Source organism: Pseudorca crassidens, chromosome 10, assembly GCF_039906515.1.
Source record: "Pseudorca crassidens isolate mPseCra1 chromosome 10, mPseCra1.hap1, whole genome shotgun sequence".
Taxonomy (NCBI): Eukaryota; Metazoa; Chordata; class Mammalia; order Artiodactyla; family Delphinidae; genus Pseudorca; species Pseudorca crassidens.
The window spans coordinates 101,398,367-101,508,804 of NC_090305.1; the positions used below are offsets into that span (position 1 = coordinate 101,398,367).

General features: G+C 46.9%; 1 protein-coding gene across 4 annotated transcripts; it reads left to right on the forward strand.

Moving 5' to 3' along the window:
- Positions 1 to 25,242: 25,242 nt before the first annotated feature.
- Positions 25,243 to 108,751, forward strand: HRH1 (histamine receptor H1). Of its 4 annotated transcripts, none has more exons than XM_067755480.1 (3): positions 25,243 to 25,565; positions 26,059 to 26,500; positions 103,519 to 108,751. In XM_067755480.1, exon 3 carries the CDS (start codon positions 103,554 to 103,556, stop codon positions 105,015 to 105,017), a length of 1,464 nt encoding a protein of 487 aa, XP_067611581.1. In that variant the 5' UTR covers positions 25,243 to 25,565; positions 26,059 to 26,500; positions 103,519 to 103,553; the 3' UTR covers positions 105,018 to 108,751. The 4 variants fall into 4 exon arrangements, with proteins under 4 accessions (XP_067611581.1, XP_067611582.1, XP_067611580.1 ...); XM_067755481.1 differs by lacking the exon at positions 26,059 to 26,500 and adding an exon at positions 53,743 to 53,904; XM_067755479.1 differs by lacking the exon at positions 26,059 to 26,500.
- Positions 108,752 to 110,438: the final 1,687 nt, after the last annotated feature.

The following is a 110,438-nucleotide window of genomic DNA, read 5'->3' on the forward strand; positions in this document are numbered from 1 at the left end:
TACACAGAGAGACAGAATAAATGGATGATGATAAGCAGATAAATGGATACAAATGGATGGATGGGCAGTCGATTGAATGGTTGGATGGATGGATGGATGGATGGATGAGTGAATGCAAGAGTAAATGTGTCTGCACCCTGCCTTGTGTCACAAAGGATTTGACATACTTAAAGGGACTTGAGATACTTATGGTAAAATTAAAAAATAAAATTTTAGCACCCTCTCTGTACTTGGCTCTGCTCTAGGCATTAGAACACATCCATGAACAAGAGGCAAAGGTGTGTCCCCTTGTGAACCTTACATATGAGCAGCATGAGGCAGACAATAAACAATAAAGATAATAAATGAGTAAATTATAGAGTATATTAGAAGGCTAAGAGCTATTGGTGAGAGAAGAGCACAGGGAAAGGGAGACTGGAAAAGCCAAAGAGTCAGGGTTGGGATGCAGTTCTAAATGGGGAGATCAAGGAAGGCATCATGGAGGAGGTGACCTCTGAGCAAAGAGTTGAAGGAGGCGAAGGAGGGAGCCCTGCAGAGATCTAGGAGGAGAGCCTCCGAGCTGGGGGAAGGGCCTGTGCAAAGGCTCTGGGTGACAGTGCGCCAGCTGAGTTTGAAGGATAGTTAGTATCAGAGGCTAAGCAGCTGGAGCAGAGGGAGTGAAAGGGAGAGTAGAAGGGGGTCAGAGGTCACAGGGTGGCCACAAAGGGTCTTGTAAGTGATGGTGAGGACTTTGGCATTTTTGCTGAGTAACAAGGGAGTCCTAGTAGGGTGTTGGGCAGGGGAGGGCTGTGATCTGTCTTAGATTTTAAAAGGATCCCTCTGGCCACTCTGTTATAAATCAGCAGGCTTTAGGAGGTTACGGTGGAAATAGAAAGAGCAATGAGAAGTCATCCAGCTAAGCGGGGATGGGAGCTCACACCGGGTTGGTGGCAGCCAAAGAGATGGGAAGTGGTTGGAGTCTGGATATATTCTGAAGGTAGAGCCAATAGGATTTCATGGCCCTGAAGAGATAATAAAATGGTGATTGTTTGAAAGCCACTAAGTTTGGGGTGGATCATTACACAGCAATAACTAACCCAAACAGGGAGACATAAAGGGGTAGCTAGAAGGGAAAGAGGAGTAAAGAAGATTGGTGTGTTGTTGTTATTGTTTTAAAGATGGGAAAAATAATGGTGTGTTTGTATGCTGATGAGAATGATCCACAGGAGGTTAGAAATGATGCTGGGGAAGAAGAGAGAGGGTTGCTAGAGAGACGTCCTTGAGCAGAGGAAGGGGGATGGGGTCCAGTGCACAAAACAGGTGCATAAGAGAGTGATCAGCTCACCTGTGGCAACAGGTAGGAAGGCTGAGTAGTGGGTGGAGATGCTGGTGGGAGGGTCGGTGTATGGTCTGTGGATGTTCCAATTGCTTTGGGTTTTTCTGTTTGTTTTTAATTAATTTTTATTGGAGTATAATTGCTTTACAGTGTTGTGTTAGTTTCTGCTGTACAGCAAAGGGAATCAGCTATACATATACACATATCCCCCTTTTTGGGATTTCCTTCCCATTTAGGTCACCACAGAGCAGTGAGTAGAGTTTCCTGTGCTATACAGTAAGTTCTCATTAGTTAGCTATTTTATACATAGTAGTGTATATATGTCAATCCCAATCTCCCAATTCATCCCACTCCCCCTTCCCCCTTGGTATCCATGTTTGTTCTCTATGTCTGTGTCACTATTTCTGCTTTGCAAATAAGATCATCTATACCGTTTTTCTAGATTCTACATATATGCGTTAATATACGATATTTGTTTTTCTCTTTCTTACTTCACTCTGTATGACAGTCTCTAAGTCCATCCACATCTCTGCAAATGACAGAATTTCGTTCCTTTTTCTGGCTGAGTAATATTACATTGTATATATGTACTGCATCTTCTTTATCCATTCCTCTGTTAATGGACACTTAGGTTGCTTCCACGTCCTGGCTGTTGTAAATAGTGCTGCAGTGAACATTGGGGTGCATATATCTTTTTGAATTATGGTTTTCTCTGGGTATATGCCCAGGAGTGGGATTGCTGGGACATATGATAGCTCTATTTTTAGTTTCTTAAGGAACATCCATACTGTTCTCCATAGTGGCTGTATCAATTTACATTCCCACCAACAGTGCAGGAGGGTTTCCTTTTCTCTGCACCCTCTCCAGCATTTATTGTTTGTAGATTTTTTGATGATGGCCATTCTGACCATGATGGCCATTCTGACCATTGATTCTGACCATTTGATTATTAGACCATTTCTCTAATAATTAGTGATGTTGAGCACCTTTTCATGTGTTTGTTGGCCATGTGTATGTCTTCTTTGGAGAAATGTCTATTTATGTCTTCGTTCTGATTGCTTTGATTTTCTCAGTGGACAGGAAGCCAAGAGTGAGGACGGGGGAGGAGGCACTAAGGGTTTAGGGAGCAGAGGAGTGGAAACAGCCGTGGAGCAGAGCTGCAGAGTGAATGAATAGGGAGATGGGGTCCAATTGCCAGAAGGCACTGGCAGCCAGGGTGGTTGTGAGCTCTTCTCCAGCCTCACCCAGGGGTAGCTGTGCGGGGGTGGGGCAGGGGTGGCTGAGAGTGCACGTGACCAGAGTTGTGGTTTTGCTAAGTGAGTGTGGAAAACACAAATAATCAATGAAGACCTAAAGACCTGAGGAAATGCAACTCAGATTAAAAGCTCAAGACCAGGGACAAAATGAGAAAGCAGCACGTGGAGGGGGAGGGAGGGAAGAAGGGAAGAGAGAGAAGAAAAGAAAGAGGGGAATATGGTCATGTTTTGGATCAGCGTTATTAGGCAATTGCACTGAAGGGTGTATGTGTTTCAGCTCCTGCGCAGGGAACACGTTGTGATGGGAAGGGCGGGCAGGGAGCAAGGAGGGTGCTGGGAGCCTGGGGCAGGAGTGGGGCTGGCAGCTGACTCGCCTGCCCGCACCACCGCCTCTCATGTCCGCACCCCCCCAGGTGACAAACAGGCTCCTTTTTAATTTCGTTTCAGTTCTACTTGCCCTGGGGTGGAGCTTCTGTTCCTCTCTCACTTCTCCCTCAGGCCCCCAAATCTCTCCTTCTCAGGTTTCCGAGGAGAAAACTCCTCAGAGGAGCCGGGCTTCCTCCCAGGAGACTTCTCTCTCCAAAGAACATCCGTAACAAAAGTCCAGAGCACAGAGGCGAGAAGCATTCCCAGCAAATTTGGTCCAGCCACACACGTCCCAGGCTTAGTGACCCCTCGCCAGAAGCACACCTCGGGGTTCTGGGAAGAGAGCCAGATGCCATCAGGAGATGGGCCCCCCCAAGATCCCACACTTTTCTGTGTGTCCGCCAAGCACTCAGCTGCTCCCCTGTTCCCAGCAGAATCACCTGTTAAAAAATGCAGATGATAGGGCCCCTACCCCAAGCTGGTAGTAGGATCTAGGGAAGCTTATTTACCTCAAATTCCCCTGGTGACCCTAAAACACGGCCAAGGTTGGAAACTGCCTATTCCTCTCTTTGAGCCTCGGTTTCCCCATTTGATATCAAAGTTAGTGCAAGAGTCTAGATGGAGGTTTATGGAGGCAAAGGGAGGAAGAGGTGGCCTGACAGCTTCTCCAGTCCTTGGTTTGAGGAGTCTAAGAGGACCCAAGTGGGCCAGAGGACTCTGCCTCCTGATGCTTGGGGCTGACTTAGGCTCTCACAGCCGCAGGAGCCTCTCAGGTGACTGGATTGAGTCCCCGGCGGGCCGGGTGTCCAAGGGTGTCACTGCACACGCTGAGGGAGGTTCCCTCCCCTCACGGGCGCCCTTCCCCTTCCCCACACAAACCCCCGCTCCTCCCTGACCAGTTGTTGCCCATCCTGTGATTTCTTTTGGAAATCTCCACTGCCATCTCTTTACTATCCCCTATTTCAGAGGGGATGGTTTCTGTACAGCATGGAGGTGGGGTGAGTTGGCAAACTGGGAGAAGACTCGACCTGGCTGAGTCACTTCAAGAAGGGGGTGGGGAGAGCAGTGCCAGCCAAAGGTCGCTTCCTGTGCGTCTTTTGTCCTGACAATAGGCGTGGCAAAGTTGTCAGCCGGGGGAACCCCAGGACGGATTTTTACTTAAGAAAAGTCACTCTGCTCCTGTGTCGATGGAGGCGGGGATGGACTGGAAGAAGCCAGCCTTGAGGTCTGCACACGACTGTGAAGCTTGAGATCATTCAGGTAACCGCGGCGCAGGCTGGGGTGTGGAGAGGAGGAGGGAGGAGAGGTGACAGCTGCGGTAGCTGATTGGCTGGTGACGCGAGGGGGCGGAGTCAAGGGCGCCCGAGTATCTGGCTTTGAGAGCCTTGGCGATTGATTGTAGACACTGAGGAGATGGGAAAGCGGAGGAAAGGGACCATGTTATCTCCAGATTTAAGCCCCTAGTGCCGAGTGGCAGACCGGTTGTAAAGGTGCTGAAGTGCTTCCATGTCCTCTTGGTGAGACCTCGGAGAGACTGTTTCTGTTTTCATGGCAGGAGAGCGACCAGGGCTGTGGCACCAGGGTTAAAGTCCCCATCAGACCCAAAGGAACCCTGGTATGAATTAGAAAAAGGTGACCCCCAGAGAATGCGAGAAAATGTTTGCAAATCAAATGTCTGATATGGGTCTAGTATCTAGAATATATTAAAAATTCTTAAAATTAATGCTAAAAAGCAAACAACCCAACTTAAAAAAAAATGGACAAAAGATCTGAATAGACGTTCCTCCAAAGAAGATATACAGACGGCCAATAAGCACTTGCAAAGATGCTCAGCATCATTAGTCATTAGGTAAATGCAAATCAAAACCAATGAGATATCACTTCACACCCAGTAGGATGGATATGGAAAAGGAAAAACAAAACAAAACAAAACAAAAAACAGATAAGTTGGCAAAGATGTGGAGACTTTGGAACCCTTGAACATTGCTGATGGAAATGTAGAATGGTGCAGCTGCCCTGGAGAGCAGTTTGGTGATTCCTCAAAAAATTAAGCCTAGAATCACCATATGATCCAGCAATTCCATTCCCAGGTATATATCTAAGAGAATAAAAACATAGGTTCAGGGCTTCCCTGGTGGTGCAGTGGTTGAGAGTCTGCCTGCCGATGCAGGGGACATGGGTTCGTGCCCCGGTCCGGGAGGATCCCACATGCCGCAGCACAGCTGGGCCTGTGAGCCATGGCCGCTGAACCTGCGCGTCTGGAGCCTGTGCTCTGCAACGGGAGAGGCCACAACGGTGAGAGGCCCGCGTATCGCAAAAAAAACCCCCAAAAAACCATAGGTTCATATAAAACCTCATACAAGCATACAGGAATGTTCATAGCAGCATTTTGTATGACAGCCAAAAAGAGGTAACAACCTGTGTGTCCCTCAACTGATGAATGAATACACAAAATGTGGAATATCCACACAATGGGATATTATACAGCCATGAAAAGGAATGAGGTACCTATATATGCTGCAACATAGATAAACCTCGAAAACGTTATGCTAAATGAAAGAAGACCGTCACATCAGACAACACTGTGGAGTTGATTCCATTTATATGAAAGTGAAGAATAGGGAAATCTATAGAGACAGAAAGTAGATTAGCGGTTGTGAAGGAATGGGGGAAAAGGGGAATTGGGAGATACGAAGTTATTTGCGGGGGGGTGTGGAAATGTTCTGGAAATGGATAGTGGAGATGGTTGCACAAAACTGTGAATGTACTAAAGCCACCCAAGGAGCAAAAGAAGCCCTTCTTCCCCTTTAGGCACATGGTTGACTTTGGCGCCAGCTCCAAGATCTCTCTGCACAGTCCTCCAGCTGAAATTCCACCAACACAAATTCCCTAACCAAGCCTCTTCCACACGCCCAGACTTGCTCATTCTTGTCACTCCAGCTACGCTCCTTTTTTGACTTCACATACCCTGGGAGCCTCCCGGGGACTCACTCTGCCCCTTCAGACCCTCCCATGCCCCCACCCTTTCCACTAAACCACCTCCCCATTTTAAAACCCTGCTGCCTGCTCACCTCTTCCTGGAACCTCTCTTAGAGGAAACGCACTGACCTCCCATCAACCATTTGCACTTGTAAAAACACCCAATTGCCGGGTTTTACCCTGGGCTCTGCCACTTAAAGCCTGTGTGACTTTGTGAGAATCATATAACTTCTCTGGGTCTCAGTGTCCTAAGACTAAGGTCTGCTCGTGCTGCCATAAGATACCATAGCTTGGGTGGCTTAAACAACATATACGTATCTTTTCTCAGTTCTGGAGGCTGGAATCTGAGATCAGGGTGCCAGCATGGTTGGGTTCTGGTGAGAACTCTCTTCCTGGCTTGTGGCAGATAGCTGTCTTCCCACTGTGTCCTCACATGGGCTTCTCTCTGTGTATGTGCATGGAGAGCGAGAAAACAAGCTCTCTGCTGTCTCTTATAAGGCCACTAATCCCATGATGAGGCCCCACCCTCATGACCTCATCTAACCCTAATTACCTCCCAAAGGCCCCACATCCATATACCATCATATTGGGGGTTAGGACTTTGACATATAAAATTGGGAGGGGGGAGGCACAAACATTCAGTCCATAATGCTATGCTTATCTGCCAGATGGGATTCCATGGAATTATGGATGTGTAAAGCTTTGTAAGCGCAAAGTGCCAGACCCCTATGAAGGCTTATTATTTTTCATCATTAATGTATAGACATGCACGTGTTTCCCTTCAGGGAAATACCAAACACTCTTTGCAAGCGTCTGACCTCTACTAGTCTGGTGCTCAAGGGCAGGGGATGTGTCTGCTGCTTTTTGAGTGTTCTCTCAACCTATAAGGCTCGACTACCAGAAGACAGAATCCAAAATTCTCTCCCTCCTGGGATCCTAGAGCCGTGTTTTGCCTTGGATCATAGGTATTTGAGTTTCTGACTCTCAGGCCTGAGCATAAAGTCCTTAAGGTCAGGGGTTCTGCAGGGAGAGACTTCACTGTTCTAAACCTCAGTTTTCTTGTCTATAAATGGGGATAATAAGAGTACCTATCTCATAGCATTATTGGGGGGGAGGGGTTAAATGAAAAACCACATGGTAAGCTCACAATAAATGTTGGTGATGAAGATAAAGATGAAAAAAGAAAAAGATATAGATGATGAATTAGTTGTCTCTTGCTACATAACAAATCACTCTGACATGTAGTAACTCAAAACGTCAGTAATCACTTTTTCTCTCTCATGATTTTCGTGGGTGAAGAATTCAGGAGCACCTGGGCTAGGCAGTTCTATCCCAAGTTCTCTCATGAGGCTGGGTTTTTGTCATCTGAAGGCTTTTTTTTTTTTTTAATGGTACAACCACTTTTTATTTTTAAATTAATTGATTAATTAAGTTATTTTTTGGCTGCGTTGGTTCTTCGTTGCTGTGCACGGGCTTTCTCTAGTTGCAGTGGGCGGGGGCTACTCTTTGTTGCGGTGCATGGGCTTCTCATTGTGGTGGCTTCTCTTGATGTGCAGCACGGGCTCTAGGCGCACAGGCTTCAGTAGTTGTGGCACGCAGGCTCAGTAGTTGTGGTATGTGGGCTTTAGAGAGCAGGCTCAGTAGTTGTGGCACACAGGCTTCGTTGCTCCGCGGCATGTGGGATCTTCCCAGACCAGGGTTCAAACCCATGTCCCCGGCATTGGCAGGTGGATTCTTAACGACTGCACCACCAGGGAAGTCCAATCTGAAGGTCTGACTTGGTGGAAGGATTCATTTCCAAGTGGCTCACTCACATGTCCCGAAATTAGTGCCAGAGGCTTGGTTCCTCTCCAGGTGGGCTTCTCCACAGAGCTGTTTGAGTGTCCTTACAACATGGCTTCTGGCTTACCCATTGAACGATCCGAGTCCAAGGGGGAAGCTGCAATACTTTTTATGATCTAGATTCAGAAGTCGTACACTGTCACTTCTGCAGAATTCTGTTGGTCACACAGGTCAGCCCTAATTTAATGTGGGCTATACATGAACATAAATACCAGCAGGTGAGGGTCATTGAGGCCCATCTTGGGATTAGCTACCACTAGTGTCCAGCCACTAGAAAGTGGCACATCCAGGATTTGAATTTAAGTGTGTCTAGCTCAGACTCCGAGATCTTAACCATTACCCTATGCTCACACCCATGATCTCCATGTAAGCAACCACTTATTCATTCAGCAACCCTTGTCTAAGCACCTACTGTACTATGAGGGTGCTAGATGCTGGTGATGCCTTTGCCCTCAAGGAGACTCACAGTCTGGAAGGTGTGTGGGTGGCAGAGCTAGATCCAGCTCTGAAGCAGCCTGGCTTCTAGTTCACTACCTTTTCTACCTTTTCTGTTCTGGGATGCTTGCATCACAGGGGGAAATCACTGAAGCTTGGCAACTCTTTTAGCAAAAGGAGGTGGAGGGGAATTACAGAAAATGAACTGAACTTGCAGCCAGAAATCCTGGGTCAAGATCTGTCTCTGACACTGATTTGCAGAATGCCTTTCATAAGTCCCTCTTCCTCTCTGGGCTCAACTTCCCCATTTGCAGAATTACCTGTAAGGACCTTGACTGTGTGAATAGTTCATTCATTCAATTATCATTTATTGAGTACCTACTATGGGCCCGGCACTGTGCTAAGTGCTGGAGACAGAGCTAGAACATGCCAGAATCCCTACCTTCCAGCTGTTCACATCCAAATGGAGGCTGAGAGACAATCAACAAACCAGGAAAAAGACCACTACAGACAGCCTGTGAACTATGAAGGGTGAAGCGATTGGTGGAGCATGACTTCATCCCGGGAAGCCTTCTCCAAAGAGCAGCAACTGAGCACAGACTGAATGATGATGAGGTGTCTCTGGGGAGACGGGAGTACGAGCATCCCAGGCAGAGGGAACAGAAGGCAAAGGCCCCAAGTCAGGACAAAAGTTTGCTGTGTCTACTTACAACAGGGATGCCAGGGTGCTTGGAGGGAGTAAGTCCAGGCACAAGGGCGAGAGATGAGGACAGAGGGGTGTAGGAGGTATGTGGGCTGAATTCTAAGTGGGTTGGGAATCCTTTAGAGGGTTTTCAATGAGAGCGGCTTGCTGTGTGTCAAAAGGGCCCTCTGCCTGTTGTGTGGGGAGTGGGTTGCAGAGGGCAAGGGTCTGGGTTCTTTTTGGCCAGACAGCCCAGACCTCCAGACAGCCCAGACTGGGACGTGGAAGGCAAGGACACCCTGTATCACCAGTCCCCGAGCTCACCAGCCATCTATCTTGCAGGGCCGGTGGGACATGGAAGTTGGCTCCAGGGGAGCCAGTTGCCAGGAAAGGCAACCTGGAGCTTGGGCCCCAGAAGCCATTCCTTAAATTCTCTATGAAGTTTTCCCAAACAGCCTTGGAACTTCCAGTGCCTTTTCTAGACAATGGGAATTGACCTCTGTTTGGGTTAACATAAACTCCCTCACCCTGGCATTCAAGGCCCTCCCAATCTGGGCCCCAGTCTACCTTCCAGACCCACCTCCCATGATCTCCAGCTTGCTCAGGACATCTCAGCTTCTCACCATCCCTGAATGCTCTCTTTACTTTCCTCCCTCCAAGGGTTTGTTCCCCCTGTTCCTTTACCTGAAATACTTTGCCTCTCTGAACCAGATCTTGATCAGTTATCTTTCAAGCTCCATCTCAAAATGCATATCTTTCATAATGGCATTGCCTGGCTCTCTATTTGCATATTTTAAAGGTTTTTATTAACATTTTTTATTATGTTAAAATAGACATAACATTAAATTTATCATTTATCCATCTTTAAGTGTACAATTCACTGGCATTAAGTACATTCACAATTCATATCCCCAGTATCCATTTCCATAAATTTAAATCATCCCAAATAGATGCTCTGTATCCATATAAAAGCTTTTTAGTGGAGGCGATATTCCTTAGAACTCTTCCAGTTACAAGTGGCAAAAAGCCAACTCAAACAGTTATTCTAGGAATAGAATCCATTGGCTCACACAGATGAAAAGTCCAGGTTAGTCTTCAGGCGTGGCTGGATCTAGGAACCCAAGCAATATCATCAGGCACACACATCTCTTTTTTGTGTGGTTACTGCCTCTCCTGGGCTTTCAAAGAGTGCTGTGGGCTTACCTCTTCGTGGCACCAGCATAGCATATTATTTTTGAAATGTTAGCCTCTGTGTTTTTAAGGAAAATTTGATTTTTTAAAACTGAGGTATAATTTACATATGGTAAAATGCACAAATATTAAAAATTTTTCCTATCTATATACCTGTGTTATCATCCCAAAGTTCAAAGTTTAGAACTTTTTCAGCAGTCACTTCCGGTGCCCCTGCTAGGTCAATAACAGTCACCCTCCTTCTCCCCAAGAGGTAACCACTTCTAAAACTATAGACTGGTTCTGCCAGTTACTGAACTTCATATAAGTATTGATAGAATTATATAATATTTACTCTTTCACGTTTGGTTTCTTTTATTCAGAATGATGGTTTTGACTCTTGTGTTTTGTGGACAGCAGTAGTTCATCTACTTTTATGGTTGTGTGGTATCACATAGTATGAACTTACCAGAATTTGGTTTTTCAAACTCCTGTTGATGGATATTTGGGTGGTTTCCAGTTTGGGCTATTATGAATAAAGCTGTTATGATTTATGCACTGTCTTTTGTAGACATCTGTTTTCATTTCTCTTGGAGATATACCTGGGAGTGGAATTTCTGGATCATAAGGTAGATCTCTGTTTATTAAAGTTGCCAAGCGGTGTTCCACAGTGCCTATACAATTTCACATTCCCAGTGTTCCAGCGGCTCCACATCCTGGCCAGCACTTGATGTCGTCAGTCTTCTTAATTCTAGCTATTCTGGGGGCAGGGGGAAATGGAGGGAGCTCACTGGGTTGTTTTTCATTCTTGCTAATTTCTGTTACCCAGAAGCCTTACATGTAATCCCCTGCCGCCACCATTACAACAAAAAAACAGTAGGCTGTTGTTTAAAGGCTACTGTCCTTTTCTGGCCCTGCAGAAAAAGAGAAACCAGAATCTTTTCCTGGTTTTTGAGTTTCAAAAATCTAGGGTCTCGGGGCAACAGGAAAAGGCTTTTGTGCATTGATGACATGATTGATATGGGAAAATGCAGGGGGTTTAAGAGTAAGGTTCTGCCTCTCTGAAACTAGACAAAAGTTTCTAGAGAAGAGTGAGGAGAGGGCTGGAGCATCAGCAAAGGGGGATATGGACGGTGTAACCCCTGAGGAAAGTAAGAGTAGAACCTGCCTCTTCTAGGGGCACAGCCCTAAACTTGGAGAGACCACAGAATCGCCAGATAAGTTCAAGGAAATTTAATGTGGAAAGGACCTGTGCTCTTCTCCTGGGCAGACTCTCTAGTAGAAAAATGGCTGTGTGTGGCTGGGCAGAAGAATCTCATATGTCTAACAGAGTTCCCTGTGCCCTGGGGGCCATCGGAGCTGAGCAGTGGTTCCCGTGCACTTGGAAGGGCCCTGGAAGCAGCTGAGAGAGGGGGTGAGACTTCAGAACAAGGGACAACTTAGCAGTGGCCTGCGTAGGTGGGTGACTCCTCCTCAGATAGAAATAGAGTTGTCTCAACAGATGTCAGCATGGATAAGTGATGATGCACCCCAGATGCTCCCCACAAGATCCCTAGAACTGAGTCACCACCCCCAGAGAAATAGGAAAATCTCAACTTACCTGAGATTAAGGTTTCCCACCCAATATGGGAGATCATAGCAGAGACTGAGCTCGTTTAACCAAAATAAAGTTAACTTTCTTGCTCACCTGAGCTCATGGACTGAACTTGGACCACTGTTGCACTTTCCACATGATATTATGCTTGTCTCTTTATATTATTTCCTCTCCTTGAGACTGTAACTGGAGGTCAGGGATAAGGTCTGATTCACCTGGAATCAGCGACCTCCTGGCCCAGAGTAGGGGCTTGGTGAAAATTTGTTAAATATTGACTGTAAGCTCCCTGAGGGCAGGGAAAGAAAGAGGGCTACACGGCTGAGCACCTACAATGGGTAAAGCCCTGTGCTGTGTTATCCACATTGGCTGCCATGAGAGGTCAGACTATGATTATCCCATTTTGCAGATAAGCGCATTAACAGCCAGAATTTACTGAGCACTCACCAGGCACCAGGCACTTCACAGATACTAACTCGTGTAATCCTCACTACAAGCTGATGAGGCCGACACTATTGTTACCCCATTTTACAGATGGGGAAACTGAGGCATGGAGCACTGACGTGATTGTGACGGGATTTGAATCCAGGCTGCATGATTCCAACACCCCTGGGCCCATTCCCAGCCCTGTGCCCATGCTCCCTGCATGGTCCACTCTTCCTCTTTAATCCCTGCCCGTCTCACTGGTGAACTCTTCACAACCTCCACACCTACTCTGACTTCCTTAATGCTCAAGAATGGAAATATTCATTCTTCCCTCCTTCACTCCTTTGCTCCCATAACACTTTATTTTTAGGATTTGTATAAGTAAGGATTTTGTTTATCTGCATGTAAGAGAAAATCCTAAGTAATAGTGGCATAAGAAATAAGAAGTTTGTTTCTTTCTTATGTAAAATAAGTATAAAGATATATAATCCGGGGCTGATAGAGCAGCTCCACTGTGTTGGTGACTAAGGCTATTTTATCTGTTCCATCATCCTAGTATTGTGATCCCTTCACAAGGTGACAGTATAGGTCAAAAGGGTTACTAAAGCTCCAGCCATTGCATCTACATTCCAAGTAGCAGAGAATAGAAAAGGAGATTGGCTGTTCCCTTTAAAAAGACTTCCCAGAAACCCCCACAACATTTTCCCTTACATCTCATGGACCAAAATTTTGTCACATGATCACAACTCGCTACAAGGGAGGCTGGGAAATACAATCTTTTAGTTGGAAGTTGAGAGAATGGCTATTAAGAAGAAAATCAGTCTCTGCCATATCATAAGGTTAGCATTTATCACATCATATATGGGATGGTTTATTTGAATATCTGTCTCCACAGCTGGAATTTCTTGAGGGCAGATTCTTGTCATCTGCATCCACATATCCCAAAATCTAGCACACATTGGAGACACTTCTAATGGAGGAATAGGCAACTAGGTATTACATTTCTTTGGAAGTTCTGATTCCCCTTGTATGGTTCTCTGGCCACAACAAGTCTCCAGTAATTGTTAAATTGAAATAAATTTTAATGTTCTTGTCCTCAATTTCCTCATTTTCAAAATGGGTAAAAATGACCTCAAAAGTCAATCCCAGTTTGGACATACTCAGTGTTTGTTATATAAAATTGGAAATAGTTATGTTAAAAAATGAAAACCTTGCCAGTTAGGTACTGTGTATAGCTTTTGTTCTTTCTCTGATTCTTCTGTATAAACACACACACACACACACACACACACACACACACACACACACACACACATATATATACTTTGCATATAAATAGAACCCACTGTACATACCATTCTACAAACAGCTGTTTCACTGACTAACATATGAAGTGATTTGTGCTTACGTCCATGACAAACTAGCTTGTAGAGATCAATCCTCTCAATAAACAACTAGAAAACCTAGATAAAATTGTTGAAAAGAAAAGTAAAATCTGTTAGAAGGCTTCAAAGAGCTATCCAGAAAGCCAGGACTTGAGGAATCAAGATCCCAGAGTAAGAGAAACACATGGAGGTGAGCCCGGTATTCTAGGTGCTTTTCCATGAATTTGCCAATTTCAAAGTAGCTGGATGGAGAGACTGAGCAGAAAGAAGATGCTAAGACACAGAGAGGCCAAGCAGAGTTTTCCACAGTCTCACAGGGCCGGAGAGACGAAAATAATTTTTGCTGAACACATTTCTGGGCCATTACATGTTCCCCTGGAGCATATATGAACATTCACTGGAGGTCACAGAACTTATCCATACTAGAATTTCCGCACTGGAAAGAACTCCAGAGATAATGTAACCAAACACTTCATTTTGTGGAGGTAGCAACTGAGGCCCAGAGAGTGACTTGCCCAGGGTCATACAGCAAATGGGTACAGCCTCCTGGTGCAAGCCCTTCTTGCACTGTATCGCTCTGTAGCTGTTGCTGCTCTTCCAGCCTTCAGCTCCCCATTCCTCTCCACACGTCCTAGCCAGAGAGAGAGAAACAGAGAGAGAGGGAGAGAGATATCAATTTAACCTCACTTCTGATTGTGATCTTTTAATAAGTGAAAGTGCTTTTTAAAAAGGAAACAAACACAAACCCTTTTATAAATTACTGGGCATTTTTCCTAATTAACAAAGTAATACAAATTTATTAATGAAATGTTAGAAAACATACAGATAAGTGAAAACCGAAAGCACCCACAAATTTTTCTCTCCTTCCCATCTATCCCTGATACAGGCACTTTAAGCTCTTTAATACATAAATATGTATATTTTTTCACAAAATGAGGTTATGCATACCTAGTCACTTATAACTTGCTCCTTTAACATTCGTATTATAATCAGGTTTCACATAATTCTGTATTCTCTAATATGATATCTGTATCTCTAATATCTGTATAATAGCTCACTCTATCGATGTACCATAATTTATTTGACCAATCCCCTATGGTTAGACATCCGGATTCTTTTCAGTCTTTTACTATTATATGCAATCCTGCGATGAACATCTTTATGCATATCTTAGTGATAGCCATGATTATTTTCTCAGGAAAAATGCTTAGACTATGGAATAATAGTCTGAACATTTTTAAAGCTCTCAACATCTGGCTCCAGATTACCCTCAGGAAGCCTGTAGCGAGGTACACTCCCCGCAGCAGTGTGTACGCAAAACCCATGTGCTTTACTTGAGGGGTGATGGAGGGAGCAGCTTTGTCATTCCAGCTTGATGTGCGCCATTCTTGCTCACCTTCCTTGACACACAGAGCTTCACAGCATGCCAGTCTAATTAATTTAGAGTGGAGAAGTTAGACTACCTGCCCAAGGCCAGAAACTCTAGAACTGAGTCAAGGGTCAAGTTGAAAGGATCAATTTTGACAACACTAAATCACATGCTTGCTACCTGGTCCACTTTAGCCCTGAAGGAGACACAGCTGCTCTCACAAACTAACCAGGAAAGTAAACGAGGGAAGGGCCATCTTGCCTACTTCGGGCAGGCATATGAAAAATGCCCACTGGGGTCTCTCAGCCTCCAGAGTGCAGTCCCCTGAGGAAGTGGCCAGGTTCATAATGTGATGGGTGGGGAGCTGGACTGGCACTCTGCCAGATCTACCAGTCCACAGCTTGGTGCATAGCTGGAGCCCAGTGTGAGTGGCATCATTTCCTCTGGGTCTTAAGCGCTTTGCAGTTTTCCAGTCTCCCCTGTGCAAATGAGAAGATAACTCCCTTGGTTAGTAGGGGATCTCAACGTTCTCAGCTAAGACTTTAACTGAGATTGGTTTCAGGTCAAAAGACACAGATTCTGTGACTGACCAGCTGGGTTCTGTGGCTGGTTGCAGGGTCACCTTGGGCAGTCCCCTCCCTTCTCTGGACCTTCTTAGTTTCCCCACGTGAACAAGGAAGCAGTTGGCCTAGATTTGGTGGGATGTGTATCCTGTTGCTTAGAGGAGAGGAAAGAATGGAGGGACTCAGTTCCTGAGCACCCACCAGAGGCAAACACTTTGCATACATAAGAGTATCTAACACACAATGGCTCTGTGAGGAAGTAGACATCTGTGCCTGTCCAGCACCGATGCCCTGTTGTTTTGTTAATAGCACCCTGATTTTCTTTTACAAAACCATCCCTAACCCACTTCTAGTCCTGTGACTTGGGAGGGGCTGACCCCCCCCTCCAGTTGTAAGCATGTGACTCAGGTTTGGCCAATCAGAGCAACCATGATGGTTTCAGGGCTGGGCATGTGACCCAAGCCAGGACAATGGGAGTCAACCCTAGGATTTTTGCTGGAGGTTTGGGGAAGGAAGTGATCTCTTGGCTTGCGATTGCTTAACTGGCCATTTCTGCGTCCCTGTGGAGAGACCCAGCCTGCTTATAAAACTGATACAAAAGCAAACAGTCAAGAGATAGAGAGAGACAGATTTATGACAACTTCCCTTGAGCTTCTGACATGGTCTGTGTCTGAATCCAGAATGACTTCCTGCATTTTTCAGTTTAAAGCCCCTTTAGGCTAAAGCTAGTTATAAGTGGGTTTAATGTACCCTGCTACCAAAAGATCATCACTAAAATCCTGGATGAGGCATAGGCGTTATTATTCTCATTTACAGGTGAGGAAACAGAGGCTCAGAGAAGCAAAGTAAGCAGAGAACTAACAAGTGGCAGAGTAGATATTTTTAATCTACTTCTTTTTTAAATTAAAGTATAATTAACTTACAATGTTGTGTTAGTTTCAAGTGTAGAGCAAAGTGATTCGTTATACATATATTCTTTTTCAGATTCTTTTCCATTATAAGTTATTACAAGATATTGTTTATAGTTCCCTGTGCTATACAGTAGGTCCTTGTTTTTTTTTACCTATTTTATATATAATAGTGTGTATATGTTAATCCCAAACTTGTAATTTATCTCTACTTCTTTTTAATCCATACCTCTAGTCTCTACGCAGGGGCTCAAGTGGTTCCCCCTTTTTAGTTTTCTTTCACAAACCACAGAAGTAGGAATAGGCTTGTGGAGCCAGACTGATCCAGGTTCCAGACCTGGTTCAGCTGCTTCCTACCTGTCTGATCTTGAAGTGACTCACTGGCTGTATTCTCTGAACAAGTCTCCTCATCTCTTTGTGCCTCAGTTTTCTCTTCTGCAAAATAGGATAATAGTACCTACCTCATGGGATTGTTGTGAGCAGACATATTAGATTATGTAACACTCTTAGAATAGCCTGACACAGAGTAAGTCTGACACAAGGGCTAACCATTTTTCTTCTGCTGTCTGTATACTCTTAGTAAGTTGGCTACTCCCTCTCCACCCCACACACCCAGGATATGGCCTGAGTTATCTCATGATACATCAGTCTCAAATGGCACAAGAAAACAAAACATACCCTAGTCACCAGGGGCTTCAAATAATGTCTGACATACTGTTTCTCAAATGCTGATGTTTCTAAAAGTGCTGATCACTATGGACTGAGCAGGCCTAAAACCAGCCCAAGAAGTGAAACTTTGGAGAGGAATTCCAAATAATCAAGCCTCTGCTGAGTTGCAGAAAGGAGAGAGGGGATGGATATAGACCCAGCCATTTCCGAGGTATTTTTCCCCCTTCACTCCTATCAGCTGTAGAGAGCAGAAATGCATTTCCTCAAGAGTTTATAACAGTTGTGATTGGTTCAAGATGGCGGAGTAGAAGGATGTGCTGTCACTCCCTCTTGCGAGAGCACCGGAATCACAACTAACTGCTGAACAATTATTGACAGGAAGACACTGGAACTCACCAAAAAAGATACCCCACATCCAAAGACAAAGGAGAAGCCACAGTGAGACAGTAGGAAGGGCGCAATCACAATAAAATCAAATCCCATAACTGCTGGGTGGGTGACTCACAAACTGGACAACACTCACACCACAGAATTCCACCCACTGGAGTGAAGGTTCTGAGCCCCACGTCAGGCTTCCCGACCTGGGGGCCCGGCAACGGGAGGAGGAATTCCTAGAGAATCAGACTTTGAAGGCTAGCAGGATTTGATTGCAGGACTTCGACAGGACTGGGGGAAACAGAGACTCCACTCTTGGAGGGCACACACAAAGTAGTGTGTGCATCAGTATGCAGGGGAAGGAGCAGTGACCCCATAGGAGACTGAACCAGACCTACCTGCTAGTGTTGAAGGGTCTCCTGCAGAGGTGGGGGGTGGCTGTGTCTCACCGTGAGGACAAGGACTCTGGCAGCAGAAGTTCTGGGAAGTACTCCTTGGTGTGAGCCCTCCCAGAGTCGAGCATTAGCCCCACCAAAGAGCAAGTAAGCTCCAGTGTTGGGTCGCCTCAGGCCAAACTACCAACAGGGAGGGAACCCAGCCCCACCCATCAGCAAACAAACGGATTAAAGTTTTACTGAGCTCTTCCCACCAGAGCAACACCCTGCTCTACCCACCACCAGTCCCTCCCATCAGGAAACTTGCACAAGCCTCTTAGATAGCCTCATCCACCAGAGGGCAGACAGCAGAAGCAAGAAGAAATACAGTCCTGCAGCCTGTGGAACAAAAACCATATTCACAGAAAGATAGACAAGATGAAAAGGCAGGGGGCTATGTACCAGATGAAGGAACAAGATAAAACCCCAGAAAAACAACTAAATGAAGTGGAGATAGGCAACCTTCCAGAAAAAGAATTCAGAATAATGATAGTGAAGATGATCCAGGACCTCGGAAAAAGAATGGAGGCAAAGATCAAGAAGATGCAAGAAATGTTTAACAAAGACCAAGAAGAATTAAAGAACAAACAGAGAAGAACAATACAATAACTGAAATGAAAAATATACTAGAAGGAATCAATAGCAGAATAACTGAGGCAGAAGAACGGATAAGTGACCTGGAAGACAGAATGGTGGAATTCACTGCTGCGGAACAGAATAAAGAAAAAAGAATGAAAAGAACTGAAGACAGCCTCAGAGACCTCTGGGACAACATTAAACGGAACAACATTCGCATTGTAGGGGCCCCAGAAGGAGAAGAGAGAGAGAAAGAACCCGAGAAAATATTTGAAGAGATTATAGTTGAAAACTTCCCTAACATGGGAAAGGACATAGCCACTCAAGTCCAGGAAGCGCAGAGTCCCATACAGGATAAACCCAAGCAGAAACATGCCGAGACACATAGTAACCAAATTGGCAAAACTTAAAGACAAAGAAAAATTATTCAAAGCAGCAAGGGAAAAACGACAAATATCATACAAGGGAACTCCCATAAGGTTAACAGCTGATTTCTCAGCAGAAACTCTACAAGCCAGAAGGGAGTGGCATGACATATTTAAAGTGATGAAAGGGAAGAACCTACAACCAAGATTACTCTACCCGGCAAGGATCTCATTCAGATTCGATGGAGAAATCAAAAGCTTTACAGACAAGCAAAAGCTAAGAGAATTCAGCACCACCAAACCAGGTCTACAACAAATGTTAAAGGAACTTCTCAAAGTGGGGAACACAAGAGAAGAAAAGGATGTACAAAAACAAACCCAAAGGGCTTCTCTGGTGGAGCAGTGGTTGAGGGTCCGCCTGCCGATGCAGGGGACACGGGTTTGTGCCCTGGTCCGGGAAGATCCCACATGCCGCGGAGTGGCTAGGCCCGTGGGCCATGGCTGCTGAGCCTGCGCGTCTGGAGCCTGTGCTCCGTAGCGGGAGAGGCCACAGCAGTGAGAGGCCCGCATACCGCAAAAAAGTAAATAAATTAATTAATTAAATTTAAAAAAAAAACCAAAACAATTAAGAAATGGTAATAGGAACATACATATCAATAATTACCTTAAACGTGAATGGATTAAATGCTCCAGCCAAAGGACACAGGCTCGCTGAATGGATACAAAAACAAGACCCATATATATGCTGTCTACATACAAGAGACCCAATTCAGACCTAGGGACACAAACAGACTGAAAGTGAGGGGATGGAAAAAGATATTCCATGTAAATGGAAATCAAAAGAAAGCTGGAGTAGCAATACTCATATCAGATAAAATAGACTTCAAAATAAAGAATGTTACAAGAGACAAGGAAGGACACTACATCATGATCAAGGGATCAATCCAAGAAGGAGATACAATAATTATAAATATATATGCACCCAACATAGGAGCACCTCAATACATAAGACAACAGCTATAAAAGAGGAAATTGACAGGAACACAATAATAGTGGGGGACTTTAACGCCTCACTTACACCAATGGACAGATGATCCAGACAGAAAATTAAAAAGGAAACTCAAGCTTTAAATGACACAATAGACCAGATTGATTTAATTGATATTTATAGGACATTCCATCCGAAAACAGGAGATTACACTTTCTTCTCAAGTGTGCATGGAACATCCTCCAGGATAAATCACATCTTGGGTCACAAATCAAGCCCCAGTAAATTTAAGAAAATTGAAATCATATCAAGCATCTTTTCTGACCACAACACTATAAGATTAGAAATCAATTACAGGGAAAAAAACGTAAAAAACACAAACACATGGAGGCTAAACAATACATTACTAAATAACCAAGAGATCGCTGAAGAAATCAAAGAGGAAATCAAAAAATACCTAGAGACAAATGACAATGAAAATACTATGATCCAAAACCTTGGGATGCAGCAAAAACAGTTCTAAGAGGGACGTTTATAGCAATACAAGCCTACCTCAATAAACAAGAAAAATCTCAAATAAACAATCTTACCTTACACCTAAAGGAACTAGAGAAAGAAGAAGAAACAAAACCCAAAGATAGTAGAAGGAAAGAAATCATAAAGATCAGAGCAGAAATAAATGAAATAGAGACAAAGAAAATAATAGCAAAGATCAATAAAACTAAAAGCTGGTTCTCTGAGAAGATAAACAGAATTGATAAACAATTAGACAGACTCATCAAGAAAAAGAGGGAGAGGACTCAAATCAATAAAATTAGAAATGAAAAAGGAGAAGTTACAACAGACACCGCAGAAATACAAAGCATCCTAAGAGACTACTACAGGCAACTCTATGCCAATAAAATGGACAACCTGGAAGAAATGGACAAATTCTGAGAAAGGTATAACCTTGCAAGACTGAACCAGGAACAAATAGAAAATATGAACAGACCAATCACAAGTAATGAAATTGAAACTGTGATTAAAAATCTTCCAACAGGGCTTCCCTGGTGGCGCAGTGGTTGAGAGTCCACCTGCCGATGCAGGGGATGCGGGTTTGTGCCCCGGTCCGGGAGGATCCCACAGGCCGCGGAGCGGCTGGGCCTGTGAGCCATGGCCGCTGAGCCTGTGCATCCGGAGCCTGTGCTCCGCAACGGGAGTCTACAACAGTGAGAGGCCCGCGTACTGCAAAAAAAAAAAAAATTCTTCCAACAAACAAAAGTCCAGGACCAGATGGCTTCACAGGCAAATTCTATCAAACATTTAGAGAAGAGTTAACACCCATCCTTCTCAAATCCTTCCAAAAACTTGCAGAAGAAGGAACACTCCCAAACTCATTCCATGAGGCCACCATCACCCTGATACCAAAACCAGACAAAGATACTACAAAAAAGAAAATTACAGACCAGTATCACTGATGAATATAGCTGCAAAAATCCTCAACAAAATACTAGCAAACAGAATCCAACAACACATTAAAAGGATCAGACACCATATTCAAGTGGGATTCATCCCAGGGATGCAAGGATTCTTCAATATATGCAAATCAATCAATGTGATACACCATAATAACAAATTGAAGAAGAAAACCCATATGATCATCTCAATAGATGCAGAAAAAGCTTTTGACAAAATTCAACACCCATTTATGATAAAAACTCTCCAGAAAGTGGGCGTAGAGGGAACCTACCTCAACATAATAAAGGCCATATACGACAAACCCACAGCAAACATCGTTCTCAATGGTGAAAAACTGAAAGCATTTCTTCTAAGATCTGGAACAAGACAAGGATGTCCACTCTCACCACTATTATTCAACATAGTTTTGGAAGTCCTAGCCACGGCAATCAGAGAAGAAAAAGAAATAAAAGGAATACAAATTGGAAAAGAAGAAGTAAAACTGTCACTGTTTGCAGATGACATGATACTATACATAGAGAATCCTAAAGATGCCACCAGAAAACTACTAGAGGTAATCAATGAATTTGGTAAAGTTGCAGGATACAAAATTAATGCACAGAAATCTCTTGCATTCCTATACACTAATGATGAAGAATCTGAAAGAGAAATTAAGGAAACACTCCCATTTACCATTGCAACAAAAAGAATAAAATACCTAGGAATAAACCTACCTTGGGAAACAAAAGACCTGTATGCAGAAAACTATGACACTGATGAAAGAAATTAAAGATGATACAAACAGATGGAGAGATATACTATGTTCTTGGATTGGAAGAGTCAATATTGTGAAAATGACTCTACCACCCAAAGCAATCTACAGATTCAATACAATCCCTATTAAATTACCAATGGCATTTTTTACAGAACTAGAACAAAAAATCTTAGAATTTGTATGGAGACACAAAAGACCTCGAATAGCTAAAGCAGTCTTCAGGGAAAAAAATGGAGCTGGAGGAATCAGACTCCCTGACTTGAGACTATACTACAAAGCTACAGTAATCAAGACAATATGCCACTGGTACAAAAACCGAAATACAGATCAATGGAACAGGATAGAAAGCCCAGAGATAAACCCACACACTTATGGTCAACTAATCTATGACAAAGGAGGCAAAAATATACAATGGAGAAAAGACAGTCTCTTCAATAAGTGGTGCTGGGAAAACTGGACAGCTCCATGTAAAAGAATGAAATTAGAACACTCCCTAACACCATACACAAAAATAAACTCAAAATGGATTAGAGACCTAAATGCAAGATCGGACACTGTAAAACTCTTAGAGGAAAACATAGGAAGAACAGTCTTTGACATAAATCACAGCGAGATCTTTTTTGATCCACCTCCTAGAGTAATGGAAATAAAAATAAACAAATGGGACCTAATGAAACTTAAAAGCTTTTGCAAAGCAAAGGAAACCACGAACAACATGAAAAGACAACCCTCAGAATGGGAGAAAATATTTGCAAACGAACCAACGGACAAAGGATTAATCTCCAAAATATATAAACAGCTCATGCAGCTCAATATGAAAAAAAACAAACAACCCAATCCAAAAATGGACAGAAGACCTAAATAGACATTTCTCCAAAGAAGACATACAGATGGCCAAGAAGCACGTGAAAAGCTGCTCAACATCACTAATTATTAGAGAAATGCAAATCAAAACTACAATGAGGTTATCACCTCACACCAGTTAGAATGGGCATCATCAGGAAATCTACAAACAACAAATGCTGGAGAGGGTGTGGAGAAAAGGGAACCCTCTTGCACTGTTGGTGGGAATGTAAATTGATACAGCCACTATGGAGAACAGTATGGAGGTTCCTTAAAAAACTAAAAGTAGAATTACCATATGACCCAGCAATCCCACTACTGGGCATATACCCAGAGAAAACCATATTTCAAAAAGACACATGCACTCCAGTGTTCATTGCAGCACTATTTACAATTACCAGGTCATGGAAGCAACCTAAATGCCCATCAAGAGATGAATGGATAAAGAAGATATGGTACCTATATACAATGGAATATTACTCAGCCATAAAAAGGAACAAAATTGGGTCATTTGTAGAGACGTGGATGAATCTAGAGACTGTCATACGGAGTGAAATGAGTCAGAAAGAGAAAAACAAATATCGTATATTAACACATATATGTGGAACCTAGAAAAATCGTACAGATGAACTGGTTTGCAGGGCAGAAATTGAGACATAGATGTAGAGAACAAACGTATGGTCACCAAGGGGGAAAGTGGCGTGTGTGTGTGTGTGTGTGTGTGTGTGTGTGTGTGATGAATTGGGAGATTGGGATTGACATATATACACTAATGTGTATAAAATGCATAACTAATAAGAACCTGCTGTATAAAAAAATAAATATAAAAAATTTTTAAAAATTTAAAAAGTTTATAACAGTTGCTACCACAAGTGCTAACTCAGTTCCAAAGGGTGTATCAGTCTGGTAAAGTGTAAAATTGGAGACTCACCAGGGAATGGGAGGGGGCTTACTATGGATTCAGGGTGAGTTCTGGTTGTGGGGTTATGCTGATGCACAGGGGGCTGGTCAGAGGAACAAATGGGGAATCCTTTGCCTCTCAGTTTCATGAAAGTCAGAGCTGGGGCCCAGGATAGTAACATGGTCTGTCAGTTATCCAGAATCCAAAGTCTCCTATTTCTGGGCATTACCATCAGCCCTTTAATCCCCACCTTGTAGACAGGCTCAGTGGTCTGTGAGCTACCATTTATGGAGCACTTGCTAAGTCCTTTACATAAATGACCTCATGGAACTTACCAGCAGCCCCATCAAGTTGAAGATTACAGTACAGTAATTACGACTTTGGATCTTGTAGCCAGGCTGCATAGGTTGGATTCCCAGTTCTCCTGTGTGACCTTGAGTAAGTTGCTTAACCTCTCTGTACCCCAGTTTTCTTCTCTGCAAAAGAGTGATAATAATAGTTCCTGCTTTTTCAGGGTGTTGTGAGGATTAAATGAGTAAGCACCTGCAAGCATTTAGAAAAGTGCATGGCACAATGGCAGCTGTTTTAATTAACCTTCATTTCACAGATGTGGACACTGAGGTGGGAAAGAGAGATCACTCACGTACCATACACAGCTCATGAAGCTGGGCCTCAAACTGGCTCTACACCATTTCACCACCACTGAGTGGAATTTCCCTCTATTCAGAAGACGCTAAGATACCCCCATCAAATGAAATATCCCCAAACTCACACACAGCCACCCCTCCCAGTTCCCTCCTTTGTGTTTTTTTTTGGACGCGAGGCGGGCCAGGGATGAAACCCGGGCCCCCTGCAGTGAAAGCACGGAGTCCTAACCGCTGGACCGCCAGGGAATTCCCTCCCTCCTTCAAAAACACCCACCTCTCCCACTCAGTTTGAGTGTCTCTTTTGGAGTGTTGAGATAAGATAACAGTTGAGCGGTTCCAGTGGAGTTTTCCTGGCGCTGAGGAGAGAGGGGAAACTGCTTCTCTTCCCCAGCTCTGGAAATGAAGGCAGCCGGTAAGAATTCTCAGGCTCCTAGAGTCAGGGCAGAGGAGACCTGCAGAAGAACCACACCCCCATCCTTACGCTTCAGGATGCTAATTGGAACACATTGAATTTTGAAACGAGCTCATTTGAGCGGCTGGGGAGAAACAGCTGAGGAGTGTGGGGTTCTAGACCTTGGGGGTCTCTCTAGTTCCCCGTGGAAGCTCTAGGGGTAGGGTCTCTATCTGTCAATCCCAGTCTTTGCCTGGCTTTGTCTGTCTTTTCCTAGTTTGGCCTCTCTGGCAGGGACACGGAGAAGTGGGGTGTCACTAGATGTCTTTGTCAGTCGGGCTGTGGTTCACTTTGCCAAACATCATCGCATCTCTGACTCTCTCTCTCTCTCTGCTTCTTTATTTTGACTCATCTATTTTTGTCTGCCCTCGGGTGTGGGTGTGTGTGTGTGTGTGTGGCGGGGAGGATGTTCTCGCCAGGGTTCTGATCCTGCTTTCAACCTCTCCCTCCAGACCCCAGGAACCTCCGCACCGTGCAGAGCCGGAGGCCGGGGCGCTCTGCGGGAGCAGCTTTGACCCTGGGGCAGGTGTGGGAGAAGGGGTCCGAGCCCGTGGCGCCCCCTCGCTCCCCTTCCAGCGTGCGCGGAGAGGGGGGCGGCCTAGGAGCACAGAGCGGGAGGCGGGGGCACTGCAGGCCCGGGGGCCCAGGTCTCCGCCTCCCTCCCGCCTTCCGGGCTGGCGCCCCTCGGCGGCAGCTCCTCCTACCGCGCCCCGCCTCCGGGTCCGCTCCTTCGGCGCTCTTGCCGCCGCAGCCGAGCACCGAGCAGCCTGGCTGCCGCGGCCGCCTCGCCACCAAACTTTCCCGGGAGCCGGCGCCGGTGAGTCGGAGCGGAGAGCGGGCAGGGCGCGGGCAGGGGCTGGAGCGCGGCCGCGGCTGCGGGGCGAGGCTGTGCGTGGCCGGGCTTGGGTCTGGGCATCCCCACGGAGCCGCAGAGCTCCCGAAGCCGCCGGCGTTGGGTGGGCGCGCTCCGGGGCCCTGGCGACTGTGGGCGGCGCGGGTAGGGTTCCGGAGCGCGGCTGGCTCCGCGGCACCCTGTCTGATACCCAGCTCTGGCCCCCGCCCCGACGCGCACACACCTGTGGCTTTGCCTGGGTTCGCCAGCGTGCGCGCCCCAGGCGTCTGCCTCTGGCTCCGACAGGAGGGGCGAGTCTCCGTTATTCCCAGAGCTGCCCTAGGCTCTGAGTTTGATGTTCCCCACAGTCCGAGCCCATCTCTTGAGTGCGTTGAATATGCCAGCCACTGGGTATCCGTGATCTCTTTCGGTTCTCCCTTTAACTTGATGAACCGGCATTATTATACCCATTTTACAGAGAAGGAAAGAGGCTCAGAGAGGGAAAGTTGTGACCAGGAGCACCACCGAGTCAAGGAGAGAGCCAGGATTTTGAACCTGACCTCTGGGTCAGGTCAGCCTGACCCACACCACTTAATCACATGCGGGCAAGCCCCAGGTTCAGCGTCACCAGGGGTCTGGTGTGGGAAGTGTGGAGACCACTGCCCACGCTCTCCTACAGCACGGCTGCAAACCCGGGGCGGACCACCACCGCCTCATTGTGCCTCGCAGAGGATCCTGTGGAAAGATGAGTGGCCCTTACTGTCAGGGAGTGGATTCTGGCGGCAGAAGCCCGTTGGGGCTGCCCTTTCAGGTGACAGGAGCCAAATTCCAGAAGCTACTCTCGATTTTTCTGGAAGGAGCCAAGGAAGTCAGGAGCTGAAGCGCAGCAGTTCTTCGCGGAAACTTCTTTCCTTCTCTGGGTGACTCTCCCCTCCCCCCCGCCCCCCAAAGAGACCCCACCCCAATCCCTTAATCTCTCTGAGGTGTCCGCTCCGCCTGGGAGCTGGTAATGTGAGATGCTCCAGGCAGGGTTGCTGTCCTCCAGCAGGGGGCTCCCGCCTCAGGCCTGGAGCCCGAAGATGAAGGAATGGTGCTGGGGCTAAGTACTTTGTGAACCAGGTCCCCCGGCCGGAAGGTACCTGGGGCACTCATTCCATGATGGGGGCTAGGTCCCTGTGACTGGAGCACAGATGGAGCGTGTCTCCAGAGCATGAAGGAGAGCAGGGCTGGGGATCTGATAGGGAGGTCTTGAATGCCCCAATCTTAGCTTTAATCTTGGAGTCAGGCAGGAACAGAGACTGGGAGAGAGAGAGAATGGACCCGTCAGAGTATCATTATGCGTTATGCCACTTAGTTTTCACAGCAGCCTTGCAGAGTGGGCACTATTATTACTAGGCTCATTGAACAGATTGTCTTTTGAGGCGCGCAGAGGTTAAATAACTTGCCTGGGGTTGCCCACGTGGTCCGTGGAGGAGTTGGGATTTGAACACAGGTTTTCCTTGACTCCTTCCAGATTGTCAGTGACACTCAGGCTGTAAATGGGACCTTAGGTCCCTTCTGCTTGTGATTGGCAGCAGCAAAGATGAAAATAGAGAGATGCCAGGCAACAGGGTCCCTGATGCCCGTGCACCGCTCTCCTCTCTCTGTGACAGGTGTCGTGTAGGAGGCCTGCTGCTGAGTGGTTATCACTCACAGGAATCCCTGACAGCCCCACATAAATTTCCTAATCTGACCCAGGGCTAGTTGGACCCTCACACGGAAGCCTGAGGCTGCCTGAGGCTACCCTGCTGTCTCAAGAGGTATTTCCCCTGATGGAGGCAAAGTCTGTAGGGAAGCCTGATACCATTTTCATGTGTGAGAGAGAATCCCTCCAGGATAGAGGGTGGAGATGGCTCTGCACTGCCTGAACATGATTTCAGAGCTGGGTGGAGGCAGGAGCTGCCTCCAAGCCCCTGCAGCCCAGAGGAGTTTGGACAGTGCTGGGCTGGGAGTGCTCCCCCCTTGGCTGGCTGTCCGAGGTAGGAAGAACTCGTACCTGATCTTCCTTTCCTCGGACTCTCTCAGAATTCCATGTTCCTGTTTGCGCTTTCCTTTTTACCATCCAGGATTGTGGTGGAAGCGGTGTGGCCTTTCTATAACAAAGAGGAGGGATGGCAAAGAGATCAAAAGTGTGGATTCTGGAGCTGGCTCGGATCCCAGAGCTGTCACTTATGGGCTCTGTGGCCTGGAGCAAGTTGCTACACCTCTCTGTTCCATTTTTAGGATGGGAGTATTCCTAGCACATTCCTCACTGGGTTGGTGAGAGAACTAATTGTGTTTATGCGCATAAAGCACCTAGATACAATACACTTCTATGAGGCAGTACATAAAAGTGCTATTTAGATGTTAGTTGTCACTGTTGTTACTGTTAAGGTCAAACAGGCCCCGCTTGGTAACCTGGCTCTGCCACCTGCGAGCTGCCTGCCCGATCTCCTTAAGACTCTTGCTTTTTCGTCTATAAAGTGCGAATAGTCTAGTGTTAGATGTAATGTAAGAAGTCTTAGTGTAGACTCAAGCTTTAAGTAGCCTAAAACCTCAAGTACCAGTGCAAACTTGTTTAAAACTTCTGGTGCTCTGCGAGGTACTCAGCAAACGCTGGGCATTACCATGATTACCACTGTTAACGGCAAACCTCACTCCTTCACACTGCACCTTGAACTTGATGCTCTGGCATGTTTCTGAGGGGCATGGATTTGGGACAGTTTTCTGGCTTGTGGGGCACGAGAAGGATTCTTCTTACCTTTCTGCCCAGGTTCTCTCTTCATGGTCATTTCTCAGGGACAAGTGTGGGCCTCTTGATGGTTGTGGGAAGGCAGAAGGTAGGTATGAAGTTCATTTCATAAGGTCTGCCCTGTCCTCACCAACGCAAGGACGTCAGCAGAACACGCCACCCCAGCTGCCTTTCAGATTGATATTTTGTGCACCTTCCAGGTGGAGAAGACATATCCAGAGTTCTGGGGGTTTTTCCCCCTTAAAGACAGAATGGTGTCGTAAAAAAAGCTCAGGATTAGAACCCCAGCCCTGGCCCTTTGAGCTGAGTGACCTTGAGCATCAATTTCCTCATCTGCAAAGTGGCCATTAATCATATCTTCTAGTTTCAGGTTTCTAGAAACCCTGTTTCTCAGGGTTAATGCCAGGGTGGAAAAGAAAAGGAATAAAACAGGTAGTGTAAATGGCAAAGAATTACAGGCAATTGTAAGTAATTCTCATTAGCATTCAGGCGGGGCATTAGCTGTAATTGCACCTGATCCAAGACGTTTTATCTGAAAGACGTACCTGGCAGAGGATCATTCAAGCCCAGTCACCTGCTGCTCTCCCTTTCACAGTGACGCTGAGCATTTCTGAATCTCGGGATGTGATTATACTAAAGCTCCTGTATCTTACTTATAAGTGACTCACTTCTGCCGTTAATGGTGGCAGAGGACTCAGGCGCACGCTCATGGGGAACAGTGCTGCTGATGCTGGGGGGAGGGGGGACAGGATGCCTCTCCTCTTTATGCGTTTGTCTTCCCTGCTGTAATTCTCCGGTGGTAATGCATGAGAATCACATGGGCCAGGATCGAAGCTGACAGCTCTCAATCTGTGCAGCAGCTTGGATGGCAAGACCCATTGAAACTTGTTGCTGCCAGCAGAGTGGATGTTAGAAACCATTACATCACAACAGAGAGGATGGAGCAGAGGAGGCTGAGGAAGGCACCTCGGGGAGTGGTTAAAAGCATGGATTCTCATGTCCAGCAGACCTGAGTTTGAATCTTGGTTCTGCCAGCTTGTTAGTTGTGGTATGATTTTTGTCTGTCTTCCCACCTCGACTATCAGTTCTAAAAGAGCAGGGACCATGGCCAACTTACTCACCAGGGTATTCACAACTCTTGGTACATAGAAGGGGCTCATGAATGTCGAATGAATGAATGAATATATGAGTGACAGGTTGCTTGTTTGAGCCTCACCTTTCTCATCTGTAAAATGGGGCTAACATAGCACCCGTCTTATAGGTTGCTGTGAGCACTGAATGAAAAAAATGTTGTATACAGAATAAGCACTCGACAGTGCCTTTGATGACAAGTTGATGAGCAAAAGCAAAGACACAGCTGGGCTAATCTGGGAGAGAGAGCTTTTTCCCTACCCTTAGACCAACAAGGGGCAAAAATGCTAGTCATAAGAATCCCTGTTTTTATACAACACTCTGCAAAGTGCTTTCTTTCTTTTCTTTTTTTTTTAGGTATAGTTGATTTACAATGTTTCAGGTGTACAGCATAGTGATTCAGTCAAATATATATATATATATATAAAACAGGTATTGAATATAGTTTCCTATTAGGTCCTTGTTCTTTATTTATTTTATATATAGTAGTGTGTTTCTGTTAATCCCAAATTCCAAATTAATCCCTCCTCTCCCCCCACAAAGTGCTTTATTATCTATTGACTTCTCACAACTAGACAGGAATGGCTATCCATGTTTTACAGGTGAGGAAACTGGGGTTCAGAGGGCTTGGTCAAACACACCAGAGTCACACATTTTAGAAGCAACAGGAGGTAGAATATAAGCCCGGGTTACTCTGTTCTGCCAGGTGTTCCTGCTGAGCTCTCTATTGCCCCTTGGGGGTGGAGGGTGCAGTATTTAGACTTCCATGAACATGGTATCTCTCTTCATTATTTAGGATACAGTTTAGGTCCAGTTTCCTAATGTCCCTTGGTGGTCTTGCACATCTTTTGTTAGATATATTCCTAGTTATTTGATATTTTATATGCTATTGTAAATGGTATATCTATATCTATCTACACATATATTTTTTAAAAAATTATGCTATGTTGGTTGCTTTTTTGGAGAAATATTTTGCACATCGATTTTGTATGCAGAAATCTTGCTAAACTTTCTAATTCAAAAAAATGTATTTGTAAATTATTTTGGAGATACTGTGTATACAATTATAGGAGGTGCAAATAAGTTTTGTTTCTTCCTTTCCAATCCTTTCTTCCCTTTGGGTTTTTTTCTCTCTCTCTCTCTCTCTCTCTTATGGAAGAGCTGTCTACATTTGACAGTTAGGTATAATGTTTATCTAGGGTTTTGGTAGATAATCTTGTGAGATCTTAGTTCCCTGCCCAGGGATTGAATCCAGGTCCCGGCAGTGAAAGCGCTGAGCCCTAGCCACTGGACGGTGAGCCCTAGCCGCTGGACGGTGAGCCCTAGCCGCTGGACGGCCAGGGAATTTCCCTGGCAGATAATCTTTACCAGATTAAAGAAGCTCCTTTCTATTCCCAGTTTGCCAAGTGTTTCTTTCCTTTTTAGTCATAAATGGAAGTAGATGTTTTTCCTGCTTCTGCTCAGATGGTCGTGATTTTTCTTTTTCAATCTGTTAACATGGTGAACTACCTTGATTTTTGCATTTCTGGAATAAACCCAACTTGGGTTGTCCTGTTGCATCTCTTTTGCTGGGCTATTTCTCATCACCTTTTTGCTGAGGACTTTAACATCATGAGTTCATGAGTGAGATTCACTGGCAATTTTCCTGTTTGGTGTTTACTTGTCAGACTTTGGTTTCACTGTTATGCTGGCCTCATAAAACAAGGTGGGCTGTGTTCCCATTTCCTTGGTTCTCTAGAAGAGATTATGTAAGCTGGGTGGTGTTCTTGTTGAGAGTTTGGTAGAATGGACCAATAGGATCCCCAGTGGGTGGAAGCTAAGTGCAGGGTGGGGAGGACAGCTGGTTTCAGCTCAGTCCAAGGCAGAACTTTCCAACAGGGAGAGGCTCAGGCTGCCTCAGGGGGAAGTGGGCAGGGTCTGTGAACCCAGGTGTCCTGAGTGCTGTGGGGAGAGCCCGCCTTGGGCTCTGGGTAGGGTCCTTCCAGCCAAGGATCCCAGATGAAGGAAGTTCAGCCCAGGGTGAAAGTCTGGTACCCATCTCCTCCTGTTTCTAAAATTGCTGCGTCTGCAGACAGTGTATGCTGTGAATTACTACTCTCCGGTGCCCGCGATGAAGGGACTTGACTCCATCCATGCACACGTCCTCTTTCCCCCTCTGTGATATCAGTTTGCCTGAAGTCACCAGATTATGACCTGGGGCCACACCCCTCCAGCCATTTCCCTCTGACCCCCAGGGTGGCTAGATTTGGGCAAGTTTCTCGGCTAAATCATTCCTCAATCCTCTTTTACTAAAACATGAGGCCCTGTGCTAATTTGGATCATCTCTCTCTTTTTTTTTTTTTTTACATCTTTATTGGAGTATAATTGCTTTACAATGGTGTGTTGGTTTCTGCTTTATCAAACGTAAGGTAGCTAGCTAGCGGGAAGCAGCCGCATAGCACAGGGAGTCAGCTCGGTGGATCATCTCTCTTAATCCCCATAACAAGGCCATGAGGTAGCTACTCTTACCTCCATTATTCAGACTAGGGAGACAAGGTTTCTAGTTGTGAATTGTTTTAATAGTTTCATCTTTCACAGTAAATTACCACTGTCTAACCTGTCTGGGTTTGGGTGTGAGATGAAGGTCTCACTCAGTTCTCTTTTCACGTATTTCTCTAGTTGTCCCCATCCCATCTGCTGGCTCGCTCTTCCTTTCCTCGCCTCTGCCGCCTGCGTCAGATCCTCAATTGCTCTGCATCTTCAGAGGCAGAGCTGCAGCGCCGTACAACTCCAGGGAGCACCATTCACACGGTTTTCTATTTCAGGGTTTGCAGCCTGGACACCCACTCCTCAGCAACGGGTCTCCTTCCCAGCTGTTCAGGTGTTGAACTTTCTGCTGATTCGGGCGGCCAAGCATCAGACAGGGTCATGGCAGGACCAGGGCAGACGCTGGCTGGGCGCCAGGCAGGTGGAGGAGAGCAGTGCAGGTCTGTGCCATGCTGCTCGGAGGATTCTCTGCGGAGAATAAAAGTTAACAGCTCCCAAAGGCATCTGCTTTCCCCTTCTTTTTCTCTCTTTTTTTTCTTTCTTTCAAACTTTCTAGTCAGTTCTCACTCGGTTTATTCTTTTAGAAGGACTTCATTTATTTACTAGATGGCTTTTCTCTGTTCCTGGAGAGAATCATCACTAAATAAACCCATCCTGCTGGCCCTTTCCCCCAGTGCAAGTGAAGCCCAGTTCCATCGCCATTGCACACATGTGATCCCGAGTGTCTGCCAGTGTGACTGTTGATGCTGGCCCCCAGTGGAAGCCTGTTTTCTTTCCTTGGTCCGAAGCATCTAACTGTTCTTATGGCACGTCCACCCTGAGGGGCCCCTGATAGAGCTAGTTTCCGCCTCCCTGGAGGATGATGGTCTAGCTTTTCCAAGAGCCTGTCGAGGGCTTCCCACAGCAAATTTGGGGGAAACCATGAATTCTGCATTTAAATCAGACCTTCTGAAAACAAGTTCATGTCAGGTAGAAAGAGACAAAGAGACAAAATGTAATCGTACCTATAAATTCAATTGTGTAAATGATACTTGTAAATTCAGTTTACGGCAAAGAGCAAAGGTTCCAGGGCCAGACGACGTAGGTTTGGCTCTTGGCTCCCCCACTTTGCAGTGTGTCTCAGGCAGGCCATCCACCCTATCTTTGCCTTGATTCCGTCGATTAGAAAGTGGGGTTAGTGACTGTATTAACTTACAGGATTGTTATGAGTATTAAATGAGTCATGAGGTTTGAAAGAATTAATATTTGAAAAGCACTGACAGCAGAACCTGGCAACTCGTAGGTGTTTATTAAACAAACCGATGAATAAATAACTATCTTACATGGATTTCTTTTCCCCCAAGAAATTGGGGGTCATTTTGTCAGGTTTCAAAATAAATCCCAGTGGATTTAAAATTTTTGAAACTGTTTTAATCCTATATATTAATTTGTGACCCACCTTGTGTGATGAGTGTTTTTGTGTAAAGATGTTTTCTCAGATTAAACTGGAGCCTTTGTGAGGGTGTGCCGCATGCTACTTTGTTGAAGACCTCCGAGGTTAAGATTCTTTTTAAAAGTTCTAGAACCTACAGGCAAGTGAGTTTGGTGGCAATGGTTGGGGTTTCAGAGTTTTGACCTGGTGCCATAAATAGTTACCTTTTTGGCCTCGGAGGAAGCATTTTAACCTCCCTGGCCTCAGTTTCCACATCTGTAAAAGGGGAATCCTAATATTAATAATAGTACCACCACTGACAGCGTTATTGAGAGCCCCTTCCCCCAGGTCTTGCAATGGCTGGCACCTTCCCATCACTGAGGACTCAGATGTTCCCTCCTTGGAGAGCCCTTCCCCGACTACCCCGTTTTGACCCCTGCCCAATCCAGTCCCTGTCTGTTGATTTTCTTCGTCACTGCTACCAGATCGCCAGTACAGAAGTGGAGGGGTGTCATCTGCCTGGTTGACAGCTATACCTGCAGTGCCTTCGTTAATAGCACCTCGCACCTAGTAGGTGTGTAATGAAAACTTACTGGATGAAGGAAGTGAGTTCACAGCTAGATCCTGAAAGACAAGGGCGTGCCCTGATCATGCAAATGGCAGTAAAGACCACCAAGTTGGTGAAGATACCAGCACTTCGTAGCGTTCGAGTACCTGAAAATGCTTTTTAGGCATCTCAAAAGTAGTAAGTAACACTGAGCAAAGATGAGTTATTTTCACGGTTGTATCAGGAGCTCAGTAAGTATTTGTCAGTCATTTATTGATTGGTTCTCACAGCACCGAGCACCGGGCTTGATGAGGGAGGCCCTGAGAATCTCCATTAACAAGGTAGGAACAGCGGACAGGGTCTTCTCCCGCTGCTCAGTCCTGTTGGGGGGCGGGAGGGGCCAGTAAATAGCACTCCTCTGCCCGGCCTGAGTTCTGCACCAGCTGAGTATTAAGACAAAAAGCAAGGTAGCCGGAGAACAAAACGTCACCGTTATTGCTGATCCGAGTGACACTGGAGCGTGTGGGCTGGCGAATGCTGAAGGCTAGAATCGGATGGGTTTCCCGTCTGCCCCAGGGGTGGGCAGGGCTGGGTCCCTGCAGAGCCTAGGTCTTTCTCCTGGGCTCCGTCGGCTGACTGAGAGCCCAGTCGGATGCAGGCTCCCAGCAGGCAGGCTGGCTCCTAAGAGCAGCCCAGAAGAGCCTGAGTATGACTTGCCTATTTCATCTCTCAAACTCTCTTATAAATACGTGGCACCGTGCACGGGCCCCGGAGAGTGAATGAGGAGTGGGAGAGAGGCCAGGGTCTGAAGCTAGAGGAGCTCCCACTCCATGGAAGGAAACAAGAGGCAGGAAACAGGCAAGAAGCCCTGTAGCTGGGGAAGTGAGGTCAAGAGAGGCAGGGATGTGCAGAGGCCGCTGGTGCCTGCTTCGTATGTGCACCAGCAGAGTGTGAAAGCAGAAGAGTCCCTCACCTTTCTCATCCCTCCCAGCCAGCTGATGGAGGAAAGGAGCTGTCATCTATTGAGAAGGCACTCCCGGCCAGGGCTTTTGGTTCATCATGTCACCCCGTCCTCTCCACAGTCCTGTGAGAGAAGTGTCAGTGTGCCCATTTTAGAGATAGGAAAACTGAGGCTAGAGATGTGGACTAACTTATGCTAGAGTGGAGCTGGGAGACCAGGAATGAGGCTATTGCAGTCGTCCAGGTGAGAGAGGAAGGTCACTCAGACCAGCGGTGGTGGCCCTGGAGAGAAGTGGACAGACTAAGACTGTTGGAGCAGGTGCAGTAGGACTGACAGGTGGCCAAACGTGGTGGGGCTGGATGGGGTGGTACTAGAGGACGGTGTTAAAGCAGTGCTTCTGGGTAACTTGTGGTGTTTTTGTTTTGTTTTTTGCACTTTGGATAGAATAGATGTGACCCTCCTGGGCAAAGAATATTCAATGAATTAAGAATTCCATAGGCAGCACACCTGCACATGTCAGCTGAACTGAAACTGATGGTCAATCACTCTTTTTAAAAAAAATTATTTATTTTATTTATTTATTTTTGGCTGCTTTGGGTCTCCGTTGCCGCGCGTGGGCTTTCTCTAGTTGCGGCGAGCGGGCTTCTCCTTGCGGTGGCTTCTCTTGTTGTGGAGCACGGGCTCTAGGTACGTGGGCTTCAGTAGTTGTGGCACGTGGACTCAGTAGTTGTGGCTTGCGGGCTCTAGAGCGCAGGCTCAGTAGTTGTGGTGCATGGGCTTAGTTGCTCTGCGGTATGTGGGATCTTCCCGGACCAGGGCTCGAACCTGTGTCCCCTTCATTGGCAGGTGGATTCTCAACCACTGAGCCACCAGGGAAGCCCCAATGGTCGATAACTCTTAATTGGAAGTGCCAGCTGGGGTGTGCTTAGGGAGATTCTCAGGGAGAATCAGACACGCCGGGCTAGGGTGGGGCGAGAGGGAAAGATGCTGGGTCTGTAAGAGGCTTGTAAGCAGAAGGTTGGGGGGGGGGGTCTCAGGACCCCTTCTTCCACTTCCACAATCCCCTGAGAGGTGCTGCTGCCCAGTCATGTTCCCGGAGCCCAGCCCCCTTCAGCGTCCTCCCTATCCCAGCCTGAGCTTAGGCCTGGTCCCCCCTCCCCAGGACCCCAAGAAAGCTCCCCTGCCCCTAGGTGGCCCCCTGCCTATTTCCCAGGGAAGAATCTGATCAGATCACTTCCCTGCTCGAATTCCAGTGTCATCCTCCCTCTGCAGCCATTAAGTAGAATGGGGCCTGGGTTGCACCATTTAGAAGGATGTCTGTGATGAGTTCATGGTTAAATGAAAAGAGGAAATGTCAGAATAACACTGGCAGCCTGAGACAACAGAATGCAGTGGTCAGAAGCCTGGGCTCTGGGCTGCACTGAGTTTGAACCTCGGCTCTGCCGCTTAGTAGCTGTGTGACCAGGAGCAAGTTCTTAACTTCTCTGTGCCTCAGATTCCTCATCTGGCAATGGGAATGATAACAGTACTCACTCCCATAGGGTTGTAAGGACTGAAAAGGAGTTAATATGTGTACAGTGCTTAGCCCAGTGCTTGGCTCCTAGTAGCATCCATAAATGTCAGCTATTATTATAACTATATAGGTTCACGTACATTAATAGGCACCTCTCTCCATTTTAACCTCATTTGTCAGGGCTCAGAAGCCTCTTCCAGGAAGCCTTCCGTGAACACACCCCACCAAGGCTGGGCTAGGACCCTTCTCTGGACTCACATCTACCACACACGTATTACTCCTTACTGTGACTGTCTGTCTCCCCACGGCTTTAAGTAGCTTGGGGACATGGGCTGTGGCTTCCCCATTATATCCCTAGTGCCCATCACAGTGTCAGGGACATAGTAAGCCCTCAGAAATACTTCTTGAATGAAAGAATGAATGAGTGTGAGCAGGGCTTTGAAACATAAGGTTTCGAGGGGTAGAGATGTGAAGGAAGGATATTCTGGGCAGAGGTGGGAAGGCGTGTGGTCATCCAGCAGGTGACCTGGTCAGGCCACATCATAGCATGTGAGTAGGGAGGGTAACAGGAAGCAATTAAGGTGGGCAAGGTGGGCAGGGGGCATGAGAGGTGTTCTGTGTAGGGGAAGCAGATGTAATAGGGGTGGGCATGGGCAAGGAAAGGATCTATAGGGCCGTCATCCCCTTCTCTCATTTCTTCCTGCTCTCCCAGACTGGCCAGGTGCTTCTGTGACACCATGCATTCATCATAATGTAAAATAAATACCTGCTTTACCTGTCTCTTTCCATCAGCAGATTGTAAACTCCTCGAGAGATGGAAATGTGTGGTGTTTTTCCCCTCTTTTTTCTAAAACTCTTCTTGCCCATAAAGATAAGCTGTTTCCTCATCCACCCCTGCTTTTTCTCTGCCACGTAGGGGGACAGACATAGATTGTGTTGTGTGTTCTGATATCGGGATCCTAGTAGAAGTCACTCCAGTTCTTCTGGGAGTAGATGATATATAGCTTCTCCGCTTAATCAAACCATTCACCTGACTCTGCTTCCTTTATGGAGTTCTTAAATCAAGCCAGAAACAAGAACAGCCTTGCAGTTCATTACTGGGTCAGACAATGACATTGGCCTTTGACCAGTGGCCTGCAGAAGAAAAAGTCCTCACTTAAGTTCTTGGAGCTGAACGAAATCTTTGCCAAGCCCAAAGAGGCAACGTCCGGGCCAGCAGCAGAGGAGTGGTAAGGTAGAGCTGGATTTGGAGAGTTCGTAGGGATCGTGCCCCTGCTGTGCACAGGTGACATTACAGTGGACAGGCAGACACAGCCGTTGGCTTTGCAGGGTGATGAAGACAGACGCTGGAAGAATAACAACAAAGTGGGATGTGATGTTCTCAGATGGGGAAGCACAGTGCTGACAGGGGCTCAGAGAGGCTAAGTGGCTGGCCCAAGGTCACACAGCTAGCTTAGCTGAGCTGGGGTTTGAACCGAGATACTTGGATCCCTTTCTTCTGTGCTAGGAAGCCCCCCACGGTGAGATGCTAATTGCCTGAAGTGTTTTTGGAAATTGCTCAGCCCTAGGTAACCCTTCCAGTTTTTCGCTTGGTAGCTTACGTTGCATTTGTCCGTTCAGTCCGTCCTATAAATATAAAAAGAGGGTGTTTCTAGGTGCTAGACCCTGTCCGTACCCTTTTTCCCCGAGTTCCAGGCTACATAGTAGGAATAAGTCATGAAACTAAGCCTTGGGTTTCCAATGTTGAATGCTCACTGATAGCCAGAGATGTTGTTGTGTTCTATTATAAGCAGAAAAACACACACAGGTGAACAGGGAAGAAAAATCAAATGAGCATTTGGCTCTGTGGATTGAAGGGAAAGCTTGAGTGAGTTACAGGATGGACACCCCAGGTTCGTTCGGGCTGATGCGGGGCCTGGTTGCCCCATCGGTGCTGGGCTCCGTAACAGCAAGGACACCATGCCAGTTCTGAACACCCAGAGCTTTCTCTGCGTCCTTGGTCACTAAGGGAAACCAAGCATTTTTCTAACGAATGCCTTTTACTCCCTTTCATCCCAGGCACCAAGCTGTGTGTCTATCCACGCACTAAGTGTTACTTTGCAAACACTGCAGCTGGGAGCAGGTCTCCGCTTCTGTGCTTTCTGGTTTACAGGATTGCCCTCAGCATCTCATCAGCATCGGCTAACACGAGGCGGTGGTACGGATGGCGCCAGCATGTGAGGGCCTCGTGCCGAGCCCTCTCTGTTTGTTGCCCCATTTGGCCCTCTAAGCAGCCGTGTGTGGTCGGGACTGTGGTCCCCGTCCTAGAGATGAGGAACCCAGGGTCATGCCGCTGGAAAGTGACGGACCTGGGCTTCTAAGCCAGATCTGGCTCCCAGCCCCATTCTCCTAACCACATTTGTTTAGGGGAAATTAGAGCAGCAAGGGACTTTGCGAGATGCCGGAGGGAGGAGCGAGGGGCCGGGAGAGGGAGGGTGACCTGCCCGGGGCCACACCTGCTCTACCAGCAGAGCCGGCTCTAGAACCCAGCTCTGCTGACCTCTGCGGGCACCACCACTGGCTTTGGGCAGCCCGTTCTCCTTCCGGGGCTCATCACAGCCGATCCAGCCCCCGAGCCAGAGTGCTATACATAGGCTCTTGGCAGGCTCGCCCTGGCCACCCTTCACCCCCACCCCCGTACTCTTCATCTGCCCATCCATGTGGGACACCCCGCCCTTCCCCAGGCACACCTCATGCTTCCTCATCACTGTGACTTTGCTGCCAACAGACCCTCCTGCCTCCTCTGCCCACTCAAACCCTAAGTCCCCAAGAGTTTTATTCTGAGGTTTTTTAATTGTGATAAAATATACATAGCAAAATAAGTGAATCTCATGGTATGTAAATTGTATCTCAGTAAAGCTGTTTAAAAAAAAAGAAAGTAAGAAGAGGGGTCTGGGGTTGCCTGTTCCAAGTTCCCCCTTCAGTGGTGCCTCTTCCAGGGAGGCCTCCCTGTTAGCAGGTTGTTTGGGGTTGCAGGGACTAGAGACATGTCCAAGTTAGCCTCAGTTAATGGGGCTTATTGCCTGGATATAGGGGGATGTAGCAAAGACAGAAAGCAGTGTCGCCATCACACTGCCAAGCCCCACAGAGACTGAAGGCTTGTCTGGATCCCCTGGAGGCTGTTTGCCCTGCAGCCGTGTCCACGGCGTCTCCACTTCTTGCCCCACTTTGGCTGTTCCTGCTTATGCCAACTAACTCTTCTCTTTTCTCCGCTCCACCTTTCATTTATTCAGCAAACATTTACTGAGCACCTGTGTGCACCAGGTCCTCCTCCAGGCCCTTGGGATTTCCTGCAGAAGAAAGCAGACAAAGATGCCTGCTCAGGTGGAGCCTGTTTCTACCTCCTGGCCCATGATGTCTGCTGCCTCGTGGTTTCCGTGGCTCCTGGCTTCTGCAGCCTCATGGCTTTTGATTTCTGCCCCTGATTCCTACCAACTGCTGCTGCTTTGTGCGTTTCACACTCAGCCTTTCTAGAGAGAATCTTACTAGTTCAGTTAGCCAGCACCTGGTTGCCCAAAAATGTTGCCCCAGGCCACTCCACAGATAGCCCGTGAATGGGGGTCAAGGACTCTTGTAGGTGGTGAGGGACAGGGATGCACAAGATGGACAGTCCTGCCTTCCTAGAGCTTTCACTCTTGTGAAAGAAGGACGTCGACAAATGAATGTAAACTGCGGTGTTGAGCAGTTGTTGATGATGAGCAGTGTGGGAGAATGGGAGGGATGGCCTCTGCATCATGTGAGGAATTGAATCATGTTTGTGTCGAGGGAGAAGCATTCTGGGCAGAGGGAACATCAAGGTCCTGGGCTGCAGGTGGTTTGGAATGTTCTAGAAGGAGTGAGGAAGCCTCAGTGGCTGCAGCAGAGTGAACAAGAGTGAGTGTAGGGGATAGGGTCCGAGAGGTCAAGGGCTGGATGTCCCCTTGTCGGCCATCGTGAGGACCTGGCTTTTGTTCGGAAGACATTGTGAGCCACCGGAGGGTTTGGGACCTCGGATGACAGGATCAAGTGTGTGATGAGAAGCATCGCCCAGCCCTCTGTGTGGACGAAACACAAAGGAAAGGGCACAGTGGCCAAGTGAGGCCTCCGAGGGAGGCTTGCCGTCCTTTGAGCAGGGGCCGAGGTAGCCACGCCAGGGGATGACGTGGACGTGAAGGGAGGGGATCAGCTTGCAGGTCTATTTTGAAGGTACAGCTGAACGTAACGGGTGTCTCTCTGAGGCACTTTCCTCCAGTCACCCAGGTCGGTGCAAGTACCGACCTTTCTGCTCCTGGGGTGCTCGGTGTGGGTGCCACCACTGGGTTTCCTGCTCTATAACAAGAGGACAGTAAGCGTGTCTCCCTCCCAGGGTCACTGGGAGTGTGCAGGACCCTAGTGGGGCTCCTGGCGCAAAGTGGATGTCCAGCGGACCAGAGCTGTTCTTTTCAGGAGCACTGGGTCGGGGGCGGCACGCCGGGGGGGCTTCCGGGCCGACTTCTCCCGGTGGATCCGGGCAGCTGTGCTCTGCTTGTCCGGGAATCCTGGGATGGGAGTCTCTCCAGTTGGAGATGGAGGAGCAGAGCCCTTTACCGAACCCCAGCCAGGAGCTCAGGGCTTCCCCCAACGTGCTTCAGTCCTCCCAGCCCCTCCGAGCAATGGGACTCACCACCCCATTTTACAGAGTCTCAGAGAGGCGAAGGGATTCACCCAAGGGCCTGCGGCACGAGGCAGAGCTCCAGCCTGAACAGCTGAGCCCTGGCCAAGAGGCAGGAAGTGATTAAAGGCCTGGGCTTCAACCACAGAAGTCTGAGTTTGAATCCTGGCTCTGCCACTGACTGGCTGTATGACCCTGGGCATGGCCTTTACCCCTCGTACCTCAGTCTCCTTATCTGTAAAATGAGATAATAATAGGTTCCTCGCCTAGCTGGGATGAGGAGTAAGGGAGGCGACGGACGTGGAGTCTTGGACAGCACCCGCTCGGAGTAGGCACTCAACAGATGAGAGCTCCCTGCCCTCACCCCCAGGCCTGTGTCTCCGTGGCTCCTGCCTGGCGTCCCTGCCAGCACTTTGAAGTAGACACCTCGTTGCCAGACGCTGCCATGGAAACCAAGGGATGGGGGAATAGGAGAGGCCCAGAGGAGGTGTTGGGGAGGGGACATCCTTCCCACGCTCACCCTCCGGCTCACCTCGGCTGGCTCGTTACAGCAGTTATGGCTCAGAGGAATGGAGTGCGGGCGGGCGTCGAGGCGGTGATGGAGACAGGCTGCTGGGCTCCCCTGGAGGCTTGGTTCCTGTAGAGAGTGTGGAATACAGGGGCCCAGCTGTAGGGCCACGTGCGGCCACCTCCCAGGCGCCTGAGGCTTGGGCCGGCTGGAGTGGGATGTGACTCGTTCTAGAATCCCTGTTCCTCTGCCCATCCCTCTTCAAGAGGAGATGCATTCACTGCCTTTCCCTTTGTAACAACCTCCCCGCCCCATCTCCATCAGGTCATAGCCATGGCGCTTCTGGCTGCCTCTCTGAATAGATGTCCAAGTGAGGTGCTCACTGCCTTGCAGGCAGGAACAGCTCTGTTTGAGGACCTGGTCCCCCATCCCAGTGTCCTTCTGCTCTCACCACCTCCTCCTCTGCAGCGTGTAACCACTGTCAGGTCTGCACCTCCCCCATTTCCAATGCAGACCTCAAGCTTTGCAGCTTTGGGAACTCAGCAGAAGGGCCCCTTCGCTTGGTGTCACACAGAGCTGTGTTGGAATCCCCATGTGCTCGACCACTCAGGTGCTATTGACAGCTCACTGGTGCCTGTGAGTCTCAGTTTTCTTATCTGTTCCAGGGGGTTGATAGCAGGACCCACATCACAGGATTCAATGGGTTAACCCAGGTTAGGCACCTGCAAACTGCATTACTGTTATTATCATTTCACACCTTTCTTTAAACTCAGGAACAAAGAAGGAAGCAGAAAACACACGCACACACACACACACATTTTGTGTATAAAATTAAGTCATCTTTCTTTGAGATGGAAAGAATCGACTAAACTCTTCCCTTAGCGATGTTGCCAGCTTTGGATCAGTTTGGCAACCATTTATTGTGCACCTGCTGTGTGCCAAGCTGTGCTAGGCACCGAGGAAACAGAGGGGACAAGGCATGATCCGTGCTTTTGAACTTAAAGCCTTGGGGGGGAGGCAGACCCAGACTCGGTCAGTCTCCATATAGTAAGATATGCGTTATGGTCTAGACATTCACAAGGGTTATGTGTGCGCAGAAGCTGGGGTAGCGGTGGAGGGGTGGGGCTCTGATCTCAGCCTGAGGACATGCCAGCAGGGTTTTCAAAGATGAATAGGTCTTAATTCAGCAAAGTAAGGTGAGAAGAACTTTACAGGCAGAAGGTACAGCCTGAGCCGAGCAACGTAGCATCCACAATAGTGTGATGTGTGCAGGAAACCGTAAGGGATTAGGTTTTGCCAGGGCATAAAGTAAAGCCTGAGGGTAGGGGGCGGGGGCAAATGGACCCTCCTAGAGAGGTAAGCAGGGCTGTCAGGGATCGCCTCCCTCCCTGTCTTGGTCTAACCTGGAATATTTTAATTTATTTTAATTAATTTTTTTTTTTATTTGCACCACACAGCATGTGGGGTCTTAGTTCCCCGACCAGGGATTGAACCCACGCCCCCTTTACTGGAAACGTGGAGTCTTAACCACTGGACCGCCAGGGAAGTCCCCGGACCTGGAATATTTTAATGGCGATGAGTGGTAGTTTCAGGGTCACCATGGGACCAAGGGTTGTGGGAGGAACCTTGCTCTTTGTGGGGTGGTCCTAGGACCAGCAGCACTGCCATCACGTGGGAGACTGTTGGAAATGCAGACTCTCAGCCCTCACCCAGACCCGCAGAATCAGAATCTGCATTTTAACAAGGTGACACGGATGCACCTTACAGATTGAGATGCACGTGGTGCCAAGAGGCATGCGGGCGTCCCCCAGTCTGCTTCCAGCCCGCTGGTAGGGTAGCCTCATCTAAAGCAGGGGCAAGTGGGACATCTAAACACAACTTTCTTACTTATTCAGTCAAGGGAAATCTTTTCTCTGCTCCTTGATAAAAGCAGTCTCCACATAAAAGATATTTGGGCAAGAGAGTCAGCAAGTGCTGCTTGGCTCCTTCCATGAGATGGCTTATCTTCAAGGACGGGGCACCCAGACCTTGTGAGTGTCACTTGCTTGACAGCCCCCATTCGTTCATCTACGTGTCCTCTTGAGAAAGGGGAAATGACTGCAAAGTCTCCCCCATCTCCAAAGACCTTGAAAATCAGGCGCAGTGATCTAGACTTCTGCTGGGGGCACTAGGGAGCCATAGAAGAGTTCTAAGGAGTAACGAGTTGAATGTTGCCTGTTGAAAGACCCCTCTGCCAGCAGTGAGGAGGTGGTGGGAAGGGTCTGGAGACATGAGTGCAGAGGCCACATAGGGGCCCAAGTGTGAAAGACAAGGCCTGGGTTCAGCCAGTGGCCTTCCTTGGTCAACTGCATTAGGCCTCAGAGGGCCCATCCTTTTTCTTGCTGAGTGGGCAGTGGCTCAATGATTCTGAGTTCATAACCTATCTAGTCTGCTGGCAATCAAGCAGCAGCTAAGTTTGAAGCAGCAGCTCAGAACTGGCTGGGATGGAAATTTGGAACCCTCTGTGGGTCATATGTGGCCAATGATGTCAGCTGTTTAGATCTAGACAGATTAGGAGCTGTCGGCTGGAATCCCAGCCTTTCCTGGGAACCCCTCCTAATTCTCACACCAGCCCCTGGAGTGAACACAGAGGGCCTCTTGAGGGACTTGGACCCGGGGCCCAGCTGTGGAGCACAGAGGAAGAAGAGAAGCAGAGCCTCAGAAGTCCTTTTGTTGCTTTTGGTGAATCTTCTGGGAACAAACTAGAGCAGTGTTTCCCAAAGTTGCTCTGTGGAACCCTAGGTATAAGGAGGGTCCATGGCTGAAGAAGTTTGGAAATGCTGTATATCGCATCCCCGTCTTAGGGATTCACAATACCCAGGAAAGGGTGGAGACTTTGGGTCGGACAGAGCTTGACTGAATCTCAGCTCCACCATGTACTGTGTGATCTTGGGCAGTGAGCTCCACTACTTGGGTTGATTCAGCCTCTCTGAATGGGGATAATGGGGATAATGACAAATGGGGATAATGACAGTACTGATGACATAAAGTTTTATGGGGATTCATGAGATAATGCATAGCACGTCTTGCACGTTAGGAAACAGCAAATAAAAGGTAGCTGTAAAATTATTATATTTTTAATATTTATTAAATTATTAGTTATCAAATTTATTTTAAATATGTAAATTATTATCTTATTTTACCTTTAAAGGCTCTGAGAAGTCCTGCAGTAAAATCTGCTTGGCTTTGCTTACTCAGTGTTTCTGAAATGTATTTGATCTTGGAGTCTCCTTTTTCACATTACATGTAGGACTTTCCTAAGGAATTCATGCTCTTTGGGACTCTGGGAAATACTGATTTTTGTGTTTTGGGAATAGTCTGGGGAAGCCAATGTCTCTGAACTGGGATCCAGTCCAAACATGGATCCTTCTGGGTGTAAAGAGTTGTGTTCCCTCCTCAGTTTCTCCTCTATCTCCTCTTCCCCCAAGATTGTCATTCAGGAAGAAAGGCAGGGGCTAACCATGCCAGGATTGTAGGGCTTAGAAATAGATGGTGAGGCTTGAGAGTAGTCCAGGCCTTGGAAAACTCCTGCTCATCCTTCAATACCCCATTCCCATGTTAACTTTGCTCAGAAGCCTTCCTACCTTGCCCAGGCAGAGTTAGTTGGCCATTCCCACATAAGAAGGCCAACGGCCTCTAGTGCATACCTCACACATAACAGGGACCATGTCAAAACCGCAGTTATCTGTTACATGACTGCCTCTCCCAGCTGGACCGTGAACTTCTTCAGGGTGGGCATCACGTATGTCATCTCAGTACTCTCAGGCAGCACTAGATCAAGACCAGATTTCATCCATCACCTTCTAGGGATTCCTAACGACTCCGCCAAAGACAGGAGGAATGAAGAAGCAGCTCTGGGTCTTATGAGGCTGGGGGGCGCCATCTCAGCTCTGACAACTCTGCTGGTTCCCATTGCCTTGGGGGAAAGAATCAGTTCCCTCTGACTGCCAAATGCACGGTTCATGACCTTCCTGGGGTCCCTGAGTGCAGAGGCCCAGGGAGTAGAGAGGAACGCTGGGATTCCTGCTGTGGAAGGGCAGAGAGAACCACAGAGGAATGATGATAAGAAAACGGAGCTCCCTGGGACTTCCCTGGTGGTGCAGTGGGTAAGACTCTGGGCTCCCAGTGCAGGCGCCCTGGGTTCGATTCCTGGTCTGGGAACTAGATCCCGCATGCATGCTGCAACTAAGAGTTCGCATGCCGCAACTAAGAAGCCTGCACACTATAACTAAAAAAAGATCCCTCGTGCTGCAACTAAGACCCGGTGCAGCCTAAATAAATAAATTTTTTTTTTTAAAAAAAGAAAGGGGCTTCCCTGGTGGCGCAGTGGTTGAGAGTCCGCCTGCCGATGCAGGGGACACGGGTTCGTGCCCCGGTCTGGGAAGATCCCACATGCCGTGGAGCGGCGGGGCCCGTGAGCCATGGCTGCTGAGCCTGTGCGTCCGGAGCCTGTGCTCTGCAGTGGGAGAGGCCACAGCAGTGAGAGGCCCGCGTACCACAAAAAAAAAAAAAAAGAAAGAAAAGAAAAGAAAGGGCAGCTCCGAGCGCCCACTCCAGAGTTCATACACCATGACCTGTCATGTTGGTGGTTTGTTGAGAGCTAGGTGAGGGCCCTGTGGATGCTTAACCTTGGAAGGAGACAGCTCTGCAGGCCAGGGGCGGGCCTAGTGCAGAGGGGCTGATCCGGAGGCTCAGAGGCCAAAGCTGGAACCAGGGGGTGGACCCTGCTGCCCCCACAGCCGAGGGGCTCAGCGCAGGGAACACCAGGGCCCCAGCAGCGATGGGAAAAGCGGGGAAGGTGAGCTGGAAGCCAGCATGGAGACTCAGGGAGCTATTGGGCGGTAGCCTGCTCTCCCGTCACCACCCAGGGCAACGCTCAGTAGAGGGTAAGGCCTGATTCAGGCCTGGGTGGAATACGGTCCCGATGGGGGAGGCTTAGTTTCATGGTTCATGCGGATCAGGACCCATCCCCCCATCAGTGTCTGGAGATCAGCATGCTGAGCCAGACTAGATGTGGGCAGTGGATAGTGGGGGATGCCAAGGCCCGGTCACATTTCAGGGTCCCAGCTGGGGAGGATTCCCTGGAGAAATGATAATAACAGCAACAATAACGGTGACAGCAGCTTCTGTTATCGCTGAACACTTAATTGGTGTCTTTCTACAGTCAACCTCATATAACCCCCACTATAACCCTCTGAGGTGGGTGTTTTATCCCCATTTTGCAGATGAGGATGCTAAGAATTAGCAAGATTATACATATTCCCCCGGGTCATATAGCTAGTAAGCAACAGGGCTGGGTTTCAAATTTCAGTCTTTCTGGCTCCCAGACCCTGGCTCTGATCCTTAGGCTGTACTGTCTGTCATCCCAAGGGAAATTGGATAGATTCCCAGTTGTCTAGACCAGGCCAGTGGGTCTGAATCCTTCAGTCTCAATGTTACCTTTATAAAAAATTGTGATGCTCTCTTTACAATCCTGAAATGCAGTTCATGCATAGATCATATAATCTATCTACAAATGCTGAAAATAGTAATACACTAATCACATGGTAAAGGAGAAATAAAAGGAAAGCCATTTTTTTGTTTGTTTCTGGTGTTTTTGGCCGCATTTGGTCTTTGTTGCTGCGTGTGGGCTTTCTCTAGTTGTGGTGTGCGGGGTTTAGGCGCGCGGGCTTCAGTAGTTGTGGCTCGCGGGCTGTAGAGCGCAGGCTCAGTAGTTGTGGCGCATGGTCTTAGTTGCTCCGCGGCATGTGGGATCCTCACGGACCAGGGCTCGAACCTGTGTCCCCCTGCATTGGCAGGTGGATTCTTAACCACTGCGCCACCAAGGAAGCCCAGAAAGCCATTTGTAATAAAATAATAATATATATTCCACTACATAAATGCTTGGGCACGCCCACACTTGAAGATTTTCTGAAGCAGTCATTGCCTGTAGTCACATCTAGAATCGGGTAAATACACAGCTACCAGTGCAGATGGGTACAGATGTGTTGAACTGGCAAACACCATCAAGTGCTTCAACCGATGGGAAAGCTCCAAACAGAACAGTACATCACCTTCCCTCAGTTTATATCATCGGAGCAACCTTAGACAATTTAGAGCAGATTAAAGCTGTGCAGTGAGCTTTTGTGTTCACATGTAAATGGATTGGGGGGTGGATTTAGATAGTTATAAACAAGTTTTTTCCACCTACGTGTCTTCTGGGGGATGTTTAGAAGGTGGCAGGACAGAGGACAATGCTCCGTTGTGTGGAACTCCACTGGCCACTGCCCACTAATGCCACTTATGTCTTCCACATCATTGTGATAACTCAGAACGCCCCCTCTGTTTCCAGATGCACTATAGAAGGTGGTACCCCCCATCCCCCCGCTTGAAACTACTCTCCTAGGCTTGCATGGTGGGGCTAGGTGGGGGTCTGAGGTTTACAGAGGCACAGTGGCACCGACAGTTCCCACCCCTCCAACAAACAGTGAATTCCAGGCCCTCTGGCCACAGCTTCAGGTGCCACCTCCTGGTGAACCTGAAAGTGGCCAAGGAGAGGGCAGGCTAAGGCTGCAGCCAAGTAAGAAAAGGGTGAAGAATTAATGAACACAGTTTACTCTCAGCTGGGCCCACGGTCATATGATTAATGAGTGGTGAAGCCAGGATTCAAGCAGGACTGACTCGAAAGGGGATGATTTCTATCATACTTTAAAAAGTTAAGGTTGTAACTTGGGGGATTAATGGAATGGGAGTCTCAAGATAGACAGTATTGTATAGTGTTCAGAGCACAACTTGGATTCAAGCACAACCCCAATCCTACTCTTTATCAGCCAAGTAACTTTGAAATGGCATTTCTTTCATTCTTTCTGGTAAACTCCTACTCATCCCTCAAGTCCCAACTCAAACTTCACCTTGTTTGTGAGTTATCCCCAACTCCTCCAGGACAAGGGAGTATTGCCTCTTCTGGGCTCCTAAGCTCCCATCCCTAACTCTCACCATGGCACTAAGCACCCTGTGTTGTGATTCCTGCTCTGTCTCCCTTTCTTGATGATGAGCTCCTTGAGAGTAGAGAGCTTATCTGATTCATGTTTAAGACCCCCAGTGCCTTCCCTTCACCCCCGGTGTCCAACATAATGCCAGCCGGGTGCATCACAGCCATGAATAAGTGCAGAATGCAGGAGTGTTTGATTGAATCAACTCACTTTGCCTGCTGAGCTGCTGTCAGAGCAGACCTTTTGTACTGGGTGACTAAGTGGAACAAGTCACAGTCACCTGGGATTTACCAGCTGTTGATGGCCTCTCTTTAAACACTGCAGCTTCTCTACTGGCGCAGATGGAGACAGGAGTCAGCGTGTCCCTGCCTCAATCCAGCCTCCCTCTGAAGAAGCCTTCCATGGGGTTTCTTTCAAACACGTCTGCATCCTGTAGTTGTCTCTGTTGTCTGGGTCCCTCCACCCCCTAGCCAGAGCTCACAGCAGCCAAGAAGAGGGGGTTGGACCGCATTTAGCTCCAGGCCACGGAGGGAGGAGGTGCTGCTCGCCTGACCCTGTCGTCACCCCATAGCCCCCAGCTCCCACCTCATGCCTGCTTTTTCCTCTTCTGTCTTCCTTGGGATCCAGGCTCATAACGCTCTCCAACCACTGGGCACCGTCCTCCTTTTCCTCTAGCTCTGCTTGTCATCCTCACCCCTGTGGGCCGTGCACTTCCCCAGCTCAGTCTATGGACGCATCCCTCTTGGAGAGGGTGAGGAGCTCATGGGCTGTGGGGGCAGACCTGGGTACAAATCCCAGATCCCTAATTTCCTAGTTAGGTGCCGGGGCAGATGGTGTTGGTGCTTCACCCATAGCCCCTCGGGTCCTTTGCGGTTTCTGGGGGAACCCTCCTCCAAGTCAGCTGTGCTTTTGCCACCAAAGGCTTGCACCTGCAACCCTCCTCTGGAGGCTGCTGATGGGCCACAAGTGCAGAAGTCTAGACAGGCCCAGGAATTTACGCCTCCCACCCCCATCCCCGATGCCCATTACCAAACGCTGTGGAGTACGGGAGTCGGAGAGCCCCTCTCCCGTGCATGGCTGGGGCCAAGGCTGGGGGTGACTCACACTGTAGGGTGGGCAGGACTCTGCCTGAGATGCCCGCCTGCTCTGCTGCTTCCCCACCCACCCCTCTTCTGCCTTTTCCTCAGAGCACTTCCTTCATGTATCTCTTGTCTCTGGGTCTGCTTCGGGGAACCTGAATTAAGACAGTGACTTGGGCAGGTCCCTGCACATTTCAGAGCCTTGGTTTTCTCATCTGTAACTTGGGGTTAGTCGTGTATACTTCTTAGGCTTGTTGGCAGGATTAGATAAAATAGTATGCAAAGTGCCTGGCGTGGGGCAAGTAGTGAGTGCACAGTTACTCTTAGTGATCCCTCTTTTCGGAAAGTCAGCCAGAGGGGCATTGGCCTGGGAATGGGAGGCCTGACTCTTGTTCTAAAATCGCTGATCATCCTTTAGTAAATATCTTTGCCTCCCTAAGCCTCAGTTTCTTTCTTTTTCTTTCTTTCTTTTCTTTTCTTTTCTTTTCTTTTCTTTTCTTTTCTTTTCTTTTCTTTCTTCCTTCCTTTCTTTCTTCCTTCCTTCCTTTCTTTCTTTCTCTTTCTTTCTTTCTTTCTTTCTTTCTTTCTTTCTTTCTTTCTTTCTTTCTTTCTTTCTTTCTTTCTTTCTTTCTTTCTTTCTTTCTTTCTTTCTTCCTTTCTTTCTTTCTTCCTTTCTTTCTCTTTCTTTCAGCAGCTTTATTAAGATGTAATTTACACAGTGTGCAGTTCACCCATTTAAAGTAAACAATTCAGGAGTTTCCAGTATGTTCACAGAGATGTACTACCATCATTACAGTCTAATTTTAGAACATTTTCATCACCCCAGAAAGAAAGCCCCTACCCATTACAGTTACTCCCCATTTCCTCCCACCCCAACCCAAACCCATGACAACCACTGATCTACTTTCTGTGTCTACCGATTTCCCTATTCTGGACATTTCATATAAGTGTAGTCATATAGTGTGTGGTCTTTGACGATGGCTGGCTTCTTTCACTCAGCATGATGTTTTCAAGGTTCATCCATGTTGTATCATGTGTCAGTACTTCATTCCTTTTCATGGTTGAATAATATTCCCCTGTATGGACATACCACATGTTGTTTATCCATTCATCTGTTGATGGACGTTTGGGTTGTTTCCATTTTTTGGCTATTGTTAATAGTGCTGCTCTGAACAGGTTTTTGTACGGACAAACGTTTTTATTTCTCTCAGACATATATGTATATATTTAGGAGTAGAATTTCTGTGTTATACGGTAACTGCATTTTTAACTTTTTGAGGGGTTGCCTGCTTTCCAAAGAGGCTGCACCATTTTACAATCTCATCAGCATGTTTGAAGTTTCCAATTTCTCCACATCTTCGACAGCACCTGTTATTGTCTTTCTGATTGTCGCCATCCTGGTGGGTGTGAAATGATATCTCACTGTGGTTTTAATTTGCATTTCCCTGATAGCTAATGACGTTGAGCATCTTTTCAGGTGCTTATTGGCCATTTATATATCTTTTTTGGAGAAATGTCCATTCAGAGTCTTTGGTTATTTTATAATTGGGTTAAATGTATTTTTATTGTTGATTTGCATAAGTTCTTTATATTTTCTGGATATTTTTCCCTTATCAGCTACATGAGGCCTCAGTTCCTTTGTTTGTGACTTGCTGTGTTCCTCAAATTAGGCACAGAGTATGTAAGGTGCCTGACACATCCTGGGTAGCTGTTAGCTGTTATCATTACTGGAACATTCTTTTAATTCACAGGGCCAGATAAGCCTCTAGGTATTATCTGATCTGACTCTCCCCTCTATCTACCCATTTCACAGATGAAGCAACTCAGGCCAGAGAGAGGTTACTTCTTTCTCTTGGCTTCAGAAATGGCTTAAAGCAGGTCTGGGATGGAGCCCTGACCATGTGGGCAGGTCATCTCCTCTCCTTCCACCTCAGTGGTTTCATTTGCAAAACAGATGTGAGGGAGGGGGTTACAGCTAGCTGGCCCTGAGCATCTCATGTGTGCAAGGGCTGTCTGAAAAATGTAATCTCACTCAGTCCTCCCAACTTCACTAAGTCGTAGGTGTTCCTACCTGCCCATTTCACAGATGTGGAAACCGATACTCAGAGAAGTGAAGTCCCTTGCCCAGGGGCTCATGTCTAGGAAGTGACAGCATCAGGATTCAGTCCCAGGATTTTCCAACACCAACACCTGTCCTCTCTTCTGCTGTGCCTCCTGGGGAGCACTTTTCCCTTTTTCTTCATTTTCTGATATTTATTGTGGTTATATCATAAACTTTCTAATAACCACAGAGGAAACCTGAGGAAAAAGAGAATGCTTTTATCACTTCTTAGATCTCCTTACCTGATACTTTCAAATGCATCCAGGCCTAGCTGAGTCCCACCTTTATAAAGGGATGACCTGGGGAGGCCAGAAGTTTAACCATCTCCAAGGCCAACCCCAGCCTAGATTGTGCTGAGTTTGGGGGCAAAGATCCATTGGGCCTCTCCTTCTAGAAGTCAGGCAAATCTGCTTCCTCACTGGGGGTGGAGGTGGGGTCTCTTGGGGCGGGTGCTCTGTTTCTTTCTCTTCTGTATCACCAGTGCCCAGCACTGTAAACCATCATAGCTGGTTCTCAGGCAGCACTTGGTGAGTGATAACAGTTGGTCAGAGTTGCCTTCTGCTGATTAAGTCTTACCCGTGGTCAGCCCCGGACTTTCCACCTCCAACTGACATGTTAATATAATGAAAGCAAATAGTTATATAAAATTTACTATATCTGATTGGCACTATTCTAAGTCCTTTACATATATTAACTCAGTTAATCTTCACACAACCTATAAGATAGATATTACTGTTACTCCCATTTTACAGATGAAGAACCTGAAACAGAGAGGTTAAGTCACTTGTCTGAAATTGCACAGCTCAGAAGTAATAGAGGCAGAATCTGAACACAAGCGGTCTGGCTCCATGCTCTTTACCACTGAATGTTTTGCTCCCTTTCTTAAAAACTGCCAGTGAAACACAACCTGCCCTCCCTCCCTCGTGTCTTGAAAGGAGGCTCCCTTTCTCTCAGGCAGGCATGGGAGAAAAGCCTCTCTCACCATGTCAGGCATTAACAGTAGGAGGGGAGGAAGCACTTTCCTAAGGTGCTCAGATAATGATTTCCAAGCACAAGGGAGAGAGAGAATCACTCATTATGACAGGCTAACTGGGTGCGGGCTTTGTCCCTGGGGCTTCTGGCTTTATTTTTCCATGGTGTTTAGAGTTTTTCTTAAAATGAATGATATTCATAAAAGAAAAAAAAAAACCTGCCGATAGCTGCCCATTGGATGGCAGGTCCCAAATACACATCCTTCAATAAAAAACTAGGGGGCTCTAGGTCTATCCACCCCTCTACAAATGACCCAATTTCGTTCTTTTTTTTGGCTGAGTAATATTCCATTGTATGTATGTACCACATCTTCTTTATCCATTCATCTGTCAGTGGGTATTTAGGTTGCTTCCATGACCTGGCTATCGTAAATAGTACTGCAGTGAACATGGGGGTGCACATGTCTTTTTGAATTATGTTTTTTTCTGGGTATATGCCCAGTAGTGGGATTGCTGTGTCATATGGTAATTCTATTTTTAGTTTTTTTGTTTGTTTTTAACATCTTTATTGGAGTATAATTGCTTTACAATGGTGTGCTAGTTTCTGCTTTATAACAAAGTGAATCAGCTATACAGATGAACCGGTTTGCAAGGCAGAAATAGAGACACAGATGTAGAGACCAGATGTATGGACACCAAGGGGGGAAAGCAGGGCGGGGGAGTCATGGTGGTGGTGGGATGAATTGGGATATTGGGATTGACATATATATGCTAATATGTATAAGATAGATAACTAATAAGAACCTGTTGTATAAAAAATAAATAAATTAAATTAAATTTAAAAAAGGAGGGGGCTGTGAAAAAAATGCAAGTGCTTGGATGCTAGGGCTGCAATTTGGATTCAGAAGGTCTGAGGAGAGGCCTAGAAATGGGTATTTCTAACGAGCTTCCCTGGAAATTCTAAGGTCCGCCAGAGAGGGCAGGAGCCTGGAACATAGCACTGGAGCCCAGGAACCTCCATTTTCAGCCACTGAGGAATAAAACTCCTGCTCACCATTGACAATGGAAGCATGATTCAAGTTCCGTCCTACAAGTTGCCTCCTCTGGGAAGCCTGCCCTGATTCAAAGTAGGTAATCACTTCTTCCCTGACCTCCCACAGCCCTTTGTATACCCATTAGACTTGACATCATAGAATAGCTATTGTATTGTGTCTTATCTGCCTCTGTACACCCAGCACCTATTCCGTTGCCAGATATAAAGTTGGTGCTCAATGAATGTTTGTTGAACAGACGACTCAGCAGAGTCCACTGCAGCCCCTGTTCGGAGCGTATCGTGGTCAGGCTTTCAGGCTGGAAAGACCTGATTTCTAACTTTGCCACTTGCTGTCATTTTGACTTTGGGCCGCTCATGTGCTCCATCTGAGTCTCAGTTTGCTCATCTGGAAAATGGGAATAATATTAATCCCTCCCTCTCGGAGGAGCTCAGCTGATATAGGCAAACAGTGCAATGGTGCTTAAACCCGAGGTGTGGTGCTGGTATGTGTGGGAGCAGGTGGCCTGGGGGCTGTGTTGTTCCTGTTCTGGAATGTGGGTGCTCCGAGAGATGTTGTTCACATGACTTCTGGGTTCTGGGCCTGCTTTTCCCTGGGCTCACAGCACTTGGTGAGGGCGGGTGGAAGTTCCAAAAAGAAGCAGGTGACGGTTCTGGGGAACAGCACCGCTGGCTCTTGGATGTTGTGTGGAAGACTCAACCTCCAACCACCTTCCCAGCGTTCCCACTCTGCCCAGCTTCCCTTCCTTTCCTGCCCACCTTGCAGGGCTCTTCAAGGGTTCCTGGGCCCCTGCCAAGCAGAATGGGGCCCTACGCTGAGCCCTTTACACCTCAGTGGCTCTGAGGTCAGAGTTGATTCCGCCCCCCTCTCTTTGGAGGTCCTGGCCTTGCAAGTCCTGTGTCCTTGGGGTGTGGACAGCCAGACCTTTAGACTGATGAACCGGCTGTCAGAAAGCTGCATAGCTCAGTCCCTGCTAAATCGTAGCCCAAGTGATGGGCGTTGTTTGCCTCAGAAGGAGGGGGAGCGGCTCTGCCATGGTGCAGTGTCCTCTGTCATCCTAGCTGGGGCTTTTTACTGTGGCATCTTTGTCCAGCATCAGATGATTGCATCCTCGAAACATGACATCAGTGTTATTATTACTATTACCGTTTTGCAGTTGGGAAACTGAGGCTCTAAGAGAGGAGCTGACTTACCCAAGGGCAAACCACTTCACTCTCGAGAAAGCTGGAGTCCAGCTCGGAGCTGGCAGAGGCCACTCACTGCCTCTGAGCGAGTGAAGGGGAGGGAAAGGCTGTGTGTTATGCTTGTTTATCTCCCTGCTTTGGAGGATCAGGATCTGGGACCTCTCTGACTTTCCCTAACCCACCCTAGAGTTAGGAGACCACCCAGTTATGGGAGGTAAAGTAGCACAGGCTGGGAGACCTGGTTCTGGCCTCACCTACCCCACTAGGGTGCTTTGCTTTAATGTGATCATGTATAAAAGTGGCTCTAGAATAAATAGGCAGACAGTTACACAGAACAGAAGAGAGTCCAGAAATAGTAAGGTGACATGGAAAATCACTGGAGAAAAGATAGATTACTCAATAAATGGTGTTGGAACAATTGGAGAACCACCTGGATGCAACTCACGCCTTTCACCAGAATTAACTCCAGATGGATCATGTACATTTTTTTAAAAGCTTAAATACAACTACCTGAAGAAATAAGAGATTTTGAAAATAATCTCAAAGTGGGGAAGGCCTTCCTAAGTATAATGTATAATCAACAATATACCAAATTTTTGGTAAATTCTAATACCTAAATATTTTAAATGTCTTCATAACAATACTATAAGCAAAGTCAAAAGACAAATGAGTTACTTGGAAAAAATAGTGACAAACAGATATCCCAGACCTGAGCTAATTTTCTTAATATATAAAGAGTCCCTACCAATCAATAAAAAAAAATGATCTAACCTCACAGGAAAAAAGTGGTGAAAGAAAGAGAACAGAAAAGGAAATACAAATGGCATTTAAACATGTGAAATGATATTCAACTTCCCTTATTATAAGTGTAAATTAAACTACAATGAGGTATAATTATATCAGATTGGCAGAAATTTTAAAGTTAGACAAGACATCCTGTTGTCAAGGTTGTGCAGAAACAGACACCCTCATAAATTTCAAATGCTGCACAAATACTACAGCCTCTGTGGAGATTACTTTGGATCTTACAAATTTTTAAATGCACAGATCCTTTGACCCAGCAATTCCACTTCTAGAAGTCCATTCTACAGACAAACTTGCACATGTGTGAAGTGCTGATTGTATGAGGAGAGTCTGAAGTGACAAAAGCTTGGAAACAGCCATAAATAGCCACCTCTAGGGCACTGGCTAAATAAATGGTCATCTATCCATATATGGCTTACTGTGCATCTATGGAAAAGAATGAAGCCAGCCCATATAAACTGATATAGAATGCTTCCCCAGGACCATTTGTTTAAAAGAAAGGAAGGCATGAGTAAGAGAGGAGAAAAGAAAGAAAGGGAGGAAGCAGGAAGCGAAGAGCATACGATGCATATGCGTGTGTGCACTTAGCCTGGCCCTGGAAGGGCACACAGGATACTAGTGACAGATGCTCTGGGAATAAGATCTGAGTGGCTGGGGGATAGGGCTTGTTTCTTAACTCTATTTTCTTAGTATCATTTTTTTCTAACCCTGTTCATAAATTTAGTTATCACATGTCCAAATAAATAAATAACAAAACAACACACAAACACCTGACACATAAGAGGTATTTAATATCTGTGTGTATATATACACACATATATATATATACACACACCACATCTTCTTTATCCATTCACCTGTCCATGGACATTTATGTTGCTTCTACGTCCTGGCTATTGTAAATAGTGCTGCAATTAACATTGGGGTGCATGTGTCTTTTTGAATTATGGTTTTCTCAGGGTATATGCCCAGTAGTGGGATGGCTGGGTCATATGGTAATTCTACTTTTAGATTTTTAAGGAACCTCCATGCTGTTCTCCATAGTGGCTGTATCAATTTACATTCCCACCAACAGTGCAAGAGGGTTCCCTTTTCTCCACACCCTCTCCAGCATTTACTGTTTGTAGATCATTTGATGATGGCCATTCTGACCGGTGTGAGGTGATACCTCATGGTAGTGTTGATTTGCATTTCTCTAATAATTAGCAGAGCAGGAATAGAGATGCAGACGTAGAGAACAGACGTGTGGACGCAGAGGGGGAAGGGGAGGGTGGGCTGAATTGGGAGATTAGGTTTGACATAAATACACTACCGTGTGTTAAATAGATAGCTAGTGGGAACCTGAGGTATAGCACAGAGAGCTCAGCTAGATGCTCTGTGATGACCTAGATGGGTGGGAGGGGGATATGTGGCAGGGAGGTCCAAGACGGAGGGGATATATATATACACATATAGCTGATTCACTTTGTTGTACAGCAGAAACTAACACAACATTGTAAAGCAATTATACTCCAATAAGAAAAAAAAAAAGAACATCGTTTGAAAGGTGTCTGATGCTGGAACATTAGTAGTAATAATGATGATGTTGTTGTTGTTTAAGGTTTTTCTGGGCATCCCGCAGGCTTGGTCTGCTTGTCCTGAAATTCTTCCTCTATGGGCTTCAATTTTATCATCTGTAAAGTGGGCCCATCTGGGTCTAATGTGGGTGATTCCTGACCCTGCAGGTCTGGAAGCCTTCCTCGTTTTCAACAGGAGCTGCCCAACTCCTCTCCCCCTGCCCCCTATTTACTGGAGGCCCCTCAGGTCTCTGCAATTTCAGAACTGCCTTCTTCCCAAACCTCAGAGTAAGGTGAGGATGGAGGGGACCCAAAGGCCTGGAATAACCCAACCTCAAGGTCATTACTGTGAGCCCTGCTTGCTACTGATAACAAAGCTATCTTTTTCTCTGCTGATTAAAGTGCTAACAGATTTCAGTAAATCAAAAGTTTTTAATCTTCTGTGACACAAACATAGATGTTTTTAAATGGATACAGGGGAATCCTAAGAAACTAGGAAGGTGCATTTGGAAAGTCAACTGAAAATGTGTCTTTCAAGTATTTTTTCTCTTAACTACAAAGGTTATATAACAGAATTGCAAAACATTTTGAAACATAAAAGGAAAAAAAGAATGTCTTCAGAAATCCCAACCCTTAAATACAGCTCCTACTATAACTGTTATTTTTATGTGGTTGTTAACATGGGACATGGTACTCATTTAGTTTTATAGCTGCTCTTTTCCATTTAACGTGTCATGAGTGTTTTCCCACAATGCTTCTGTATCCTCAAATTGTAATAACTACATAATAGCCCATCAACTACTTGTGCCTTTAGTGATTTAATATTTCCCTGTCGCTGGACATTTAGATTTCATCTCAGTTTTCCTATTATAAAAATATGTGATACAAAGGTTTCCTGCATATAATATAGAAAATGGTTTTTTAAAGGGGCCTCAGGACAAGTCAGAAAAGAGATATAAATGGCCAGAAAACATTTGGAGGGAAAATATCTAACTTCATTGATAAAATTAGGATACCTATGAAATATCACTTGTTTAATTTCATCAAATTAACATTCAGATTTGAAAATGACAGTATCCAGTGTCAGTGAGAATATAGTGAAAGCATGAAGGTACTATAGGTTTTATGAAGAGCAATGGAGTATATACATATCAACAACCTTAAAAGTGTTCATACCTTTAGACCCTGTAATTCCACTTGTGGAAATTTACCTAAAGAAATAACCAGATATATGCACAAATATTTATATATAAGAATGTGCACTGCAATTCTATTTATATAGTAAAAAATTAGAAACACCTTCAAATGTTGAGATGTAAGTTATAGGTATAAATTACGGTAAATCTGTGTTATGGAATTTTTATGGAGCTGTTAAAGATCATGTTTTTGAAGAATCCGTAATGGCACAGTGTCATGAGGATGCAGAGCCAAACAGTCAAAATACTGTTCTCCTAATTTTAGAAGAGATTCACGTTATACATTTTACTTATGTAACGTTATATATACATGTATACACACACGCATAAACATATACACACATAGAATGGTATTTATATAATTTATGCATAGAGAAAAGGCTGGCAAGAAACGCACCAAAATATACATCAAAGTGTTAACTTTGGGGGAATGGGATTAGGAATAATTAAGAGTATTTTAATTTTCTTTTTATACCTTTTTTCAATTTTCCATAGTAATTCTTTTCCTATTAGAGTAAAACAATGCATATTTTTTAAAAGCCTGATCATATGAAGACTAATGAGATTATCAGATCAAATAGGATTGTATAGTCATAATCTCATGAAGTCCTCTGACTGACAGCCATTAGGAGTTGCAAATGCTAGGGCCACGGGCTTCAGCCAGACAATAGATGAAGCTGATTGGGTTGGTCTGCTCACATTTCATGGATAATTTTGTCTTTCCTGCTTCTCTTGAAAACAATCAAGAGATTTGCCAATACCGGGCCCACATTCCCACTTGGCAAGTGCGGCCGGAGCTGAGAGGCAGCTGGCCCATTTGACTGCAGCATGCGCTCAAGCTGTCCACAGCCCTCCCCCGTTCACTGGCCTCCACCAACCCTGTTGTCCACGCCTAGCCTGCTGGCATAGGAAGTCCTCGTGACCCCTGCTCGCCCTACTCCTCTGCTTGGAGGTCAGGTTCACGGCTTAGTTACCTGCACGTTCCTAGCCCTCCTCTTAGGCTGCTCTGCGTGCTTGTTAAATGAGTTTACAGGTGAGTAAAGGGATGCCCAGAGAAGAGTGGTGTGTTGTCCAAGGTGACCCAGTGACGTGGTGGCAGAGCCAGGACCAGAGTACATCTCTGAGCCCAGAAGAGGACATGGTGACAGGCCATTCCTTCCGTGGAAAAGGATCTTTCCTGAGCTCCACTTTCTCCACCCAGGGTAAGGGGGGTGATCAGCAGCCACTCTCAGGAATCCTCTTGGGTAGATGTATCCGTGTGTCATGACCCACAATAGTTTCAATGAATGTAGGGCAGGAAGGAAGACTTTGCAGAATGCAAGGGTTTGGGAAGAAGGGGAAAGTATGGAAGGGACACTGGTCTACCCTTGACTCATCTGGGACTCATGGGCAAGCCATACTGCCTCCTTGCTCTGATTTCCGTGCCATGAACCACCCACCCACCCCCATGTCACTCAAGGGTCATGAGAAGGGCTGGAAGTATTGTTAAGAAATGCAAACTTCTTGTCATCTTGTCCTTGGCAGTCCCATCTGCTCTTCTCTTTTTTCCTCTTCCAAGTGTAAACTCATGGCCTAGACATGACCTGGGGTTTTGCCTTAATTCGAAGGGCATTGGCAAACTTCCTCAAAATGAACATTATTTATAAAACTTCTGAAATACTTGTTTCAGTGATAAACTGCAGGATGAGAATAAGCATCTGATTAAAGGGGGGGAAAAAAGAGAGAAAATTCTTTTGGCTAGAAAATTATTACATCATCAGAGAAGGCTTCTTTTTGACTTGTGCCTTCATTTCTCTAATAAGCCTGGCACTGTGCTAAGCACTGTGGGAGAACCAAAGGTGAACAAAATTTGGCTCCATATCACATAAAGAGTAACGCTCATCTAATACTCCATGCACTCCCCAACATCTCCCAGCCCCTGGCAGCCAATCAGGGCCAGTAACTAGTTCAAACCAGTCAAGTCCACAGCACTTAACTGGCTGTTGGAGACCCTCCGGCACTCACTTCCGCCGTGGTGTTGATCAACAGTGTTTCAGATGATGAAGTTTCATCCTCTTCATCCTGGCTTCCTGAGTCACCACGTGGAGCAGAATGCCCTGCTGACCAGGACGGGCCATTTGCTTTGTTATACCTCTGAGATTTGGGTGTGAATTTGTTTCTGCAGCATAACCTAGCCTAGGCTGACTAATACAGTCCCTACTCTCAGTAATAAGGGCTACCGTTTATTGAATGCCTACTGTATGCCCAAGAACGTAACTTGTTTTATTTCATTTAATCCTCACTGCAGCCCTGTGAGAGCTATTATCATCTCCATTTCTCAGACGAGGAGCAGTTCAGGGAGTCTTGCCCAGTGTCATGCAGCTAGTAAGTTGCAGAATCAGGATTCAGCCTCAGGTCTGTCTGACTTCAAGGTTGCTGTTTCCTCGTAAACTAGTTTCAAGTTCAAGAGACCTTAAACAAGAAAATGTATTCTGCAGGCGAAGGTTGGAGGCTGGGGGAGTGGGACGAAGGGGAAGTCCTTAGTTTTCCACGAGGAGGAACATCGAGGTTCAAGATCCCCAATCAGAACGCTGGTGTTTTGGAGACAGAAATGCCATTTTAAACGTTGTTTATGTGTTGCATGTGTAGAAGCCATTAATATCTGTCAGATGCATCCCTGCTGTTTCCTTCCACCAGCAAGAAGAATTCCAAATATAAGCTGTTTGCTGTTTCATAAGTATTTTAACCCAGAAACAAAGCCAAAGTTGTAAAAACATTAGAACAGGAAGGGACCTCCTGTGAGAGGCCCTCACTTTTTGCGTGGAGGAGGGTGAAGCCCAGAGATGGGAAGTCTCCCGTTTCAGATCACACAGTGCGCTCCTGGCAGCCCTCTCAGCTGTGCCTCACACACTGAGCATTGGCAGGAGCCCACGGAGGAAAATGCTTGTCTGCTCTGTAAGATCCTAATGCTTCTTGAAGGCAGGAGTGGCATCGGACTCATCCACTCGTCCCCGTCCCTTCATGCACACATTTGCCAAAATCTGAGTATTCTCACATCAGTTATCCCTTTTGAACTTCACAGGAACCCTCTGAGTGAGCGAAGCAGGTCTTGTCCCCATTGTACCAATGAGGAAGTCTCAGCGAGGTGGAGTGAATTGTCCAAGGTCACACAGCTCTGTTTAACTGCAACCCAGATCTCTTTACTCTCAGATAAACCTGTGATCCTTCCAAATCCAGAAGACAAGTTCCTGTCCTAGACCAGCCCAGCGGTGACGGGCATGGCTCTGCATTCACAACCCAGCCGTTTGATCCTTCTGTGACTCAGTTTACTCATCTGTAAAATTAGGAAGGTAATAGTACCTCAGGAAGAATCAAGTAAGCTAACACGTACGACGGCCTTAGAGTGGCTCTGGGGACACAGTGCTCGGTCCGCATCAGCCAGGACCCTGATGAGATCCCGGGCAGCGCTGGATGGATCGTTTGGCACTTCTCAGGGACCTTAGGGGTCCATGAAGTGTAGCAGTTTGTTGTTTTGCTGAGACAGAAGTTAATGGCTCACATGGAATGGTATGATGATGATCATTTAAACACACACCGCTTTGTGGAAAGTGGCCACTCAAGGAGTGAGAATGGTGCAAATCCAGGTGGCTGGATGAGAGTCGGGCAGGAAGCCTGTGCCTCTAGAATGTGTGTAGGGAGGAAGTTAGGAGTCTCTCTGGTGCCTCGTGAGGAGACTTTGGGAAACTCTTACGGATGTTGGTAGAAGGGTGTCCTCCAGGTGGTACTTAGCCAGGGGCCCAGGAACACCCACTTGTGCCCTGCAAGTCCCAAGAGAGCATATAAGCGCCCAGAGCACGCTGAGCAGAGTGGCATTCTGCAGCTGTGGCTCCGGCAACCCACCCGAGCCCCAGATGAGCATGACGGGACCAGACCGGAAGGCCTCTGCCCGCTTCCCTGGTCCTCACTTGGACCTGAACTCTTCCCGTCCCAATAGTGAGAAGAGACCCGGCCATCACATGCAGCGCCAAGGCCAGGCTGACCCAGGCTGGTTACCTCAGGCCTCCTGGGGGCAGCGCAGTGGGCCAGCCACATGGAAGAAAGAGCTAGTCTTGAAGTTTGTTGGTTTGGTAGGAGTTGTCCAAGCACAAATGCAGATAGATACATAGTGTACCCGTATGGGTTGGGATAAAGTGGGCCAGGCCCCAGATCTGGGGTCTTTTCTGAAAGACACTTGTGTTTTCTAGGGGGGAGAGAGAATGACGTATTGTTAAGGGTGATGCGGCGCAGTTAGGGAATCTGGCACCTGAAGGCAAGCAGACCTGTGTTCAGATCGCAACCTTGGCACTTTCTAGTTGTGTGCGTTTGGACAAGGGGTCTAATTTCTCCAAGCCTCCATGTATCAACCCTAAAATAGGAATGAGAAGTCCTACCTGCTTGTTGTAAGGATTAGAGATGACGTAGGTACTTGTGAAATGGTGGCTGTCGCGTCGGGGCCCCTGGTCTGTGCCAGGCTGTATGCAGATGCTTGCCTGCTCTTCATCTCAGTGTTCCGCACAGTTCACAGCCTTGGCCTTCCTCGTATACTAACCGCACTATTGTTTACTTACTTTCTAAGTCAGTTCACTTTTTTTTGCCAGTATATAACATTTTTTATTTTAGAAAATTAGGTAGCAAACATTTTGTACTCATAAGCTACATGATGGAATTCCCCAGTCATTTATTTTTTAATTTTGTTGAAGTCTAGTTGATTTACAATGTTGTGTTAATTTCTGCTGTTCAGCAAAGTGACGCAGTTATACATATATGCATTCTTTTTCCTATTCTTTTCCACTATGGTTTATCACAGGATATTGAATGTAGTTCCCGGTGCTATAACACTAAGAGCTTGCTGTTCATCCTCAACTCACTTTTTAATTTAAGCCCCATCCTGAGCAATCATAGCCATGAAATTATGGGCTTGATGTGCTTTTTTTCCCAACATGCCTTAAAATATATGCATAACCATTAAAACAATAATTTTCTTTGTGTGAGACAAAGAAGAAAAGAATCACTGTGCCCTCCAACATTAATCTGCACGGCACACTTTGGGACACCCCAGATGTCCATGTTTAATCCTCAAGATGTCCTGTCAAGAGAAGTACCCCCTGTTTGAGATAAAGAAATGGATCTCCCGATTAACCAGACATCACCTTGGTAGCTTTCAGAGGTCAGTCTGACATTTCTTCAAGACATTTTCTTCTTAAGAGGGATCTTTCAGATCCTGAATCTCCGAGCCTGTCACCAAAAAGAGCAAAACACTGTAGCGAGTGGTTCCTGGACCCTGCAGGTTCCTGCAAGGTGGTGGTTCTTTTTGAAAAGATTCAAATGCATCTCCGTCCCTTGTAAATCAAACCCAAACCTCCAATGTGAGGGGAAACCATAAACAGCTTTGAACGGGGCTGGCTGGACAGGGCTGGAGGTGACCTTCGAAGCTGGGGACCATGTTTAGGCATATCTGCCATGTGGTCCCTCGACAGCCTGCCCCACACCCTCCACTCCTGGGTTGGCTGGAAATCCTGTCCACCTCAGCGCAGTGGGTGGGAATGACCGCTTGTGTCCCTGCCGGAGCTCAGGAATCTGCATGCATTCCTCAGAACGTAGTGACTTTACCATGGCATTGCCTCAAATTATGGGGTGTCTGGAGACTAATCCCGGGGCGCTGCTACAGCGTGTGTGGTGCTCTCGCACCTTTGAAATCCTCAGCGCAGGTGTGCTGCTGAGTTCGCTAGGACTCTCTGGGTTGCAAGGAACAGAAACTGCCTCAACCGAGGAACTCCTCATAAGGATACAGAGGCATCGCAAGGAAATCAGGGCAGGCTGGCAGAGGAGCCTCAGGAAGGGCTGGAGCCGTGGCCGAAATGGAGCAGAAGCCCCCTGTCCTTCCCTGCAAGCCCTCTCTCTCCAAGTCACTTCCTGGTTGTCTGATTCACTCCTGTGTGTCTGAACAGACGGACTGTCCAGCTTCCAGCATCCATGGGGCAGAAGGTGGCCATCCATAGCTTTAGAGTCTTGTGCCACCCAGAGAGAGACTGAAGTGCTGTCTCCATCAGGCCTGATCCCTCCCGCACTCCCAGGGAAGGAGCCACACCCTCTGGCCCCTCAGCCCATCCTCCTCCCTACAGCCAGAGTGATGTTTTCAAAATGCAAATGTGATTATATTCTTCCTTCCCAATAAGACACTCCAGGGGCCCCTCGCACTCTTAGATGAATGCGAAACTCTTCATGAAGTCCTGCGCGGTCGGGCCCTGCTTGACTCTCCAGCCTCATCCTTCACTCCCTCTGCCCAGCCTCACTGGGGTCCCCTGGATCCTCAGCCAGGCCTTTGCTGTGCTGTCCTCTCCTCTCCCTGCCTGCAGCCTCCCCGGCCAGGTCACGCTCCCTATTCCAGACACTCATGACCTTTGTCACAGATGCACGTTTACATTTCACAGACGCACGTATTAGGAGTCTTTGACTTTTACGTGTCTACCCCCATGCAGCTGCTCACTCCTCCAGGATGGAGACGTGTCTGTTTACTCCCCTAGTGTGCAGGGGGTGCACCTCAGAAACAGCAGTGCTGATGCTTCAACCTAATCGCCTCATCTCCCCGAGCCTTTCAGAGTATCTGAACTTCAAACCCGTGTCGTATGTTTGAGATGCTGCCCTTTTGGAAACTGCCTATGATGCTGTCGTAGGGAATTATATTCCAAATCACCAGGAGCCATTCAGCTACTCAAAGTGTGGTCCACGACCAGCGGCATCGGCATCACTGGCGAGCTGGTTAAAAATGCAGAATCTCGGACTCGACCCCAGCCCTACTCGTTGGGAATCTGTATTTTCACGAGTGATTCACGTGCAATTAACGTTTCAGAAGCACTGGGTTAGGACCCACTTTGTATACATTCCTATAACCTCCCTTGATTTCTTTCCATTTCTCACTGCTGCTTCAGTGTTGGGCTTCTCTTCTACACCGTGAGCTTCCCGAAGGCTGGGACCCTGGAAGACCTCAGGGCCAGGCACATGTTCTCACATATACAGGCAACGATACTTTTCCCCAAAATCACTCCCCAGGAGAGGTCCACACAAGGCCTTTCATATTACAGGATGCTCTATGAATTATTTTGTTTTGAACAAAACAAAATAATGTGTCTGGGGAAGGCACATTATCTGAAAATGACCTCAGTGCTAGTTTGGATGTTTTTAGCGGTCACGCAGTGGATGCCATAAAAAATAGGTAAAGAAATGCGACCCGATTTAGTTGTCATTTCTGTTCTGTGTGGCTTCACAGCTGTAACTGCTGTGTGTTGCTGTACGCGGGCCCTTTGAAGATCATCTTCAAAAGTGTGTGCTTCTGCTGTGGGGTCGCAACCTGCATCCACAGAATTAATTTAGAGAAACAAGACTGCTCACCGAAGGCTGCCCTCCTGTCTGCACAGTCCCTAACACCACAGCGTTAGCTCCTAGGGACAGAGCAAGGAGGACCACGTTTGGAGGTTGTGACTGGAAAGTCCTTGCTCTGCCTTTACAGACTGGTGAGTGCAGGCGAGTTTTCAACTTCAGCCTTCATTCTGTGCCCGGAAAATGGGGATGCTGCTCTCTGAGGCCACTTGTCTTTCGGCATCATTTATTCCAGTGTGTGGCTGAAGCGTCAGTTGTCCAGCTACCCCCCAGGACCCTCAGTCACTACCCTCCTTCACTACCTGTAGCCTCTTATATCTAAAGCACGGGAGCAAAGCTGTCGGTCATAAGAGCTGCAGTTGGTCCTCTGTGCCCTCACGCCTCCTGTTCCTGCACGCCCTCCACCTTGCACACCCTCCACCTGGCACGCCCGCAGTGCTTGCTCACTGCTCTCTCCACAAAGTCCCCGCCAAACCAGCTTCCATTCCCCACCCTCACTTTCCGATTCCCCACGCTCCAGACATTTCTCTTTCTGATCTAATTCCCATTTTGTCAGGGCCCTGCTGCCAGAATTTTATTTAATGAAGGAACTGGGTGACAAAAGTATATGAATGACTTGAAGGCCCATCTCTCATTATAATAACAGTTGCCGCTCTGTACTGGACACCTGGTTTTGCCTGGCTTCTGGGTTGGATATGCAGGTGCCTGGCGGTGCTGTTCCCTGGGATGGAGAAGAGGAAAGTGGGACTTCCAACCAAGATGGCCGACTGAGCTTTCAAGGGAGATGCCACCCCTGGGCCCACCCCTAATGGTTGTGGAGCCCAAGGCAAGAAAGAGTACAAATGGTCTAGGAGTGGCTGCAGTCATGGGTTTTGGGGGCGTGGGGTGGGAACTGAGGTTGTGTGGGGCCAAATTGTAAGGGGTCTTTCATGTCAAAGACAGAGTTTGTCCTGTGGGACATGGCGAGCCGGTGAGGAGTGAAACAGGATGCTGGAATGATCTGATGGCATCTTAGGACAGTCCCTCTCATAGCAACATTGAGAAAGGATCAGAGAGGGCAAGACTGGAGGAGGGCAGCCCAGTTGGGAGAGGGTCATAGCATTCCTGCCGCCTGAACCAAGGTAGTGACATGAAATGAAAGGGGATTAATGTGTAAGAACTCTCCAAGGCAGAAGCAGGATGGTGAGGAAAGAGGATGACTTCCTGCTTTACAGGTGTGTGGCTGGTGCGGTCCTAGGTGCCCCAGGAGGAGGCTGGGAAATGCCAGGCGTGAGGTGCCACTCCAAGGGGAGTAGTCCAGGAGGCGTTTGGGTGTGTGGGCCTGGGCTTGGCAGATCGGGGCAGATTCGGGGGTTGAGGCAGGGTTACAGAAGACTAGAGCTGCTGTCCAGATGAGAGAGGATGGTGAACCAGCCCAGAAGCAGTGGCAAAATGATCTAGCAGAGTGGATAGAGTTGAGAAGCATTTAGGCGGTAAGGTGGGCAGCACTCGGAGATGGTTGGGACGTGGAAGATGAGATGGGGTGAAAATCAAAGTTGACTCCCTGTTTTCCAGATGCCACAGCATCTGAGAGGAGGGCAGTGCAGTCCACGGGACAAGAAGCAGTTTTGGGGGAGAGATGATGGCTTAGTTTGGACGTAAGGAGTTTATTAGGGAGGTGAGTGGGAAAGGAGGATACTGATGAAAAGTGTTAATGCACAGATTACTTCTGTGGGCAGTGGAGCCTCAGCCCTCCTGGGGACCTGCTGAGTCCCCAGGGCCACGCCGGAAACCGCTTGGGCATCACTCCTGAGGGGATGGTTAACTCACCAGCACTTGCAGCCTGCTCCATGGCGGGGGGTGGGGAGAGAACGTCCGCAGGAGGAGAGCCCCTGTCAGAATACACAGCTATCTCAGAGGAGACCAAGGAGTCCGCTAGGTTTGCGACAGGTGATGAGACAGCTCGGGTGGGTTGAGTCCCAGGCGTCTGAGACTTCCAGCTCGAGATGTCCCCAGGCAGATGGTGGTGACACTGCAGTAGCCACCAAGGAGCCCTGGATGCTGTGCCCTGGAAGGATTGGGTGTTCATGCTTGTTTAGGGCCCTTGAGTGTCCATGGTCTGGTCAGACCCGCCGTGCATACTCATCTCCCCTCCCTGGGCTGGCTGCTGAGCCCATGCTTCAGCCCTCAGTTCCCTTCCCGAAGAATAGGCCTCGGCTGTTTCTACACCTCTGCCCTCCCTCCTTCTGTATCGAGAGCACCACTTGTCAACAGTTCCGAGAAATGGGGCTCATTTAGCAAAGAGGAAGCTGGGGGCCTGGGAGAAGATAGGTCCATTCGAGGATAATCTGCAGATCGAAAGACAAGAGTGCCGTGTTGGGGTGGGGAGCGCATGACACTGGCGACGCCACGTGGGTTTCCAGGAGTCGGAGGAGAGGCCTCTGCAGAGCAGAGGGTGAGCGAATGAGCGAAAGACGAGGAGTTGGTGCCAGGCCCCTGTCTCGGCTGCATCCTCTTAGCCACAGACCAGGCAGGGTGTTGAACGGGTCTGCATTTCTGTTTCTTTATATTTGCAGTGAGATAACATGCCTAGGCCAGCATGATCTTACAGAAATATACGCAAGCCACAAATGTAATTGTAAATATCTAGTAGCCACATTCTAAAAATAACGAGAAGCAAGTACCATTCATTTCGCTAATACGTTTTATCTTCAGTATATCCCAAATATTACCATTTCCGCATGCAACCAACGTAAACAATTTTGAATGACTCTTCAGTATATCCCAAATATTACCATTTCCACATGCAGCCAACGTAAACAATTTTGAATGACATACTTTACGTGGAGGTGGTTGGAGGGACTAATTCTTCAGACTCTAGTGTGTACTTTACACTTACAGCAGATCTCAGTTCAGACCCACCACATGCAAGAACTCACCAGTCACCTGTGGCTGGTGGCCACATGTCCTGTGGTGCAAGCCCAGGCCGCCTGCACTGGAGAGCCACAGTGGGGAGTTCAGCCCCCACCCACCTCTGCTGGTCAGATCTTCATTGAAGGGTCCAAGCCTCATAGTTAGATAATTACGGTACTGGAGGATTTACACTGTGGTGTGAGCTTTATAGGCAAGGTCTTATTTGAGCCTCACACCCACCCTGTGAGATATGTACCGTTATCCCTATTCTACAGGTGAAACAGTTCAGGCACTGAAAGTTTCAGCAGCTCGCCTATAGTCCTGTTTCCTATTAGTGGTGACTCCAGGATTCCAATGCAGATCTCTTTGACTCAGGTCTTGTGTTCATCCATGAAACATACTGCCAGCCCCAGGAGACACACATTCTCATTCACCTCAGGGCCTTTGCACGTGCTTTTCCCTCTGCCTTCATTGCCCCCGCCCTGCCTAGCTAATTCCCACTTTTCCTTCAGGTCATGGTTTGGACTATGCCTCCTCCAGGAAGCCTTCCCCACATACATCCTCCCTATCTTGGGCAGGGTGAGCCACCTCCCCAGCGCCCCTGGTGTCCCTGTTCCCCGGCCATAGCACTCATTGTGCCATGTTGTAACTGCCTGTTTACCTGTCTGTTCGCCTCCTGTCTGTCTGGCCCATCACAGTCCTCCCAGCATAGCACAGAGCCTGGCACGTGGTAGGGACCCAGGCATATCTGTCACATGCTGTTAGGGATCCAAGATGCTGCCTGGCTGAAGACGTACACAATTGACCACCACTGTTGGTTCTGTTACAGATGTTCCCCAGATAAGGAACCTTAGGAACAGTCACTGTGGTTGATATGTGTAATAGTCACAACTGGCAGCCATTCCCCTGTTTCCTGGCAAAGAGAACCCTCATTTTGTTTGGGTAACTACCCGTCAGGGAAGGTGATCCTGTTTTTAGCTCAGCCAATGCTGGGAAATCTACCCCCATTGCTGGTGAGTCACTCAGTAGTGGACTTAAGGCATGAGGAAAGTTAGTGGGGCTGGGATCTAGGTGTTTCTAGAAAAGATCTCCTTGATCTTAGGGAAGAAACTCAAAGGGCAGGATGTTGTCATGTCTGGGTGTGACCTCCAGGTATTGGCAGCCATCTTGTGACCAAGAGGTGATCCCTGAGGCCATTCCTGACAGACACTGAGGATGGCAGAGCCAAAAGGTGGAAAAGGAGTCCTTGATGACGTCCTTGAGGAGCTGAATTAACCAACCCCGGAGCTGCCCTAACTTGGGATTTCTCGTTAGAGGGAGGATACATTTCCTTATTACTACAGCCAAGTGAGTTGGGGTTTTCTATTCCTTTTAGCCTAAATCATCCCAACAATTACACTGTGGTGGAGAGATAGTACAGTCTGAGAGCTGGTGGAGAACAGAGCAGGGATGTGGGCTCCAGCTCCGGCATTGATGGCCTGGGACCTCTTTGTACAAAGCTCGGATGCCACTTCTCCACAAAGCCTTCCCAGAGGCCCACCAGAAGGTGGGACCTCCCTCCTCTGGGTTCATCTGTCTGTGTGTCTCCGTGACCCCTGCTTGCGTCTTCTCTCCCTGCGGCTCGTGGGCTCTCCGAGAGTGGGGCTTGTGCGTTTGTCATTTCTGTGTCCCCATGGTTGTACCTTGCACATAGTAGGTGCTTGAAAAATCATTGGGCTAATTAAGTGGAAGGATGAGTACATTAATATTGCTACTTCCTAACTCATAAGAGAGAAGATATTTCCCCTAAGCATTCCATCTGGCTGACAGATGAGTAATCGTTTCCTGGCTCTGAGGCTCAGCTGCTTCATTTGTAAAATGGGAAAGTTAGACTAGATCTTCAGTTCAAAGAGACTCCATGACTTGATAGCGTTATACAGTGAAGGACTGCTATGTGCCAGTCTGTGCGATACAGGGAATTAGACACATTCCCGTCTGTCAAGATGCTCAGGGTCTAGGGTGGAGGTTCTTAACCTTTAAGGGGGGAACAGACCCCTTTGGTGGCCTCTTCCCAGAAAACTGCTCCTGCCCTCAGAATTCCATGGACGGTTGTAGGGGATCCATTCAACTAGAAAAAGGCATGCCGAGGCCCAGCCCTGCCTTCCAGCACTGTCTGAGCTGGAACAGGGGAAACAAAGGAAGAATACCATCCTTCCAGAGGGGCCCTCTGGGCAGAAGGGGAGGCAGCATCTCCACTTCCAGAGGTGCGGACAGAGGCAAGCCCTGGTGACTCCAGGAGAGGGACTGGAGCTCCCCAGGAGTTCAGGGGAAGGCCCTGCTGCTGATGTAGGAGTTCGACAGGTGCTCAGAGGGAGGAAGGCGCACACCCCAAGGTGGGGAAGGCACCTCGTATTACGGAAGTGTGCCCCAGAACAAAGCGGGACAGGAGACTGGGGAGGTGGGCAGGGGAGGGGTGGAATTCCACGTGGGAGAGGAGCCCAGGGGACGGGGCTGGATACAGGGTGCTTCGGGGTGTGCCAAGAGTGGAGAGCAGGGTGGGAAATCTCGACGGAGGTTTGTAAGGACCTAACATCAGACGCGGGCTTCCAGAAACCAGACTGAAAAATCAGCGCAACCTCAGGCTCTGTTGGTCAAGGCTCGTTGAGAGGGAACTGCCCCCCTGAGAGGGAACCACCGGGGAGGAAAGCTCCCCTATCCGGGCTTTGTTCTGAGCTCGCTGAGCTGCGCGCAGGTAGCTTGGCCAGCTCGGAAAAATAAAAGCATTGTGTGGTCACGTGGCGGCTCTTAACGCGGGACCCCTGGACCCCGCCTCCAGGGGCTGTTGTTAACATTTCAGGAAGTTCAGGGAAATCATTTACCTGCTGCCCAGGCCTCCTTTTTTGCCGGAATTGCCTCGACATGGCGTGTCCGCACGGCACCCTCACACGGGGTAGGTGCCGGGCGGATGGGACAGGATGCCTTCGAGTAATTCAAAGCTAGGAAAGTGGAGTCTCCCTTAATACATTTACTTTCGTGGTGGATGAAATTATTTCACGCAGGAAAGATTAAAAGAAGCCTTTGTTTGGCAACCAATTAACTAGATCATTTCTAAGGTTCCTTCCAGCTTTTAGCATCCCGACCCTTTGCGGTGTTGGACCCTGGGCTCCCCGCCCACCTCCATCCAGGGCCAGGCTGGTCTTTGAGCTAGTTACACTCCTGCTTCTGCCTCTTTCTTAATCAAAAGAAATGGGGAGATGGGGAGGTGGTCTGTCGAGGGCCTATTGACCTCGATGTGCCAAAAATCATTTAATCATTTCACAATACCATGAGGGGGGTGGGATCACGATTCCCATTTGACAGATGCATTCACTGAGGCTCAGTGAGATGTGCACATTCATCCATTAGACAAATTTGAATTAAGGACCTGGTATATGATGGGTCCTGAGGTGGAAGCTGGAGGTACAACAGAGAACAGAATAAAAGTGTTCCATACACTCCTGTCTAGGAGGGGAGAGAGGGCCCTGATGAAATCACCCCACAGATAAATGGTGTTAGGAGAATTTAGTCTGGGCTAGGAAGAGCTTCCTGAAGGAGGTGATGTTTGAGCCAAGATTGGAAGCACGAGTAGGTATTAACCAGGCAGAGGGATGGGCCCTTGGCAAGCAGAGGGAATAGCACTTACAGAGCCCTTGAGACAAGAAGAAGCTTAGAGTTTTCCAAGGACTAAGAGGTGTGTGTGGCGAGGGCGTGATGTAAGGTGCCGCGCAGTGAGTCGTTGAAGAGGTAGGCGGGGATCAGCTCCAGACAGCATCGTAGGCCTTGAGTGCATAGAGAGGACACAGAGAAAGAGAACCCACTGTGTGCCAGGCTGTCATATGTGTGATCTCCTCTGCTCCCCCAAGCCACCCATCCCATTTCCACACGGGAGAACTGAGGCTCAGACAGGGCAGGTGACTGCGGGTCACGCCGCTCGTCAGAGGCAGAGCCAGCCTTCCCTGATCCACAGCCTGGGCCCTCCTCAGCTCCCCAGCTCAGGCCTGGACCCACCAGCAGCCAGCCCTCCCTCCCAGTACCTCAACCCTCCTTTTCCAGTGGGAGATTTCCTGCAGGGAGAGCCCAGCCGGGCTCTGCTCGGCCCCACCTTTTGGCTTCTGGTCTGTCTCTGTGGCATCCTTGCTTGGAATAAGAGAAAGAAACTTGGGGTCTGGTAACTGTATTCCGCTGAGCCTAATTAAGATGCAGATTTGTACAGTTAACGAAGAAGGCAATTCGGAGGCAATTTCGCCGGTGACACGGGACTCGGTGCATCTCTGCTTGGTTGGCAGGTCTGAGGATAGGGGAAGTGTATGCGCCGGCACCCACCAAGCTGCATCTGGCTGGGCTCCAGGGGTAAAGTTTTCCTGCCGGAGCAAGATAACCCACCTCAGGAAGAACACATTGTGCAGAAGCTGTTCGGATCACGTGACCCCTGATGTAGGGAGCACCAAGTTCCAGGCTCCTGCCACCTTCCTCCCCTCTGGGCCCCATGACCCCCACCTGCAGGCTCTGCCCTGCCCTGGCCTCTTGATGTGGGCAAGGAGGGGTTGAAGCAGTTCCCTGGAACCAGACTACCTGGGTTCAAATCCCAGCTCTACCACTCCTTGGCTGTGTGTCTTTGGGCAAGTTTCTTAACCTCTCTGGGCTTCAGTTTCCTCTTCCATGAAATGAGACACTGATAGCATCACCTGATAAGGCTGCTGTGAAGATGAAATGAGGTAGTGCATGGAAAGCACTTGGCAAGCACCTGGCCCATGAATGTTGGACGTTTTCATTAGCTCTGCCAGTTCCCCAGATTCCGTATGGGTAGTTCTACCCACAAAGCCTAGGCTAACAGAGTTCTCATTGCTGCTGTCAGAGGCCCACTGTCTTAGAGTTAGACTTTCTTCAGGTCCTGGAGGCCCCATCCTTGTGGTCCATCTGGCTGTGAAGCTGGGGTGCACCCAATACCTGCCCTTTTGCATGGATGGCCACCTGTCGGTTGGCTGTTTTCCCATTTTAGATGTCAGAATTGGCCTGCTAACCTGCACTTACCTGTGGCACCCGACCCCACTCCCTCCCACCACCACCTCTATGGCCCCTCTACCTGTGGCCAGATGTATTTATTTATAAATGTTATTCCACTGACATCATCATTATTAGAGCTGATATTTTTGGAGTGTTCCCTGTGTCGAGCTCTTTACCTTTAATTATGTTATTGCATCCCCACCACAATTTACAGATGTAGAAACTGAGGCTCAGCGAGTGACTTGCCCAAGGTCACACAGCTGGTACAGGGTAGAACTGGAGCTCAAACCATGTCTGTCTGACTCCTAACCTCATTCGTAAGCCCTCTAGTCAAGCTGCTCTTCAAGTCCCAAGTGCCTGCTGTGTGCCAGGCCCTGTGCCCTGCGCCTGGGGCAGAGAGACAGCTGTCTTTATCCTCACGGAGCACAAAGACTTGAAGGAGGGGACAGACAATGACAGAGCAGGGTGGAAGTGTGGTGGTGGAGGGGACTCGGGAGTGGTGTGTGCGGGGCCGTGGAGAGGACCTTAGTCTTCCTAGGGAGGAGTCAAGAAAAGAAGGGGGGCTTCCCTGGTGGCGCAGTGGTTGAGAGTCCGCCTGCCGATGCAGGGGACGTGGGTTCATGCCCCGGTACGGGAGGATCCCACATGCCACGGAGCGGCTGGGCCCGTGAGCCATGGGCACTGAGCCTGTGCGTCCAGAGCCTGTGCTCTGCAATGGGAGAGGCCACAACAGTGAGAAGCCGGAGTACCGCAAAAAAAAAAAAAAAGAAAAAGAAAAGGAAAGAAGGGATCTCAGAGGAGAGAACACTGGGCCTGAGGGTTGAAGAAGAGTGGAAGTCTCTGGAGGTTTGCAGTGGAAAGGGTGTGACTGGAGGAAGGAGCGGCAGGTGCAGTGGCATTGAGGTGTGAGGTACTGGGGTGCGTTGCAGTTTAGGGGCCAGGGATCACCAGTGGGCAGGGAGCAGCAGTGGGAGGGAGAGGCAGGAAAGGTAGGTAGAGGCCAGGTCATGCTGAGCGTCAAAGGCCAGGCTAAGTCAGAACTGACTAGAGGTAGGGAGTGGTGGCCTGGAGTCTGAGCTTCTCCACTTACCTGCTGTGTGACCTTGGACAAGACCCTTTACCTCTCTGAGTCTTGGTTTCTTCATCTATAAAATGGAGGAGGACTAATCAAAAGGCCTCTCTCCTAGGGTAGTTGTGAGGAGATGCACAAAAACAGAGCACAGTCTCTACGGAGTGCACCGTTAATCAGCACAAAGCGCTTCCTCTTGCTGGCCAGGCGAGGGGTGGGGGGAGTGCATCAGGAGCCCCTGCGTGAGAGCTGGGCGCTGTGAAGAAGAATCAAGCAGGCTAAGAGGTTAGATATGACACGAGAGAGGGCTTGGGGAGGAGAATTATTTAGACCAAACCGACAAGGAAGGTGGCATCCGAGCAGAGATCTGAACGAGGTGGAGTGCACCATGGGAAGGTTTTAATTAGCAGTTTTGCGCCCAAAGCAGGCAGCTAACAGGGCCCTCAAAGCAGCGTTGTCAAGTCATAAGGAAAGGGTGCAGCCAGGCGCTACATGTGGGCTCCTACTCCAGTGAATTGCAACCGTAGATGCCAAGCTCTTTTATTTCCAACTGTGATGGGAGTACCTATTGTCAACATGTAAATCTGACAAATTGGGAAATGAAACAGCATTTCATAATCACAAGTAGGCCTTTTTCGGTTATCTTTCATGATCACAGCTAGGTCTGGCCCCCTCTCCAGTTATGGCTACATCCAGGGCAGCTGCAAAACGCAGGGCTTGGGCTTCCCCAGGTAGGACCAGAGAGCAAACCCTGGGCAGCTCAAGTTAGGATGATACATGCAGAGGATTTAGACGAACATTGACAGAGACTGGGATTTCAAGATTCTCTTCTGTTCTCATTTGCCCGGGCGGGTTCACAACCCTACCTGGGGTCTAAGTGTGCTTCTCATGGTCTGAGAAAGGACTGGGGACCACTTTGTCCTGTGGGCTTAGATGCAGAAAGGTTGGGCTCTTGGCCAGTCTCTGTTGTTTGGGACAGTGTTTCTTAGACCACCGATAACAGAATTATCTGGGACTCCTTATTAAAAATGCAGCCTCCAGGCCTTGTCCCCGACCTCCTGAGTGCAGGTCCCTGGAATCTGCGTTTTACAAGCTCCCCAGTGGTTCTCATGCACTGCAACGTTGGGGGGCGGGGGACGGGTCAGGGCACCCATCAGAAGAATAGTTGTAATTGGGACTGTCCTGGGACCGTCAGGGCATGCGCTTGCTGTCCTGCTGGCTGCTGGCTCTTCCCGGCCAGGTTGGTGGCGGGGTGGGGCGTGGGGAGGGAGGCTGGCCACATCCCACGGTATGTATTTTACGTGTTTTTGCCTCGGAGAGAACTGCGGCAGGAATAAAGGCAAGGAATTTCAGGAGCTGGTGTCTGTCATGCTGTGAGGCAGCGTGTGTGAGAAGCTCTGCCGTACTTCAAATGAGAAGAAAAAAGAACTTTGATATAAATATTCTGGAGGCAAATTGTCACTTACAGATGGATTCTTTCCAGCCTGGACACAATTTTTATTTCTCTCTGGTGAGTCACTGTAGAAACTGCCTTTTTCTCGCTGCCTCTTGTGAACAAAGGACACATTTCAGGGAGAGGCTGAAACCTCCCAGGGACAGGACTGGGACATTTCCCCTTCCCCAAGTCCAGTTAGAGGAGCCAGTGAGGCCATCACAGAGCCCCACCCAGTCCTGTGCTGTGGAGGAGCCACAGAGACTCCTGACAACCGAGGGGGTGGTCGTGCTGCCCTTAATAATCAGCCTTCCTTCTTAGCTCAGATCTTGCCCTCTCTTGTCTTGTTTTCAGACTGTCTGGCTGCCATCCTGCTGGTTTTAATGAGAAAACATTCCCAAGTACCTTCTGACATTCATTCATGCATCCATCAGTTGTGTAGCATAGTAATTAGAGCACGGGTTCTGGGAGCCATCCTCCAGTGGCTTTCCATCTCACGCAAAGTCAGAGCTAAAGTCCCTCCCACATCTGCAAGGCCCTCTGTGATCTAATCCCTGTTACCTCTCTAACTTCATCTCCCGCTCACTCAGCCCTAGCCGTACTAACTTCCTTGCTGTTTATTGAACACGTCAAAGATGTGTCCACCCCAGGACCTTTGCACAGGCTGTTTCCTCCTCCTGTGATGCTCTTTACCCCAGATGTCTGCAAGACTCATTCCCTCACTTCCTTTAGGTCTCTGCTTAGAAGTCACCACATTACCCTGACCATCCTAAATAAAATAGCACTCACCCCAAACGTCACTAACCCCCTGTTTTCCTCAGAGCATTTATCAACACCTCACATAGTATTTATTTACTTGTGTGTTTTTTGGTTTTTTTTTCTCTTATGATCTGTCTCTCCCCATCAGAATGATATCTTCTTATGGATGGGAACTCTGACTTGGTTACTCCTGTTTTCCCAACATCTGGAGTATATGAAGTGCATTTTAAGCCCTTAATAAGTAATGATCAGTTGATTGAATGAATGAATGCCTGGCTCTCTTCCTTACTAGCTGTGTGACCTGGAGCTCCTTAGCATCTCTGAGCCTCAGTTTCCAAGTCTATAAAATGAGCAAGGTTATGGGGGTTTGCATTGTAAATGAGACAGTGCATAAGTGCTTAGCGTGGAGACCAGCACACTCCAAGTCCTCAGTAAATGATGACTGACCTTAGACTATTCTTACTTAGACCAACAAAGTAAGACAGAATGTGCTAAAGAAAATGAAAGAGATTTGCAAAAGGGCTGTTGTGTTGAGAGGTGGCAGCAGTTCCACCCAGATGGCTGGAATCAAGAAAGGCTTCTCAGCGGGGATGGCATTGGAGCTGGGCCTCTGGATTGGACAGGCTCTCAGCAGGTCCTACTCAGTTTGAGGAATGATAGTACAGGATGAAGGAGCAGTGCGAGTGAAGAGGCAAAAGGGAGAGTGGTCAGGCATGCTTCCTGAACTTCAGGGACTGCAAAACACAGGGAGGGTGGGGGGAAGCAGAATAAGGTGGAAGCATTTTTTTTCTCCCTGGAAGAAGAGAAACCAGTGAGTGCAACAATAGAACTAAGAGAAAGTCTGATTTTCGGTCTCCTTTTTAGGGCAGACGGCTTTGCAGTCAGTAAAGCAATCCCTGGGCATCATTTTGTTGGCTCTCCACAATTCCTTCTCCAGGGAGGCAGGATTTATTAGGTGTTTGTAGTTCTACTCTGGAGGTCACCTGCAAATAACCCTGAATGGAGTATCACATCCCTACAATACCTATTGGTTATGGTGGAATTTCTGGGCACAGTGGTTTCCTTCTGTCTTGTAGACTAGGAAGAAATTCACAGCACAGGTGTACGGGGAAACCAAGAAGGAAGGTGTGAGGCAGAAAGACTATATGGTTAACTTAAGAAAACAGGAGGACTAACATTTTTCTTTCATTCATTCATTCATTCAATGAACACTGAGCACTTACATGCACGAGACAGTATATTCAGGCCAAGGGCCCAGTGGCCAAGACTTCAGACACTTTGTATATGTTTAATTTTCTACCTGATTGAAAAAGACATTTCTGTAACTTAAGGGAAGTTGGGGAGGCTGCACAGGTTTCATCTCAAATGTCAACTCCAATTGATTTATTATGGCTGCCCAGAGAGGGTTTCTGAGACAACAGTGTGGACTCAGCAGAAAGGAATCTGGTGATTGATTAGTAATGTCTGCCATGGGTCTAAGCGGGAGAACAGTAGGTCAGATACCGCTCATTTGCAGGAATGAGATGTGTATACACCTATAATATGCTGACCTGAGGGTTTGCAACAGAAGAAAATAATTTCTTGAGTCTGCACGGTTGGTGAGGGTGATGTGGCTGATAGCTCACCATGGAGAGCTCTGGGCATTCAGGACAACAAAGGGGGAGGAACTGATGCCCCAGGACGGTAACTCAGAAAGGTAGGTCCCCTCAGAGGGGTGGTGTCCCCAGACTTTTACAGTTGTCTCGTCCACCCCTCAGTGGACACTCGCTTAATGCCTCTTCCCCAAGCATTAAACTTTGTTCTCATAGAAGCATTCTTTTTGCACTCATATTTCACCTTCCTGTGTCATATGTAAGTTGCTAGTTGGTATACAGTAAATGCAATCAGAACACACAAATTTGGAAACAGAGCTATCTCTTAGTTTTTGTACAACACAATGGTTGGGAACAGAAGGTGTAAAACTAGAGGTGTTAGGTCGCTGTGTTTACTTGGGGGTGGAGGGTGGCGAATTTTGGTTAATCCAGTGAATCAGTTAAGTGGAGGTTAGTGAAGAGAGCTACTCCTGTAAACAAATAGTTGTCTTTAAAAAAAAAGAATTCACTCTTCATATTCTGTTTTGTAGCCATTTTTTTCCCCCTAAACAAAGAGTAGAGGCATCTTTTTATGTCATCAGATACCTTCTCACGACAGTATTATAGATGGCTAGGGGTCTACCATTAAATTGATCCCTTTTTGTTGGACCTTTATGTAGTCTCCAGTTTGGGACTATTACAGGGAACGTTGCCTTTCAGCTCCTCCAGTGGGTGGTGGAGAGCTATGAACAGTGAGGGTGGGAGGAGCAGAGATGGACAGGAAAAGGGACTGGAAGGTGGGGATGTAAAACGGGGCAGCCTCTGTGGAGAACAGTGTGGCAGTTCCTCAAAAAGCCAAACATAGAATCACCATATGACCATCAACTCCACTTCTGGGTATTTGTCTGAAAGGATTGAAAGCAGTGTCTTGAAGACATACTTGTACACCTGTGTTCATAGCAACATTATTCACGGTGGCAGAAGGGTGAAAGCAACCCAGTGTCCAGTGACAGATGAATGGATAAACAAAGTGTGGTCTATAAATACAGTGGAATATTATTCAGCCTTAAAAAGGAGGGAAATTCTGACACATGAGATAACATGGATGAACCTTGAGGACATTATGTGAAGTGAAATAAGCCAGAACACAAAGGACAAATACTGCGTAAGATTTTACTTGTCTGAGGTTCCTAGAGCAGTCAAATTCCTAGAGACAGAAAGTAGAAGGGTGGTTGCCAGAGGCGGGGAGGGGGGGCGGGGAGCTGTCATTTAACGGGGACAGTTTCAGTTTTGCAAGATGACAAGAGTTCTGGAGATTGGTTGTGGAACAGTATGAATATACTTAACACTACTGAACTTTACACTTAGAAATGGTTAAGATGGTAAATTCTATGTTATGTGTATTTTACCACAATTTAGAAAAGGTTTTTTTAAAGGAAACATGTGAGTAGATGTAGACATTAAGTATCCACAGCTGCTAAGATTATCCAAAAATGAGGCAAGCAGACATTGTGTACCAGCTAAAGAAGCGCCTGAGTCTGATCCGGTCTCTGGAACCAGCGGCCAGTTTGCAGAGGGACAGAGGAGCCACTAAACTGGACCCTGGCTGTGCATTCGGCAGCGTCAGACCGGGAGGTGCTGCAAACTCCTAGGCTCTTCCAGTGAGCACATGACAGGAAATGCAAGGGATGGATGGGGAACCCATAAATTAAAAGAGGCCTAAGAGATCAGATTTTTCAGATGGGCCAGAATGTAGTGTCCAGAGATGCACATTTGGGTAATAAAACAAACAAACAAACAAACAAAAGACATAGGAAGTGATTCCTTAAAAGTCAGGATAGTGGTTACCGTGCGGGCTGTGAGTGGGATGGGACATGTGCACTGGGCTTCCAGGATTGGGGGCAAAGTGCTGTTTCTTTTCTGAGTGGTGTTTGCCTTATGATAATCCACTAATTCATACGCTAGATGTGTGGTTTTCTGTGTTTATGTTTTATTTTACAACAACAATAAAAAAAAAAAAACCCTTTTTAAAAGGAAGGGAGGGGGCTTCCCTGGTGGCGCAGTGGTTGAGAGTCCGCCTGCCGATGCAGGGGACACGGGTTCGTGCCCCGGTCCGGGAGGATCCCACATGCCATGGAGCAACTAAGCCCGTGCGCCACAAGTACTGAGCTTGCGCTCTAGAGCCCGCGCGCCACAACTACTGAGCCCGCGCGCCACAACACTGAAGCCCGTGCGCCTAGAGCCTGTGCTCTGCAACAAGAGAAGCCACTGCAATGAGACGCCCGCGCACCGCAACGAAGAGTAGCCCCCGCTCACTGCAACTAGAGAAAGCCCGCACACAGCAACGAAGCCCCAACGCAGCCAAAAATAAATGAATAAATCTTTTTTTTAAAAAAAAAAAAAAGGAAAGGAGGAGATTTTGGGTACAGACAGAGAGAAGAGTCACGCTGATCCAGATAAAACCCAGGTTCTGCCTCCTGTCAGCTCCGTGACCTGTGGGGAGTTACTTAACCTCACAGTGTCCTCATCTGGAAAAGAAGTTATAATAGTACTTAGCTCCTAGCATTGTGCTGGCCTTTTAATAAGACAACGCATGCACTCCCCTAGCACCATGCCTGGCCCAGAGCAAGTGCTGTGAATGTGAGTTGTTGTGCTCCTGGAAATAAGAAGCCCCAAATGCCATTCTCATCTCCACTCCAACCTGCTGCGTCATCCTGGTAAAGTTGCTTCTCTGTGGTTGGATGCCTCCTTTCCCTGATAATCCCCGTCGCATGTAAGATTGTTAACCGAGGTTGTAGGTTGCTTGCTGGGACCTGTGGAGCTCAAGGCTGAGCCTGCCCAAGCTTGTGTTTCCTCCAACAAAGCCTCCGTCATCCCAGGAAGCAGCAGGCGAGGAGAGGTGTGGAATTGTCAACGCTTCCCATGTCACCGGCAGGTGAAAATGCACCCCAGACACAGGACCGAGACAGTAAATTGCTTTCTGTCATTTTCTGCAGGGAGAATCATGCTGTTTTTACCCTAGTAAGCTTGGGCTGTCTCCCATAAGCATCGGTTGCCCTCTACTGCCTTCATCAGGCTGGGTGAACATGGAGAACAGCCGAGTGGAGGGCAGTGACAGCAACCTCGGGGGAGGGTTACCTGCCCGTCGGAGCCGCTTTGGACAGAATACTGCTTCCCCAGTAGCGTGAAAGTGACGGCCAGTCCTCGGTTGCTTAACTGAGCTAATGGGGAAATCAAGTCACACGGAGAGCCTGGAGTCGCCGCTCCCTGAAGTATCTGGACAAAGGAATATGTTTGCAAGAAAATTTAATTTTACGTCTAACAGTTCAGTCCATGTACTGGTAGCTACTAGACACCTCCACTCACCCTACCTTGGATTCCCAGGAAGATTCCCTCTGAAGATCCCTTTCAACTGGCAAATCCTTTCATGTTAGGAAACCCCTCCCACCTCCGCTCCATCTCGAATGCTGTAAGGAGCTGCCTGGTTTCTTATTTATTTATTTACTTACTTATATATTAATTATTGTGGTAAAATATACATAGCTTAAAATTTACTATTTTTAAAGTGTCCAGTTCAGTGGCATTAGGTACATTCACATTGCTGTACAACTGTCACCACCCTTCATCTCTAGAAATTTTTTCATCTTGCAAAACTGAAACTCTGTACCCATTAAACATTGACTCCGCATTCCCCCACCTCCAGCCCCTGGCAACCACCATTCTACTTTCTGTCTGTATGAATTTGACTCTTCTAGATATGAATAGAATCATAGTGTTTGTCTTTTTGTGACTGGCTATGTCACTTAGCATAATGTCCTCAAAGTTCATCCATGTCATAGCAGGTGTCAGAAATCCATTCCATTTTCAGACTGAATAATATTCCATTGTATGGATACCCACGTTTTGTTTATCCATTTATCCATCGATGGATACTTGCATTGGTTCCACCCTTTGGCTATTGTGAATGATGCTGCTATGAACATGGGTATATAAGTTTTTCCTTAAAATTATTCATCAATCCTTCATTCCAGTAATTGGGTAGTTATTGTGATTTTTATGGGGTACGAATAGGTACCCATAGTTTGCTAACACGTCTCTTTAGCACTTACCCCCTGGGCTTAGGAACTGGAGAAAGAGCGAAGTAGCAGGAGGCAGGGGCCGGGTGGGGATGAGGGACAAAGCAACCAGATCATGGGGTCCATTCCCGTCTGGAACTTCCCGGGATTGGGAAGTTTCTCTTGACAGCCAATTATGAAAACTGTGATTCTTTTCCATTTCGTGGTGTCCATGATTGTTTTCATAAGAAGCTAAGTGGTTTACACGTGATTACAAATCCCAGGTGTTGTGTGGAATTTTAACTAAAATACCCAAATCTAAGGCTCTCTGCCTGTCACTTATCCCTTTGTTCAACTTCCTCCGAGTTCACGGCACTATTTAAATTGCTTATAACCTGTGGAGGTTTTAGTGAGTTCTAGAAAACAAGGAGAGGGAAAAACTGGTGGAGAAAAGCAGGATTGCACATTTAGGAAAAAGACAGGAGACTGACAGAAAGCAACGGTGGTCCAAGTTGCCGACTGCTCAAGTGCTGTGTGGCAGGCCGACTTACATGCGTGTCAAGGCTGAGCAAGTGGTCCCCTATATCCAGGGTGGTTTCAAGGCACTGGGAAGCATCCACCCTCCACCCTGAAACAACCCTCTCTCCTTCTCCCAGTCAAGGTGCCTCGCCTTCCACCCTTCGAGCAGTAGTAGTTGTTTAAATGCGTCAGAAAGAATTTTCCCTTTTCGGAGCTACTCTCTTAAAATGCAGGTGCTCTATAAAGAGCAAACTGAATTTTCAAGCAATAAGGACTTTCTGGGTTCACCTAGCTTGGTGGTTAAAAAACTGTGCTCTGAGGGCTTCTGGGGAGTTTGGGGCGAAGAGAAAGGGAGAGCCTGTGGCAGATGGGGCTGTGGGTCCACTGCTTCTTCACTCCAACCAGAGCGGTCTGCTTTTATCTGACAGAAATTTTTACGAGAACCCGTAGTTGCACTCCCAAGGAAGGGGGTCGAGGGGGAGCTTGACAGCCTCTGATCTAGCGCAAACCCCTTGTTTGACAGAGGAGATGCAGAGAAGTTGAGAGAAGGGTTCAAAGTCCCACAGCAAATTCATTCAACAGATACTCACCGAGCACCTGCTATGGGCCAAATACATAGCAGATAAAGATGTGCGCACACATCCCGTGCCATGAAGGGCGGGCTCTTGTGTGCAGGGTGACTGCACAGCAGCCTTCCCCACCCACGGCATGCGACCCTCACGCCCCACAGCAGTGACACCGTCTCTCCTGGACACGCCAGAGGGAACAGACGTGCCTTCTCTTTAGTGTATTGTCATTCCCCTCCCCCTGTACTGTTTCTTGTGCTGTGTGTACCTACTGTGTGCCAGCTGTGCCAGCATGGGAGGCTCCAGGTTGACCCAGACACGGCTCTGCTTCCGAGTAACTTCCCGCTTAAAGAGGTAGAAGCTCTGCTTAAATGACCGCTTTACAGAGTCAGCACTCAACGTCCTAAGGAGGCACTGATGCCTTTGCAGCCTTGGTGTCTGGCTGGGGGAGAGAAGAGACCTATGTAGCCAGGGGAGGTGGCACTGGAGCTGGGCCTGTCTTATCTTCCCAGCTTTTAGGTTCAGAATTTGGACGTCAGAGTCAGGCAGCCCAGCAGGGCCGTATAATAGTGTGGGCTTGGGCAAGGGATGGGGACAGAGTCTCAGCTGAAAAATGTGGGTGGTAATAACAGTTCCCACCTCAGGGGGATGCTGTGAGGATTAAATGAGATGATGCATGTCCAACTCAGCCTCAATAAACGTGGTTCTTATTTCTACGCTTTAGAGATAAGGTGATGGTGGGAGAGAAGCACTGCAGACAAAGGCACCACCCAGCCACAGAGCAGAGAGGGGAGAGTGCGCAGTGTTGAACAGGATGCGCCATCCACTTGTGCTGAGAGCAGAGGAAAGGAGATGCGTGGGAAACAGCTGGGAAAAGTGGATCCAGGCAACAGAGGGGCCCCTCTGACCCCAAACTGAGGACCTGCGCCCCCTGAAGTCATTTATTAGCTCTAATAGTTGTCTTGGAGAGTCCTTAGGATTTTCTATGTGCAAGATTGTGTTATCTGCAAATAGAGACAGTTTTACATCTTCCTTCAAGTTTAAATGCCTTTATTTTGTCTCCATGCCTTGTTTCTGCATTGCTTTTAATTCCTTTTGGTTTTGACTAGGTGAGAACCAGGTATGGCTATAGAGTCAGGCATCCCTAGCAGGAAGAACAAACAGCATTTGCAAAGGTATAGGGGATGAAAGAGCCAGACCTATTCAGGGAAGGTGGAGTGTCAAAAGATGAGGCTACCCAGTAAGTTGGGTCCAGATGAAAAAGGTAGGGTCAAAGGTTTTAACATACACCCGGTCACTGCCTGGCCCTCTGCTTCAGTTTCCAGAGCGGGATCTGTTTCTGAATGTTCGTCTCTTGAGCTTTTGTTGTGCTTATTGCAGGAATGAATAAAGAAGAGAAGGCACTGGGACAGCTAAGTGGATTTATGGTGCCCTTCAACAGGTCAGAGAGATTGGAGAGTGGGTACGAATAGAGCAGCGCCAATGCAAGCTGAAGTTTTTTGCTGGGGGGAAGGGAGATTTGAGGGCAAGCAGCTGACACAGGAAGCGGCACTATGGCATGACAGATGGGAGAAGAGTTTCTTTAGAATTTTTTTTTTTTTTTTGCCTCTTTGAGAGTCTTCAGTAAATGTTTAAGTTATTTTCCATCTTTCTTTTTTTTTTTTCCTGGATGTTGGACTTGAGTTTCTTCTGAATGTAATACCATGGTTGGACTGGACACAAGGCAGCCCAGTTTTATTTGGGTTACACTTGAATGATACCTACGGGGCTTACCCTATGTATCCTGTTACATCCTGACAGCAGTGGCAAGTCACTAAAAGAGTTTCAAATAGGAGGAAGGAGTGGTTGAACTAGTGGTTTTAGAAAGATTATCTGCCTTTTGTGTGTAGGATGGGCTGAAGGGGCCAAGACCAGGATGGGGATGGCCAGCTGGGAAGCTGTTAGGACGGTCGAGAGGAGGAGATACGTGTTATCAAAGTCTGCACCACAGAAGGTAGCACTAATGGTCATCACCTCCACCCTTCAGTAATCTGTGGTGCAAAATCTTAAAGCAGTGAGGGGGCAGCAGCTGGGAAGGAAAGTGCCTTTACCTCGGGGTAATTAAGATCTTAGTCATATCCTAAGGCCCTGGATTGTCCTTGTGTAAATACACACCCAGAAAGAAATTTGTTTGAGCAGCACAGGACTTTGGTCTGCCCCTTGAGACTTGCCTTTGCCTTCTGCAGGGTTTGGAGGAATCTAGAGAGAAATACTTTTTTTTTTTTTTTTTGGTCTCTTGACTCACACACACCCTCCACAGACTCTCCCTCTGGGAGTGAGTAGAGTCTGTGCTTACATTTGCCGAAGGAAACAGCCCGACGTAAGGTTTGCTGTCAGTCACTGGGGAGGTGATGGCTGTGGACTGGCCAATTAATCAGGAAGACAGAAAGTTCTTGGATGGACTAGGACCCAGCCTCAGCATTCCCTAAAGCACTTTGGAACGAGGGGGAGCAGTGGGCGTCTTAGTCACGTTTGCATCTCCAGCAGCTTGGCCTTGCGTAACACCTGGTACCACGTTATTGCCTAATTAATAGTTCCTGAATGTATTAATGAATTAGCATCACATGAAACCCTGAAAACGGTCGTGTTGAGTCAGGGCTCATGTGCTAAAGGCAGGGTTTCTCCATTTACTCATTCATCATTTACTGAGCTCCTCCTACCACTGTGCTTCGGGTTAGGACGATGGTTTGAAATCTTGGCCGCACCTGGAGAGTTTTTGAAAATCCTAAGACCCAGACCACACTCCAGACCAAATAAATCAGAATCATGTCCAAGGGTGGGACCTAGGCATTAGTATTTTTTTAAAGCTCCTCGTGTGATTCCAATGTGTAGCTAAGGTTGAAAACCACTGGGCTAAGTGCTGAATTATAAGTGAATATCATATTGCCTCTGCCCTTGTAAGGATCAGTCTAATGAAGGAGACCTGATTTCATTTATTCATTCATTTATTCATTCAGTAGAAGACAGAGATTTAAATGTCTTGATAGAGATAAGGAAACAATACTGTGGAATCCCAGAGGAAGGAATGCTTAGAGGTGGCTACATGATGGGTTTTGTACAATAAATAGAAGTTCATCAATAACTCCCTTCCTCCTCTCTGTGTCCCTCCCTCCCTCCATTCTTCCCTCCCTTTGTTCCCACCTTCCTCCCTTCCTTTCTCTTTTCTTGCCATCTTCTTTATCAACCTTGCCACAACCCCCTCCCCTCTTTTCATCCTTCTCACCTACTTTGTTCCAGGCAGGCTCTGAAGTAGGCCCAGAAGGAGACAATAGTAAACAAAGATGTGGTCCCAACCCTCAAAGCACATTCTCTTCCAGGAGGAGGGAGTAACATGTACAGAGCCCAAAGCCTGAAAGAACCTGAGTGTTTGGGGATAGTGAACTCATTTTTATTGGAGTTGAGTGGGTCAGACACAAAGGAAATGTCATGCCAGCAGCCTGAAGAGTTTTCACTTTTCCTTAGAGACATTTAGGAGCAAAACAATTGTATGATGAGATTTAAAACAGTATTTACTGCATTTTAGGTGGTACTTTATGACTCTAAATGGTACTCAGATGTGGCATTAATTAACACTGACTCACAAGGGCTTGCAGTCCTTCTGACTACATCCAGGAGAGTCTCCATTTGGTGCTGGTAGGTCTTTAACACCTATCTTACACCTGCTCATCTTTTTTTTTTTTTTAACAAAGCAGAGCCTTCCTCGAAATGTCTGGCTAGAATTCAGTCACACTGTTTTTTGCCACTCTATTTATTCTTATGGAAAGTTTCTATAGATGACAAAAAACAGATGACTAGTTTTTCATATATAGTAAATGAAGTTAGGCTAAAAAAAAAAAAAGGTGGATCCATTAGAAAATATACAAAGGAAACGATGGTATAAGAGACACATAGATCCAGTGAAGATTATGATGGGGGTAGGTAAATAACTGAAGGGGAGAGAAGGTTTATCAGGTTTTCTTTTTATGGTTCATGCTTTTGGTGTCAGATCTAAGAACTCTTTGCCTTGGCCTGGACCCTGAAGATTTTGTCTAATGTGTTTTTCTAAAAGTTTTATGGTTTTATGTTTTACCCTTATGTCTGTGAACCATTTTGAGTGCATTTTTTTAATGAAGTATGAGATCTCAGTTTTTTCCTATGGATGTCCAATTGCTCCAGCACCATTTGGTGAAAATTCCCTTGCCTCAGTTAAATTGATTTTGCATCTTTGTCAAAAATCTCTTGGGCATATTTGTGTGAGTCTGTTTCTTGGTTCTCTATCCTGTTCCATTATTCTCCACTGATACCGCAGTCTTGATTACTGTAGCTATATAATAAGTCTTGAAATCACACAGACTGATTTCTTCCATTTTATTTTTCTTGTTTAAGATTATTTTAGCTATTTCTAGTTCCTTTGCCTTTCCATATAGATGTTAGAATACTCTTGTCCTTCTCTGTAAGACATCTTGCTGAGATCTGGATAGAAATTGCATTAAATCTGTACGTCAATTTGAGGAGAACTGACCTATTTACTATGCTTACTTATTTCCTATGAATCTTCTAAGCTGTGGACATGTGTATCTCTCCATTTATTTAGATCTTTTATTTCTTTCATTAGCGTTTTGTAGTTTTCAGCATAAAAGTCCTGTACAGGTTCTTCATATGAGAATGTATTGACTTTCCTTTATTCCTTAAGGATATTTTCATTGAGTGTAGGATTCTGGGTTGACAGTTCTTTTCTTTCAGCACCTGAGAAGCATTGTGTCACTTCCTGCCCATCTCCATACTTTCTGAGGAGAAATCTGCTGTCATTCTTATTATGGTAAGATGTTTTTTCACTGGCAGCTTTCAAGATTTCTTTCTTTGTCTTTAATTTTCAGAAGTTTAATTATTATGTGTTTTGGTGTGGGTGTTTTTTGGGGGGGGGCTGGGAGGTTATCCTGTTTGAGGTTCATTTACCTTCTTGATTCTGTAGGTTTATGTCTCTTGTCAAATTTAGGAAGTTTTCAGCCATTATGTCTTCAAGTATCTTTTCATCCCCAACCCTCTTTTTCATCAACTTCCAAGACTATGATTACAGGAATGTTAGCTCTTGTGTTACTGTCCTGCAGGTCCCTGGGACTATGGGTTTTTGTTTTGTTTTTGTTTTTTGGTTTTTTTCAGTCTCTTTTTCTTCTGATGTTCAGATTGGGTAATTTCTATTGTTCTGCCTTCTAGTTCATTGATTCTTTCCTCAGCTTCCTCCATCCTGATGTTGAACGCTTCCATTGAGGGTTTGTTTTTTTTTCAGTTATTAGATTTTTCAGTTCGAAAATTTCCATGTGGTTCGTCTTTTTTATCTTCCGTTTCTTTGCTGGGACTTGTTACTTTTTCATTTGTTTCAAACATGTTCCCATTTGGACATTGAGTATTTTTATGTTGATTACTTTAAAATATTTGTCAGATAATCCGAACATCTCTGTCATCACTGGCTCATTACTTCCAGGTGGGAATAGAAGTCCAGGTTCCCCACTTGGCTTCTGTGACAGTTGAAGGGGGAGGGGGTCTTCATTACTGATAAGTGGGGTGGGCGGGGAGGAGTTCTGGCTCCCCACCAGGCCCCCAGGGATAACTCCCTGGCTGGGAGGCGTTGATGTGCCTCCACTTGCACTGTGGAGGTGGATGCAGGGCTTGTATCCACCTGATGGGGATGAAAGTCCCTACTAGGGATTGGAGGGATACCACCCCAGTGAGGGGGGGGGGGTCACCTTGTCATAGCCTGACAAGGGGAGAAATCTTGGCTCCCCACTCAGCCTTTGCTGGAGAGGATGGGAACAGGGCTCCAGTGTTTTCTGTGGTGTTTGGCTGCAGTAGAGCAGTTATTGTCTAGAAGTTTTCTCTTTTCCTGGTCTGCACCTTTCTTGTGTTTATGTCTAGACACAGCAGGCTTTTACTGTGGCTTTTTTTTTGGTTTGTGCCCTCTGGTGTTTTGAGTTGCCAACTTCTTTAGCTCAAAGTCTCAGATGTATTTGGCCAAATGAAAACCCAGGGGACTCATTGCTGTGTCATTCTTTGGGTCCTGGATTCCAAAGAATAACTAGTGTGCCTTTGCCTCTCCATTTTTCAGAGTCATCGTATGTTTATTTTAAATATGATGTCCAGGGTTTTCTAATTGTACTTAGCAGAAGAATAGGGGAAAGTACCTGTACCCCATCTTCCTTGAAGCAGATGTCTTAGTATGTTTTAAAAGCTTCCCAGGATCTTGGTATGTTTTAAAAGCTCTCCAGGCCAAGGTTGAGAACCACTGGTATAGGCTGTAAGCTCCATGAGGACAAGGATTGTGTTTATCCTTCACCTGTCATAACATTTGTACCTGATCCCTTGATATGTAAAGACTTTTTGGGCAGATGGATGGATGGATGGATGGAAGGAAGGGAGAATGGGTGGATAGATAGATGGATGGATGGATGAGTGAATGAATGAATGGCAGGATGGAACCAGCAGCCAGACTGTTTCACACACACACCTGTGCCCCAGTACATACCTGCCACTGACAAGTCTGGCCCTCAAACCAGTGGGAGGGCTTGACCAGCTGGTGGCGCTGAAGAGCCCTGGTGTGGGGTTGGGGTGGCCCCTGCACAGCCAGGCACCCGGTCACCTGATTGAAGGAGGAAGAGACATTAAAGAAAGTCCTGATCACCTGGGAGCTCTCGCTTGTAAGCACTGCATCTGCCTCTCCTTTCTCTTCTGCTGGCTCTTTTATTTACTTCAGTATCGTAAATTTTTTTTCTTAAGAAGAGGACAGTCTGGATAACTTTGGTCTTTGAAAAGCCTTTCTCGCAGCTTAATCTCCAGGGATTTGGAACAGAAAGAAAACATTTTTCATGTCCTGAAATGATACGTGTGCATGTGCTGGGCCTGGTACCGTGTTTGCTGCGTCCTTGACTAATGTCAGCACGGATGTTCATATTTCCAGTTCCATGAAATCATTATTTAAAACATTTATTCACTTTTCTCACTGTAGCGAAAAGGAGGGTTAGTGAGGGTGGGGAGGGGGGTGTCTGCAGCTCATTCAAATGTCTTAGCAGGTGGGTATCACTTGGGCCTTTAAATGAAACTTGCTCTTCAGTCACCCTTGGAGCTTAGTGCAGGGTAACCAATAAACTGCCGAAGTCTCTGTTTGCACATCTCTAAAATGGGGGCAAGAATGATTCCTTTCTTATGAGGTTACCAGCACTGTGAGGATTAAATGAGGAAGACCTCCCAGCCCAGTGCAGGTATGTAGAAAGTCTTTGAAATATTACTTTTCTGTTTCTCCATTGCTTTTCTAGGCCAGAGGATAAGAAATAATGGAGCTGGACTTTTTATACTTCTTTTCTTGGCCATTTAGTGATGATTAACCTTCAGCTTCCCTTTCCTTTACCTAATTAAAAAAATCCCAGCCTGTCACACCAGGGGTGGGGGACGGAAAGGGCAGACAAACAATCAAGCAAGTCCAACCTTCCAAAACTCTTGAACCAAATTATACAAGGAGAGAAAACCATGGAGGTGCACGAAGAGAGGGATGATGCAGCTAAATCATTTCTGTGTCTCCACTTCTGATGATTAACTAAGAAGTTGTGTGTAGCATTTCACTCTGCTTCCTTTATAACAAACCGTGAGGTACATTTTGTCTAAAACTTAGTACCAGCTAAAGTTGTCCTTCTGATAAGCAACTAGTTTGCTTCCATTTAAATGACACTAGAATCTTGTAATTGATCCCGTTTTCCTCTTTGCTCTGGCTCCTGGGAAACTCAGAGTCAAAACTGTGGCCCAACTATAGTGGTTCTTTAGGACCCACCTTTAGTTTCATCCTTCTTTGTCTAACAAGTCTTTATTTCCTTAAAAAAAAATCCTGTGGTAGGTATTTCGGGGTGCAACAGTAGTGCGCCAAAATAGATTTTTAAAACAGACAGATCTGGAAACCCAGGCAGCTTCTTTCCTGGACCACTGAATTTCTTTTTGAACAACTTTATTGAGGTATAATTTACATGCCATGAAGTTCACCCATTCTAAGTGAATTGTACAATTCAATTATTTTTAGCAAATGGACAGAGTTATACAGTCATCATCGCAATCCAATTTTAGAACGTTGTCAACACTTCCAAAGACTCCTTCCATTCCCATCCCCAGTCAACCACTAATAATAAACCCTAGGCAACCACTAATCCACTTTTTATCTCTATGGATTTGCTATTCTGGACATTTCATATAAATGGAATCCTACAATATGTGACCTTTTGTGTCTGGATTCTTTCATTTAGCATGATGTTTTTGCAGTTCATCTGTATTGTAGCATGGATTAGTACTTTGTTCCTTTTATCGACAAATAATATATGGATATGTCATATTTTGATTATCCACTCACCAGTTGATAGACATTTGGGTTGTTTTCAGCTTTTGGCTGTTATGAATAGAGCTAGAAATATTCACACACAAATACATGGACATATATCTTCAGGTCTCTTGGGCATATGTCTAGATATGGAATCGCAGAACCATCTGGTAACCATGTTTAACTGTTAAGGAACTGCCAGACTTTCCACAGTGGCTGTTCCATTTTACATTCCCAGCAATAGTATATGAGGCTTCTAATTTCTCTACATCCTCATCAGTATTTATTACTGTCCGTCTTTGGAAATTATAGTCCTCCTGGTGGGTGTGCAGTGGTGTCTCATCGTGGTTTCGATTTGCATTTCCCTAATGACTAACGATGTTGAACATCTTTTCATGGGCTTGTGAGCCATTCCTATATCTTCTTTGGTGAAATATCTATTCAAATCCTTTTCCCATTTTTACATTGGGTTATTTGTCTTCTTATTATTGAGTCGTAAGAGTTCTTTATATACTCTGGATACGTCAGATATATGATCTATCAAATATATGATATACAAACATTTTCTCCCATTCTGTAGCTTTGCAGTTTCTCAGGGAATTTTTTAGTTGTGATGAAGTCCAATTGAGCAATTTTTTTCCTTTATTGGCTGCGCCTTTGGTGTTGTGTCTAAGAAATCTTTGGCTAACTCAAGGTCATAAAGATTTTCTTTTCTTTCTTCTAAAATTTTTGAGAGGTTTGGCTCTTACATTTAGGACTTTGGTCTGTATTGGGGTAATCTTTGTGTATGGTGTGAGGGAAAGGTCCAAGTTCATCTTTGTGCACGGAGATACCAGCCATTCCAGCACGTGCATTATTGCATTTGTCTGCTGCCTTCTGTCACCTCCTCTCCTTCTGCCTGGAGGTGAGCAACACTGCCCCCCAGCGGCAGCCTCGGCCCTCACTTCCCTGTCACTTCGGTTCACGAGACCAACAGACTCTTGACTGCACAACTCTGATTCCAGTTTTCTGGAGGAAGAATTGGACTGATTGGCCCATTTGGGATCAGAAGACAATTTTTTTTTGGTCCCGTCACGTGTGCCTAGGTGTCGAGTTTACATGATGTGACTTTGGCTGCCAGGGCCCATCCCTATGTGGGTGGCGGTTCTCAGAGAGGAGGCTTGGTATGAGCTGGGCAGATAACCCAAAGGTGTCTCTCCAGGGTCATTATCTCATATTCAGCACCCTGGATCCCCTGTGAACTAGATTCACACTTCCAGTTCAGGGCTCACGGGTCAGATCCCCCAAATGTGTTTTTGCTTGACCTGTGTTTAAGTGTCCAAGAAAACAAATGAAACAACTGACTAATTGACAACATTAAAAACTAAAAGATTTCATGCAAAAATTCAGTTTTTAGGCTTCATTTTAAAATTAGAGATCTGGGCCTGCTGTGGTTGGTGGCATCTGAGTGGCAGCTGTCCTTTTTAGACAAAGCATATCCTCTCCTGGCTGCCCCAGCCCCCATCTCTCTGTCGTGCTCCACACACAGTCCTCTGTTATTATTAACTTTTCCTGCCTGACTCTGTAGACATTTGAATGTGTACCTCCACCCACCCCTGAAAAATCTTCAGGGCCACTGCCTGCCCACAAGGTCATCTGCCTCTGGAGTCTTACGCAGAAGCAAACTGTGGGCCCAGCATTGCCCTAGATTCCGAGTCAGCCACATTCCCGCAGCACTGGGCTCCTAGCGGAATTTTGCTGTTTGCATTCAGCTCTCTGCACCACTGCCGGTGGCACTGATAAACATGGGTGTTTTATGGAAATGATGTCCGGGACAGACTCGATGAGAATATGCCGTCCTTGGGGCCCCCTCGTGCATGGCATCTCTTTCTTAGAATTAGAGCAAAGAATTTAATGTTCTGGCTTACTTGACCACACTAACCGTCCAATGCAACTGGGGCAGAGGGCAGAGCAGTTGGAATGGGGAGTGACAGGTGAGGCAGTTTAGAATGTATCAAGAAAGGAATCCCAAACTCTCACTTTTTACTAAAGAAAATAAAAGATGTTCTAAGGATGTGGAAGACATTAAAAAATTTTTTTCCCAGTGGAATAAATCTATTTTATTTTGTTTTCTAAAAGGAGTGCAGTTAGTTCTTATTCTCCCTATTATAAAACTAAGATGTCTTTGTTGTTGAAATCTTGGAAAATACCAAAGATGATAAATATCATTTACTACCCGGAGGAAACCACTGTTAACATAGCAGAGACTCACTCTCTCTCTAAGCCTGTTAATAGAGTTGACATCATCCCGTACAAACAATGTCTGTTGTAAATTTAATTTCATCATAATCATTTTCCCATATCATTACTGGTGCCCCATAAATGTGATTATCGATGACTGTAGCTATCCCATAATATGTGTAGTTCCCAAATGTTAGATTATTTCCTTTTATTTCCTACCATGAATAATGTTGCAGTAAGCATTTTTGTGCATAGGTATTTATTCATGTTTTGGATTAACATGAAAGAAATTTCCAGAGGTTTCCGAGAAAACGTAGGAGAGTTTGCTGGAAGGTATTAATACTCATCAACAGGACAAATCTTATCTCAAATTTTTGTTGGCTTAAAGATCCCTGTGAAAAGTATGCCCACACCTTCTGCACTTAGGTCCTACTTCCTGTGTCTTCTGCTGTGCTTTATCCATGTGCGTCTTTTTTTCAGAGCTCATCCAGTAAACTTCTTTTGAGCATCTATCGTGTGCCAGCACAGGAGAATGGCAGGTGTGGCCCCTACCATCAAGTAGGGCGTGTCCCCTTTATGGCCCTGGGTGTTGACCTTCAGAAACAGTGGGCACACTCCCTGTCCTAGAGGTACCCCCTTGTAGTTGGAGAGAACCAAGTAAAGAAAGAATGATAAGATAGCTGATGTACAGGGGAGTGTTGGAACTGTTGTGGAACACAGAAAGAGGAGCAGCTAAGAGCTTCGAGGCAAGAGGGCGCTCCAGGCAGGGGAAACAGCACAGGCAAAGGCATAGAGGGTAAAAGTGAATCCTTATACCTAGGCCCCAACCTGCGTCTCCAGACTCCTCATTCTGTGCTCCAGTCACTTCCAGCGATTCCCTCCCAGCTCCTCAAACTCAGCTCTGTACATTTATTCTTTCTTTTACTCACCCTTACATTCCTCTTTCTTCCTCCCTGCAAACTTCTACTCATCCTTCAAAGCCCAGTCACACATCACCCATTCTGTGATGTCCTTCTTGACATTCCCACTGTACCTTGGGAGAGGCTGTTCCTCCCTCCCCTGTCCTGCCACCTGCTTTGATCTTACCTTAGTTATCACACTTGTCCCAGTTGCATTGTAGAATTTTTAATTTAATTTTTCTGATGCTGTTTATCTTTTGCCTTTATTCTCATCCTAATTGACAAATTCCTTGAAGTCAGGGGCAGTGTATCAGTTAGGATTCGGTTTGGGTGTGCATGATAGAAAAGCCAAGCTAATCCAGATGTGGTTCTAGCTGGTATGGCAGCTCCATGATCATCAGGGACCTCAACTCCTTCCAAATCACTGCTTCACCTTCCTCATTTTGAGCCTCTTCCTCATGGTCCCAAGATGGCTGCTTAAGCTCTATTCATCCTGTCAACATTCCAGCCAGCTGGAAGGATGAAGAGCCAAAGAAAAGAACACATCCTCCCTTTAGGGTTGCTTTCTGGAAGTTGCAAACTACGTTTTCATTTCCATTTCATTGGAACTTAGTCACATGGTCATACATGTCAGCCACAAAGGAGCCTGGGAAATGTAGTCTCTATTCCAGGCAGCCATGTTTTCAGTTAAATAACAGAAGTCTATTTCTAAATAGAAGAGAACCGATATTGGGAAACTGTTAGCATTTTCTGCCACAGTGAAAAACAGGGAGAGGTCAAGGATGATTCTTCTGAGCTCAGCAGGGCTGGCTGTGGGGTCGGTGTGTCACTCACCAAGAAATGGAAAACACAACAGCTGCTTTTAAATGAGCACTTCTTATATGTCAGGCTCTGTACTAGGTGTTTATCCCCATTTTAGAGGTGAGGAGTACTGAAGCTTCTTGAAGTGAAATATCTTGCCCAGCTAATTAGTGCAGAAGCAGGATGAGAGCAGAGGTTTGCTGATTTACAAAGCCTGGCTTCTTAACTGCTGCACTATTCTGCTACCCGAATGAGCTCCAAGCCTTCTGTGGACCAGCATTGCTGAAATGAGGAGGAAAGTGGAGAGGGTGAGGCCACCGGGAGCCTCGTTTCCTGGTAGTATCTCTTCAAATCCTCCAGTTCCTCTTGCCTCCCCTTCCTGGCTGTCAACAGAAATTCCTGCCCGTCGACCCCCTTTTTTTTTTTTTTTTTTTTTTTTTTGCGGTACGCGGGCCCCTCACTGTTGTGGCCTCTCCCGTTGCGGAGCACAGGCTCCGGACGCGCAGGCTCAGCGGCCATGGCTCACAGGCCCAGCCGCTCCGCGGCATGTGGGATCCTCCCGCACCGGGGCACGAACTCCTGTCCCCTGCATCGGCAGGCGGACTCCCAACCACTGCGCCACCAGGGAAGCCCCTGTCGACCCCTTTTATCTAAAACCAACAATTACCACTGAGAAAGCAGGAGTATTTCTGATTTGGAGCCAGAGCCACCTCTTCTTGGATACCTCCCGTGATGGGCTGCTTCGTATCTCTCAAGACAATTCATTGCACTGTTAGATAACACCTATTTTTAGAAACTCCTTCCTTACTTTGAGCTGAAAGCTGTTTTCTTTGGCATATTCTTCAGTTAGATCAGTGATTCTCACCTACGGATCATTTTGCTTCCCAGTGGATATCTGGAAATGTCTGGAGATATTTTTGGTTGTCATGTCTGGGAATCGGGGGAGGGTGCTGCTGGCGTCTATTGAGTAGAAGCCAGGGATGCTGCTAAACATTCCAACCATGCACAGGACACCCCTTCACAGCAGAGAATTATCCAGCTCAAAATGTCAGTAGTTAGACTAGTTTTGAATCTTGGCTTCACCAACCACTTCTAGCTGTGTGACCTTGAGTAAGTTGCTTCACCCCTCTGAGCCTGAGCTCACCGTTTCCTCCTCTGTACCTTGGGATCATCAGAAGACCTCCCTATGGGCTTGTGGTGGGCACTTGATAACCGATATCTGAAAAGCCCAGGGCTTGACTTACCATCTTAGCTGCCACAGGCGTCGCTCCCAGGCTGTGGATGGACTGTTGGCTACCTTTGTTTATTTGCTGGCACATGGACCTGATTGGATTAGACTTGTAATCACTCTAGTAAAAATACCACTGCAGCTAATTTTTTCTTTTTTTTTGAATAAGCATGGTCTTTTTTTCTTTTTGGCTGCACCGGGTCTTAGTTGAGGCACGCAGGATCTTCGTTGCAGCATGTGGGATCTTTAGTTGTGGCGTGCAGTCTCTTAGTTGCGGCATGCAGGATCTAGTTCCCTGACCAGGGCTCGAACCCGGGCCACCTGTATTGGGAGCTCGGAATCTTAACCACTGGACCACCAGGGAAGTCCCCTGGTTTTAGAATGGAGCCACTGCCTTAACTCAAAAATGATGGCTTGCTTGTGTACGTGAGCCTCTTAGAGAGAAAGGATTCATTTCTGCTGTCACCAAGTTGTTATCACGGGGGGTTAGCAGAGCTCTCCCACCCCATTGTCTCAGCTGAGGCTGCCGATAGCCCCGGGAGGGAGGTGTTACAATTTTCCCTACTTTACAGGTGAGGAAATTGGAGATCTGGCTGTTTTCCTAGGCTTCACACAGCCCATCGAGTGGCAGAGCCGGCTGAGAACTCTCTCTCCAGGGCCCGCTCCTTGAGGGACATGGTACTAGAAAGACCCCTTGGTGCCCTGGTTCTTTCTTCTCAAAGTGCCCTGTCCCAAGTACCTCCTTAGGTTCAGTTCTCTCTCCCCAGGGCACATCCTCTCTGTAGGCTCGACCTTGACCCCAGAGAGGACACCTCAGAGCCCGATGGGCTCTGGGCAGCCCAAGGGGAGTGTGGCATCCTGTGCAGCATGGGGTGAAATGAGAATCTGTGTCCTCAGATACCTTCCACCCTCTGCTGGAGTGCCTGGCATCCCTCTGGTATTTAGAGAGGGAAAACTGTTCACGGATCGTTCCAAGGAATGCAGATCCCCAAGGGAGAGGAAAGCACCTTACATTAGCTGTGTCACAGAGTGGAGCCTTTGCAGTGTCTGGGTGAGAGAAGAGAGATCAGAATGGCAGTCACACAGGTCCTGCACTCAGGAGGGCCCCGCGCTTGGTTCAATGTTCTGCTGCCTCCGTCTTGAAATGATTAATAATTTTTTAGTTTGTTATTTTGCACTGGGCCCCGCAAATTATGCAGCGGGTCCTGAGTGGGACACGCAGGAGATGCAGATGTGGCCGCCCCTGCTGCCCTCTTGGCCTCCCTCCCAGTGGGACCCGCCAGGCCCCCAGCAGCAGTTCCACATGCTGCTCTAGCAACGTGGGTGCTGCACTTGCCTTTCTAGGAATCTTTCTTCTGAATTGCGTGGTTTCAGAGAACAAAAGTGGGTTTTCTTGCTCGTAAAACAGATCACTGAGCTGAAAAGGAACCTTTCACCAGTAAATATCTGTTGAATGAATAAGTTCTGAGCTGAGATATTTCAGAGCACTCTGCCTCTCGTTCACTTATTTATTCACTTAACAAATATTTCTTGATCTCTTTCCTGCTTTTAGCTTTATGCAAAATAACATGCCGAAGCTATGAAGGAGAAAATGTGATAAAGAATGGGAGCTTATAGTGATAGTTAAGTGAGGAAGATAAACTTATGCTGTATTAATTTTCTCCAACATTTTACATTTTTTTTTTTTTTTTTTTTTGCGCTGTGCGGGCCTCTCACCGTTGTGGCCTCTCCTGCTGTGGAGCACAGGCTCCGGATGTGCAGGCTCAGCGGCCATGGCTCACGGGCCCAGCCGCTCCGCAGCATGTGGGATCTTCCCGGACCGGGGCACGAACCCGTGTCCCCTGCATCGGCAGGCGGACTCTCAACCACTGCGCCACCAGGGAAGCCCCATTTTACCTTTTTTTAAATTGAAGTATAGTTGATTTATAATGTTTTGTTAGTTTCTAGTGTATGGCAAAGTGATCCAGTTATACATATAAATACATATTCTTTTTCATATTCTTTTCCATTATTATTATAGGATAGTGAATATCGTTCCCTGTGCTATACAGTAGGACCTTGTTGTTTATCTATTATATATTCTCCCACATTTTATTATGAAAAGTATCAATGACATAGAAAAGTTAGAAGCATTGTATAGTGAACACCCATATATCTACCACCCAGGTCATAAATTAACATTTTGCTCTTTTTGCTTTATCATATATCTATTCATTTATCCATTTTTCTAACCAATCATCCATCCAACTTACTTTTTGATTAATTTCAAGTAAGTTGCAGACAGCACTAGACTTCACCCCTAAACAATTAATTTCACACTAATTTTCATTTCAGTGATCTCAGTTCAATCAAGAAAACTTTTTTTTAATCAAAAAGGAAAATAATACATAGATTTTTGTATAAAAGCAAATCATTTTCTGTCAAATAGAATTGTGGAATGATAAATAGTATATATGCACAATGAAAAAAATTATTTGTTTTCCTCTGTGTGTATGAGGCAAAGAGAAAAAAGAGAAATAAGAAAAGAGAGGAATTTCCTCAAGGTGATGAGGAAAGAGAGAAATCAGACAGTCCTGTGGAAGTGGGAGGTGAGAGCTACCTGGGGAATGACGAGCTGGGAGCATTTTCGGGAAGTGCTTCCTGCTTCCTCGCAACCAAAATAAAAAATAAAAATCCCTGAGACCATACGGCCCTAGCCTTCTTTCCTCCTTCCCGAGGTGACTGTGGACAGTTCCAAGCAATTGGACTTGGGCAGGGCTGAAGGGGAAGCTCTAAGGTATTGGGTGTTGGCTTTAGGAGTGGAGAAAGGTACAGGCTGAAGCTACAGATTCAGGGGTTGTCCTGACAGAGGTAATGGCTGGGGTGGAGTTGGGTGAGTGGGTGAGACCCCTGAGGCTGACAGCAGGAAGTGATGGGAGCAGAGGGTAGGACCGTGTCACAGGAAGAGAAGGTGATGCTGCTGAAGCAGTCCGAGGAGGCACACTAGGAGGAGTCGGACGGCTACCCTGGCTGTGGCCGCGCAGAGCTTGGAAGAACACCTAACGCGAGCCTCTGAAACGGAGACCTGGAAGTCTTAGCGATCACCTCCCTGCCTCTCACGTATGCCACGGGAGAAGATGCAGGCTGAGAGATCACTCAGAAAATTAGTGATGGAGCTGGAGCAAAATCCGTGCTATCCATGTGGTGCTTTTCCAACAAAGTAACTCAAAGGGTTCCTTCCACAAGGATCAAATGCCTTGGGGTCTTGCTTTTTTTCTTTTTTAGTTGAAGTATATTATATTTGTTATGGGTAAAAGTCACAGGCATACAACATAGTGATTCAATATTTTTATAGGTTATTTATCGTTATTATAAAATATTGGTATATTCCCTGTGCTGTACAATATATCCTCGTAGCTTATTTATTTTATACACAGTAGTTTGTACCTCTTAATCCCCTACCCCTATTTTGTCTCTTCCCCCTTCCCCCTCCTCACTGGTAACCACTAGTTCTCTCTATCCGTGCATCTTCATTTTTAAAATTATATTCACTAGTTTGTTTTATTTTCTAGATTCCACATATAAGTGATATCATACAGTATTTGTCTTTCTCTGTCTGACTTACTTCACTAAGCATAATGCCCTCTAAGTCCATCCATGTTGTTGCAAATGGCAAAATTTCATTCTTTTATATGGCTGAGTAATATTCCATTATATATATATATATATATATATATATATATATATATATATATATATATATATACATGCCACAATCTTCTTTATCCATTCATCTGTTGATGGTCACTTAGGTTGCTTCCATATCTTGGCAATTGTAAATAATGCTGCTGTGAACATTGGGGTACATTTTTCTTTTTGAGTCAGTGTTTTTGTCTTTTTCAGATACATACCCAGGTGTGGAATTGCTGGGTCATATGGTAGTTCTATTTTTAGTTTTTTAAGGAACCTCCGTACTGTTCTCCATAATGGTTGCACCAATTTACATTCCCACCAACAGTGTACAAGAGTTCCCGTTTCTCCACATCCTCACCAACATTTGTTATTTGTGGGGGTTTTTTTTTGATGGTAACCATTCTGATAGGTGTGAAGTGATCTCTCATTGTGGTTTTGACTTGCATTTCCCTGATGATTAGTGATGTTGAGCATCTTTTCATGTGTTTGTTGGCCAGCTGCATGTCCTCTTTGGAAATGTCTATTCAGGTCTTCTACCCATTTTTTAATCAGATTCTTCGTTTTTAAAATTTATTTATTTATTTTTGACTGCCTTGGGTCTTCGTTGCTGCACACAGGCTTTCTCTAGCTGTGGCGAGCAGGGGATACTCTTTGGTGCAGTGCACGGGCTTCTCATTGCGGTGGCTTCTCTTGTTGCAGAGCATGGGCTCTAGGCGTGCGGGCTCAGTAGTTGTGCCGCGCAGGCTCAGTAGTTGTGGAGCACAGGCTTAGTTGCTCCGCGGCATGTGGGATCTTCCTGGACCTGGGCTCGAACCCGTGTCCCCTGCATTGGCAGGTGGATTCTTAACCACTGAGCCACCAGGGAAGCCCTCTTTGGTTTTTTGATGTTGAGTTGTATGAGCTAATTATATATATTGGATATTAACCCCTTATCAGTCATATCATTTGCAAATATTTTCTCCCATTCAGTAGGTTGTCTTTTCATTTTGTTGATGGTTCCCTTTACTGTGCAAAAGCTTTTAAGTTTAATTAGGTCCATTTGCTTATTTGGGGTCTTGCCTTTTTTTTTTTTTTTTTTTTGCGGTACGTGGGCCTCTCACCGTTGTGGCCTCTCCCGTTGTGGAGCACAGGCTCCGGACGCGCAGGCTCAGCGGCCATGGCTCACGGGCCCCGCCACTCCGCGGCATGTGGGATCTTCCCGGACCGGGGCACGAACCTACGTCCCCTGCATCGGCAGGCGGACTCTCAACCACTGCGCCACCAGGGAAGCCCTGGGGTCTTGCTTTTTATCTTTAAAAAATCATAAGAATTTGGCCTTCTACTCAAGAATTTATCTGGCTTTGTCCTAATGTAAAAATAATGTTTTTGCTAGAGTATTTCTCAGTTTTCTTTAAACTCATACCACTTTTTGATTAATATAAAAATCTAACAATGCCTTGTGGAAGTTTTAATACCTACTTCGACCTCCCTCCCCAATTGAGGGTCACCTATAGCAGGATCCAGTCTGTTTTCAGTATAGTCCTACTAGCAAAGGTTTTGTTACATATGACTTTGCATATTTTATGTAATGAAAAAAGATTTCAAATATAAAAGTGAAATAATGAATATGCTTTCTCAAATAACATAAGCCTCTTCCCATTTGAGAACCATTCATCTAAGGAGACTTTCTAGATTTATTTCATGCTTTGTGTGTCCTGGTAGCCTCTTCTGTATTGGTTAGGAGTGCTTTTAGATGCAAGTAAAAACTCCCACAACAGTGACTTAAGCAAAAAAGATATTTAATTATTTCCGATAATAACCAGCCTTAAGGAAGATGATTCCAGGGTCAGTTCAGCAGCTCAGTAATAATAGGTCTCTGGGCTGGCGTCTCAGTACTGCTTCCCTGATGGCCCCAAGATGACTGTCATAGCCCCGTGCATCACTTCCTGTCACAAAGAAGAGGGCAAGTGGGAAACACCCTTTTACTTGTTTTGCTCATTTGTCAGTGAGGAAGAACTTTCCAGAACCGCATCTCTGCCATGAGACTTCCCCATCTACTTCCTTGGCTTCTAGGAGTTGTGTTTCAAACCCACTCCTAGACCAGCCACTGGCAAAGAGGAACGAGGGGGCATATGCAGCTGAGACCAGTCATGATGCAGCCCATCTCCCAGGACATGTGCAACATGGGACTTGTACAAACCTCCCCTTGTTTTTGCTCACCCCTCCCCTCACTAGAATGTGAGCTCCTTGAGGACAGAGGTTTTTGTTTTGTTCACTGCTCTATTCCCAGTACCTAGAACAATGCCCAGGAATGCAGTAAATAGTCATCAAGTGAAGGAAGGGAGGAAGGAATGGCTAAAGAAGCAGGGGATATAGGCTGTAGGTAACCAGCAGTCTATCAGCCCCGACAGTATACAACCCTAGCTTGATCACTGTGATAGCACTGAGTGACTCTGCTGATCACCGGGGCTCTGACCTGAATCCTTGTGTCTTTCCTCCCAGGGAGTGAGCCATAGCTGGAGGCTACTCTTGTGCCAATGACCCTTCCCAATTCCTCCAGCGTCTTGGAAGACAAGATGTGTGAGGGGAACAAGACCACCACGCCCAACCCCCAAATGATGCCCCTGGTGGTGGTCCTGAGCGCCATCTCCTTGGTCACAGTGGGACTCAACCTGCTGGTCCTGTATGCTGTGCACAGCGAGCGGAAGCTACACACGGTGGGGAACCTGTACATTGTCAGCCTGTCGGTGGCCGATCTGATTGTGGGGGCCGTCGTCATGCCCGTGAACATCCTCTACCTCCTCATGTCCAGGTGGTCCCTGGGACGCCCTCTCTGCCTCTTTTGGCTTTCCATGGACTATGTGGCCAGCACAGCGTCCATTTTCAGCATCTTCATCTTGTGCGTTGATCGCTACCGCTCTGTGCAGCAGCCCCTCAGATACCTGAGGTATCGCACCAAGACCCGAGCGTCGGCCACCATCTTGGCAGCCTGGTTTCTCTCCTTCCTGTGGGTTATTCCCATTCTGGGCTGGCAGCGCTTCATGTCGAAGACCTCAGGGCACCGGGAGGACAAGTGCGAGACGGACTTCTACAATGTCACCTGGTTCAAGGTCATGACTGCCATCATCAACTTCTACCTGCCCACCTCGCTCATGCTCTGGTTCTACGCTAAGATCTACAAGGCTGTACAGCAGCACTGTCAGCAGCGGGAGCTCATCAACGGATCCCTCCCGTCCTTCTCTGAAGACAAGCTGAAGCCAGAGGACCTCAGGGTGGGCGCTAAGAAACCAGGGAAGGAGTCTCCGGGGGAAGTTCTGAAAAGGAAGCCGAAAGATGCAGGTGGTGGACCTGTCTTGAAGCCAGCATCCCAAGACCCAAAGGAGATAAAGTCTCCAGGTGTCTCCAGCCAAGAGAAGGATGGAGGACTGGACAAATTCCATTGCTCCCCACTTAACATTGTGCAGACGCAGATGGAGGCAGACGGGAGTGGCCGGGAGTACGTAGCCATCAGCCAGAGCCAGAGCCAGCTCGAGATGGGCGAGCAGGGCCTGAACACGCATGGGGCCAAGGAGATACTAGAGGATCAGATCCTAGGTGACAGCCAGTCCTTCTCCCAGACAGACTCAGACACCGCCCCAGAGTTGGCACGAGGGGAAGCCAAATCGAACAGTGAGTCTAGCACAGGCCTGGATTATATCAAGTTCACCTGGAAGAGGCTTTGCTCACATTCAAGACAGTACGTGTCTGTGTTGCACGTGAACCGAGAACGGAAGGCCGCCAAACAATTGGGTTTTATCATGGTGGCCTTCATCGTTTGCTGGATTCCTTACTTCATCTTCTTCATGGTCATTGCCTTCTGCGAGAGCTGCTGTAACCAACATGTGCACATGTTCACCATCTGGCTGGGCTACATCAACTCCACGTTGAACCCCCTCATCTACCCCTTGTGCAACGAGAACTTCAAGAAGACGTTCAAGAAAATTCTGCACATTCGCTCCTAAGGGAGGCTACAAGGGCATGCAACTAAGTGATGCTTACGATGTCCCTGAAGGAAATACAGGAGGAAGCCTGTGCATTGCCAGACACCTGGGCTTTCTGGAGCCAAAAGAACAGCCTTAGGGGCTGGGTAGTTTGGAAAGATCATAGGCACCGTTGGAAGAAGAGCAGATGGCGGTGGTCAGCAGAGAGACTGTACCCTGAGAGCAGAATACTTCCAAGAGAATCCGATCTGGTTGGGCTCTCCTGCTCCTCGGGAAATGTGGGCGCCTCAGACTCACATTGTAATTCAAGCTTTCAGACTCGAATTAATGGGCAACCGAAGGGACAGGTGGGTAGAGTTTCCAGTAGAGAAGTAGGCAGAACTCTGGAGCCTTCCTGGAATGGAGCTATACGACTGTGCAGAGACCTTATATTGATACACACAGACAGATGCTGTCCGCTGCCAGGGGTCACCTTGAAAGGCAGGACAGCTATTCCCCTGTGACTGCTACTTCTCAGAACACCTCTCCTCTGAGCCTCTTTTACAGCCTTCTCCAGACCCTGTGTTTGAACCACCTTGGAGATTCTGCCTCATTATTTCTCACTCATGCACATCTTAGAGTTGACAGGAAATTGTGCAGTCTGCACATCCATCATTTTCAAACCCAAATTCCTTTTTTTGCTATAAAAAAAAGGCTAAATGCTGCCCTCAAAGAGAAAAGAATATTTTTTAAATGGTTGTTCATTAAAAACCAAAAAGGGGAGTGTGGGGAGAAGAAAGCCATATTTCTTGAGGGCTGTGCCAGGTTGATGTCATTTAAGCCCCACGACACCCCACAACGGGAGGGTGGTATTACTAGAGAAGCAGGTTGAAGTGCAGCAAGATGAAATAAGGTGGCTGAGATCACACAGCTAGTTATAGGAGAGCTAGAGTGAACATCCTGTGGTTTCAGCTCATCGTACCACATTTTCTACTAAAGGCAAAAATTTGTTCTATTCACGCGCGCACACACACACACACACACACACACACACACACACGCAATTCCTGAGAGTGGTGGCAATTCTCAAGAGTATATTGAGGGCTTCCCTGGTGGCGCAGTGGTTAAGAATCCGCCTGCCAACACAGGGGACATGGGTTCGAGCCCTGGTCAGGGAAGATCCCACATGCTGCGGAGCAACTAAGCCTGTGCACCACAACTACTGAAGCCTGCACGCCTAGAGCCTGTGCTCTGCAACGAGAGAAGCCACTGTAATGAGAAGTCCGCGCACTGCAACGAAGAGTAGGCCCCGCTCACTGCAACTAGAGAAAGCCTGCGTGCAGCAATGAGGACCCAACACAGCCAAAAATAAATAAATAAGTAAATTTATTTTTTATAAAAAGGGGGGTGCTTCTCTGGTGGCTCAGTGGTTGAGAGTCCACCTGCCGATGCAGGGGACACGGGTTCGTGCCCCGGTCCTGGGAAGATCCCACATGCCGCGGAGCGGCTGGGCCCGTGAGCCATGGCCGCTGAGCCTGCGCGTCCGGAGCATGTGCTCTGCAGCAGGAGAGGCCACAACAGTGAGAGGCCCACATACCGCAAACAAACAAACGAGAAAAGGGTATATTGAGAGCAGGAAGAGCTGACATAGAAGATGTTTGTGGCCACAGAGGTGATACTTTTGAAGGGACAGTGTGCATTTTCATCTGTGAGTTTTGCTGTTGATCCAAGAAAAGTCATCGTGTTCCTTTATAGGCACACCTCTCAAGTCTAAACTAGCAAAGGCATGGGAACACGCAGATTTACTTGGTGTTTATGTTGCAATCTGGTTGTGTTTTGTATTTTAAAACTCAATGCTAAACTGTAATATATGTAGCTAGTGGGAGTGCCTGTACAAGCTGGTAATTTATGTCTTATGTTCCTGTTTGCATGATCTGTTAAAATGAGAGATTTTTTACCTACCTAAAATATGATCTTTGAAACTATACTGTTACAAGTTTGATTGATTTAATACTACCTTTCTGAGTCTCTTGGACTGAGAAGATGCATTGAAATGTAATGTCAAATGTTATAAGATCTGATAAGGTTTCTCTTTGGTTTTTTAAGGACATATACATTCACATTTGTAAACATCTTTACAAAAGGACTGACTTTTTATAACGAGCTTCACTCTCTACTTTGCATCTCCCAAAGTTTTTCTCCCTCAAAACTGGGGGAGTTAAGGAGACTTTTATCCTGGTTTAGGTTATCCTGCAGATGGTCTGTTTCCAGGTCAGAAACCAGGAAGAGTTGCTTCCCAGGACCCCTCAGGACCAAGGAGCACTTTTAAGTCTTTTTCAGGACTACCCCACGCAGACTAATGGCTAAGTGCCTGTTATTGATGTTGATGAACAGTTGAGGCAACTAGTGAAGAGGAGTGGTTATGAGCCCTGATTCTGGGTCAAGGAGACTTGGATTTGAATCTGACAAGAACAAAGAATGGTCACTATAAATTGCCGGAGCATAATAAACAAGGTCCGTGGATTAGTGTGTACAGTGTTCACGGTGCTTGCAGAGTGAATGGTACCCAGTGGGACTCAAGTAGTTTCAAAATATACTGAGCGTATCCTTCTGTGCTTTACCACTGTAATCTAATCTCTACAGCACCTCGTGGGGCAGAGTTCTGTGTTTTTACAAGTAGGCAAACCAAAGCACAGAGGGATTCATAAGGACCAGGTCCAAGATCTGATTGTGGAATGGGCTTCCTCTCCACGGTATCAGCCTGCTCGTCCTACGCCTGTCTGTATGCTTGATTTAATTCTTAAATTCATGAAAGGCAAGGGACTATGGTGCAGACGTCACTCAGCCCTAGCCCACTCAGGAAAGAATCAGTGGCTGATGGCTTACACAAAATCCAGTTGAAACCAGGCTCTCTGCCCAAACTATGAAAGTAAATACCTTCTTGGAAAAGGCTGTCAGAGACCTTGATTTTAGATTAAAACTTGCAGAGTCAGAAGCCCCTTTGGGTTTCTTTTTATGGCCTTAAAGCTGGTGAGCTTAAAGCCAATTCCTCCACTGACCAATTTGTCAAATTGACCAAATGTTGGCTTCTTTCTAACTATTTACAAGGTTTACCACAATGCATCTTGGGTGAGGTTTTTAAGAGAAGTTTTCTGCAATTGTTGTGAAGTTAGAGTAACAGATTTTTGTTTTTCTTCACAGCCACATATTGAAGAAGGTTCAATATGCTTTGTCCCCAGATCACTGCTGTTGCAGGGAGAGACCGAGTTGCAGAGAGGGGAGAAATAGAGGTGAATAGACTCCAGGTGACAGAGGGGAAAACAAGGGGTAGAAATCAGAGGAAACTAGGGGAGGCAGGGCTGTTACCGAGTCCGAGCTCCTACTGCTCCTGTGTGAGAGGCCAGTAAATCCAGAGACGAGCTGTGGGAGCTGGGAATGGTGACTTCATCTGGGAAGCCAGCGGACCAGAAAGAAGGGGGACTAGTGTCCCAAAGAGCCATCTTCCCCAGTTAGAATTCCGGCTTATTTTATACTAAAAGGAGAGGGGATAAAGTCCTCGTTCCGGCCAGACTCCAGAGGGCACGTGTTCATTTCTTCCTTCCTGCAGCCATTCGCAGGTGGGCCTGACCAGGATGCTTCCTGTGAGCTAAACAAAAGTATTTTCACTTAACGCTCATTACCTGGGAGGCAGGGTTCCCAGAGATGGGCCATTGTGTATAATTTAAGCCTATAGGCAACATCCCTTTAGTGATTAATTTGTAATAGAATACAAAGGTTCTTCCCTGTTATGGGGTGGAGGGGGTCAGAGAGCAGGGGTCTAGGGGAAGAGATGGGGGACACCAAGGAACAGAAGAGGGAGGAAGGGGGAAATGAAGTGTAGAGGGACAGAGATGGGGAGAGATTAAGGGGCAGAGAGATGGAGACATTTAGGGGAAGACAAAGTGAGAAACGGAGGAATGGGAAAGGAGACAGAAGGAGAAGTGAAAAGCAGGAGACAGAAAGAGCATAAACCGAGTGGCATGATATTAATACACTCAAGAAAAATCTACATTCAAGAATATATTCTTCATTAATGTGTTCATAAGTTAAGTATAGTCAAAGGAAAAATAAAGCCATCCTTAATTTTTGGTAAAGAGAAAATTCTTTCAAATGCCTCTCTGAAGGCAACATGAAAACCATCAACTACAACATCATATAAATCTATAAAAGTTTGCAAAGCCATTCCATGCAGTAGAAATCGCCATAAGCCTTAGACGTTGGTAAGTTAGTGTTTCGCGAAAAACTGGGTTTGCCTCTTGGTGCCTATCGATCCGAAAGACACAACCAAGCCCAAGAGTGGGAGAAGGAAGTATTTATTCCTTGCAGCAAGTAAGGAGAACCCTGGAGATCTTTCCCAAAGCAGTGTCTCCCCAACAGCAAAATTGGGGAAGTTTTAAGCTAGGGGTACATGTATTTTCATGAAGGAGCATGGGTGTTGAATGAAGTCACAAGGTTCCTAAAAGGTCCACATCATCAGCCGTTAGGTTCCAGTTGATCTGGTGGTTGAGCACCTGAGGGTGGGGGCGAATTAAATTCTGCAAAACAGCTCAAGAAAGTGCTTCAGGCTAGTCTTCACCATTGGAACAGAAGTGGGAGTCTTTACAAATGATGTGTTATTTTTGCTGTTGTTGCTTCTCTTGCCTGATAACAGTTGTTTGTTCCTGCATTTTTTTTGTTGTTGTTGTTGCTCCTTTAAGACCATTAATTACAGAGACCTGTTCAAAGATAAGCATTGTGGCCAGGCTTAGATCACAAAATGGCTTAGGCCAAAAATGGCTTCTCTTATGTCAAGAAAGCCAGGCCTGGGCTTCCCTGGTGGCGCAGTGGTTGAGAGTCTGCCTGCCGATGCAGGGGACACAGATTCGTGCCCCGGTCCGGGAAAATCCCACATGCCGTGGAGCGGCTGGGCCCGTGAGCCATGGCCGCTGAGCCTGCGCGTCCGGAGCCTGTGCTCCGCAATGTGAGAGGCCACAACAGTGACAGGCCCACGTACCACAAAAAAAAAAGGAAGCCAGGCCTAGTTCTCTTTCTCTGGGGACCCCCTACCCTGTCTGCTTACATTAGCAAAATGTCCATTTAGAAAATCCATGAGTCTGCAGATTAGCCATTTGACAAATTGGTCATTTGGTTACTTGGCTGGCAGAAAATCGCTTGTCTCTCTTTTGAAGATGGGTCTTCTAAAAGGTAGATTCAAGTCTTAACAGCAGGGCGAAGAGGATGCTGGGCTCTCCTGGCTGTGACGCATTCTAAGTGCTGTAAAGAAACAATGCTGTTAAGATCTAATTTGCCAGCATATCATGCCACAATTTCTTGGGCTTTCAAAGTCTAGGTTGTGCAGTGGTTCCCATTGGGGTAGGGGTCCTCAACTGAGCTGCAAGACAAGTGATGAAGGTACATTGACCTGGATCTCTGTGGTCTTGAATA

Bases quoted from the DNA above. Each gene is read 5' to 3' on its own strand.
- HRH1 (XM_067755480.1), top strand. From the start codon at position 103,554: ATGACCCTTCCCAATTCCTCCAGCGTCTTGGAAGACAAGATGTGTGAG.